This window comes from Mangifera indica, chromosome 11 (assembly GCF_011075055.1).
Source record: "Mangifera indica cultivar Alphonso chromosome 11, CATAS_Mindica_2.1, whole genome shotgun sequence".
Classification (NCBI taxonomy): domain Eukaryota; kingdom Viridiplantae; phylum Streptophyta; class Magnoliopsida; order Sapindales; family Anacardiaceae; genus Mangifera; species Mangifera indica.
Genome location: NC_058147.1, coordinates 15038479 through 15182657, shown reverse-complemented (window position 1 = coordinate 15182657; position 144179 = coordinate 15038479). Strand labels below are relative to the sequence as shown.

Below are 144179 nucleotides of genomic sequence, written 5' to 3'. Positions count from 1 at the left end.
AAATTTGATGGTGCAAGAGACCCAATAGCAGCTGAAGAGTGGTTGGAATCAGTAGAGAGTGTCATGGCCTTGTTTGACATGACTGACCAAGAAAGAGTGAGATATGCCACTTATCTTTTCAAGTCAGGGGCAAGAATATGGTGGAATTTAGTCAAGGAGACGGTCAATGTCTCAGAGATGACATGGACAGAGTTTAGGCGCCGATTCGAGGCAGAGTACAGGGGTGTCGATGTTACTTGTATTAGGGCCCAGGAATTTATCAGTCTAGTGCAAGGGATAGACTCTGTAAAAGAATATTCCACAAAGTTTAATCAATTGTCCCAGTATGCCCCCGAGATAGCTAGCAGAGAAATGGGGCGTATGCAGAAGTTTATGTACAGGCTGGATCCAGAGATAGCTCGAGATGTTATGACCGGGGCACAGCCACCTAGAACTTATGCAGAGGCCCTTGATAGAGCTTTGAAAGCAGAGGTTTTTGTTAGGAGGAGGTTTGGTCAGACCACAGGGTAAAAGGTTACACCTCCTTCTACCATGCCAGCTCCCCCAGTGATTAGTGGTTCAGCTTCAGTACAGAGAGGCCCTCCTCCAGAGCGAGACAGGAAAGGTAAACGACCTCTCCAGTTTAGAGGCATGAAAAAGAACTGGAAGAGTGGAAAGAAACAAAGAGGACCTGAGATACCAGCTTGCTAGAAATGTGGGAAGCACCATAGAGGAGAGTGTTTGACAGGTCAGGCAGTTTGTTTCAGATGTCGTCAGCCTGGACATATTGCTTGTTTTTGTACAGCTGCCCTAGTGAGAGTAGAGCAGCAGCAGCCTATAGGAGGGGTCACAGCCAGAGTTTATACGATCACCCAGGGCCCAGCAGAGGTAACCCATCAGCAGTCACGGGTCAGATTCTCTATCTTGATACTCATATTTATGTTTTAATTGATTGTGGGGCTACTCATTGTTTTATAGCCAAGAGTTTGCTTGAGAGGTTAAAGTTACAACCTGTTAGAATAGCCTAGAGGATTATGATTGAGTTGCCTGATGGGGGGTCAGTCATTAGTGAGATGATGCTACTAGGACAGAGTATTATGATTCAGGGTCGACAGTTACTAGTGGACCTGATTGTGTTCGAAATGCCAGATTTTGACATGATTTTAGGGATGGATTTTTTGGGGAGATACGGAGCTAAAATTGATTGTAAAAAGAAGAAAGTGAGATTTAACCTAGACTCTGGAGATCAATTCGAGTTCGGCGAGGGTCATATCCGGAGTTTGATGATCAGTATGTTAAAAGCTAGTAAAATGTTGAAAAAATGGTGTACAAGGTATTTGGCTCATGTAGTGAGCAAGGTTGAGTCAGGGCCAACTATTGAGGAAACACCAGTGGTACGTGAGTTCTAGATGTGTTTCCAAGTGAACTACTGGGATTAGCTCCTGAGAGAGAGATTGAGTTTAGCATAGAGTTGGCACCTGGCACAGCACCTATTTCAAGAGCACCCTATCGAATGGCCCCTGCCGAGTTACAAGAATTGAAAAAATAGCTTCAAGAGTTATTAGATCATGGTTTTATCAGACCGAGCCATTCTCCTTAGGGAGCTCCCATCCTATTTGTGAAAAAGAAAGACGGGTCTATGAGAATATGTATTGATTACAGAGAGTTAAATAAAGCCACAGTTAAGAATAAGTACCCGTTACCTAGGATTGATGATTTATTTGATCAGTTGAAGGGATCCATGGTCTTCTCCAAGATAGATTTGAGATCTGGTTATCACCAGGTGAGAGTGACAGAGAAGGATATACCCAAGACAGCTTTCCGAACGAGGTATGGCCATTTTGAGTTTGTAGTGATGTCATTCGGATTGACAAATGCCCCTGCAGTATTTATGGATTTGATGAACAGGGTATTCCATGACTGCCTGGATAAATTTATTGTGGTATTCATTGATGATATCTTAGTATATTCTTGTAGTCGAGAGGAGCATGTGCAACACTTGAGGTTTACCCTCCAGAGATTGAGAGAGAAACAATTGTATGCCAAATTCTCAAAATGTGAATTTTGGCTAGATAGAGTTACCTTTTTGGGGCATGTGATTTCAGCAGAGGGTATATCAGTGGATCCCAGTAAGATCGAGGCAATAGTTGAATGGCAAAGACCAAAGACAGTCAAAGAGGTTCATAGTTTCCTAGGTTTGGCAGGGTATTATCGGAGGTTTGTGGAAGGATTTGCCAGATTAGCTAAACCTCTTACAACTCTCACGAAGAAAGCAATGCCATTTCAGTGGTCAGATGCCTGTGAGACAAGCTTCCAAGAATTCAAAAGAAGATTGACTACTGCTCTTGTGTTAGCACTTCCAGAGGAGGGAGTTGAGTATGATTTATACACTGATGCCTCATACGGTGGTTTAGGAGCAGTGTTCATGCAGCGAGGCAAGGTGATAGCATATGCCTCAAGACAATTGAAAGAATTTGAAACGCGATACCCCACTCATGACTTGGAGTTAGCAGCGGTGGTTTTTGCTTTGAAAATTTGGAGACACTATTTGTATGGGGTAAAATGTAATATTTATACTGATCATAAGAGCCTCAAATATTTCTTCACTCTGAAGGAATTAAATATGAGGCAGAGGCGATGGCTCGAGCTAGTAAAAGACTATGACTGTGATATTAAATACCATCCAGGCAAGGCTAATATGGTTGCAGATGCCCTCAGTCGAAACGTGATGATATCACAATTGACGGTCCAGAGAGAAATTCAGAGAGAGATGGACCGAGAGCAGATTGAGCTCGTGATTGGAGCTTTCGCCAAATTAGAGATTCAGCCTACTCTCATAGATGAAATTCGAGAGGCATAGACACAAGATGAATGGTGTCAACAGAAAATTCAGAAAGTAGAAGAGGGTCTCGAGGTAGATTTTCAAGTATCGAATGGAATTCTTAAATTTAGAGATCGAGTGTATGTTCCCCAGATAACTGAATTGAGACAGAAAATTCTTACAGAAGCTCATAGTTCTCTTTACACTGCCCACCCTGGGGGTGTAAAGATGTATCAGGATTTAAAAAGGCATTTTTGGTGGTCAGACATGAAAAAGGATATAGGTAAGTTTGTTACTAGATGTCTCACCTGTCAACAAATTAAGGTCGAACACCAGAGACCTGCAGGGTTACTTCAGCCTCTACCTATTCCAGAATGGAAATGGGAGCATATCTCCATGGACTTCATTAGTAGACTCCCTAGAGCTCAGAATGGATGTAATGCTATCTGGGTGATTGTTGATAGATTGACTAAGTCAGCTCATTTCCTGTCCATCAAAGATACTACTACCACAGATCAGTTGAGGAGATTATATGTTAAGGAGATTATTAGATTACATGGTGTACCCAGGACCATAGTATTTGATCGTGATACGAGATTTGTATCAGCTTTCTGGAAGAGTCTCCAAAGATCTTTGGGTACTAATTTGGCATTTAGTACAGCCTATCATCCTTAAACAAATGGTCAGACGGAGAGGGTTAATCAGATTTTGGAAGATATGTTGAGAGCTTGTTGCTTGGATCATAAAGCTACGTGGGTAGAAATGTTGCCCTTGGTGGAGTTTGCTTACAATAATAGTTATCGGACGACTATTCAGATGGCACCTTATGAGGCATTATATGGTAGGAGGTGTCGTTCTCCTCTTCACTGGGATGAGATAGGAGAGAGAGATGTGTTATCTCGATCCCTCAGGCCTGAATTGACCCAGAAAATGATTGATGATGTCCAACTGATCAGGTAGAGAATAAAACAGGCTCAGGATCGACAGAAAAGCTATGCAGATCATCGACGCCGAGACTTGGAATTCAATGTAGGTGAATTTGTATTTGTAAAGGTTGCTCCATTCAAGCATTTGATGAGATTCGGAAAGAAGGGAAAGCTAGCTCCCAGATTTATTGGTCCATATGAGATACTTGAGAGAGTTGGTAAAGTGGCTTACAGATTAGCCTTACCAGCGAGTATGGACCGGATTCATGATGTATTTCATGTCTCATCGTTAAGAAAATGTCTTGGTGATCATTCCCAGGTTATGAATACAGAAGATATTAAGTTATCAGAAGACCTTAGTTATGAAGAAAAACCGATTCAGATACTTGATAGAAGAATTAAACAACTAAGTAACCGACAGATTCCTCTAGTAAAAGTCTTATGGACAAACCAGAAGACAGAGGAGGCTACCTGGGAAATGGAGCAAACCATGAAGGAGAAGCATCCAGAGTTGTTTTTGTGAATTCCGAGGACGGAATTCTTGTGAGGGGGGAAGAGTTGTAATACCCTCAGGTATGTTCCAAGGGTATTTACGTCTTTTAACCCTGTTTTGCGATACTTCCAATGTTTTAAATATATATATATATATGTTATGTATGGGGGCATTTATATAAATATACATATGTAAATAAATACAAAAAAAAAAAAAAAAAGAAAGAGAAAAAGGGAAATAAAGCTTAGATAAAGGGAGAGTAAAGTCAACAAAGGCAGCTCATCCCATTTGTTTTCTATCATCTTCTTCTCCCGTAAAGCTCCAGCAGCCACCATTCTTCATGTTTTTCCTTTGCTTTCTTGAAGAAAAAGGAAGGATTTGAGGGAGTTGGAAGATAAGAAAAGAAAAGAAAAGAAAAGGAAGCACTTGGAAGCTTTGGTAACCAAAGATCTCCTTCCTTCTCCTTTCATCTATGTTTATATGCATGTTATATGAATATGTTAGTGTATTTTGGTATTGATTTAAAGTGATCTTGATGATAAAAGAAGCAAAACAAAGAGGAGGAAGCCAACTTGCAAAGATTTGGCTTGAAATAAGGTAAGGGGTTTCCTCCTTGATATGTCACATGTTTTAGGCTTTTGGTTCCTTAGATCTATGTTATAAATGTTGATTTTAATGTTGAGGAATACTGTTTTGCCATTTGGGATGTCTATGTATGTGATTTTGTTCATGGCAGAAAGTTGCATAATATTTACAGTTTTTGCCATTGAGTTCGTCCCATGTTTTGGCTGCCTTATTTGATGAATTATGAGTGCTATTATATCTTTTGGAAAGCTCTTTGAATGATCTTTCCAATGATATATAGCTTGTATGAATTAGAGATCATTTGGACTGTTAAAGATTGTATAAACCGAAAGGACTGCTTTATCAAATAAACAGGGGAGGCAGTTTTTGCCACTGACTTTATCTGCTGTTTTGACTGCCTGATTGAATGAATTATGAGTGCTATTATAGCTTGTTGGAAAGATCTTTGAATCCTCTTTTCAACGATATAAAGTTTGTATGAATTAGAAACCTTTTGGGCTGTTAAATCGTATGAAAAGAATACTGCCCTGCTAAATGTCTGTTCTGTGAACAGTATGTCGTAATTTTATCACTGAGTTTAGCTCACGTTTTGACTGCCTTATCTATTGAATTATGAGTGTTATTATAGCTCGTTGGAAAGATCTTTGAATCCTCGTTTCAACGATATATAGCTTGTATGAATTAGTAACCGTTTGGGATGTTAAATTGTATGAAAAAGAAGGCTGCCCTGTTAAATGACTGTTCTGTGAACAGTGTTTCATAATTCTGGGCAAGAAAGAAAGAAAGAAAGAAAGAAAAGGAAGAAGGAAATAAAGGAAGGGAAAGGAAAGGAAAGGAAAGAAAAGAAGAAAAAAAAAGAATTTGGGGCTCAAGATTTAGGGGTCGTCCCAAGAGTAATGTCTGATGCGTTATGAATAAATTTAAATGGAAGCAAAATTAGTAAGATATAAGACCCGCATACATGCTATAAACTATAAGGAGGCACTTTACACTACACCACCCGTAGTAGGACACGTCCGCAGTAGGACACGTCCGTAGTAGGACATAGACCCCTAGTAAGGTCCGCTCGCAGTAGAGCTCAATTCAGATTCAGAAATAGTGTAGTGAAAGAAAAAGAGCTTGAGCTTAGAAAAGTGTCAAATCCCTATAGTTAGCTCCAGAAAGTATTAAATAGACACCAGATGGGACAAAGTATGACCCAAATAGTAAAGAGTGAACTAAATTATCCCCTCAATCTCTTATAAAGGTTAAGATGTGAGGTTGAGTCCCAAAAGTGAGTTAGAACAGGAAAAAAAAGAGGATAATTTACTTGATTCTTTCCCCTTACTGAGTGTTCTTATCACTCACTCCCTTTTCTTTCCTAATTGCAGGTACAGGTGATCGAGGTAGCTGTGAGGCAGGGTCAGGTCAGCGTAGGTAGATCCGACTGGAGTAGGTTATTTCTGGTTTATATTACATGCATACAGTGGCATGTTTTTATCGACTTTTGACTTTTTGAGATTATGGTATAGTTACATATGATTACTCCCTGTTTTCAGATACTTTCAGATGAGTCTTCATATGAGTATATACATCTTTTGTTCGTTTCCAGATTTTTAGTTTTCTTGGAATACTTCCTAAACACTTTTAATGATGCATTTATTGTAAAGTATTTTTAAAAAGAAAAAAAAATAGACGCTACGAATATTAATTCGTAACATTTCTCCTTCGGTGGGTAGTACTACTAGGGAGGGATGTTACAGTAATAATGCTCAATAAGTATTTATGATTTTGATGGTATTTCCTATTAACCATTTCCTGACAAAGTCTCACTGTCAAATGAGCCCTGAGCACAACAATTGGACACTTATCTCAAGTGTCTCTTATAGGCATCTATCTCAAATACATACCAAATTAAGCACTTATATCAAGTACTTCCTATGACCGTTACTGGAGTAGACACCCATATCAAGTGCCACTTACCTCCCCTTAAATAACGAATTAATATCATTCCACTTTCAAGGACCAAGACATCTTATCAATTGGCTTATAAGTTCCCAAGACTAGGGCATCTCATCACAATTATAATTATTGTGAAAATTTCCTTTTTTGATCCTCACAATTATAATTATTGTGAGGATGTTTTATTTTTGGTATGCCACTATAAATCTTCAAATCTCATTACAAACTCATCTATGAAAGAGGCACCTACCAGAGCTTTCACATTGTCTAACACTTGCATTACACATCTGGTGAGCATAGTGCTTATTTGATATGTGCGTAACACATTTGGTATGGTCATTACACGTTTGGCATGCATAGTGCATGCTAAAGGTAGCATACTTACCAAATATGCAAGGTGCTCGTCTAGCACTCTAATAAGCATCTGGTGTGCCTAGGCTACAAGCTTAGCTCTTGGTAACATCAATAGTGACCCAACTAAAGTTACAACCACACACCTCTCATGCACGAGTGCACCCGTCATCTGTAGCCATACTTTACTATCGACTTTCGATGAATAAAAAGATTTAGTGGTCCTAAACTTTTCAAATCATCCATCATAAAATTTAAACTCACACATTTCATATGTACACAAACTCATCAAAACATCCAGATAGTTAATCATCATTTCTAAAGCATATTTCATCCCCTAGCTTTGTTATTATACATACATGAATGTTATAACCTATGTAATTTAAATATATCAAAGCATACATAAATCAACACCATGACATATAAGATGTTGTTGCCTTTGGAATATACATACACTATAACATCCACAGGTATGTTTAAGGCTATTTTGGTTTTTTTAATATTTTCCTATGTGAGATTATGCTTGAGAAGCTATTATGTGATTTGTGGCATGCACGAGCGTGTACGAGAGGTTACATGCTTGTGTATAATGTGGTTAAAAGGGTAAAATGGTATTTTTCTCTATCATATAATTTTGTAAAAGTTGGCCAGGATACACACCCATGTAAGTAAGGTACACGGTCGTGTCTAGTCAACAAATTTTAAATTCTTGGATAAGGATATGTTTCACAGGAATTATGTGATTTGGTTTTAATGCTTTATAACTGGCATACATTTCTGTGTGTTTAGTATACACACCCGTGTATGTTTATTTAATCTGAAAATAAAAATGATTGTAAAACATGTAGCACTCACTTTTTCTCTTAAATCCCTTCAACCAAACAAGAGAGAATGGAGGATTGGAATGTGCTAGAGTCACGTCTTGCTAGGAGAGAAGCTTTTGTAGCCGTTCAAGCCATGAAAAGATTGTTACCATCACTGTATCAAAGTAAGAAGCACCATTTCATGCGATTTTTTGTATTTAATTACTTTTGAAACTTTCGAATTGAATGTGTACATGATGTTTGATTGCATAGAATAGTTATGTGTATATGTTGATTGATAATTGATGATGGGATTAATTGAGTTTGCATAGTTATGGTTCAAGTTAAAAGTTAGAACCGCTAGATCATGGTTTAGTATTGATTCTCATTATGTAAGGGTTGTTTAAATTGTTGTTATGGTCTGTTGGGGTTGATAAAAGGTTGGAAATTTCACCTATATTTGTATGTGGAGGAATGTACCATTGAAATGCAGTGTAGGATGAGACATAAAGATTAGGTTTGTATTGTGCCAAGTTGGTGATGTTTAAGTTAATGATTTATCGGTATAATGTGAAATAAGACTATATGGTATGGTGTTGCCTATGAAATATGTTTTCATAGAAATGTATTGGTTGTATATGGATGCTAAGAAAAGTGTAAGAAACTTAGGTTCAGAATTTTGGAAATTCTAGAATTTTGACATATGCTTGTGTACCTATGATCCACACCCGTGTGCATTTAGGAAATTCTACCTGTGTAAGTTGAATACATGAGAGTGTGGAATTAGTAATGAACACATGCCTATGTGGTATGGGCCACATGGTTGTGTGCCCTTCTCCAAGGATACACTCATGTGTGCTTAAAATGCATGCCATGTAGATTGGGTAATACATGTCTATGTGTAAAGGATACACACCCCTATAGATTTAGGAAAACTTGAAAATGTAAACAGTTGAAATTGATAAAGAATGTAAAAAGTTTTGCTATGAATATATAGATTAGAGAAATGACAAACTTACCCCTATAAGGGATGTTGAAGAAAGTCAACAATAAGACTCTAATAAGAGTTATTGATGATGGAAATCAATAAAGATGTGCCTAACTATGTAGACGATGACATGTACTTAATCATATTGGGTTTGGGTTGAAAGTTGGAGGTGATGTAAAATAATGTTACAAGCCACCAAACTATGTGTAGTGAAAGCAACGGGGCTAGTAAAATATATGTGATTTCATACCGATGATGGGCGTCATAGCATTTAGGATGCGTGTGTGAAGACAAGAGAGGCTTAGGGTCCTTCGTATAAGTAATATTATCTCAATAACCCAAGTCTAACCGGTATGTATGTGAATTGCACATAAAAATGACATTCAAGATGTCATAAGCTTTTACATGATGTTTGGGACATCGATGTACATCATAAGGGTTACTCATTTAGGATGACATATTGTTCTATGAGAAAAGGTACTAGGCGTTGAGATAATTTGGATAGGCATTTAGGATACTGGAAATACATTCATAGATTCTCATGTGAAGGAAGTAACATTACTTTATATATTACTTTTGTTACTTACTGAGTGTAAATTCACTCACATGTTTACTATATAATTTTGCAGGTTTCAAAATAGCAAGGCAATAACAGGGATACTAGTGGTACAGTTCGATAAGGTGTAAAAACGCAGGGGGCTTAGATATTTTTATTTACGAAGTATTCATTATATTTTTATGGATTCTTTTACATGTATTGATGCATTTGGATTTGACAAATATTGGTTTTGCTTTGATTTGTATGGACTCATATTTACATTTAAATGGTTTCACATATGTTATTCAGATAATGTTTGAATCATCGTATTACATTTTCTTAATAAACTTTTAGGATTATGGGTCTGTTTTCAATGTATTGCATTTAATAACTGTAATAGCATACCATGAAAGTCTAATAGGTCATGTTTCTCGAGTTACATATTTCAGATAAGGGTAGATGCCTTGAATAGGGTGTTACATTTATGGTATCAAAGCATGATTTTGGAAACCCCAAGAATGATTTCATACATGCATAATCATAGCGCCTCATGCGATGTCGACCACTCTTATTTGCCAACTATTGTAAGTAAAGTTTTAACCTACATTTAAATAGTACTATTTACAATTGACGTTATGTGTTAATTCCAAGATGAGGAGATCAAGGAGATTGATAAGAAATGATGAGGTTAATGAGATTCCAACTCTAAAGGAGAGCCAAGATGTACCTCAAGAACCTATGTCAGGTGCAATTGTAGCACCCTACGTGGATGATGAGCATATTAGGAGGATTGTGTAGGAGGTCCTCTAAGCTAATCATAAGACCTTTAAGAGTGTGAGTCATTTTATGCCAGTACCACCATTGGCTAAGCAACACTTCTTACATATGACATATCACCCTAGCAGGAGACAGTGGGTGAGGTTTTACTGAGACAACAGGTAACAAGAAGACTATTCTTTTTTCATATCACTATTCTTTTTTCACTAAAATTTCTCTACCTTAAAAATAAATGTCTTATCGTAACAATATTAATTTTATCAGTTTAACCTTATTTTTACATTTTAATATAACAAATCCTCTTATCACAACATGGTTTTACCTAAATTGTTCATTTATTATTTAATACATTGTGACCACGTAAAGTTGTAATCATAATAAATATTATTATAATGATGACTTTACGATTGTCATCAATATACTTGTCATAATATTTGAATGTTTATGATAAGTTTCATCACATTACTAATTTTACTTTGGCACCAAAATTTCCCACTTTTCATATAAACATGTCCTATTATGACAACATTAATTTTATCATTTTAACTACATTGTTACATCTTAATATGATAAATTATTTTATTACAATATGTTTCAACCTAAACTATTTAGTCAAAGTTTAACATATTGTGACTACGGTGTTATTATCACAATAAATATTATTATGGTGACGAGTTTACAATGGTCATTAATTAATTAGTCATGATAACATTACTATGATGAAAATTTAATCACATTATCAAAAATTTTTTGGTGTCCAAATTTTGCATTAAAAAATTAATGACGAAATCATTGTGATAAACAATGTTTGTCACTATTATACTATTATGATAACATGTAGTAAGAGACATGTGTCACAAATTATTACAAAATAAATAATCACATTGCTCAGTACATATAACAACAAACATTCAACTATTATCATAAAAAACTTATCTTATAGTGATAAATTTACATTTGTCATTATTTAATTGGTCATAATATCATTCTGGTGACAAAAATGTTTATCACATTATCAAAAAAATTTTGGTGTTAAATTTTCCCGCAAAAAAATTATGGACGAAAAAATTGTGACAATTAATTTTTGTTACTATTATACTATTATAACAAATATAATTACAAATATTTGTCACAATTTATTACAATCTAAATAATCACACTACTTATTAAACATAGTGACTGTCATTCAATTTTTACTACAATAATCTATCTTATAATGATAAAATATATTTTGTTAAAAAAATTTTTGTCATAATAAGCAAAATTTTTTGTAGTGACATTAATGCCGGTATTTTACTTAATACAATAGTCTTCACCATTTTTATTTAATTTTGATCTTATAAATAAAACAATTACTTCAAAATTTATTGACAGAACTAAAAGAAGTAAGAATCAAATTTTATGAATGATAATACTTGAAACGTTTTCACGTGCCCCCCTACCACTGAATCTTGGTTCCATCACTATTCACAACCTATTTTATTCTACAAAATAAAAATCAAAGAAATGGGTGAGAATTGTTACAACTCCAATTAATAATAAAGATTACGAGAAAAGCCCAAGGAGTTCTTCAATTTTTCTTTTTTTTTTTTTTTTGTTTCATCGATTTATGCACTTAAATGTACTGTCATACTTTGTAGGCAGAATAAATTAAAATGTTTACTGGCCTTTTATTAATGTTGTTTTTTAAGATAATAAAGGGATGTATTCCCAAATTCTATTTACATGCAATTAAATATTTTATTTTTATTCTTAAAATTAAAACGAAAATGAATGACACTTAAAACATAAATCAAGATAAGATACAAATCACCTAATATAATTCATATTTATGTAATCTTCATTTTTTTTTTTTCTCAAAACGCTGGATATTATTTTTTTAAATCTTTTTTTCCAATATAATTTTAAATTTTATACAAATTTAGATTAAAAAAATGCTTCCTAGTATGCATACAATTATAATTTTATATTTTATTGTAATTTTTACAAATTGTTTTCAAATACTAAACCAATTAATTGTTTGTTTCAAGCTATTATGCGAAAAAAAAAAAAACATGGGAAGGTTTTATTATGAGTAAACTACTATTTCCCATTCGATTTTTGGTGAAACAAGTTCCTACTTTTGAATTCTTAAATATAAATTATTGTAATAAACTTGACTTTATTAGAAAAAAACTAATGATCAACAGGGAAATAATTTCAACTTCCCAAACTTTTAAAATTAATGAAAGCCTATGTTGAGTCGCTGGAATTACACTTGAAAAATGCATGATCTTACTTAATTGCATATAAAAAGGTGCAATTTTGGATGTTTGAATCTTGCGATCTTGTTGAATCGCACACTTTTAAGCACATTTCAAGAAAAATCACACATGAAAAGATGCAATTCTAGTAACAAAAAATCATAATAGGATCTAGAATTTTAGCAGTCAAAGTTGCTCATTTTCGTGTGTTATTCAGGTTAAAAAAACAATTGAAAATGAGCAATTTAAGGCCAAACCACTTATTTCCACCCAAAGTTTACTTTTTCTTAAGTTCTCATCTTTTATCTTTCAAAAATCCATGTACCCACCCATAGACTATTAAGTTTGTTAGTTTTAAGAATAAAATCGTTATTTAACCAGTAATGTTAAAATAAAACTAAAATTTTATATTATTTTCCCTCCAAACTCTAAAAACTAATAATTTTTCACTAATCTAAGTTTTCAAAAATAACATTTCCCCCCTAAGGTTTCTATTTTTTTAAACACATTTTTTCTGACGATAAAGAAACTTCTTTGATGATCTTCAGACAATATCTCTTCTTTTATAACGTGTTCTCCCTTCGACATTGTTTATTCCCGGTATTATGTGTCATCGTCATCAGAGATTGAAGATAGTTCGTTTTCATCTCTATTAAAGACGGCGTTTTCATCTCTGTCAAAGATGGTTCATCTTTGTCAGAGTGAAAACAAGTCATCTCATTCTTTGACGACAACGCACAACATTGAGTAGAAACAACGTCAAGAGGAGGACATGTCGGAGAGGAAAAAATATCGCTTAGAGATTGTCGAAGAAGTTGACTACTCACCAAAAAAATTGTCTCTAAAAAAATGGAAGCCCTAAGGGAAAAATTTTATTTTTGAAAACTTAAGCTGGAGAGAAATTATTAGTTTTTGAGATTTAGAGAGGGAAAACGATATGCAATTTTAAAATTAACGAATTTGGTTATCTTTGATAGCCCATTGGTGGGTATAAAGGTTTTTGAAAGATAGATGATAAAAAATTGTGAAAAAGTTTAGTGTATGCCTTAAGAACTATTCATATGCCGATTTTGGGGGCATTTTAATTTTTTATGTACATTTATGTGAATTATTAATAAAAGAAATAGTCTTTTTATTCATATGTATAAGTTGTTTTATTTATTTGTAGTGATATATGTTGACTCAAGGAGTCATTATGCTCTTATTTTGATGATAACAAACTAATATATCCCTAATCATATTAACTAATGATTTTACTTGAGTGTGAGCTTAGATTGCAAGAATTTATCAAATGCACTTGAAGGAGTTTCAAGATGGAAATGAAAGACAAGACTCAAGTGAAAAATTTTTGAAGATTTGAAGTAAAACTCAAGTTTAGGTAGACATTTTTATAATTTGGAGCATTCATTTTGATTAGAATATTTATTTGCATGGAATAACTCACTTGAAAACTCATTTTCATATCTTTCACATTTTGGGTTAAAATGTGATTTTTCAAACTTATTGGGTTAGGGCAATTTTTTCACCAAAGTTTATTAATTCTTTTAAAATGATGAAGTTTTGTGAACTATATTTTCATATCTTAAAGTTGGTTTTTGAAAGAATTTTCAAAAATGGGTTAAATTGTCACTTTTCAAAGTTTTGGGGATCAAATATGATTTTTGAAAATTTAGGGGGTAAAATGCAATAAAATTTGATCGACCGAATTATCCAGAAGCCATGTATTTTGGCTTCCAGAAATTTGGTCAACTGAATTAAATTTGGTTGACTGAATTTTGGTTTGAATTTTTCCAACAGCTAGTGCCACGTAAGCTCCCCGGAAGTGCCACGTCACATCCGATTGACCAAATTCCATCTAGTCGACCGAATTGTGCGTTTTCTGGAAAACTAAAACGGCTATTCTTTGTGCACAACGGTAACTTTTCTCATTTTCCCCTATATAAACCCAATCAAATTCACTCGAAAAGAACTTTTGCCACTAAGAACTTTCGCCACTAAGAACTTTCACATATTTGAGAGCAAATTAGTTTTGAGCTATTTACTTGCAAATTCTTTTCTCTAATCAAAACTCTTGCTCATACTCTTTGTAATTTCATTTGTATTAGGTTGTACTAAGCTTTAACTTTCATATACACTCTTTGAGAGAGATCATATTTCAATTTCGTACTATAAAAGAGTGAAGTTCACTCTTGGAGAGATTAGAAAATTTCTAGTGAGAGAAATTGATCTTTAACATTTGCAAAGGTTAATAGCACCTTGGAAGCTATTTTGGTTGTGAAGAAAAGCTTGGTTGAGGTTTTAGTCAACCAAGGATTAGTGGAATACTCCAAGGGAGAAAGCTTGGAGGAGTAGACGTAGGTCGGGTTGAGCCGAACTACTATAAATCGCGTGTTTGATTTTCTCTTCCCTTAAACTCATACTTTATGTTATGTTATTTTGATTGTATTAATTATTTGAAATATTTTAGTAATTCTCATAAATTGGATTGAAAATAGGCACTATTCATTGATTTGAATAAATTGTTCTAATTCTCTAATTTGGTAAAGATTGTTTTAAATTGCCTAATTTACCCCCCTCTTAGGCCATTCGATCCTACAATATAAAGTATGTATATAAACTATCTGGATTACTCACTTAATATACAAATTGAGTCATCAAATTGTTTCCTACGAACGTAACATAACTTAGGCAATTATATCACATAGTAGTGTTAAAGTAAGTGCCCTAGAGCTAATTGATTTTACATTTGTAATTGTAATTTTACTTTCATTAATTAATAATTGATTAACTGTTATTCAATTCATATGTATGTATCCTTTTATATAATTATGCGAATAACTTGTCCTTAGAATAGTAAAACTATGATGAGGGGATTAGACGACTGATTATGAAAACTCTATATATACGTTAAGCGACAATTCTATAAATGTTCGTAATCCCGACATTACAATGAGCAATGACACATGTAATGATGATGGGATTATCATAGAGTTAAGCAAACCTACCGAAAGGTGGCGATAGTTCTCAAGTGTCAAAGCTGTTCATAGATAGTTTGGTGCAACATATGGGTGCATATTATAGACGTGTTCATCGGACTGATCTCACTAGAGGATTAAATCATTGCATGTTGTTAATTATAATTTTGATTAGATCATATATTATGGATTAATGTTTAATATATTATGAATGAGTTTATAATTTATATTAAATGTTAATATGAATGTTGGACGAATGGATGATAATGGGTCTAATTTGTCTTCTTTCAAAATTGGAATAATTGAGTTATAATATTCTTTTAATTAAGGGGTTCGTATTAAATAACTTTATATTATTTGTTTAATTTAATTTTATCGGACCTGTGTGCCTAAGTTTCAAATGTAATTGGAGCAGATGGACGAAGACTCAAAAGAGATCCAGATGATAATCTAAATGAAGACTTAGTCCTAGGTGAATAGTTTGTCTATAGGTTGTAATTTCGAAACCCCATGATCATCCCACCATGTTTTATATTATGCATATATGTGATGTATATATGTCATGCAAATATTAATTAGATTAATTAATAAGTTAAACCTAAAATCTCCTTAATTAAAATTATTAAATTTATGTCTTTCATCATGAGATAATTAAAATTCTATAACATAAATTTTAATATCTCAAGATTTTTATTAGGTGAGGGATATATAATTTGTGTCATGGAATTAAATTTATCTTGTTCTTGGATAGTTATTTACATCATTCCTAAGAATTATATTCTGTGAGAATATGATGAAAATGTCATTTCAGGAAGCATGATGGTTCGGATTTGACTAGCCAAGGGTACCAAGATTTCTATTGTGTGAGGTATTCAAAGCGAAGGATATGGAAAATGAATCGAGTCTTATATAGAGATATAAATAGAAAAAGTTTCTTACTTATTTAATTTAATTAACTAAGATTTCTATTATGTGAAGTTAAATACATTTAATAAGAATTTGATTGCCCACTGGAAATTTAATCTAACAGAATTTTCAATTTTTGTCTAAAGGGAGTGCATGATTCGAATAAAATAGTGGAGAATATAAGATTATGCAATTAAGAAAGGTTTAAATTCACATATTTGATTCACTAATTTTTTTTTTTTTTTGCAGTATTTTCGTTTAATTGTGATATATTTAAAAAATGACTAACAATGTACTCCTAAGGATCTTGGATAATAATATTTTGACTGAATCCAACTTCAAGGATTGACTAAGAAATCTTCAAATAGTACTAGACTTCGAAAAGATTAGCTACGTCTTGGAAGCATTGTTTCCTATTGATATAGCTTCAAATGCCTCCAATGAGAAACATAAGACATTCGAGGCATAGGTCAAGGATAATAGGAAAGATCGAGGCTACATGCTAGCCTCAATGAATAGGGAGCTACAAACCAAGCACGAAAATGTTTCAAGGGCTTATGATATCCTCGTTGCTTTACAAGAGTTGTACAACGATAACTCCAAAGTAATCGAGTACGAGTTATACGATTCGCTTTTTAACATGAGATTAAGGGAAAGCATGCCCTAGATGACACATGTCATAAAAATGATCAATGCATTAAGGTAGTTGGATGTTTGGGGCATGGTCCTACTAGACATATCAAAGTGAATTTGATTCTACAATCTTTCCCATCGAGTTGTGAACCATTTATAACCAACTACAATCTGAATCAGATATAACAAACATTTCTTAAGTTGTTCAATGAGTTCCAAGAGTTTTATAAGCAAAGGAAGAAGGACTTTAAACATGTGGATGTTTATGCAACTTTTACTAGTAGGGCCAATAAAAGGCCCAAAAAGTAACCAAAGAAAGGTCCAAATGTTGGACCCAAGAAGACAAATTTTAAGAAAGGAATTACAAAAGGGCAAAAGGCAAAAGAAAAAGTAAAGTGTTTCCATTGTTAGTAGGATGGACATTGGAAAAGGAATAGTTCCTTATACTTGGACAACTTTAAAAGGAACAAAACAAGTATAATCTACTGTCAAGTCATTGAATTCGAATTAAGTTTGGATTCAAATAATCATTTCTAGATCATAGATTCAGTAGCTACGTCTTACGTGTGTATTTATATGCAAGCATTGCAGAATAGTTCTGTTTTGTTAGAAGGCGAGATCATTTTGAAGATGACAAATGGAACAAAGGTTACAGCTAAAGCTATGGGAACTTGTCAAGTTAGACTACCATTAGGGCATATTTTAAGGCTTTACAATGTTTTGTACTTTGCAAAAGCCACTAGAAATATCATTTTTGTTTTTGCATTATGTAAGCTTGGTTATAATGTTAAATTTAATGGAAATGAATTTTGATATTTTGTGAAATTATTGTAGTGGGCAAAGTTATAAATACAAATGGTTTGTCTGTATTGGAACTGAATAATTATCATATAAATTTTGTCATTAATAAAAGAATTTGAAGTGAAACAAACGCCAAGGTTCTATGGCATTATAGATTAGGTCATATTAGAGAAAGAAGATTGATTTAACTTGGAGAAAGTGGGCTTTTAAGTTCACTGGGTTTGAATCCTATCCCATATGTAAATTATGCCTCCAAGGAAAAATGACCAAATCTCTTTTTAAGAGGAAAGAGGAACGTGCTAAAGAATTAATAGAGTTAATACATACAGATGTATGTGGACCATTTAATAATATGATCAAGGGAGCCTTTCACTATTTCATTACCTTCACTAATGATTATTCTCGGTATGAGTATCTATATTTAATGAAATACAATTCAGAATCCTTTAAAAAGTTAAGAGAATTCAAGAATGAAGTAGAGAAACAAACTATAAAGAGTATTAAAATTTTACGATCAAATCATGAAAGAGAATACTAAAGTACAGAATTTCAGGAATTCTTGAAAGACAATGGAATAATTTCCTAAATAACACCTTTATACACACCTCAACATAATAATGTATCTGAAAGGAGGAATCATACTTTATTAGATATGGTATGATCAATGGTAAGCTTTATAGACTTGCTGATGTCATTACGGGGATATGCCCTCTAAACCACTGTGCATATCTTGAATCGGGTACCGTCAAAATCATTCCAGAAAACACCATATAACTTATGGTATTCTAAACGCCTAAATCTCAATTATATGAAAATTTGAAAATGTCTAGCTTATGTCAAAGTAATTAAAACAGATAAACTGGATGTTAGATTAAAGAAGGATCGGTTGATATGACATCCTAAAAATAGTTTAGGATATTACTTTTACTTTTTGATTGATCAAAAAATAATAGTCAGTAGAAGTGCAAACTTTCTCGAGAAAAAGTTTTTGGAAGAAGGTGTTGCAAGAAGAAATATTGAGCTCAAGGAAGAGTCCAAAAAGCCTCAAACCAACATTACTAAGGTTGGATCATCCACTTAGCGAGCCTCAGTATCAGATACTATAGTTCTAACACAAAGATATTCTAAGGTATCTAGACTTCTGGAAAGATATGAATTTCTTCATGAGCAAGATTTTGAATCCTACTTAGTGAAAGAAATATATCATGGTGATGATCCTAGAAACTATGAGGAAGCTATACTATATACTAATTCAAGTAGATGGCTAGAAGCAATGAATTCTGAAATAGAATCAATGCATGCTAATCAAGTGTGGACACTTGTTGATCCATCGAAAGGAATTGTTCCTAGTGGTTGTAAATAGGTCTTCAAGAGAAAGATTGACAAGGATGGAAAGGTGAAGACCTATAAAGCCTAGCTAGTAGTAAAGGGTTATATTTATAAATAAGGGTTAGATTATGAGAAAACATTTTCACTCGTAGCTATGATTAAATCCATTCAAATAATGCTAGCTATCGCAACATACTATGATTATGAAATTTGGTAGATGGATGTCAAGACCACGTTCCCCAATTGATTAATTACAAAAAACATATATATGGAACAACCCATAGGTTTTTATATCTGCTTCTGAAAGACAAATGGTACGCAAGTTGTATTGATCTATTTATGGATTGACATAAGCTTCCAAAAGTTAAAACATCCGATTTGATGAAATAATCAAATTGTTTAGTTTCGAAAAGAATGCAAATGAACCTTGTGTTTACAAATGGGTTAAGAATCATGCCATTACATTTCTCATATTGTATGTAAATGATATACTACTAATGGATAATGACAGTGGCATGATGAATGAGGTCAAAATCTAGTTGTCCAGAACCTTCTTGATAAAGGATAATTGGATTATCTAAAAATTGTATATAGAAAAATTGTTGAAAAGGTTCAACATGAAAAACTCAAAAAGAGGACTTTTGCCTTTCACTCACGGTCTTTATCTTTCTAAAGATATGGGTCCAACACTCGATGAAAAGCGACAACGAATACGTAATGCTATGTACAAGACTTGATAAAGCATTTGTTGTAAGTGTTACGAACAGATATCAGGCTAACCGGGTAAGAAACATTGGTCAACTATGAAATCAATATTTAAATACTTAAGAAGGACTAAGGATCTTGTTTTAAGTTATGGGTGTTCAGAGTTGAACATTCAAGGATACTTAGACCCTGATTTCTAGTCAGATGTTAATGATATAAAGTTTACATTAAGGTTCATTTTTATTTGTAATGGGTGTGCAATTAGTTGGAAAAGTTTCAAACAATCAACCATAGCTAACTCCATTATAAAAGTTGAGTATATTACTGTTTCAGAAGCTACAAAAAAGGTTGTATGGATGCGCAAGTTTCTATCCGAACTTAGTGTGGTTCTAAACATAGCTTATCCAATAACCATATTCTGTGATAATATTAGTGCTATTACACAGGCAAAGAAACCAAAGGTGTATCAAAGATCTAAACATATTCAGCGAAATTATCACATTTTGAGAGAATTCATTGGAACTGGAGAGATAATAATATCAAAGATACCGTCAAGGAAAAATGTAACTGACCTACTGACTAAGACAATGACATTGAAACAACTGGACCATCATTTTGAAAAGATGGGTATGCAATTAAAACAATGAATGACTCTAGTGCAAGTGAAATTTTTGTTAGTGTATGCCCTAAGAACCATTTGTGTTGTCAGTTCCAAGGGCATTTTAATCTTGTATGTACATTTATGTAAATTATTAATAAAAAAAAGTAGTCTTTTTGTTTATATACATAAAGTGTTTCCTTTATTTGAAATGATGTAAAGTATGGATGTGAACTGTCTAGATGACTCACTTAATATACAAATTGAGTCATTGAGTTGTTCTTTACATATGTGACATAACTTGGACAATTATATCATATAGTAGACATATTGAATACCTCCATTGAAAGTCATGAGATAATATTAGTGTGGGTGACGATAATGGTCATGTTATTACGGTATTAATATGGATTAACAGTTAGAAAACCATTTTTCGAACATGACCAAATAACGAGAAGTCACATGGTCATCAAATCGTAGTTAATGACTTATCATAAAATCGTGCTAGTGTACAAAGTAATTTTTTAACTTGAGATATCATGGTCAAATATGATATGAATACATGTGACTTGTATGATATATATACGGGTTAATCACATCTTGTAGGAGAAACCATATTGGTCATGTGTTATTTGTTAATGAAGAAAATGATGCTTAAGATGAGATTTGTTGATTCAAGGTTTTGAATGTTCACTAATTCAACCCAGATTTGAGTTTTAGAGTGAACGTTGATAAATATTAGAAATCAAAATCTCTGGTTAGAGTATAATGCAAGTCATACAAAGGATGTTTGTGATGACATGTTTTGAATAATTGACTTGACGATTTGTAAAGAATTGAAATTAGGCCTTTGACGGTCTATGAGTTTAAAATCGATCTAGATTGGACAACGAAAGGATATTACCTACATAGAACGTACGGTTGAAGATATTAAGTTCGATAGAGTGTTTCTTCATCGTGATTTAGGGGCAATGACATATTGTTAGGTATTTACCATAGTCATTGAGCTTCTGGATGCACTTTTAGATTATCTGAAAAAAGATTCACGGCTACACCACGATGAATCTAAAGGGTCACACCAATAAACCAAGCTTTCGAGAGGAAGAATTAGTTATTTTGGGTTGGCTAGCACCTTTTGAAGATAATGGAAATCATATAAAATGTTATATGGGTGTAAAAATAACATTTTAAAAGTTAAGGTGTTAGTGAGATAGAATTAATGTGGCTAAAATATATATTAGATACATATGTGTATGACAATTCTTTAAATTAAGATTTTGGTGGGCCAAAAATAGAATTTTAGAAAGCTACAACTAACCATCGTTATAAAAGAATAAAGTTAGTTCATTCAAGTTAAGAGTTAGTCCATTTTAAACTAAAGTTGCAAAGCTCTCTCCCCTTTCTCTACCTCACAACAAAGGTGGTTTTTTGACTTGGTGATGGACTTTCTTCGGAAGTTTTGCAAGTGAAAGACTTATTCCATCATTTTATATCCATATAGGAGGTAAATAAGTAGGTAAAATTCTTATCCTTTCTCCTTTTTACAAATACATGCTTTAATGTTTTTCTCTTTTGACATATATGTTTGTTTTACATCTATTTTCTTCACCTAATTTTTCTAAAAGAATAAACTTTGGTGGGAATAAGTCCTTGGCCACAATTTAATTGAAAACGTACCTAAGCAGGTTCAATTTAGGGCTCGTTCCAACCCACATATTTGTCAATGATAATTTTGGGATACTAAAATTGCTTATCTATTTGATGTAATATCTTTTTCTATATATAAAAAAAAGCTAGATTTTAAATTAAATTCATATTTTTAAGAATTCAAGAGGCAGAAATTAATTTCCTGAATAGGTCTGGATATGATTCGAACCACCTCTTTGACTCAATTTAACTCGACTCAAATTCATTTAATTAAAATTTGAATTGAACTCTAATCGAAAGATTTGACTCATTTTTTAATTTGAGCCAAACTCAAATCCAGTTTGAATCATAGTGCAAATAAGTAGTTCAAATTTATTACTCTATTCGGTTTGAAATCATAGTTCAAATCAGCTCAAATTCAATAGTTCGAATTGATAGTTTGAAAACATGATTTGGTTTAGCGCGAATTCGTGGCTCGAATAAGAAATTTTGAATATTATTTAGATAAAACGATGTCGTTTTTTTAATAAACTACTAACTCGAGTCACGAATCCGAATTATCATTTTGAACCATTAATTGAAGCCAAACTGAGCTATCAATTCGAACAATTAATTTGAGCTAAGAAATCGAGTCAAATTAGAATCGAACCGAATTGAATCATTTTTTATCTGAATCAAACTTAAACAAGATTTAATTTTGGCTTGAGAAACTCGAATTGAATTCCATTCAAATTATTTTATGTTAAAATTAAATTCGAACTAAGAGAGGATTGAGTTTGCCCTTGCCCGAATCTACCCCTATTTCTGAAACAAATAATTTGCTCTTTTGTTATTTAACCGAAAGGCTCCACGAAAATGGTACAAACTGGGCCACTTTACGGGCATAGTGCGTGCGTGTGGCACTGATAATTTGAATTTAGTGGTGGTGTTGACGTGGCCATTTGGAAACATTTTTATTTTTGCCGAAAGTTAATAATTTGGTCAACCTTATCATTGATAAAATTGAAGGGTAAATTTCATGTATTTTCTTTTTAACTTCAGCAGGTTAATTTTTAATAATAACAATTTATTAATAAATAGGTAAATGTTAATTGATTTAAGCAAATTATTTTAAATCAAATGTATAATATACAAAGTAATTATCAAATAATGTGAGGACATATCAATTTATTTGTATTAATAAGTATTTATCATTTGTATATAAAATAATTTGTCTTCAAACCCATTAACCATTTAAATTATAATAATATTTTTTTTTCTGAAAATATTAAAAATCCTCTAAAAAATTAAAAAACCTCTAGAAATAAATATTAAAAAGCTTTTTTAATACAAAAATCTCCCAATGAAGGAGGTTTTTGTTACATTTTAGAAATGATAGTGCCACTTGAGAGTTAACATTCCCTCAGAGGCCTCTTTGAAAGGATAAAAATTTGGATTACTGTTGTATTTTATTTATAGATTTTGTATGCATTGATTGATTCATACAAATCGCTATAATTATAATACAAATGTGTTATTGGAGTTAGGGGGAAATTTCCTAGGCTCTAATCAATATAAGATTTTAGTTTTTTTTTTTTTTTAAAATTTTTATTATATCTAATTTATAATTTCTTACGTTAATAAAAAGTTTATTAGAAATTAATTACAAAAATTTTATTTTTTATAATAATCATCTAACACCTTTTTTTTCACTTGTTTCCATATTCTTTTAAATATATATATATATATTAATTTTTAAAATTAGAAAAGCTTTTATTCTCTTTTTCCTTTTCACTAATGCAATTCCTTTTAGAGTGAGTGATTACCACTAAAATTTTTAGATGAAATTTGCAAAGTTACATGGTGTTTTATCATATTTAGTTGTACAATTAAACATTTTATTAGTTAAATTCACAAAATAAATTGATTAATTATATGAATTGCACGCAACACAACAATTAATCATACAATTATATACCTGTTCATAATATAATACATACATATAAAAAGATCTTCAAATTAGGAAAAGAGACAAATAACTCTTAACACCCTATAAGATTTTTCATATTCTATTTCATTAAAATTATAACATCCAATTAGGTAAGTAATCTTATAATATTATTTTTTTATAATTAAATTTAAGATTATCATTAAACTGCTTTTACATATGTATAATTATGGGTGTAATCTAATGCAATCACCTTAAATAGTATTTAACTCAAACTGACCTTGATATCATTAAAAAAGGTCAATTCAAGCTAACCATAACCAAGATGAAAAAATTTTGGTTTGAACTTAAGCTTGCTAATGGAAGAATGATTCATTCGAACTCATCTATAAAATCAGAGAAACTTTGTTATTTAACGGAATTGTTGGGGCACTTTAAAATTTTACTAAATTTGAAACTATCTATTTTATTCGCCTAAAAGCATTTATATAATATTGAAAAATTAAAAAAATGAAAATTCAAAAAGAAGCGAGCAAGGTAAAACAAGATTCAAAACATCAAGACTGAACAAATACTAAGCTAAGGGGGAGAGCTTTTTCGTTTCAAAATCAAACCTTCTAGTGAGAGAAAGAGAAAGCACAAAAAATAAATCTAGACAGAGAGAACGAAAGAGCATCCTTTCTTCGTGCGAGCGTTGTTCCTTCTCCGACGTCGTTTTACTCTATCGATCTTTTTCTTACTCAATCCTCGCCTCCAGATCTCGCCGTTTCTGTTTTGATCCATCACGATCTCTTTAAGCGTTACTGTTAACTATTAGATTCGATGGAGGCGATCGAGGAGTTGGCTCAGCTTGCCGAGTCGATGCGTCAAGCGGCGGCGCTACTTGCTGATGAAGACGTTGACGAGAGTCCAAGCTCGAACTCTCGCCGTACTTCGACTTTTCTCAACGTTGTGACGCTTGGGAATGTTGTAAGTTGAAGATTTTTAGTTGTTTGGTCGATAATTCACAGATCTTTGGTTAAGTTGTTTTTATTGTATCTCGATGAAGTGAGGTTTGATTTCGAATTTGATTCCGTGAAGTTTGAGGGTTTAGGCTGATTTACACGGCGGTAACGTTACTGGAACCTCGGTGAAAGTTCTAGAAAATGAATAGGTAGGGCCAGTAACGGTACTGTTGTCGAGTGAGATTTGCGTTTGAACTTTATTTTGTGAAGTTGAGGGTTATGTTCAGTTACAAGGCAGCTAACGCGACCGGCACCTTTGAGACACTTGTTAAGGTTATATTGCCTTTCCAGAAAATGAATAGGGAGGGCCGGCAGCGTTACTGAGATCGAGTGAGGTATTTTTTTTAGTTTGATTGTGTAAAGTTCAGGGCTTTTGTTGAGCTAGCGAGGGGGTGACGTTACTGGTAATTTAGTAAGCTTAATATTGTATTTTGAAATTATAAAATGGGGCTTGCATGGAATTATTGGCTGAAGGTTTGTGAAGCTACATAAATTATAAAATCTGGATTGGATCAAGTGATTTTGGAGTTTCATTTTAATTGTGAGAGGTTTGGGGGTTATGTTAAGTCTGCCTACCTTACGCCCTGTGTGGTGTTGTCGCAATTAGTGATTGAAGAGGATTGTGAAATCTGGATATTTACCTTGTGTTTATTGCATTATATTGTTGGAGTTATGCTTTGACTTTATTTTTTCTCTGACTTCTGTTTTTTTTATTATATTGGGTAGGGTGCTGGTAAATCGGCCATTTTGAACAGTTTGATTGGGCATCCAGTTCTGGTAAGTTGAAATGCTCAGGTTTTGCACCTTTGTTCTTTTTGGGGGTTATGAAATTTGGAAGCATTGTCTTTAATTCTGTTTTCTCTGTCCAGCCAACCGGCGAAAATGGTGCTACTCGAGCTCCAATAAGCATTGATTTACAGAGGGATAGTTCTTTGAGCAGCAAATCAATTATTTTACAAATTGACAATAAGTCACAACAGGTTTCTGCAAGTTAGTATCTCCACTTGACAGGCCTTCCTAGTTAGCCTATATGTTTATATAATTTTCATAAAGTTCATTTTGGGTTTGTATGGTTTTTGAGTTAGTATCAGACATCTGCTCTGAGCTTTTTTGGAACGTCTCCTGCTTTCTATGGTTTTTTAAGTGCAACTAGCCTTTTCTGTGGTGTTAACTGTATTTTGTCACCACTTGGCATAATGAAGAAAGTTGACATGTTAAATGTTATGTAAAGGTTCCTTTTGAATATTTTAGTTTTAAGAAATAAGCATTTTTAAATGCATGAGGCCAAAATTTCACTTGTGTAGTTGATCCCTAAGGCAAATGAACTTAAATAAGAAGTTAGTGATTTTGTTAGAACTTAGAAATTCTAGGGGAATACTTGTGCAGGTTTATTTTAGGCACTTTTTATACTGTATATACCAATTGTTGTTTTGCAGGTGCTTTACGACATTCTTTACAAGATAGGCTTAGTAAGAGTGCCTCAGGCAAGAGTCGGGATGAAATATATTTGAAGCTACGCACAAGTACAGGTTGGTATTTATAGTCTCCTATCCTGTGTAAGCTGTGATCTTTGTTTCAAATGTTTTTGCTTGGGTAAGGCCTTAAAATATCTAAATGAATATTTGACATAATTATTTTTGTGTTGGTATTGTGAATGGTTAGTCTCAATATCTTTTTAAAACTTATAAATGATCTGGAAGCAGTAATGAACATATAAATTAAAAGGTAATGATAAATAGACATTTGTCGTTGCTTGGTAGGATAACAATCTTTTGAATGCAAATGGAAATTTAGTGATTGAAGCCCCCCTAACCATCTTGACAGTTGCAATAAGTATGAGATCTGTAAATTTAATGATAGGTCATTTAGTTTACTGCTAGGAGGTAAAACCATCTTCTAGAATTTTCTTGTGGGCGACCAAACTAGATTAATTGGGAAATTTCTGTATTATCTTCTCTTGAATTTATTTTTTTTTTTTTGAGTTGATTGTTGGTATGGACTTTTAAATGACTTCTGATTTATTTTATGCTACTTCATATAAATGTTCTGGTTGTTTGATGATTATTCATTTATGTTTATGTATAGATCGTTTCTAGCATCTATGCTAGGGATGACCTGTTATAGTAATGTATGTACTATTCATTTGTAAATTTTGTTATCTGAATTGTTGATTTGTAGGCTGGTTCAGATTTTAAGAAAATTTTGGATTGCATTCTGCTTAAAGCTTGTGTGATCTGCTGTTTAGAGTTTGCAGGCTTTTAACTCCGATTAGGCCCTATTTTTCTGTTTTGTTGTGATTTATGGTTTTGTGATTCAAACTATGCAGTGGTTTTCTGAATATTAGTAGATTAATCCCTTATTACATTTTTAGTTACGATGTCGCATTTTTTTGTCTAATTTGACTTTTGCAGCACCTCCATTGAAGTTAATTGACTTACCTGGACTGGATCAACGGATTATGGATGAGTCAATGGTGAGTGTATGGTAATGGTTTTTGACCTGATATGCATGATGAATTATCTGGCCCAGTAGTTATCATTGTTTTGATAGGCGCTCTTCATGCATCTCAATCAAGGAAACATTTGTTGTATGTTTGCTTTAATTTAGTATGGTGAATAAATAATAATGACTAATGCTTTTTTTTTTCTGTGATGTTGCTTGCGTAGGTTAGTGACTATGCTGAACGGAATGATGCAATTTTATTAGTTATTATTCCTGCTGCCCAAGCACCTGAAATTTCTTCATCTCGAGCTCTCAAAGTTGCCAAGGAGTATGATGGAGAAGGTAAATGGATGTAACCTTTATCATCATTTTAAAAGGTTCTTTAGGGTAAATGTTGATTTTTTTTTTTTTTTTAATCTCAGATGTCCTAGTTTTAATTTCATGAACTTCTATGTGCTAGTGCATGTCAGGCAGTACTCTTTGAAACTGTATTCACATTGATTACCCTTCCTGTTTTCCATCTCTTTGTCCTCTGGTTTAACGTTGGTTCTTTATTATTTACTAAGTAAATTGAGAGCTTGTTATGTTAATGGCAGGAACCAGGACCATTGGTGTAATAAGTAAAATAGATCAAGCTTCTGCGGAGCCGAAAGCTCTTGCTGCTGTTCAGGCTCTCCTTTTGAACCAAGGTCCACCAAAAACAGCTGATATCCAATGGGTTGCATTAATTGGTCAATCAGTATCGATTGCTTCTGCACAGTCTGGATCTGAGAGCTCCTTAGAAACTGCATGGAAGGCAGAGAGTGAGAGTCTCAAATCCATATTGACTGGAGCCCCTCAGAGTCAATTGGGCAGAATAGCTTTGGTAGATGCTCTGGCACAGCAGATTCGCAAGCGTATGAAAATCCGGGTTCCAAATCTCCTCTCTGGGTAATTATTTTACCACTTGCTGCATGGGTAGTTGAGTTTCTTTGATTTTTTAGTTTATCTGTACAGTAATACTATGTCTACAGAATTTGTGCATAGAAAAATTAGACTGATGTGGTAGTGATGTGGCAATGCCTTTTCATCTGCTACATGTCAATACTGCCACATCATCACCATTAAATAACTGTCATGTCAGTTTGTGTAATTTTTCTGTGTACAAATTCTGTGCATATAACATTACTCTTATCTTTGATAGCACTTTCCCTTGTTTATTTTTTCTGTGACACAAAATATATGTTGCCTTTTGTCTTTATGTAAATGATTTCTTGCATCTTCTTATTCTTGCTGAAATTTTAGAATTTTGCATTGCAATCATAATAATTTAGCAAATGGCATTTCTTTAAATTATTTTTGCCGGTTGAATCTCTTGAGTGAAGTTTAGCTTTAAGTCCTGCTGAATCATTAGACTTTTGCCTGTCTTGGCAGACTATAACATTTTTATATCCAGTTGCTGTTTGCATGGTTCTTTATATTGTAGAATGCTTTGAAGTTAATTGTTGCAGTTCAATGACCATTCACAATTAGGCATGATGTTGTAAAATGTATAATTATTACTTAGCTTAAGACTGGATGCATATCTATGTTCCTTCTGCCAAATGTTTATCTTTAGTTACCCTAGTTTTTAACGCCTTTGTACCTTCTATGCAGATTACAAGGGAAGTCACAAATAGTTCAGGATGAATTAGCGCGGCTTGGTGAGCAGATGGTCCAAAGTGCTGAGGGCACAAGAGCTGTAGCCTTGGAACTTTGCCGTGAATTTGAAGATAAGTTTCTTCAACACATTACAACTGGTGAGGTGAGTTATATCTGTTTCTAAAACCTTCCAAGCATTTTATGTGTTCCTTAGAATTTTCTTGTGTGTGTATTTATTTCAAATAGTTGTTCAGTCCATGCTTATCTCATATTTTACTAATTTTTCAAGTAATATAAATAAAGAATTCAAGGAAAAAATGACATGATATGAGGAAAGTATTGTCAAATGGTTTCTTTGTTTCAGTAAATTTACTTGCTCATTTATGTTTTTTGGGAAGGATTTTAATGAATACTAAGAGTTCAAAGCTCTTCCTTCCTACTGGCTCTGAAGCTGGCAGGATTAGGGTGATGGTATAAAAATGATTTTTCAAACAAATTATTCTCTGTTCCCGGGAGAAGGTGTTTAAGTTTTTTGTTCCTTTACTTTATTGATCTTTCAGTTTTGATACACTGATATTTGGGTGAGTTACAAATTTTTTCCTTTGGTCCTCATGGACAGCTATTTCATTTATATGTTAGTTTTCTTATTTCTTTTGCTAACCAAATGCCATTTTGTTTATATCAAAATGTTAAAATGAAAATTACAGCTGTTTTTACAGACAGTACATTGTTCATTGAAGCATTGGCTTTCCCCTGAAATGCCTTGTTAGTTGATGAGTGTACCTAGTGTATTAGGAAGTATTTTATCTGATTTAGAGCTTTGTTTCAAAAATGGGTGTAAATGGGACATCAATGCTTGTAATTGTGTGCCTCTTTCTTTTCATTATCTTACATGTTCCAGAGCATGTATAATTGAAAATATCTCAGGATCAATGTGTGAGATTCCTATATCAAAAGTATCAGCTGTAATGGCAATTTTTGGTTCCAGGGTTCTGGTTGGAAAATTGTTGCAAGTTTTGAGGGGACTTTTCCTAACAGGATCAAGCAGCTTCCATTGGACAGGCATTTTGACATTAATAATGTCAAGAGGGTATGTTGCTGTTTCTTATACAATTCACTCGTGTTATGGTAGTAATTGTTTCAAGATTTACCAGTTATTCACTTTTGAATGTTCATTTTCTACCAGATTGTGTTAGAAGCGGATGGTTATCAACCATATCTCATATCTCCTGAAAAAGGCTTGAGATCTTTGATAAAAGGTGTACTGGAGCTTGCAAAAGAACCATCTCGTCTTTGTGTTGAAGAGGTATTGGAACCATGTCCTTCTAAGTGCATTTAAATGCTCCCACACTTGTTACACTCTTCCATATTAAGGTGTTGGAAGTTGTTAGGAACCCAACTCTTATTTAACTAAAACAGAAAATTAAAATATAAAAATGTAATAAACTAAAACTATTTCATTAATTAAAAGATTAAAGATAAATCGAACATTTCGAGGAGTTCGGGAACTCCCATTCCGGACAATTCGAGGAGTCTGGGGCCTCTCGTTTTCCAGCCATTCGAAATGCCAGAGACCTTCCACAATCAGCCAAGATTGGCTGCCCAAATAACAAAACTCTAATATTTTTTCTCCTCTCCACTCCTTTTGAAACCTACACCCTATTTATAATAAAACAACTCTATGGATTGAGGACAAGTGTCCCAATCCTAACAGAAGTTCTTGCTTTTACCATAATTCAACTTCTTATCTTCTGACCTGTTGATGAAATCTCTGAGGTCTCTATCATAAGTTGCATGCTACTTGTTGGATGCTTATAATGGACAGTCAGGTGGTATTATCTTTAATGTTTTACATGTTACCTTCTCTTTTACATTGTTATTTTAAATTCCCATGCTTACGGGTTTGTCCTTTTATGCTATTTTCTAATTTTATATGTACTCGTACTACCTTTTATGCTATTTTCTAATTGGATGATTGTGAAAATCATAACTTGTTCTTACTTCTATTACTCATCAAAAATAGGTACACCGTGTCTTGGTTGATATAGTATCTGCTTCTGCAAATGCTACTCCAGGCCTTGGAAGATACCCTCCCTTCAAGAGAGAGGTATCGCTATCCATTGTCATGTTGTATGATCTGTGTCTCTGCATGAATTGAACTCTGCATGGTTGAAATCTTCTTTTCCTTCTCATAATAGTTGAATAATTTTGACCTTTCACAAGGTTGTGGCCATTGCAAGTGCTGCACTAGAAGAGTTTAAAAATGTAGCCAAAAAGATGGTAGTTGCGCTGGTTGACATGGAGCGAGCTTTTGTTCCCCCCCAACACTTTATCCGTTTGGTGCAGAGGAGGTATTCTTAAAACATGTTTGGCTGGTATATTGTATGTAATAATCATTGTGGGTTTTTGCCAAGGTGCTCTTGTTTAGATTCTTTCATATTAGTTTAAAATTTTTGGTTGTAATTTCCTCACTGTGGCATCAAAAGCTAGGTTGGCCAGGAGTTGGGCTTTTGTTTGATCCAAATGGTTTTTTTGGTTGTTTTGATCTATGTGATGAAAGGAGGTCTTTTAGTGGATAATGACTATATTTGGCCAATTCCTATCAACTTAAGCTTGTGGTTTTAATGATTCTCAACAGTATTGTATCCCTGCAGAGAACTTTTACCTCACTGAAGCTTATTTAAAGTATCTTTGTTTTTGTAAGGATGGAAAGACAGCGTCGAGAGGATGAGATGAAGAACCGATCTTCTAAGAAAGGACATGAGGCAGAGCAAGCAATCCTGAACAGGGTAGGAGGTCCTTTGTGTGATGTAAACCAGTCTCACTTTAGAAAGATGGACACATTGTCTAGATGTTTATTCCTGGTCTTGTTGCAGTGTCAATCTTGCTTACTATTCATCTGTAAATTTCCTTTTAGGCAACTAGTCCTCAAACTGGTGGTCAACAAAGTGGTGGAAATTTGAAATCAATGAAGGAGAAATCTGGTCAATCAGAAAAAGAAGCAAATGAGTCTTCTGCTTTAAAAACTGCCGGTCCGGAAGGAGAAATAACAGCAGGTTTGTGTGAAAACTGCCTGCATTTTATATCTGGCGATGTTGACATTAAACCTTTTTGCAAAAAGTGATCGCTTATGGGATGCAAACCTTTTCATTTTTTTCTTTGTGTAGAAGTTTATAAGTCTTTTAATGTATGGTAATATCTTGGTATTAAGATTTTTATATGTTTTTAAAAACCTTGCGTGTACTATAATATCGTTTTTTCTGCTCCAATTTTCTAGTGGCAAAGGCTGATAATCACTTCTTTGCTTGAAATTAGATGGTTAAGGAGACCTTTACTTTTTATTTTTTTCGTGTAGAAGTTTATGAGCCCTTTAATTTTCAGGTTTTTTATTGAAGAAAAGTGCAAAAACTAATGGATGGAGCAAGCGATGGTTTGTGTTGAATGAGAAGACTGGAAAGGTTTGTTAGTAACATACTGCTACAGGATTATTACAACATCCAAACTTACATTTAGAGATGCATTATGTGGTTTTACTCGTGTGCATGATAGGAACTTAGCACAAATTTTATTTATATTGAAAGTAAACAATGTTGACAACAAGAGGTGTCAACTCCTCCCAAAGGCTAAAGCCTCTCAATCAGCCAAAAGTTGCTCAAAATATCCAAATAATAGTATTTTTCTTCTCTCTCTCTTTGATCCAATCACCTTGATTTATTCTACATATATCTTATCTTTCAAATTCAAATATTATCCTATACTACCTTAATTATATATTATATTCCTAATTAATAATAATAATAATAATACTATTATTATTATCATCTAATTTTAACATTACTCGTCTTTTGAAAACCATCTCGTTCTCAAGGTGGGAAAATTGAATTTTTTATTTCTTTTTTACACTCATTTTGATGATGTTTTATTTTTCATCTTTATATTTCTTCTTATCTAATTTGAAAAAACCTCTCCCATTTTGCCTTTATTCTAGTGCATCTCCATTATCTTACTATTTTCTTCTTCTTTCCGTTTCACCTTTTTTTCTTTGTTCATAACCCAATTTGTCTCTATTACCAATTGAGTCAGATCACCAATTTAACAAATGGATTCCAACAATTGAAAATGAACCCCTGAACCTGTTGAGTCCTCATCTTGGTCGTTGTATTCAACCAGTTGAACTTCAAATTTTGTTGATTCTCTTTTCTGATCCATCATCAACTTAATATATTTGTTGGAACTAGCCAATTTTTTGTTGGAGTCTACCATCTTGATCGGATTAGTTTATTTCTTCTCTTGTTGCTCATCATACACGATCAAGATGATGTTGTCATCTGATCTGTCATCATCCACTAGTCGGACATCCCATGGCTTGCGTTTATAGTCATTATTCGGTTCTTCTTCACTTTCTCAATAAAAATGAATTTTGTTCTCCCCAATTGCTCAAGCTTTCAATTTTGTTAGTTGATGCACCTTCTTACATCTTCGACTCTCATCGTGTATGATATTAGGTCTTCACATCCTGAGAATCGTAATGCTCTAATACCAATTTAATAGGAATATAGCACAAATTTGGTTAATATTAAAAAAAACAACACTAACAACAAAAGATCTGAGCTCCTCTCTAAGGCCATAGCCTCCAAATCAGTCAACGGCTTTCCAAAGTACCCAAATAATAAATTTTTCTTCTCCCTCTCCTCAATTCAATCACCTCTATGTATTTTACCAATATCCTATCTTTCATATTCAAATATTATCCTAATAAAATTAAAAAAATTTAATTATTAATTTATTATCATTATTATCTGATTCTAACAGTGTGAAATTTTGTGTTGTATTCTGTCGTGATTTTGCACTAATCCTCGTCTCTTCAGGCAAACTTATTTTAATTTCTGTCATATGTTTCTATTAAGACCTATGTTTGAATTTCTTTGGGTTGGTTATTTAACATGTTTTGATTTCTGTTGGACCCAAATCTTAAAGCTTTCTTCAAAATGGTGTAACATCTATACAAAGTTGGTTAAACGCTTAGTGATTTTATAAGATGTTGTAAATGACCATTACCTTTATTTCTTGTATCTTCCCAAATCTAACAGTATTATTGAATGTGTAGTCTATTTCTCAAGTAGAAAACTCATTTGATTGGAATGATGAATTTCTGCTATCCTTCTTTTCACAGCTTGGTTACACCAAGAAACAGGAGGAAAGACATTTTCGTGGTGTTATCACTTTGGAGGTATGCTAACCATTGTTCTGTTATGATTTTAGTGTAAGATTATTTTTTCCATTATGAATATGCTGAAGCCCTTTCTATCATTTTGTGTTTCTTTACCATGTCTGACCTAGGATGCTCATCACATGCCATATTGGACTAGATTAGTTTTAGATTGTGTAGTTTATTACTATATGTAGTGTAACAATGGAGTAAATATGTACATACAATATCAATAAATTATATATAAGAAAAAAATTAACTCCACCAATAAGTGAGTTTTAAAATAATATAAATATTTATTGAATTAAAATTTAATTTTTAAATATTTAGTTATATTGTAATATATATTTTATGTTTATATTATTTCCCATTCCTGATTTATGCGAAGTTAAGTTTTAATAAATAATATTTACTTCTCTTAATGATTTATGTAATTTAAAGTAGTTAATTAGATTTTGAAAATAATGTAGCAGGCACACAAATAGATCTGCATCCCCCACAGGTTTATTTAATGTGCCTGGGATAGGAGTTTGGACTGAAATCAGTCTGCATATCCCACAGGAACGATGCTACATTGGTTTAAAGTATTTTTATATGATAGTGCTACTGTTTTGGAAATTATAGCAATACTGGGAAACAAACACACGCATGGATGATATGTAAGGTTTTCTTTTTATTGTAAAACATGTCATCTCAATTTAAATTCTCTTAAAATTGAATAATGACACAAATTTAGTGTACAGTTTTGGAAGTTCAGAATATTAGAATGGTTATAAAGATTTTGTATCATGGATGCATCTCAATATGATCAACCTCGGTCTATGCCATGAATGGATATACACCGATGCATCTCAATATTAGAATGGTTATATATACTGATGTCCAAAGTCATCAGTGGCCATAACAGTGGCAGTTTCTATGTGCATTTTTTTTTTTAACCTTATTTCTGTGATTATACTCGATCAATTGTAATTTCCTTTTAATCCATATGGGGTTGTTTGCACAACACTTGCAAGTGTGATTGGTATGGATTTGTATTCGAATGTTATAGCCTAGGGAAGTTGCATTTTCTGAATATTACGAAGTCTGTATTCTGGCTGCTACAAAACAGTATTTATAAGGGTAGCTTCCATTTCATTCAAGGCTAGTCCTTGGTTTGGACTCTTTATTATTTTCTTGCCAACAGCTGTGCGTATACCTGTGCAGGAATGTAATATTGAAGAGGTTCCAGATGAGGAGGAACCTCCCTCGAAAAGTTCAAAAGATAAAAAAGCCAATGGACCAGATTCAGGGAAAGTGGCCAGTTTAGTCTTCAAGTTAACTAGCAAGGTTCAATATAAAACTGTTTTGAAAGGTACTCTTCCTTCTATAAAATAGTAGGGCAGTGAATTCTATCCCTTATTTTATGCCAGCTGACTTTAGAATCAAGCATCATTTATCTTGCAGCGCACAGTGCCGTTGTTTTGAAGGCTGAAAGTATAGCTGATAAGGGTGAATGGATAAACAAGATAAGCAAAGTTATTCAGTCTAGAGGAGGACAAGTTATAGGTGCATCCACTGGAGGTGGTCATTCCATGCAGAATAGTCTTTCTGACGGTCCTCTTGTGAGTTTACACTCTTTGCCTCAATATTAAATTGCTATATTGTACTTCTGCTTTGTTTTGTATTAATTCTTCCACTTGGAATTCTGTAGTGGGAACTTGGAAAATTTAGGAGGATTATTTATGATATGATTATTTTTGTGCTTTTGTGCAGGATACAGTGGCCAGAAGACCTGCTGACCCTGAAGAAGAACTTCGATGGATGTCTCAAGAAGTACGTGGTTATGTCGAAGCAGTTTTGAATAGTTTGGCTGCTAATGTGCCCAAGGTTAGCTTTATTATTCAACTTTGCAATTTTCCATCCTTATAGTTGGCTCTTATAATGTTTTAATACCTTATTTGATTGGTTGAGCAGGCAGTTGTTCTGTGCCAAGTTGAGAAAGCAAAGGAAGACATGCTAAATCAGTTATATAGCTCTGTCAGGTTGAAGTCGTTTTCATTTCATTCTGTTTTCTTTCTCTATAGGAAATTTACTTTATGACTGTATAGCTAAGTACCCTGACTGGCTGCCTTTTTTTTCTCCCACTTGTTCTGATTCTACATAATTTCTTGTTTATCGTATGGGCTTAAAATGTGTATGGTTTAATGTATAAAAAATTAGTATTTCTTTCATGCAAAGAGAATTTATGCTTTGTTTTATTTTAAAACCTGGTAGCGCACAAAGCACAGCAAGGATTGAACAGCTGCTTCAGGAGGACCAGAATGTGAAGCGTAGAAGGGAACGATATCAGAAACAATCCTCACTTCTTTCTAAACTAACACGCCAACTTAGCATTCATGATAACCGGTCTGCTGCCTCTAGCTGGTCAAATGGTGATAGTGTCGCAGGTATGTGAGGATATATTTTCTTTTCAGTGTATAAACCTTTTCTCCATTAATAAAAAAGGGAAAAAAGCGAGACTTAATATTTTATTTTTAATTCAGTGTTTTCTATGAGATTACATCAATCTTTTGTGAAGATAGAAGTTTGATACTGGCTTTTTCAGTTATTGCGGTCTTTTATGCAAGTGGTCTAGAGATCTAATTTGGCTCAAATCATTCTTTTCCTTTTCATGTAGTGTGGTATCACCATATGGAGTAAAATTGTCATGATAATTGTGATATCTATATATTCACAGTAGCTTTCTATAATTTAACCAAAATTTGAGTTTAATCTTTGGGTTAATCTAATTTGCAGAAAGCAGCCCAAGAAAAAGTTCTGCTTCAGGTGATGACTGGAGATCTGCATTTGATGCAGCTGCCAATGGACCTTCAGGTGGTTCCTTTGGTAGCTACTCTCGGTCGGCATCCGATGGTCAAAGTCGGCGTTACAGTTCACCAGTCGAGAATGGTGATGTGAACTCCAGTTCAAACTCAAGCAGTCGTCGTACTCCTAATCGGTTACCGCCAGCACCTCCACAGCAGTCTGGTTCTTCAGGTTACAAATATTTTTAGATGGCTGACAGAAATATTCATATGTTCACTGCCTTTTTAGTGGCTGAGGCCCCACTCATGCTCCCAGCATTTTGTGGTTTGAAATTATTAATTGAGTATATCGTCAGAAGGTGTTTTGTGTACATAGGACTACAGTTCGTGAATATCGGGTTTTTACGGCTTGCCCTAGTTTTGGAACTATGGGTTCAATGTGTATTGAAATCCATATATCATATTCATCAATTCATTTGTCTCTTCTTTATAAAGTTTCTAGTTTTCATTTTTATTCCTTCAATTTATGGACACATACAGATATTCGGCTTGGGATGATTGTGCAAAATTTGCAACACTCTTGTAAGGGGAGGCTTATATTATATTTGCCTAATGTGAAATGCTTATTGAATCTGCTGATTTTTTTTCTTTTTCAGTTTTTAAAAACCTTATTGTGATTTATTCCTGTCACCTTCTGTGATGAAGTTAGTGTGGCAATTAAGCAAGCCCCAAATTTTGGACTTAGAAATTTGTTGAAAACTGCTATTTTATTGATACTTTAGTTGTTTTATATTCACCGTAAAATCCTTTTGGGCAATGGTTGTGTGCGTATATTGTAAGCGCGTCTAAAAGGTGAATTGGATGATCTGTGTTTGGTTTGAAGAGATTGAACTGAGATGAGAATTGGGGAAAAAATAGGGCAAGAAGTTTGTGCTTGATTAAAAAATGAATGTTACATCTTTTCTAGTTACTGTGTCCATCCCACTCAAGACGTGTACAAAAAAACTAGTGGAACTCTAACGCTTCAGTCCATTGATCCATTAGGACTCACTCAAGTGAAGAAATTTTGAATATTGTTCATATTAAAACCAAGAATCGACCGCCTAAAAGTAGTAAGTTCTCAAACTCTCTTGTATTTTTTTAAATATAATTTTATGTGAGGTTTCTTCTACTTAAGTTTTTTAGTAATAAAATATGAGACTAGTAATGCATAAAAGTTTAATTCTAGAATTTGAATATAAGATCAGAACTTGACTTTTGAAATTTAATTGAGTCTTTATGTGTATATTTTTGAAACAAATGAACCTTAAAATGATAATCCGTATATTATGGTATTAATTATGCCTTTTTATGTAATAATAGGATTATTTGTAATTTTAAAAAACTTGAAGGGTGTCGAGCCGTCAACGGGTAACTTACAATAAAACATGCGAAGAAACAGCAGGAACCCAGGCTAGGAAGGTGTCGCCCAGGAGTGTCGAAGGGATTAGGTTGGTCTGAGGCACGGCACGGGATGGTAGAGTGTCCAAAATATTAAAATAAATAAATAAATAAAATAATAATTATAAATAAAAATTTTATATTTGAAAAAATGAATTGACCTCCATGGATCAATATTACATATGTGAGATAACTAAAATTTAAATTAAATTAGAATATGATATTAAACTTTTATTTATAGTGAATAAATGAAGTGATTGTATTTATTTAGATAAAAAACACTTTTGTAAAAGTATAAAGTGTAAAAATATAAGTATAAAAATATCCCATGTCTAAAAGAATATAATTATCTACTCCTTTCATTCACTATAAATAAATGTTAAACAAAATATAAATTTCAATCAAACTAAAGTTTTAAATCTCACATTAGTAAAATTAGTTACGAGCACTCAATTCATTTATTATAAATAAATTTATTTTTTTTCTAATCCTAATTCAATTTTTTAATATGTTTTTTTAAATAGAAAATATAATTTAAAAAATTATCTAATAAAGAAATTATTTTTATTAAAATTAACGAATTGGCCTAGTAAACACTCGTTGATCGATTTGTTAAGGCTCTGACGCAATATGACTCTATATATGTTATTATGTCACAGGCCTAATAATTTTTGTCTGTCAGCCTGACATGAAGACCCGCTACTGCATGACTTGGAGGCTTAGGACGTTGCGCCAAAACCGGCCCGGCTTGACACTACCCACCGCCGTGTCTAGACTTTCGTTTGATGAGATGACCAGAAAATCCAGGGAAAGTTACTAGAAGGTGTTTATATATTTTATCCCGAAGGGTCAAAGCTAAAGCCTACTTTTCTCTCGCTTCCGCTTCCTCTTCTTCTTCCCATATGTGTCAGTCGATTATCTGTAGAATCTCTCATCATCAAACTTGATGGCTTCTTCTTCTTTAACGACTCAATTTAAGCATGATGTTTACCTTAGTATTAGGGGTGGAGATATCAGCGAAAATTTTATTAGTCATCTCATTGCAGCTTTATGTCGCAAGAAGATTAGGACTTTCATCGATGACGAACTTGTTTGTGGAGGAGAAATTTCGCCATCTCTTCTGCGTGCTATTAAAGAAATAAAGATATCAGTTGCCGTTTTGTCGGATAACTACGCTTCTTCTAGATGGTTACCTGAAAAGAGCTTGCAAAGATTCTTGAATGCCGACGTTTGTGCAGCCAGATGGTAATACCAGTTTACTATCAGGTAGATCGAGTAGATATAAGGAATCTGACTGGGAGGTTTGGGTATGAATTTGCTAAGCTTGAAGAACTTCGTAAGGAGAAGTCAGAGATATATTAGTGAGATGGAGAGATGGTTTGAGAGAAGCAGCAAATATTTCTGGCTTTGATATTAGGTGAAACTTGTGTTAACTTCTTACATAATACTTTCACTTGATGCTTATTTTGTTTTTGTCGAGTTATATATATATATATATATATATATGTATATTATTATATTCAACTTTTGAAGATTTTATGAACAAGTTCCACTGCAAGCAGATCAATATTTTAGAAGCAAATTTATTAAATTGAAGACTATTCGTTCTACTTAATCATTGGGGTCAGGAATACTTGAGGCTGTTTATTGTATTGTTAAAGATATGACCTATCAAATATAATTTTGTAATTACTTTTGGTCAATAACGTTGAAAATAAAATTTATTAGGGAATGTTTTCGTGTCTATTGGAAAATATATATATATATATAAGAATTATGTTGTCTTTGTGATCTACCTAATACTCACTTTTTTAATTATTGATAGGCCCGAGTCCCGACTTGTAGAGGAAATCTTTCAAGTCATTATGAAGAAAATTAAAATTTGCAAGAAAATTAATTCTTACTCACCAGCGCGCCGTATCAACTACGATTCTGGTAAGTTATCATACAATCTTCATATTCTTCTTCAATCTTCGATTTGACGTCTCAAGACTAAAATTCTTGTGCAATGATCAAAGATGATGTGCGAATACTTTAAAAAAATTCAGGCATTGAGGTTTTTTTTTTTTTTTTTTTAATTTTTTATAATGAGAGTGTTTTTGGGTGTTTGAATGGCAAGACTCTGGGAGTGAAGCTGTTGGTTTAGCTGTGAGTTATTGGCAAAAGCAAAGATGAACTTAGCAATGCTGCGTTGCTTGTTGATAATCTAACATTAGTTTTCATTTATGTTCATAGTTAACTGTAGGATCATCTGTGGTGTCGTCTGTAGCATTGAGTGTTGAAAAACTGGATATTTAGAGTTCTATATTGAATGCTATGTAATTTTGCCTTGTAAAATTAGGATGATTGAGGATGTGGTAAATTGGCTCTTTGATTGATGCAAGTGCGCCTATTATATGTAATAATTTTATAAAAAATAAATATTTATAAAAACCCCTATATTCTTAATATTTATGTGCTTCCCCATGTTTCCGTTTCCTACATTTTTGAGAAATGCGTTTGTGCATTTTTGCTTCCACGTTTTGATGCTTTCGTGTTTCCGTTTCGGTGCTACATAGATTATGAGAAATTTTAGTAATTTCTTTGATTAATTAATTGAGAAAGATGCTCTTAATTATAGTTTTATTGCTTTATATGTTATATGTAGCCTTAATCTCTGAATCTGAATCATAGGGTTGGTTGGTGGTTTCTCTGTGTTTTTCCTTGTCATGGAGGCAATATCAGTGGTGTTGGATGTATATGGAAAAAGCAAAAAGAGTTTTCTTCTTATTGCATTTGTCTTGTCAGCCTTCGGTTTTTTGGTGATTGATAAGTTGCAAAGGGTTTACTAGCATAGCGACCTCGGAAGAGGCATAGACATAAGACTCCTCAAGAAGTAATGCATTGAGCTTTTCCTTTCAAGGGCAGTCTTGAGCGTGATAAGGCCCATTGCATATGAAGCACCCTTGCATACTCTTTGATGACTCCCCGGTCATAGAAGCGGCCTTCTAGTCAGCCTTTGGTTTGCTCTTACCTTCGTTGCTCCCTTGTGCCTTCTTGTTTTTCCCCTTTTTCTAGTTGTTCTTATATTCTTTGGTCTTGCCTTTATTTATCCCAGCCAAAGGATCATGTCCAACCTTGAAATCTAGCAGACCGTTTGCTGCAGCCATGGCACTTTACAAATCCTGCTAATTCGTCTTCACAGGTTGCATTCGCCGCTATAGCTTCACATCCTTGGATAAGTACATAGTCATTATGGATATCTTTTCCACGTCGGAGATATGGATTGCCTCAAAGTATTGTTCCATATGCCAAATAAAGTTTCTAACTCATTGGCATTCTGAATGCCATCGAAAAGTTTAGGCTCCGGTATTTTGACACCACAGTTTTCCCTATCTGGGCATTTCTCCATTCCCTTGATTGCCTTTCTTAGGACAGTCAGTTCAAGGTGAAAATCATAGTTTTTCCGTCGCAAGACATCTATGTCTTCCACTAGTGAGCGCCTAATCCCACCCATCTCATGTTCCAACTATGCTAGGCATTCAAATACATCTTGGCTCTCGTCCTAAGGATTGAGAGGAAGTTCCCAACAAGGACTCTAGTTTTGACACGATTCAGTGAGGGTGGCACCGCCACCTGCCATCACCGATGCTCAGGTCCCCGTTACTTATGCACTCTGACACCAATTGTCACTGGGCACATCCCTTTTCTAATAAAATTATCTTAAAATACCCTATAGATTGAGGACAAGTGTCCCAAGACTAACATATTCTTTCAAATTATGGCTTCTCCTGCTGCTAATTTGTCTAACTCATCATTTTACTTCCTTAATAAAAAGCTTCTGAAGTCCTTAATAAAGTCTATCTTCATGTAGCAATTGAATTATTTATTATGTTCCATAGTTGTTTCATGCTATCTGTGTTTTTTTATTTTCCAGACTTGCGAGATTGTTGAGGGACAGCAATATATGAAAAGGTTGAATGAGAGGCAAATTATGACTCTCTTGAAAGTTACATGCCAAAGACCTAAGGATCGGGAAAATGACTTATGCAGGTATTGTGATAATATAAAATTCCCCTTTTGTAGAACACAAGTGTCGTAAATGAAAATTTTACTAGGTAAGGCAAGCTTTGGAATCTTTGAGCTAAAATTTAATCACTAGAGAGTTGTAAAAACTTCTTTACCTTTTCGGTTGTCTTTCTTCCAACTATATTAAATATAACTGAATGCCTATAACCTGTAGGTTTGAGAAATTCTCTGTTGCATTTATACCAGATAAGATATGGTATTAAATTGAAGACTAAATCTGCTGTACTCTGAAATCATTGGAATATTAACATTTACCTTACGATGTTAAGCCTCTAATTGTGGTTGCATTCTTTGAAATTAAGGAATTTTAGGACTTCACAAGTTCTTAACAAGATTCTTTTTTCTGGATATCATATGGAATACAGTGTTCCGGTCTTGGATTTTGAAATAACATTATTCCTTGCAATGTTTTGTGACTAAGCATACAATTCAGCAAATTGCTTATGATCAAGACCGTCATGCAAAGGAGTTTGGTACCAAAATTAGTGAAAAGTCAGCTTCTGTTGAGGCATGGATCCTTTCTGCTCCTTTGGTAATCCAACCTTTTTATATTATCTGTGAGTAGTTTAGATAAGCCAATAAATTGAAATTTTTGTGGTTTGGTTTTCTTTGAATTTGTTTATTCACAATTTGTAGGGACTTGAAGATAAAGTCAAGCATCAAACACTTAGTATTGGTCAGGCATAATACATGGATTGTTATGCTATTTGTAACAATTTTCTAATTTTGATTATAAAAAGAGATTATCATAATAGGAAATTTATAGATTTTGATTATGGAGACTTTAAGATCATTGAAATTATTATATGTTAATTATCATATGTTGAGAATCAAATTTTTTTTTTAATCAATCTTTCACTTCCAATGATGATGAAACTTTTATTGCTATTTTAATGATTGGTAAATATAGTAATTATGTCAAAAATATTCATTATTGATAGTATGTTTAATGACTAGTAAATATAATTATAACAACAGAAATATTTATTGTTATTATTTTTAATAATAAAAAACATTTGTTTTAGTGACGAAAATAGTCAAAGTTATTACTATTTTTATTGATAGGATTTACATCTTTCGTTATGTATATTAACAATGAGATTTTTTTTTTTATCATTAATACTTATAATAGCGAAAGCTATAATAACGAACAACAATAAAATATTTTTGTTATCAAAACTCTTTAACAATAAGAAATAAATTTAATAACTATTTTTCCTCTTGTTAAATTTTTTTTTTTTTTAGTACATCATCTTTCCCTCTCTCTATTACATATGTTATCAACCCCACCACTCTCTCTTTGTTGCAATTTTGTGCTACCATTCATGACAACTTTCACTTAGTGAAGGAGTCATCAATGATAAAACAGATTGTAACAAAAAAAAGTGTGGTAGGGATCAAAGCTTGTGACAACAATGAGATCATGGTAAAGGTGATGGAGCGGCACCAACAATTTAGATTTCCAAAGAATTATAGGGTTTTATTTGTTATCTTTCAAGTCTGTTGAATGACTAAACTATAATGTTTAAAATGTTTAGGTTTGGTTTGCAAAAGAATCTTTTAAAAAATTATTGTTAGTGAAATTATTATTTTTCTCTTACATTATTAATTTTTCTTCTTAAAAAGAGTTTTATTTTTTGTGAGAAAGTGTTATTTATCCCATCAAGAGGTGCAAAAAATTTTTAGGTAAAACCTTGGGTGGAAAAAATAATTTAGTCTATTTCATGACAAATGAGAAATGCTCAACACTTTGATTTTTATAATGGAGCAGCAACTAGCAAGTGTATTCTTCCAAGTTAAGTCCTCCGTTATTGGAAACTAGACTCTCAAGGGTTATGAAGGAGTGTATGGGTGTGCATGGTTTGATTTGTGTGAGATTTGAAAGCTTTTTTAAAGTAAAATTAAAAAAATGATTTAAAATTTTTTTAAATCAAGCTAAACTATTTTAGATTTTTAACCAAACCAAACAACAAAAATGCGATTTGATTTTATTTAAATTACGGTTTGAACTATAGTTATTAGTATCATATAATATATAATACGTATTATATGATACGATACATGTGAAAAACAATACATATTATAAGGTTTACTTAGAATTTTATGATAAATTTCACTTTTTAAACAATATATATATATATTAGAAAATCTAAGTAAAAGAACTAAACTGGGCAACTAATTAGACTACATACAAATTTTCTTGAAACCAAAACATAGAATTTCAAACTGTTATCATACTGATAAGCAAAATTAACAAAATCATCATTTTAAAACAGAAAATGATAATCATAACATAAAACGTCTAATAACTAATAAAAAAACTCCTAACATTAATCTAAGAAACAATTAAATTAACACGTGTGCACATTTTCTTGAAATCAAAACATAGAAGTCCAAAGTTTTTGTTTTAAAAAAAATATTACTCATTTTGTTAAAAAGAAAATATACGCAGATTAATATAATAAAATCCAAAAAATCCGAACAAGAAATAATCAATTAAAAAATCCAAAAACAACTAAACTCAGTTAAAGATGACAATTTGAGCTCGACTTTAGGGATTTCGACCCTAATGAGGAGAAGATTCTTCAATAAAAACGTTGAAAGAAATGGGGATGAGGATAAAAAAAAATCTCCGTAATTAGAGACAGGTCAAGGATGAAGGTACATGTATTCTCTCCCCGCCCCACCTCCATCTCTGTCTCTTTATATTAATATATTTATTTAAAATACTAATATATTTTTATAGTTTTAAATTAATCATGTTTTTCAAATTTTTTTAGATTTTTATTGTGTATATTAAAGTAGTTAATATATTATATTTGTGATATTTGAAATAGTGGGTAATTTTAATTTTTCTTAATTTTGTTACTTAATATATTTATATTATGTTTAGAAGGTATAAAAAAGAGATTTTTTTTGCAGGTACGGGAAGGGGATGTTTTCCTACAAAGATGAGGAGAGGATTTTTCTTTACGAGGAAAGGATGGGGAATCATTTTCATCCCCATAGCAGGGACGAGGATTGATATCCCCTACGGGGACGGGGGATAGGTATTGAGATCCCCTCCCCGCCCCTCCCTATTGCCATCCCTAAACTCAACAACACATGCAATTTTTCTTGAAACAAAAACATATAATTTCAATATATATATATATATATATATATATTTATTTATTTATTTAAAAAATATAATTTATAATTTAGTTTGATTTAAAAATCGTTCAAACTGTAACCCAAACTAAAAAAAGTGGTTCAAAAAATTTTTAATCTAAACCAAATCAAATTATAATTTTTTAATAATTCAGTTTAATTTTATAGTTTGAACGAAATTATATACTACCATAAAAAAGTGGATAATCTACCAGTGTTTTATTTTGATTCTGGCACCAGTGGAAAACAGTCCTAGACTATTAAAACCAATTAGTTACCTCCAAAAACCTTCCAATAGTCCCAAGGCACATGTAATAGGTCTTTGCATCAAGCTGACCTATAAAATTTTGAAGGCCTAAGGCCAACCCTATATATATAAGGGTTGAACTGGCCTATTTATACAATTGTTTTAAATTTTAATTAAAATTTTTTAGTACAAATTATTTTTTAATTATTAAAATCGAAGATAGTACCTTAAATATTTTATTTATAATATCTCATTTGTGACAGAGGAATATTGTGGTTATATAATGAAAAATATTATAGTTTATAACTTATTATAAACAAATTAATTTATATACTGTATAATTATAAACATAAATAAAAAATATATATATCATACTATTATTATTTGCAAATTCAAATGGTTTTTGAAAAAGAGTTAATGAGAGAAAATAAGATTAAGAATATAATGAAAGAATTGAAATTGACAGATTGACAGATTTGTAAATAAAATTAGAAGTGAAAAAAATTTAGATTAGTTTATATAGAAGAATTTTTTTTTTTTTAAATAAAATAATTCAGTGTCTATTGAATTGTTGCCTATATATACAGCCCTTTGTTTCTACATATAATATAAATTTACATGAAACAAGACATAAAATCAATCTAATTAATAGGATCTTGCGTAGGTTATAAAATACTAAATTAAACATAGAGTTTATAGAAATACTTGCTTGAGTCATATATTTGAGTATGTAAAGCTCTTGAAATTTATATGTATTACAATGATCAATCTCTTGAAACCTCCCTAAATAATAATTTTTTATGAGTAAAGTTGTGTTAGAGTTTTAAAGAGAAAATCTAGTTAGTATATAATAGATTATTGAATCCCCCATCATAAGACCAATAAACCTTAAAACTCATATTAATGCCACCTAAATATATTGGTTTTTATCCTTATTAATCATATTTAGCTCATCCTTAAATTATTATTAAATTATTTAATTACTTGATTTTATTAAAACTAAATTATGATTAATCTTACCCACGTCAATATTCTAGTTGATTCTGTGTTTGACTCTAATACGAGTTCCCAGATTTTTTTATTTTTAATTACACACTTCAGATTAAAACATTACATACTTTTTTAATGAAATCTGAAAAACTTAAAACGAAACTTCATTGCACAGAATGGTTCTCACTTTCGATCATATCATACAACAATATAATATTCCTAGTAGTTATAACATCTAGTTCATCAGCTTATTTATAACAAGCCAGATTCAATGGCTGAGGGTAGTCCAGCAGTCCGATCAGATCCACCTTAATTTTTAGAAATGCACCGTATTTCTGCCTTTACATCCTTCTTGGCTGGATGAATTGGTTGTAGATGGTATTTTATCCAGATGCTCCAATGCTGAATCAATAGATGCTTTAAGCTTTTGAATTTCCTCATTGTTTTGGGTTAGTTGTCTCTTAAGCCTTTCAACCACACAACTAGGGATTGTCAGATCCCTTTGGGTGGCCGAATTATTGTCTGTAAAGAAGATATATAGTATTAATACACCAGTGTTGACAATACTTGGAGATCGATATATAAATATTTTGAAATAAATTTACTGAAACTTCAAGTAATTCAAAACATTTTATTTCAGTCTTATGAAGAACCCCAGCAAGCTGTGTATCACAATAATCATACTTCTCTATATATATAACAAGATGATATCGATTGCCATTGATTTTGAAAACCTACAATCTAATAATTTATTATTTTTTACTGAATTAATTTTGGGTAAATATGCTGATAAAATCGATATGTTTCTAATGTGTATATGTTCATATATTATATATGTTCCATTTTTTCCCTTCAATTGTACAAAACATATATATAATCAGGTAAAGGGTTTTTGGTTCTTCATATAGAAAAGCAACCAATTAATTGGGTATATTTAACAATAAAGATAACATTCTGAAAATCTTTAGAGTGTCGCCAAGGGGTCTTCCTTTGAAAGTATTATTATATGTTCTCTTAATTATTTCTCTAAGAATTCGTAAATGTGATATTAATCATTTTTATTCGCCTCTTTTAAATAATAAAAAGAAAAAAAGTTCAAAGTTTGATCCTGACCTTCTGACTCTGGTGGGCTACGTTGACAGCGAATTGGGATGAAGCTCGGACTCAGTCTCAGAGTAATACATGGAGACAGAAGAAGACGAGTGTTACGAGCATTTATTAAAGATAACAAAGAAGAAGAGAATTTAGCTGACGAAAGAGCTAAAGACGCCGAATCACCAACAACGGTGGCGAACTTGAGGACTTTGGCCATTGGAGCTGAGATTAGAGCTCGTTACTAAGAGAAAATGAATATCAGAAGGTACGACACTTCCTCTATAGATGAATATATAAATAGACTATATATTACAGCTTCCAAAAATCTTACTTTAAGGAAAAGGTCAAACGACTATTTTCCAATCTGAGTTTCGCTGAAATGGCAAAATTTTATTATTTAAGTTTTAAAAAAAAAAGGTAAGACATTTACTGGTCGTTCACTATCATACGGCGAAGGGAAATTATTAAAAATAGACAAAATTAAAGGGGTCAAAGCGAAATTATCCAAAAAATTTAGGTTTAAGCAAAAATGCCCATGTTTTGTGAAATAACGAAACTGCCCCCATATATAAAGTTAGCAAATTTTCACTGTACAACCGAGAGAAAATTCCAAAGCTTCCCACCTCCCACGGCAATCCCACGGCGAACGTCATTTTCGTCGATTTTCTTTCGTTCCGGCAACCGAAAATGGCAAATAAGGTTAGTACATCTCCTGTAATCTTCTTTGGATCAAGTTATTGCTGATATTTTTGAGATTTGATTGAGAATTTTGGGTTTGAAATTTTAGGGTTTACGGTTTGAACAATACTTAAAATGTTTCGATTTTTGGTTGTTTTCGTTGAATTGATTGAGGGGTTTTATGTTATACAATGTGTAGATTTGATTTATGTGAAAATCGGGGGTCAAAACGACAAAAAATTAGCCGAAAATGCTGCCGAATGGATCGGCTGTCTTGCCGTGGGAACAAAGTTTCCCACGGCAAACGATTTCTCCCACGGCAGCTGAATGGACAATAGGTTTTTGGGGGGGTGAACTGGCTTTTTTAAAACATTGGGGTGTTGGGGAAATCCATAGCCCACGTCGGGTTTTTATGAAATTTCGCAGGTTGTCGTGGGAAAAGCACAATTACGAAACTGCCCCCCTTTATAAACACAGCAACTTCCCACGGCAAGTAGCGTTTTCACTGTGCATTTCCACGAAAATTGCAAAAGCTTTCCACCTCCCACGTCAATCCCACGGCGAAGGTCATTTCCGTCGATTTTGAAGCTTCCCGGCAACCGCAAATGGCAAAGAAGGTTAGTATATCTCTCGTAATCTTGTTTGGATCAAGTTATTGCTGAAATAATTGAGATTTGATTGAGAATTTTGGGTTTGAAATTTTAGGGTTTACGGTGTGAATAATGCTTAAAATGTTTCGAATTTTGGTTGTTTTGATTGAATTAATTGAGGGGTTTGATGTTATACAACGTCTAGCTTTGATGTATGTGAAAATCGGAGGTCAAAACGACCAAAATTTGGCCGAAAATAGCTGCCAAATGAATCGGCAGTCTGCCGTGGGAAACGCCGTTCCCACGGCAAGACGAATTTTCCCACGGCAGCAAATTTTGCATTCTTAGTTGAGGGGTAAAGTGGGTTTTTTAAAATGTTGGGAAGCCGGATGAAATTCGTTACAACATAGCGGTTTTTTTGAAAATTTGTCATGTAACAGTGGACCTTTTTAATTAAAGAATTTTCACGAGGGGTTAAATGGAGAGTTTTCTTATCTAGGGTTTCTGATCGTGTAGTTTTCGAATTTTATATCCGTTTTTTCTGTTTTAGGTTTTTCTATATGTATTTTTCAAATTTTAAATTCGAGTTTTCAAATTTTGGTGCTTTTTGACACAACTTACGATGTAACGACGTAATTTCAACTTAATATTTCGATTTTTTGTTTATAGGATATATCGATTCGTTTTTTCAATTTTTCAAATGATTTTTCGGTTAGCGACATTCATAGGTATTTCAACTGATAGAGTTCGAATTTCAGTTCCGTTTTTTCGAATTTCACAATTTCAGGATATACCGATTCGTATTTTGAAGATTTCCGATCGATTTTTCGATTATCGTCACTTTAAGGTATTTCAACGTATAGAATTCGAATTTCAACTCCGTTTTTTCGAATTTCACCATTTCAGGATATATCGAATCGTATTTTCAACATCTCCGAATGATTTTTCAATTATCGTCACTTTAAGGTATTTCAGCGTATAGAATTCGAATTTCAGTTCCGTTTTTTCTAATTTCACCATTTTAGGATATATCGATTCGTATTTTCACGATTTTTGAATGATTTCCCGCGTATCGTCACTTTAAGGTATTTCAACGTATAGAATTCAAATTTCAGTCCCGTTTTTTCTAATTTCACCATTTTAGGATATATCGATTCGTATTTTCAAGATTTCTGAACCATTTTTCGATTATCGTCACTTTAAGGTATTTCAACGTATAGAATTCGAATTTCAGTTCCGTTTTTCTGAATTTCACTATTTTAGGATATATCGATTCGTATTTTTACGAGTTCCGAACGATTTTCCAATTATCGTCACTTTAAGGTATTTCAACGTATAGAATTCGAATTTCAACTCCGTTTTTTCGAATTTCATCATTTCAGGATATATCAAATCGTATTTTCAAGATCTCCGAATGATTTTTCAATTATCGTCACTTTAAGGTATTTCAGCGTATAGAATTCGAATTTCAGTTCCGTTTTTTCTAATTTCACCATTTTATAATATATCGATTCGTATTTTCACGATTTTTGAATGATTTTCCGAGTATTGTCACTTTAAGGTATTTCAACGTATAAAATTCGAATTTCAGTCCCGTTTTTTCTAATTTCACCATTTTAGGATATATCGATTCGTATTTTCAAGATCTCTGAACGATTTTTTGATTATCGTCACTTTAAGGTATTTCAACGTATAGAATTCGAATTTCAGTTCTGTTTTTTCGAATTTAACCATTTTAGGATATATCGATTCATATTTTCAAGATTCTCGAACGATTTTCTGATTATCGTCACTTTAAGGTATTTCAACGTATAGAATTTGAATTTCAGTTCTGTTTTTTTGAATTTCACCATTTTAGGATATATCGATTCGTATTTTCAAGATTTTCGAACCATTTTTTGATTATCGTCACTTTAAGGTATTTCAACGTATAGAATTCGAATTTCAGTTTCGTTTTTTTGAATTTAACCATTTTAGGATATATCGATTCGTATTTTCAAGATTTTCGAACCATTTTCTGATTATCGTCACTTTAAGGTATTTCAATCTATAAAATTTGAATTTCAGTTTCGTTTTTCCTATTTTTCGTCATTTTAGGATAACTTTTTCGATTGTTAACATTCTACGGAAGTTGAACGTATAGAACTCGAATTTCAGTTCTTATTTGTTAAGTTTTGTCATTTCCTTTTTGATTATTTGGAATTTCTCATCTTTTTATGTTTTTTTCACTAATACATTTGTTTACATATTTATTTTTATGAATGTCTAACAAATTTTACGTGATTGTTACAGGATATTTCTCGCAAAAGAAGACGGATTGACAGCTAGCTGTGCATTCTCGACGTGTAAAAATGCATGAACCAATATCTCGTGCACAGCGTACTGCATTATCCCGGATTTCTTCTACATTGACCCCTCATCAGCTGCGACTATTTGGGAGGACATGTTTCGGGTCCTTCCTTCGTTTACCCGAAACCAAATTCTATGGGATATTTGTTCATGCATTTTTACTCCGACAGTTACATCCACCCTTTGCCAGAGACGAGTTTTGGTTTAGGATTAGCGGGTTGATGTGAGGTTTAGCCCGTTTGAGTTTGCGTTGGTGACAGGGCTTTCGTTTAGCCACCGGACTGATGTTTCTTCATATATTCCTCACTCCTCCGGACATAGGATCAGATCTACGTACTTTCACGGTTGTCCGAAGGTGCAGTATCACGACATCGAGTGTGTTTTCTTGTCAAGGCCATGGGGGGATGACGATATTGACGCTGTCAAGCTCGCCTTGTTGTATATTCTACATATGGTTTTGTTGGGCAATGATCGACGAAAGAAGGTGTCCACGGAGTACTTACAGTTAGTTGATCATTTGGACGGGTTTAATTCTTACCCTTGGGGCGTCGTTGTATGGTAGATGACATACGATTCTATGTCACAGGCGAGTGAGAGAGTCTGTTCCAGACGGATGCAGGAAATCCGTAAATACGACCTTTACAGATTTCCTTTCGTATTTTAGGTAAGTTTTATATTATTATTTATATATATTAATTGACAAATATATAAATTGATTTATTTACATCGTAAATGATTATATTACAGTTTTGGATATACGAGACTCTAGAGACGTTACACGATTGGATTGACCTTGTCGATCTCTATTCGTCCCCCTGGATGTTGAGGTGGCGTACGCGAGACGTCCCTAGTTGGATTTATATAAGACGTATTTTCACTGGTGATCCGGTATGTACTAGTTAATTAATAAGTCGATTAATTCATTATATGTTACAATTATTTTGACTTATATATCTTCATCATTAGGAGGATGTCACATTCCCTCTTGAGCCATCATCGATCGAGGAGGGTTTACCGTGGTACGCTGAGATTCGTGAGTACACCGGTTTACCCGATGCTGATTCTTCCTCATCTTTTTCGATTTCGATCGCTACTAGAGACGGGGCTTCTCCATCCTCAGGCCCTTCAGATGTACCTGTCGAGACTTCTGAGACACATGAGGAGCCTATTCAGCATCCTATTATGGATCAGCCGATATGTTCCCCTGTTGTTCAGAGCCCACGGACAGACCATCCTGCAGTGGAGGACCACCCTAGAGTGGAGGACCATCCTGGACTGGAGGACGATTCTACCCATCATGCCATCGAGAGTCGTCCCCTATTCGTATCACCCAGTTTTTCCACATTAGATGCTACATTAGCGCATTGGGGTGCTACGATTTTACGTGAGATTCGAGTTTTCGCGATGATATCTCTTTCTAGATGACCCGATTACGTGATGATGTCTCTTCCCATATGACTCGATTAGAGGATCGTATGACTCGTTTGGAGGACATCGTCACGCATACATATCCAGCCTCCGTCGCTCAGGTTGTAAAACCACTTTTAATTTATTACTTATATAAAATGTCTACAGTGTTATTATTCTAACAACTATTATTACATTCGCACAGGAGAGGGACGAGGATATCCCACCGACATCCCCCGTTGATACCACAATACCATCCCGTCGCCCACACGAGGTTCGTATGATATTTCAAATTTATATTTATTGTTAAATGTCATTATTATATTATAGTATTGTTATATATAATATAACACTAATTAAGTTATTATTACTAATATCTTAGGGTAGTGGCCCGGAGGACGCGCCGGTTAGTCCTTCTGTTGCATCGATCGAGGGTTCTCCCCGAACACCTTCCCCAGAAATTTAGGTTAACTTTATTTTTAAATTGTCATTGATTGATCTGTCTTTTCAATTATATTATTTATTTAATGATGTTTTGATTGTTTTTCAGGACGAGCGATTATGGTTACTTGCTGATATCCCGAGCTCGACCAAAAAAATTGTGGATATTGGTTCACAGGAGGAGGACTTCCAGGAGGACGATTTTGAGGCCATCCCTATTGAGGTATATCAATCATACTTAGTATATAAATAGTTGTATATATTGGTCATTGAGATGTTCAAAATTTGTATTTTCTAGTCCGCCGAGGGAGCACGCGTGGTGGACTTGACCGTGCTTCAGGATTCTCCAGTTAAACCTCCTCCCGCATACTTGGAGAAAGTAAAATAAATCGATTAATGGTAATTGTTACGTAGGAAGAATGGCCAATTAATTATTTTTTTGGGATCATGCAGATGATTCGTACAACACGTGGCCAGATCATCCGAAAGGGTCCGCTGGTTCGCACCCCATATACAAATCCACTCAAAGGGAGGGTGAAACGGTAACCTACGGCCATTCCATCCTCTGCCTCTGAGCGTGAGGAATCTTTCCTCACGTGGTACACCAGCGCTGCGGCTTCCGACTCACATGATGTCTACTTCATCAGGTCAAAGTCAAAGGACAGCTTCTGGAGGCTTGTTGTAGAGTTGCGCGAGTGGTTGACCGATGATGTAAGTTGTCTATACTATATAATTTGATAAAAAGCTAGATATATTTATTAATAACTAACACGTGAACTTGTTTATACCATTTTAGCATGTGGATTCCTTTTTGGCTTTATTACGTCGGCAACAGGACGATCACCAGTCGACTATCTCACAGCGTTGGATGACTGCCCACACATTCTTTGGAGGCCATATTGAGATGGCTTGGAAGAGTTGGCAGACCACACCGATTGGAGAGTTTGAGTTTTTGAGGCTCTTCACGAGGATGGTCGATGCAGCGTACACCCTGGGATTGTTATACAAACCATGGGGGCTGGTCGATCAGGTATAGTTTATATATATTTCTATTACATTCAAGAACATAACGACAATAATAAGTAACTAAAATGTCTCATTGTTTATAGGTTTTCATCCCTATAAACTTCGAGAACGCACATTGGGTCACCGGAGTATATATTGTATGTATGTATGTATTTTATGATAATATATATACATATTACGTACATTAAAATGAATGATATTTTGTTAATAAAACGATGCATCCATGCATGCATCGCCATCCATAAAATTGGGAGAAAGATATGATGATGAGTGTTGTTGAAATGGATGGGTGTCATTTCCCTGCGCTAGACACCAACTTTGGGTTGAGGGAGAGCTTCAATGGTGGAGTCGGTTGGAGTGGAGACGACATCCTGCCCACCGCCCTCTCTTCTCTGATAACTATTTTTCCCCATTGTCTTTCATCAAAAAGGACATTAATCAAGTCAATTTTATAAAATACATTTCAAAGAATTTTAATAAGTTAAAAATTAGCTTTAAAATAAACAATAAATGAATGAGATAATTTATATTATTTGTGACCGTTGATTTTGGTGAAATTCATTTAAAATATCTTGATGAAAATGTTGAAAAAAATGGGAACAGATAATAAATAATTCAAATTTAGAGAAATTATGGAGCAATAATTTAGATTATAGGGTCTACCTTGCCAGACTTTGGCATTCCAGTATAAAAACTTACCCTCTCTGAAATAATAATTTATTTTTAAAATATTGTCTAACTTCCAGTTTTTCAAATGTGATAACTCTTAAACATTAATTCTCCCACTATACGTAGAATTTACCATACAATTGTATCTTTGTTAAAGCAAAGGCAACCACAAAATCTTAGTTCAATCCCTAATCATAATGAATTGAAAATAACATACAACGCTATATGAATAGTTAAACTAACTACCATTGAATTTGAGCCTCCATTCGCATACATATACACATATATACAATATGTATTCTTATTCCCTCAAATAAACTTTTTACTTCAACTGCCTACAGTCCCCAGTTATACCAGGCGATACTAGTTACACCTACATTAAGTTATAACCTACTCGTAATAATAAAATTAGTCCGGTTGAAAAAATAAAATATGACTAAAAAGAGTTTATAATATATATTGAAAACATTAGTTGCATAAAACAATTATGGATGACTTGAATGGCGTGAATTAAAAGCTGCAAGAAACACCAAGTGAAAATTACAAACTTTGATTTTGATTGGTTGAATTTGAGGGCAACATTTCATATGATATGCACATGGGACGGTGGGTGACAGTGCCAGACTCCCTATGTACATACTATACTTGTCCATATCTCTCTTTCCCTCTTTAACACAATCTTTTCTCTCTCTCGTTGTATGTCTATATTGTATGTACGTATGTATTTTATGATAACATATATACATATTACGTACATTAAAATGAATGATATTTTGTTAATAAAACGATGCATCCATGCATGCATCGCCATCCATAAAATTGGGAGAAAGATATGATGATGAGTGTTGTTGAAATGGATGGGTGTCATTTCCCTGCGCTAGACACCAACTTTAGGCTGAGGGAGAGCTTCAATGGTTGAGTCGGCTGGAGTGGAGACGACATCCTGCCCACCGCCCTCTCTTCTCTGATAACTATTTCCCCATTGTCTTTCATCAAAAAGGACATTAATCAAGTCAATTTTATAAAATACATTTCAAAGAATTTTAATAAGTTAAAAATTAGCTTTACAATAAACAATAAATGAATGAGATAATTTATATTATTTGTGACCGTTGATTTAGGTGAAATTCATTTAAAATATCTTGATGAAAATGTTGAAAAAATGGAAACAGATAATAAATAATTCAAATTTAGAGAAATTATGGAGCAATAATTTAGTTTATAGGGTCTACCTTGCCAGACTTTGGCATTCCAGTATAAAAACATACCCTCTCTGAAATAATAATTTATTTTTAAGAAAGTGTCTAACTTCCAGTTTTTCAAATGTGATAACTCTTAAACATTAATTCTCCCACTATACGTAGAATTTACCACACAATTGTATCTTTGTTAAAGCAAAGGCAACCACAAAATCTTAGTTCAATCCCTAATCATAATGAATTGAAAATAACATACAACGCTATATGAATAGCTAAACTAACTACCATTGAATTTGAGCCTCCATTCGCATACATATACACATATATACAATATGTATTCTTATTCCCTCAAATAAACTTTTTACTTCAACTGCCTACAGTCCCCAGTTATACCAGGCGATACTAGTTACACCTACATTAAGTTATAACCTACTCATAATAATAAAATTAGTCCGGTTGAAAAAATAAAATATGACTAAAAAGAGTTTATAATATATATTGAAAACATTAGTTGCATAAAACAATTATGGATGACTTGAATGGCGTGAATTCAAAACTGCAAGAAACACCAAGTGAAAATTACGAACTTTGATTTTGATTGGTTGAATTTGAGGGCAACATTTCATATGATATGCACATGGGACGGTGGGTGACACTGCCAGACTCCCTATGTACTTACTATACTTGTCCATATCTCTTTTTCCCTCTTTAACACAATCCTTTCTCTCTCTCGTTGTATGTGTATATTGTAAGTATGTATGTATTTTATGATAATATATATACATATTATGTACATTAAAATGAATGATATTTTGTTAATAAAACGATGCATCCATGCATGCATCGCCATCCATAAAATTGGGAGAAAGATATGATGATGACTGTTGTTGAAATGGATGGGTGTCATTTCCCTGCGCTAGACACCAACTTTGGGCTGAGGGAGAGCTTCAATGGTTGAGTCGATTGGAGTGGAGACGACATCCTCCCCACCGCCCTCTCTTCTCTGATAACTATTTCCCCATTGTCTTTCATCAAAAAGGACATTAATCAAGTCAATTTTATAAAATACATTTCAAAGAATTTTAATAAGTTAAAAATTAGCTTTAAAATAAACAATAAATGAATGAGATAATTTATATTATTTGTGACCGTTGATTTAGGTGAAATTCATTTAAAATATCTTGATGAAAATGTTGAAAAAAATGGGAACCGATAATAAATAATTCAAATTTAGAGAAATTATGGAGCAATAATTTAGATTATAGGGTCTACCTTGCCAGACTTTGGCATTCCAGTATAAAAACGTACCCTCTCTGAAATAATAATTTATTTTTAAAATATTGTCTAACTTCCAGTTTTTCAAATGTGATAACTCTTAAACATTAATTCTCCCACTATACGTAGAATTTACCACACAATTGTATCTTTGTTAAAGCAAAGGCAACCACAAAATCTTAGTTCAATCCCTAATCATAATGAATTGAAAATAACATATAGCTCTATATAAATAGTTAAACTAACTACCATTGAATTTAAGCCTCCATTCGCATACATATAAACATATATACAATATGTATTCTTATTCCCTCAAATAAACTTTTTACTTCAACTGCCTACAGTCCCCAGTTATACCAGGCGATTCTAGTTACACCTACATTAAGTTATAACCTACTCATAATAATAAAATTAGTCCGGTTGAAAAAATAAAATATGACTAAAAAGAGTTTATAATATATATTGAAAACATTAGTTGCATAAAACAATTATGGATGACTTGAATGGCGTGAATTAAAAGCTGCAAGAAACACCAAGTGAAAATTACAAACTTTGATTTTGATTGGTTGAATTTGGGGGCAACATTTCATATGATATGCACATGGGACGGTGGGTGACAGTGCCAGACTCCCTATGTACATACTATACTTGTCCATATCTCTCTTTCCCTCTTTAACACAATCTTTTCTCTCTCTCGTTGTATGTCTATATTGTATGTACGTATGTATTTTATGATAATATATATACATATTACGTACATTAAAATGAATGATATTTTGTTAATAAAACGATGCATCCATGCATGCATCGCCATCCATAAAATTGGGAGAAAGATATGATGATGAGTGTTGTTGAAATGGATGGGTGTCATTTCCCTGCGCTAGACACCAACTTTAGGCTGAGGGAGAGCTTCAATGGTTGAATCGGCTGGAGTGGAGGCGACATCCTGCCCACCGCCCTCTCTTCTCTGATAACTATTTCCCCATTGTCTTTCATCAAAAAGGACATTAATCAAGTCAATTTTATAAAATACATTTCAAAGAATTTTAATAAGTTAAAAATTAGCTTTAAAATAAACAATAAATGAATGAGATAATTTATATTATTTGTGACCGTTGATTTAGGTGAAATTCATTTAAAATATCTTGATGAAAATGTTGAAAAAATGGAAACAGATAATAAATAATTCAAATTTAGAGAAATTATGGAGCAATAATTTAGTTTATAGGGTCTACCTTGCCAGACTTTGGCATTCCAGTATAAAAACATACTCTCTCTGAAATAATAATTTATTTTTAAGAAAGTGTCTAACTTCCAGTTTTTCAAATGTGATAACTCTTAAACATTAATTCTCCCACTATACGTAGAATTTACCACACAATTGTATCTTTGTTAAAGCAAAGGCAACCACAAAATCTTAGTTCAATCCCTAATCATAATGAATTGGAAATAACATACAACGCTATATAAATAGTTAAACTAACTACCATTGAATTTGAGCCTCCATTCGCATACATATACACATATATACAATATGTATTCTTATTCCCTCAAATAAACTTTTTACTTCAACTGCCTACAGTCCCCAGTTATACCAGGCGATACTAGTTACACCTACATTAAGTTATAACCTACTCATAATAATAAAATTAGTCCGGTTGAAAAAATAAAATATGACTAAAAAGAGTTTATAATATATATTGAAAACATTAGTTGCATAAAACAATTATGGATGACTTGAATGGCGTGAATTCAAAACTGCAAGAAACACCAAGTGAAAATTACGAACTTTGATTTTGATTGGTTGAATTTGAGGGCAACATTTCATATGATATGCACATGGGACGGTGGGTGACACTGCCAGACTCCCTATGTACTTACTATACTTGTCCATATCTCTTTTTCCCTCTTTAACACAATCCTTTCTCTCTCTCGTTGTATGTGTATATTGTAAGTATGTATGTATTTTATGATAATATATATACATATTATGTACATTAAAATGAATGATATTTTGTTAATAAAACGATGCATCCATGCATGCATCGCCATCCATAAAATTGGGAGAAAGATATGATGATGACTGTTGTTGAAATGGATGGGTGTCATTTCCCTGCGCTAGACACCAACTTTGGGCTGAGGGAGAGCTTCAATGGTTGAGTCGATTGGAGTGGAGACGACATCCTCCCCACCGCCCTCTCTTCTCTGATAACTATTTCCCCATTGTCTTTCATCAAAAAGGACATTAATCAAGTCAATTTTATAAAATACATTTCAAAGAATTTTAATAAGTTAAAAATTAGCTTTAAAATAAACAATAAATGAATGAGATAATTTATATTATTTGTGACCGTTGATTTAGGTGCAATTCATTTAAAATATCTTGATGAAAATGTTGAAAAAAATGGGAACAGATAATAAATAATTCAAATTTAGAGAAATTATGGAGCAATAATTTAGATTATAGGGTCTACCTTGCTAGACTTTGGCATTCCAGTATAAAAACGTACCCTCTCTGAAATAATAATTTATTTTTAAGAAATTGTCTAACTTCCAGTTTTTCAAATGTGATAACTCTTAAACATTAATTCTCCCACTATACGTAGAATTTACCACACAATTGTATCTTTGTTAAAGCAAAGGCAACCACAAAATCTTAGTTCAATCCCTAATCATAATGAATTGAAAATAACATATAGCTCTATATAAAGAGTTAAACTAACTACCATTGAATTTGAGCCTCCATTCGCATACATATACACATATATACAATATGTATTCTTATTCCCTCAAATAAACTTTTTACTTCAACTGCCTACAGTCCCCAGTTATACCAGGCGATACTAGTTACACCTACATTAAGTTATAACCTACTCATAATAATAAAATTAGTCCGGTTGAAAAAATAAAATATGACTAAAAAGAATTTATAATATATATTGAAAACATTAGTTGCATAAATCAATTATGGATGACTTGAATGGCGTGAATTAAAAGCTGCAAGAAACACCAAGTGAAAATTACAAACTTTGATTTTGATTGGTTGAATTTGGGGGCAACATTTCATATGATATGCACATGGGACGGTGGGTGACAGTGCCAGACTCCCTATGTACATACTATACTTGTCCATATCTCTCTTTCCCTCTTTAACACAATCTTTTCTCTCTCTCGTTGTATGTCTATATTGTATGTACGTATGTATTTTATGATAATATATATACATATTACGTACATTAAAATGAATGATATTTTGTTAATAAAACGATGCATCCATGCATGCATCGCCATCCATAAAATTGGGAGAAAGATATGATGATGAGTGTTGTTGAAATGGATGGGTGTCATTTCCCTGCGCTAGACACCAACTTTAGGCTGAGGGAGAGCTTCAATGGTTGAATCGGCTGGAGTGGAGGCGACATCCTGCCCACCGCCCTCTCTTCTCTGATAACTATTTCCCCATTGTCTTTCATCAAAAAGGACATTAATCAAGTCAATTTTATAAAATACATTTCAAAGAATTTTAATAAGTTAAAAATTAGCTTTAAAATAAACAATAAATGAATGAGATAATTTATATTATTTGTGACCGTTGATTTAGGTGAAATTCATTTAAAATATCTTGATGAAAATGTTGAAAAAATGGAAACAGATAATAAATAATTCAAATTTAGAGAAATTATGGAGCAATAATTTAGTTTATAGGGTCTACCTTGCCAGACTTTGGCATTCCAGTATAAAAACATACTCTCTCTGAAATAATAATTTATTTTTAAGAAAGTGTCTAACTTCCAGTTTTTCAAATGTGATAACTCTTAAACATTAATTCTCCCACTATACGTAGAATTTACCACACAATTGTATCTTTGTTAAAGCAAAGGCAACCACAAAATCTTAGTTCAATCCCTAATCATAATGAATTGGAAATAACATACAACGCTATATAAATAGTTAAACTAACTACCATTGAATTTGAGCCTCCATTCGCATACATATACACATATATACAATATGTATTCTTATTCCCTCAAATAAACTTTTTACTTCAACTGCCTACAGTCCCCAGTTATACCAGGCGATACTAGTTACACCTACATTAAGTTATAACCTACTCATAATAATAAAATTAGTCCGGTTGAAAAAATAAAATATGACTAAAAAGAGTTTATAATATATATTGAAAACATTAGTTGCATAAAACAATTATGGATGACTTGAATGGCGTGAATTCAAAACTGCAAGAAACACCAAGTGAAAATTACGAACTTTGATTTTGATTGGTTGAATTTGAGGGCAACATTTCATATGATATGCACATGGGACGGTGGGTGACACTGCCAGACTCCCTATGTACTTACTATACTTGTCCATATCTCTTTTTCCCTCTTTAACACAATCCTTTCTCTCTCTCGTTGTATGTGTATATTGTAAGTATGTATGTATTTTATGATAATATATATACATATTATGTACATTAAAATGAATGATATTTTGTTAATAAAACGATGCATCCATGCATGCATCGCCATCCATAAAATTGGGAGAAAGATATGATGATGACTGTTGTTGAAATGGATGGGTGTCATTTCCCTGCGCTAGACACCAACTTTGGGCTGAGGGAGAGCTTCAATGGTTGAGTCGATTGGAGTGGAGACGACATCCTCCCCACCGCCCTCTCTTCTCTGATAACTATTTCCCCATTGTCTTTCATCAAAAAGGACATTAATCAAGTCAATTTTATAAAATACATTTCAAAGAATTTTAATAAGTTAAAAATTAGCTTTAAAATAAACAATAAATGAATGAGATAATTTATATTATTTGTGACCGTTGATTTAGGTGCAATTCATTTAAAATATCTTGATGAAAATGTTGAAAAAAATGGGAACAGATAATAAATAATTCAAATTTAGAGAAATTATGGAGCAATAATTTAGATTATAGGGTCTACCTTGCTAGACTTTGGCATTCCAGTATAAAAACGTACCCTCTCTGAAATAATAATTTATTTTTAAGAAATTGTCTAACTTCCAGTTTTTCAAATGTGATAACTCTTAAACATTAATTCTCCCACTATACGTAGAATTTACCACACAATTGTATCTTTGTTAAAGCAAAGGCAACCACAAAATCTTAGTTCAATCCCTAATCATAATGAATTGAAAATAACATATAGCTCTATATAAAGAGTTAAACTAACTACCATTGAATTTGAGCCTCCATTCGCATACATATACACATATATACAATATGTATTCTTATTCCCTCAAATAAACTTTTTACTTCAACTGCCTACAGTCCCCAGTTATACCAGGCGATACTAGTTACACCTACATTAAGTTATAACCTACTCATAATAATAAAATTAGTCCGGTTGAAAAAATAAAATATGACTAAAAAGAATTTATAATATATATTGAAAACATTAGTTGCATAAAACAATTATGGATGACTTGAATGGCGTGAATTAAAAGCTGCAAGAAACACCAAGCGAAAATTACGAACTTTGATTTTGATTGGTTGAATTTGAGGGCAACATTTCATATGATATGCACATGGGACGGTGGGTGACAGTGCCAGACTCCCTATGTACATACTATACTTGTCCATATCTCTTTTTCCCTCTTTAACACAATCCTTTCTCTCTCTCGTTGTATGTCTATATTGTATGTACGTATGTACTTTATGATAATATATATACATATTTTGTACATGAAAATGAATGATATTTTGTTAATAAAACGATGCATCCATGCATGCATCGCCATCCATAAAGTTGGGAGAAAGATATGATGATGACTGTTGTTGAAATGGATGGGTGTCATTTCCCTGCGCTAGACACCAACTTTGGGCTGAGGGAGAGCTTCAATGGTTGAGTCGGTTGGAGTGGAGACGACATCCTCCCCACTGCCCTCTCTTCTCTGATAACTATTTCCCCATTGTCTTTCATCAAAAAGGACATTAATCAAGTCAATTTTATAAAATACATTTCAAAGAATTTTAATAAGTTAAAAATTAGCTTTAAAATAAACAATAAATGAATGAGATAATTTATATTATTTGTGACCGTTGATTTAGGTGAAATTCATTGAAAATTTCTTGATGAAAATGTTGAAAAAAATGGGAACAGATAATAAATAATTCAAATTTAGAGAAATTATGGAGCAATAATTTAGTTTATAGGGTCTAGCTTACCAGACTTTGGCATTCCGGTATAAAAACGTACCTTCTCCGAAATAATAATTTATTTTTAAGAAAGTATCTGACTTCCAGTTTTTCAAATGTGATAACTCTTAAACATTAATTCTCCCACTATACGTAGAATTTACCACACAATTGTATCTTTGTTAAAGCAAAGGCAACCACAAAATCTTAGTTCAATCCCTAATCATAATGAATTGAAAATAACATATAGCTCTATATAAATAGTTAAACTAACTACCATTGAATTTGAGCCTCCATTCGCATACATATACACATATATACAATATGTATTCTTATTCCCTCAAATAAATTTTTACTTCAACTGCCTACAATCCCCAGTTATACCAAGCGATACTAGTTACACCTACATTAAGTTATAACCTACTCATAATAATAAAATTAGTCCGGTTGAAAAAATAAAATATGACTAAAAAGTGTTTATAATATATATTGATAACATTAGTTGCATAAAACAATTATGGATGACTTGAATGGCGTGAATTCAAAGTTGCAAGAAACACCAAGTGAAAATTACGAACTTTGATTTTGATTGGTTGAATTTGAGGGCAACATTTCATATGTATGCACATGGGACGGTGGGTGACAGTGCCAGACTCCCTATGTACTTACTATACTTGTCCATATCTCTCTTTCCCTCTTTAACACAATCCTTTCTCTCTCTCGTTGTATGTATATATTGTATGTATGTATGTATTTTATGATAATATATATACATATGACGTACATTAAAATGAATGATATTTTGTTAATAAAACGATGCATCCATGCATGCATCGCCATCCATAAAATTGGGAGAAAGATATGATGATGAGTGTTGTTGAAATGGATGGGTGTCATTTCCCTACGCTAGACACCAACTTTGGGCTAAGGGAGAGCTTCAATGGTCGAGTCGGTTGGAGTGGCGACGACATCCTCCCCACTGCCCTCTCTTCTCTGATAACTATTTCCCCGTTGTCTTTCATAAAAAATGACATTAATCAAGTCAATTTTATAAAATACATTTCAAAGAATTTTAATAAGTTAAAAATTAGCTTTAAAATAAACAATAAATGAATGAGATAATTTATATTATTTGTGACTGTTGATTTAGGTGAAATTCATTTAAAATATCTTGATGAAAATGTTGAAGAAAATGGGAACAGATAATAAATAATTCAAAATTAGAGAAATTATGGAGCAATAATTTAGTTTATAGGGTGCAGCTTGCCAGACTTTGGCATTCCAGTATAAAAACGTATCTTCTCTAAAATAATAATTTATTTTTCTAACTTCCAGTTTTTCAAATGTGATATCTCTTAAACGTTAATTGTCCCACTATACGTAGAATTTGCCACACAATTGTATCTTTGTTAAAGCAAAGGCAACCACAAAATCTTAGTTCAATCCCTAATCATAATGAATTGAAAATAACATATAGCTCTATATAAATAGTTAAACTAACTACCATTGAATTTGAGCCTCCATTCGCATACATATACACATATATACAATATGTATTCTTATTCCCTCAAATAAACTTTTTACTTCAACTGCCTACAGTCCCCAGTTATACCAGGCGATACTAGTTACACCTACATTAAGTTATAACCTACTCATAATAATAAAATTAGTCCGGTTGAAAAAATAAAATATGACTAAAAAGAGTTTATAATATATATTGAAAACATTAGTTGCATAAAACAATTATGGATGACTTGAATGGCGTGAATTCAAAGCTGCAAGAAACACCAAGTGAAAATTACGAACTTTGATTTTGATTGGTTGAATTTGAGGGCAACATTTCATATGATATGCACATGGGACGGTGGGTGACAGTGCCAGACTCCCTATGTGCCAGACTTAGAGTTTTTAAGTTTTTTCTGTGGTACAAATTATTTTTGAGGATGATGATGGTGATGAGGTGTGAAATGAAAATTATAGAGCAACTAACCTCAATCTTAATGAGGTGAATAGATTTGTTGAGCCATGCCTTCCACCCGTTTCCCTTGTGGAGATCTGTTGAACTATATCTTCTCTTTAGAGCTGACAAAATTTGGCATGACCTATTAATTCAATACGATATAACGCAAAGATAATTGGATGTCTTCTATTTAGACCTAGCAAAATTCGACATGACTCATTAACCTGATATGATACGACATAAAAAAAATTAGATTAGTGTTATGTTTTTTGACACAAAAAGTAGCTCAGGTCAGGTTTAGGTTGACTCTAAAAAAATTGAGTTATGTTCAATTTGATGCAAAACCAACTTGAATTGTTTCGAATTAACATGAAAATTTTAAACAAAATATTACATAAAAGTAAAAAAATTTCTCAATATCATTTATTTTCTTTATTTGATAGACAAAGTTTCTATCCATAAGATCCATATTTCCTAATTTGAATCAACAAATAAATTAACATTGACAAGATAGAATAAAAAAGATGGATAAATACAAGAATTAGATGCTTGCTATTTCTTTCCAATGTTGACCTAGACTTTGCATTTTTAAATGTTTTCTTTTGTATAGGTTATTTTTTAGGATAATGAAGATGTTGCGCTGTGAATGGAAAATGATAAAGCAATTATCGTCAATCTTAATGAGGTGCAGGGACTTGTTGAGCCATGCCTTCCACCCATTTCCATTTGGCCCCTCCCTTGTGTCATTTGTGGCTGCATCTCTTTTTGTACAACATGCAATTTTTTGTTCCCAGCAGGTCCTGTTGGTTTCCTTGGACCCAAAACTATTAGACAATTGAAAATGTAACCCTAATAATAAACAATAATTCATTGTGATCTTTACTAAACCTAAAAACAATATTTTATTAAGGAACAAAAAAAACATCATTTTGTTATTACTTATCAAATTTTAAGTATTTATGAAACAAATAAAAACTATCATGTTACTTGGAAGAAGGACACAACATTGTTTTATTAAAGAGTTAGAAAAAACATTTTATAATTTGATTAGACTATATATTGACCTAAATCGAATCGTAAATAAATTTTATTGAATCTTCTAAATTGGTTTTTCAACCTAAACCAAACTAAATAACAATTTTCAAATGGTTTGATCTAATTTTTTTGATTAAGACTCATTTATGCACACCCCTTAAAAAGTGTTGGATATCAAAGATTTATAATAAATTTAACTGAAAGACAAAAAGACTAAATATTTTTATACAAAAGTAAGAACGTTGCTAAGGATATCCACCCTTTAACAGTTTAATAATTTGATCCTTTAAAATAGCATTTAATAATTTGACTCTATTAAATGCACAAATTTTGTATTATAAATAAGCTTTTTTTTATAAAAATACTTGATTAGCTCACTTAAGTAAATAAATAGTTAAAAAGTATTTAAACTTTAAAATTGTTCCTTTTTTCAAACATTGATCTAAAATAAACCTAATTTTTGTAAATTCAATGTAATTTTTAAATTTTACAAAATTTGATCAAATTAAGATTTTAAAATTTTGAGAAATTAACAAATAGAAAATATAAAAATCTTTAAAGTAATATTTCTCTAAAACATTTGAGTCAATTCGTGTCATATTAAGTTACTTTTGTGTGAATTCGATTTAATTTTGAGTTGTATCAGATTGACTAGAAATAAATTTATCCTTAATAAATTCTATTAAAATTATATTTTTTCAAAATATTTGAGTCAATTTGTGTTGTTTCGGATTACTTTCGTATGAATTTTAATAATATATGATTTAATTTTAAATCGTGTTAAATTAAACCAAAATAAATTTCATGTCAGAAAAACTTAACCCTATAGGAAAAAGTGAATTTTTCAAAACTTAATTCTGGAGAGAAATTGTTAATTTTCAAAATTAAAGAGGGAAATTATATAAATTTTAAGGATTTAGAGACAAAATAACTATTTTACCTTTACCTTTAATAAAAATTAGCGTATAAGTGAGTTTTTGAATTTTTCATCTATTATGAATGTATTTTTGAGATTAGATTAAAAAAAGTCTTTTGGCCAATCAACAAATATATGGATCCATTTGTGTTGACCAATCCCTATGATATCTTCATTTAGACTTTTTTCCCTATATCATCATATGAAAAGATAATATTCAAGTCTAATTGATGTAGGTCATAGTGTCTGATTGAATCAATTATCAACAAACAACCTTCAATAACTAGTTTGACGATTGAAGCAAAGATTGTGGAAATCAACACTTGGAGACAAGTCATATATATCTTCTATCATTCAATACTAATATCGGAATGATATTTTCCCGTCAAACTAATGGAAAGTGTGGCTCTTCTATGTAAAGTCAAGTCGGGTTTGGAAAGCAAAGCTCCTCAAGACCCACATTTATATTATGACTAACAACACGGTGGGAATGGCTTGAAAATATAAAAAAAAAGTATCAACTCGCCATAGGCTTGACCAAAATGTAGTAAGATACCAAGAAATTTCATGAACATGCATGTGGACAGATTGATTAATATGAATGGCTAAAGTTAGATCAGATAATGACATCACAAACAACAGCTGTTGCTTACACAGCTCCAGGAATCAGAATCTGAGTATCCAATGACTCTGGGAATTTATTCCTTCCACAAAATAATATGGGCTAGCCGCTTAAGAATTTTAACTTGTTTTTTTATGCCGTGAAAGCTGCATGATTTTGTCTCTCTCGTTACTCATACCATCACATAAACATCTGAGAGACTAGTAAACTTTTGCCGTCAACATGAAGGTACTTACTATAGGATTTGATACCCTTATCATCAAGCATTCGAAAAGAGGTTTGAGCCCGCGATTAAACAAAATCGATCGAATATTAAAATTTTTAAATAAAAAATTAAGATTCAAATCTTTCTTATAAAATTTTGGTTTATTTAATATAATAATTATGAATATAATTAATTTTATAATTAAATAATTTTAATTTAAAACTAAAATAAACAGTGTTTGCACTGGAAGAGATAGAACAGAATATTTGGAATGGTTGTGACATGGAAAGTAAGCACAAGTGGGTGAATTATTGCTTTTGACTGTTAAAGAATCTAGATTATAGGGTTTGATATAAGATGTTGATTTGGTGGATTCAAATTTATCCCACTGTTATTAAACTTACAGGCGGTACCTCGCATCATTATAATGCATACAAGTGATATCTCCTATCTTTATTATTATTATTATTATTATTTTTATAATCAAAGATTTTTTTTTTGTATTTATTAGATGAATAAACTGAAAGTATAATAATTAGACCTATAATTAATATATCAAATAAATTAAAATTTTATAAATATAATAAAGATTTAAACCCAAATTTTTATTTTAAAAATTTTAATATTTTATTAGTTTTATTAACTTTAAAATCGAAACTTATAACTTTAAAGAAAGAAAATTTATAGTTTAATATTTACTTTATATGAATTCTGAAATTTTGATGGAATTTTACTTCCTCGTAATTCTTCTTGAATACTCCTGGGTTCTAATTCATTGAAATTTGTTGAATTTGTTGGTTATTGGATTCAAGGATTAAGCAATTATCGATTTTGTGAAAACACGGGGTAAGCTTTTGTTTTTGTGCTGTAAAAAATAAATGAAATAACAATTCTATTTAATATCCATTGGAATCTGCATTTATGGCTCATGAAAAGTCTGCATTTTCTTTTAGGAATATTTAGTTTTTTCATTTTAGTTTAAGATTGGTGTGCACTTTTCTGGAAATACGCATCCTTGCTTTTACAGGTTAAGTTAGTTATTCATTCTGTATATTTTTTTTGTTCATTAATTAAAAAAGTCTTATGAAATTATTAAAATTTTTTGGGCCATTCGGTTTGGGCCAATTCAGAATTTTTTTGGGACCAAAATTGCACATTCAGTTTTAGTTAAGTTGGGTGTTGAGTTATTCAAGTGGGTCAGTTACATTAGTTATTTCATTTCTGACCCATATAGATCCGGACTGAATTTGATTTACTAGACCGTATCCACACCTAATCCATACCAAATAAAAATAATCACCAGAGCGCAAACACGCGTGGTGAGATTTCGTGGAGATGAGGAGGTTTTGTGCATTTTTCAAACTTTCTAAACCATACGTATTCGTGTGGTTGGGGGACAAAATATTAGTTTTTAAATAGTGAATCGTGTGATAGAGCAGAATTCTAATTTTGAAAAGTTCGTTGACACGTGAATTTGTCAGTCAACCATGCGAATTCATGTGGTAGTCACGCGAATTCGCGTGGTGGGGGGCAAAACGCATTTTTTCAAAGCTTTGCACCATGCAAATTCGCATGGTGGATTTTGGTGCGGCAAAATGAGTTTTATCCAAAATAATGGACTTTTTTAATATTTTTCATATAAGAGGTAAATTGAAATTTTTGCATCTTAAGGTTTTTTGACATGTAGAATTCGAATTTGATATCTGTTTTTCTGAATAATACATCTATATTCAGAATTGAATCATTTATAATATAAAATTGACATAAAATTAATATAATCGTAATTTAATTTTGTTACAAAGAGCTCGACAAAAGAGCAAAAGGGATAAGGGCAAGGATGAAATAAGATTTTCTATGAAAAAACACTTTAAGGCTCAAGTAACTACACATGGATATAGAGATGTGAGAGCCGTGATTAAAAAAATATTAATAGAGCAGCAATTGTAGATTTTTATACGTACCTATTTTTGACACCTTCTGGACCTCAAGGATAGCCGATTTAGTAAGGTTTTAATACGCTTCATCATCTTCGAGAGGTAAATAAGGCGATCTTGAGAGAGGAGTTATGATTTTGAATTAATGATGTTGATGTGAGGTTCAATCCGTACGAGTTTGTCATTATGATAGACCTTCGATTTAGTCATATATTAGATATTAATATGTATATTCCATTGAAGGCCAAAAATCGGATTCACCAAACATATTTGCACAAGTGTAAGTCCATTCAATATGTTGATTAGAGTCGTGTTTTTCAGTAGAGGCCGTGGAGGGAGGACGACACTAATGCAATAAAGTTCGCGTTGTTGTTTTATCTTCACATGACATTATTAGGGAGTGATTTGAGAAAAACAATCCCCCAGAAGATATTACAATTGGTTGATCATCTTAGTTCTGATTATATTTAGGATTTCAAGTCTGTATTTTTTATAATTTTTCAAACTTCAAGTTGTAAGTGTGATACGATTATAATTTGCATTTACAAATATAAAATAATTATAAAAATAACATAAATATAAATAATTACAATTTGCTTTTCACAAACAAAAAAATAAATATAATGGAAAATTAAATATAATAATAATAATTGAAATATTCATGGTTTATATTTTTGTAAACATAATAATATCATAATTGAAATATCTATATTTACACTACATAAATGAGATATTGACATAATTTAAATATTAGTAATATTGAGATATATCTAAATAGATAGTGCTAATAATTGAAAAGAAAAAAAAGAAGGATGAAATATAAGAAAACGGAGAATGAAATTTTTGAAGCAAGCAAAGGGACGTATATAAGCCTTCAAGTGAAAAATAGTATGTCTCAAAATACAAACGATGGGGGGCTTATTTAACATTTTGTTATCGCCCTTCATGCAAACAAAATTAACTTAAGCCAAGGACATTAATAAGGCCACCCAAAACACTATTCTATCTAAAAATGAACTCTATAAATAAAACAATAGTATTAGGAAGTACAATTATCATTTTATCCTTATTATTTCAATTTTCAAAATTATGATATAACCATAAATTAACAAAAATTAAAAACTATATTTTAATTATTCAAATTATATAAAAAACATATTATTTCTTTTTCGTTTGGCCTTCACTCTTTTTCCTCATTTCCTATAAATATGAATGTCTTTGTCATATAATCGTATAATAAGATAAAATATAATTTTTTAAAATATTAAAGGTCTTTTTAAAATTTATCATGGGGTTATTTGAAATTCAAAAAAAGGTTTAAGGGCTTTTGGAAATTGTTTTTAAATATCAATGTACCCCCAACTTATACCTCCAAAGAATTAACAAAATACAATAAATTATGAGTACAAATGTAATATTATAATTATTTGAGTCATATAGTAGTTTCAAGGTTTGAAAAATATCATAAATTTTATAGAAAGAGAAAAAAAAAATCATTTAGATAAAGTAACATTATCAAAATTAATTTATTTGCTATTGAATTTTTGCCTATATATACAGCCCTTTGTTTCTTCTACATATATCCCAATTTTCTTCACTCTCTTGCAATCTGCCTTGAGCTTCGTCCATCTATTACTGTCCTCTCTTACATATCCCACTCTCCAAAACTAAAAGAGGCAAGTCTTTCGCCCCTCTTCTTCTTCTTCTTCTTCTTTCTGTTTTTCAAAATCTTCTTTTGTTGGAGTTCTATTCTGTGATTATGTAATGAGAGAGAGATTACCAAATACAATTTAGCGAAGTAGCAATTACTGTTAAGTTTATATCAGTTTAATAAAAAGAAAGGAAAAAGAATGTGATTCTTCTTCCTCTCTTACATAGGATTTGGAAGTTAAAAAAAAAAAAAAAGAGGAAGAAAACAACCATTTTTTAAAATAATTGATAATATTTCCTGATCATTTTTAGCTATTTCTTCTCTGGCCATCAAACATCTGAACTTCGGGCACATTACTTAGATATTTGAATCGTCGCACGTGTTTAAAAAAAAAGCCTTGATATGTTTGATGCCTTGATATTTATTATTAATTTTTTATCTTTAAAAGAATAAAGAATCAAGATTGACTAGAGGGTGGAAATGCTCCCTTTCCTTGTAGGTTTTCCAGGATGTTGACAGCTGACTTGGAAGCAGATTATAGTCCTCTGACTTCATCTCATCAAAAATCGCCAGGTATATTATTTTAATTAATGTTACATGTGAAATATGAATTGATGTTACATACAAGACAGTTAAAAGAGTAATTTTTATCTTTGAAGAGTTAAAAAACCAAATTAATGATAGATTGCAGTAATTTTTATTTTCTTTTAGAAAATTATTAAACTTAGAAAGATTTTTAAATAATGAAAAATAAAAAAGAATATGTGTATTGTGTCAAAAATGAAAAACAAACAATTTTAAACGTATAAAATTGTCCATTAATTATAAAAATGATTTAATAATTGAATTTAAAAATTCATAATATACAAATTAAAATGTAATTAATATCTTGAAACTTTTTTCTTGCTTTAAAGTGGCAGAAACGGATATAACAAGAAAAAGACGCATAAATTTGTATCGAGCTGCTCTACGAGGTGACTGCAGGTATGAGATACATCCAGATGATATAACAGCTAAGATCTCTGAGAGAGAGGACACCGCTCTCCACATTGGGGCTCTTGTAAACTCCTCTGAATTTGCTATAAAACTGCTCCTTAAGCTGGACAAACTAGAGGATTTAGTTGTGAAAAATAATTCTGGCAATACGCCTTTTTGTCTTGCTGCTGCTTCCGGAGAGTTAAAACTTGCCAAGAAAATGATACAAGTTGCCGAGAGAATGGTAAACGAGAAGAAATATGGAAACTTAGAAATTGCAATGATAAAGGAGAATAAATATGAAAAGTTAGAAGAGGTGGAAATGATGAAGCATAATGGACAGAACCTAGCACGGGTGAAAGGTTTTGACGATACGTCACCACTTTTGTTCGCAGTTTTCTTCGGTCGTGAAGAAATGGTATATTGGCTTTATAATCTCACTAAAACCTCCCTAGAACATGATGATCGTATCAAATTGCTTCTTGCTCTCATAAGGAATGGTTTTCACGGTAAACTATTTCACTTTAACTACCTGAAATTAAATAATCATCTCAAAATTGATTAATTCCACATCCCTATGATAATGTCGTTTAATTTTTGTGTTTCCAGAATTGGCGCTGCAATTGGTGGAGGAAGACACAAAGTTAGCTACTGCTTATGATGAAAATAATAAGCAAACAGCATTACATGCCTTGGTTGAATTGCCTTTTGCCAATCAACAAGGAGTTTGGAATAGAATCAAGAGATGCATCAAGCGCTGTTAGTTCTCTCCCCTGTGCCTTCTTTAGCTGTATTTTTGTTTTGGATTTTACAATCTAAATTTACATTGTCATGAATTGGGATATAGCCGTGCAAATAAGTATGAAAACTTTCACTAAATTTGTTAGGTACAATATATTAGCATTTAGTTGAGCGCTGCCATGAACAAATGGGGAGAACATGTTGTACTAAGTTTATGGCAGCAAACAGAGAAAAACACTTGTCTTATTCTCTTCAAGTATCACCCTCAAACGTTAACGTATGAAGCATCATTTGCTGCCATAACATGTTCAGACAACTTAAATTAATTTCCATATTATCACCAATATATAAATACACACACACACACACATATTCTATCATCTCAGTATTCCGTTAGTATCTTGATGTTTAATTTGATATTTGTTACTTTTTATTTCATAATAGATATTGATAAATGGTTTCTCACTTCTGTGAAAAGATCCATTATGTTGATTTTTGTCTTCCAGATCACACGCTGCAATTGCTAGATAAGTACAAAGAGTCAGAGTCACCCAATCAACAAGGAGGTTGGGAAAAAATAAAGAAATGCTTCAAAAGAGGTTAGTCCTTTCTAATCCTTAAATTAACCCTTCAGCATGCCTTGATTAGTTTATTTATGTGGAACTAAATTTAATCACATTGCCATAAAGATAGTCATTTATAGGCGTTCATATATATATATATATGTATAGAAGTTTCACTAAATTAGTCATGTATAAAGACAGGAAAAAAAAAAAACAACCATAGTGGTACTATAATTTGCTGTTTTCCAAAGATAATTTCCAAGGTGTGCTCCAGTTATACCTAGTGCCAGAAGAAGTAACTGCCTCTGAAATATACAGAATTTCTAAATAAACTAGAATATAAAAAAAGGACAGACAACCTCTGCTCTCTATAAATACTTGATATATTTAATCAACCTATAACTCAATGCAATAATTACTATGCAAATTTATCTTTCACGTTTTGAATTTGTTTATGTTTAATTTATTGTTATATATATAGAAGCATATTCTTCTCTGATATTTAAAATGAACTGTGCTCACATCTTTCCTCATTATCGCTGTTTAATTTAATGTTGGTTCTACCAACTCGCAGTTTTATGCAGTATTGAAAAGATGTCCCCAGAAATGAAATTAGTCCAACACGTTTGGAAACTAGCTGTATCCGGGCATGACTTTGATCATCATTCAAGTGCATTAGAAACTGCCCGAAAACTGGTATTCGTTGCTGCAGAACGAGGGAACATCGAGTTTCTGAAAATACTTATTCGTGAATATCCTGATTTGATATTCCAAGTGGATGATAATGATTATAGCATATTCCACTTTGCTGTTAAGTATCGTCACGAGGAAATCTTCAGACTCGTACATGAAATAGGCTCAGCCAAAGATTTTTTAGTTTCCAAGAAAGATAAGGGTGACAACAACATCCTGCATTTGGCCGGGATGTTGGCACCATCAGAAAGGCTCCATAGTGTATCAGGAGCAGCACTGCAAATGCAGCGAGAATTGTTGTGGTTTGAGGTGATTATCTATCACCACTCTTTTCTGTACAAACCTATTTTCTTATAACTCTATTTCATTGGATCCATATTTCATAACTCTATTTTATATGATTGTAGGAAGTGAAAAAGCTTTTGTATCCCTCGGATGTTCAAGCTAAAAATAATGGAAATTCACTGGTTGGTAATAATAATGATGGGAAATCAACTCAGAAGGAAGATGGAAAATCTCCAAGAGCCTTATTTAGTGATGAACATAAGGAATTAAAGCAGAAGGGAGAGAAATGGATGAAAGATACAGCAAACTACTGCATGGTTGTGGCGGCTCTTATTACCACAATGGTTTTTGCTATAGCTTTGGCTGTACCAGGTGGCACCAATGCCGAGACAGGGAGTCCTAAATTCCTTGATAAAATTTCTTTCAAAATTTTTATTGTGTCAGATGCGATTTCACTGGTATTATCCACTTGCTCCATATTAACCTTCCTATCTATTCTCACTTCTCGCTACGCAGAAGAAGATTTCCTTGAGCCATTGCCAAGAAAGCTGATTGTTGGACTTTCAACTCTTTGGTTATCAATAGCAGCAATGATGATAGTGTTTTGTGCTGCTATTTTTATTCTCTTCAAAGATGGAGTATTATGGATTCCCATTCTTGTTACTGCAATTGGTTCTTTGCCAATCATCTTTTTCATTAAACAACAAGTGTGGCTCTTCATTGATGTGCTGTGTTCGACCTATACAAGTAGCTCTATCTTCAAGCCAAGAAAGGGTACTCTTTTATTCGAATAAACGGAGACAATCAAGTCTTAGAAGGGGAGATGATTCATTGTCTTCATAATGTAATACTCTAGTTTGGATGTATGCTCTTAAGATTGGTACGGTTGTGCTTGTCTATTAGAACAGTACTATTTCATATAGATAAATAAAGAAATTGGAATATTTTTAGCATCAAATCTGAAAGTGGTGAATTCGAAGCAAAGGGAACAATTGCTTCCAGCGAGCCCAAATCTTGTTTCCAGTTAAGGTTTATGCTTTGGAAGGGCATCTTGTTGGTTTTTTTCATCTTTCTTTCCCCCCCTTTATAAATGTTAGGTTTAGATCAGAAAATGAAATTATTAGACAGGTTAATCATGAATTTAAGTTATTGGAAAAGATATGATAATCTCCTATGAGTTGGTTACTGGTGTCAACTTTTGAATGCAAGTTTGGACATACAGCTAATTGTAGTTCTAGTAATGAAATCTAAGAGAGCCCTAAAGGATCACTTTGTTACATCATAAAAGGTTAGAGTTATACATGTGAAAAAATCTTTGCAAACGTTAAAGAACTTAGGGACAAGTGTAAGTGTGCAAGTGAGTAGTATGTTAGTAAATTGAAGGAGTTGATTAATTTCATTATAATTGGAATAGGTCATATAACTTCCAAATTGGATTCACCAAATGACACTATTTCCTTGACAGAGGCTAGGTTTATGTTACACACTAAATTACATTTTTCCACTCACGTTTTCCCCTCTTGATAGAATAAATTATACTATTTCACCTAAAGTCAAATTTTCTTAATTAAAAAAAATTATGATACAATATCAAGAAATGAATTTATTATTGTATATTTATTATTTTATTTTTCAAAATTAGTATATAACCACAAATTAAATTAAAAATACAAAAACTTTTAAATATCCCAATTACACAAGAACCTTCTTATTTTCATTTCCTCTTACTCATAACCCATTCTTCCTTTGTTTTTAGTCGCCCCTAGTAGCTCTCTTTCTCCGGCAATCCATCGCACACCACCAACTTCTTAATCTACATAATCTTCTATACTATAACTATGAAAAAAAAAAAGAGATTTTTAGCAAAAAAAATTAATAAAAGGATAAATATCACAACGTTATAATGACTATTTTTATAAATTTAATAACCAATTATGCGTATTCTCTTTAAAACTAAACAAATTTTTATTTTTAACGTTAAACTTTTAAATTTTTAGGTAAAAAACTTATTAATCTGTGATCATTGGTCTTATGACAAGTTGAAAAACTAGAAATGAATACAAATTGAACCAAGTCAACATAAACATTTTTTTTATTTATTATGCATATTAATTTATTTATTTAATAAAATATCTTTTGTAAAGTTTTTCAAATTAAGTATAAATTTGATTTGAATTATTTCCAGTCAAACTGAATAAATCAAAGTTGTGTCAAAGATTAAATTTATTTTCATAAACAAACTATTTCAAATCACTTCAAACATTTAACATTTAAAACAAAAAATTAAATTGAATTAACATTGAATTGGTCAAAACAAAAAATTAAATATAATTATTTTTAAAATAGAATTTGAACCTCAACTTATCTATTTCAAATCACACTGACCACCCGTGAAATCACAGGTTTAATATTTTAATGTTAATAAATTTGACTGTTTTACCATTATATCCATAAAATAAATAATAAGTTTGGGTCAAACTTATCAGTGAGAATTTAAGGCCAAAGGACTATTTCCCACCCAAGGTATGTGCGTTTCCCTAGTTTCCCTATGTTAATTTTGAAAATCTCATTTACTCATCCGTATACGATTAAAACTAACCGTTTTAAAGGTAAAATCATTATTTTATCTATATTATAAAAATAAACTTAAATTCGATTTAATTTTCCCCTCTATACTCTAAAAATTAATAATTTTTCTCAACTTATGTTTTAAAAAATAACATTTTGCCCCTAAGGTTTTTAATTTTTCATATTCAATTTTTTCGTGTCGTTTCTTCCTCTCCAGTGACCTCCAAGCGACGGCTCTTCCTCTCCGACACGGTTTTCTTTAGGCTGCTCTTTTGAGAGCGGTTATCGACAAAGAGTGTCTTCGTCGACGATGAAGACTCTTTGTTGACGAGGAGTCTTCATCGTCAAGAGTCTTCATTGTCGACGAAGACCTCGTCTTTGTCTCTGGACGAAGACGATTCGTCTTCATCAGAGACAAAGACGACTTCTTCGTCGATGATTGCTCCCAAGAGAGTTGTCGAAAGAAGACCGTTCTAAAGAGAAAGAGCCATCTCTTGGAGGTTGTCAGAGAGGAATAAACGGTACCAGAAAATTGAATCTAAATATTGGAAACTCTAAGAGGAAAAATGCTATTTTTTAAAACTTGGGTTAGGGTGAAATTATTAGTTTTTAGGGTTTAGGAGGGAAAAATGATATAACTAACCGACTTAGTTAATTTTAACCGCCTATTGGTGGATAAATGAGATTTTCAAAGTTAACAGGAGGAAACTTAAGATATGTGCATACTTTGGGTGGGACATAGTCCTTTGGCCAGAATTTTATGATCATCCCTTCCGTGCGTTTCCTTCAATTTAAAAAGATAAAAAAGGGTTGACGAGATCAGCGACCAACAACAACCCAGCGACAATCGAGTAAATGGTGACCAGCCGAGAGCAACAAACGAAACTGTGCATGATAATAGAGAGGACGAACGACAAACAGACGATGAGGAGAGACGAAATCCGACTGACGGAGACCGAGCGATGAACCGAGAGGATTATTGACCACCAAATGACGACGAGAGACAATAACTGACAGAGCATCTAACTGAAATTGAAAATTTTGTGGAATTTTTTTGGATTTTATGTTTGTTGTAGAATTTTGAGCTTGTTACGTGTTTGTGAAGTTAAATATTTTTTAAATGTGATGCTCTGTCGAAACCCTAACACATTGCTGCCGACCTTGTAAATAAGAAGTTGAAAACGATTTCATAGTGTTTGTTTATTTTGAATTGGGAGTTTGTTTGTTTATTTTGTCACATTTGTATTTGTTTGCTGACCTGCTTGAGAATCATTTGTGAAGTTAAAAATTTTTTAGTTCATTTTGACATTGTATTAAGGGAGCTCTCTACAAAAAGGTTTAATTTCTCAGAGAGTGTTTGTGACTGTGTTAAATTCTGCAGAGACTAATGATGAATGCCTAGAGAAGAGTTCTTATCCAATGTTGCTTTTGAACCTGCGAGATCCTTATTTCACCAGAAATCATAGTACTTCAACGACTTGGTGATGGCTTGGAGTCATGATATGGATTTTACCCGAGTGTAAGGCCTACACAAATGGGACTGTTTCTAAATATCTGTATATATATACTATTGTCAAATAAATTTAAAAGAAATTAACATATTCTCAGAAAATCAGAATATTTCTCTCATTTTCTCCATTCTTTTGTTCTACACAGGTGTGGCTTTAGCTGCATTCATCGAGCCTCTCCCTGAAATATTGTTTGTTACACAGCTTCTTGGTAATGATGTGTTGTGTAGGACATCATCTGATGCTGATTATGTGAAGGTACCTTTTCTTATATTAGTTAAGTGTTTGTTGTTAATTTTTGGTGGTTACTCTGACTTGAAAAGTCTTTTTATTAATGTTTAATATATTAAGAAGGCCCAGACCGGTGTTGCAATATTTTGGATGTTATATTACAACTTAGTAACAGGTTAAAAAATTAATGTTTACATTTATGGGTTATTAAAATAATTATTTTTTTAAATGTCATTTTGGGTTGTCCTTATATATTATATTCAGGATTTTTTTTTCTTTCTCAAGATTATGGTTTTTAGTTGACTGATTTTTTTTTCACTTTTGTATAGCTAATTTTAGTTTTACATGTTGCAGTTGAAAGATCTGAGAACTTATTTTACTAGTGATGGTATTGCTTTTGAACTTGCAGCCTCTTTGAATTTTGCCAAATAGGTCCCTATCTTGTAAGATTGTGGTGAAGAGGTCAGCTTTATCTCTGGAGGGGTTTCTGCACAAATACTTCCTCTCAAGTTCTCCCATTATAACAACTAATTGTATGGCACTTGACCAGCGAGGACTAAGTGGAATGATATTGATTACCTGAAAAGAGTTTCTGGTGACTGCACATTTCCAGTTGAGGTAATTAAAGTTCATGTTATCTTATTAAAATCTTAGTGCAGTTAGCATGAGTGTTCTGGTTACAAACTTTAACTAGTAAAAGCAATTTCCTTCCTGGTTTAGGAGTTTTTCTTGAATTACTTGTTTACTGAAGTTTTGTTTATTACCGAAAACTAGTCAATTCTAAATGCATTGCAAGTTGGGAAAAACTATTTATGCACATAGTGGAAGCAAGAGCTTATCCCATTTTTCCAATTTCTTGAGAGGATTCAATTGACTGCCAATTCTTCTAATGTCCCTACATATCTTGATCAGCATCCATTATTTGATCAGGCATGTGCCTCTACTAGGGTTTGATGATGTTGAATAACTCATTCCTAAAATGCGTATTGAAACCTTTAGCTTATTGATGATATACTTGAATAGCATATTAATGAACTACACAAAGACATTTGTATTCTTGACTATTGTTTTGCTAGTGGAGTAGGGTGAGTAGGGCTGGATTCGAACCAAGCCCGAAACAATCGAGCAAAAATGAGCTCAAGCTTGAGCACGAGTTCGAGCTTTGTATATCAGTATAAACGTGCCTAAGCCCAAGTCTGTGCTGTATAGATGAGCTCGAGCTCTTCTTTCAGCTTTCGCTATCTCATCAGTCTCCATTTCTATACATCCACTTCATGTTCTAGACTAAAGTGTCCAACAACGTTAGTTCCAGTCGATGACGACGTTCAACAGTTCAACGTGTTCCAATCACATAGCATCTCTGCTTTTGGCATTCGAGCACCTTTGTTTGTCCAGTATTTATGTTCGACGACAACGAAACAAGGGCATATTAGGTTTGTTATTTGTTATTTGTTTACTTGAATTTGTTAATTGTTTGGTGAAATTTATTTAACCCTAATTTTGGAATTAGGGTTTCTAATTTGGGGGTTTTTGCCTCTTTACCTTTATTAATGAGTTGCCTAAGATTGAGTTCACTATCCGAATTGACATTGAAGATAGCAAAGTTTGCTCTACTCTTTTTCTTTAAAGGATATCTAATTGAATGGGAGACATGGGTGGGTGTTGAGTTGGTTGGAGGAAAGTTACAGTGACGAGGAAAAAGAAATCTTATACATAGTTTATAGTTTGCAACATTGGCAGACTATGTTGAGACGAAAGATTCTTGATACGGATGGACCATGCCAGAGACATCTCTTTCCAGGATCAAAATTGGGATAGCTTACAATGGTTAAACTTTCTATTCAGATTCAATTTTGCTTGGACACACAATGATGATGTCGTTCCAACTTGGGGTAATCTTATAGAATACAAAACCTCTCAACGAGGACATTAAGTTCATCAGATGGGGGAGGTTTGTTACACCTCTAACAATTGAGACCGAACACAGGCACCAAATAGGTGAACAGGTTTGTCTAAAACTAATGACATTGCAGAGTTGGGATTGTGCAATGTTGTTTGTGTGAAAATGATCGAGCATGCAAGGACATTGTTAAGATTGGGACACTTGTCCTCAATCCAACGGTTAATTTTTATTATAAATATATGTTTTAGGTTTTAAGAGATGGAAGAGAAGAAAATGTATTAGGGTTTTGGTTTAAAGGCAACCATTCTTGGCTGATTTAGGGAGTCTCTGACACCTTGAACGACAAAAAAATAGGAGGTCCCAAACTCCTCGAAATGTTCGGTTTATCATTGTAATGGTTTAGTTAATGAAATAGTTTTACTTTATTATGTTTTTTGCGTTTTAATTTTGTGTTTTAGTTGAATAAGAGTTGAGTTCCTAACAAATGGTATCAGAGCATTTGATCCAACAAGGAAGATAGATGATGGTCGAAAAAGTAAAGAGTCACCGAAAAATATTTACAGAGGAGGCTGACTTGAAGAAGAATGGGAGAAATGAGTTAGTGGCTACATTCTGGAAAAGCATGAAAAAAAAAAGAGAGAAGAAAAAAAATGAAAACCGAGGAAGGAGGAGGATGAAAATGGAATGTCGATAAGAGTCTGAAACCGAGAAAACGTAGAGAAAGCAGAAGGAAGAAGAAAGAAGGATGAAGGAGAAGAAAGAAGAAAAGAAAAAGACAAGGAGAAGAAAGAGAAAGGAGAGAGAGGAAAAAAATAAAATTAAAAATTAAAAGAAAAAAAAAAGAGGACTGGAGGGCAGTGGCAATTGGCTTGTTGGGAAAAGGAGAAGAGTTGTGGTTGGGAAAATAAAAGGGAAGGCAGTAGGTAAGCTTCTTGGGAAGAGAAAAAGAGAAGATGTAGGGTGTTGGAAAGAAAAAAAAGGGTGAAGAAGCAATAGGAGAGATAAAAATATATATATTAAAGAAAAAAAAAGACAGCTGTAAATGAAAAAAAATTAAAAAAGTAAAAATAGTAGGCGGGGAATAACTTTGGCAGACAGAGACAGTTGGAAAAAAAAAGAATGAAATAGGGCACAGCTGAAAAAAAAAACTTATCTTGAGGACAAGATAATTTTGAAGGGGAGGGAAATGTTAGGATTTGGACACTTGTCCTCAATCCAATGGTTAATTTTTATTATAAATATATATTTTAGGTTTTAAGAGAGGGAAGAGAAGAAAATGTATTAGGGTTTTGGTTTGAGGGCAGTCATTCTTAGCTAATTTAAGGAGGTCTCCAGTGCCTCGAACGATAGGAAAATGAGAGGTCTCGAACTCTTCGAAATGTTCGATTTATCATTATAATGGTTTAATTAATGAAATAGTTTTACTTTATTATGTTTTTTGTGTTTTAATTTTGTGTTTTAGTTGAATAAGAGCTGAGTTCCTAACAGACATCGACATGCCTAGGAGCGGGGCATGATGGGATGTTTGAGGGGGCGCTCACGTACCACAAACAAGGCTAGTTGGACCAGCATGCGGGACTAATGGAAAAGATACAAGTAATGAACGTGGGTTGTACAAACTATGCTTAAGTAGCTTGATGCCAGAGTAAGTGTTAGCAACATTATTGGTTCGAACAACAAACCTGGTCCCCGATAAGTATACTAGCCATAGTTTTAAGCAATGTATGACAACAACCATTTCCTCGTGAGCAGAATAACGCTACTCGGCAAAGTTCAATTTTCTACTCTTAAAGGCTACCGGGTGATTTTCTTGCACTAGCACCTCTCCAATGGCTTTATCTGAGACATTTATGTGTACTTCAAATGGTGCTTCAAAGTTCGAGAGTCTCAACACTGGTTCAGAAGCAATAGCATTTTTTAATTCTTGGAATGTTGCTTCACATCTTGCTGTCCAATCCTACTACTCTACTTTCTTGAGTAAGTCTGTGAAAGGCATTGCCTTATTAGAATATCCCTTATTGAACCTACGATAGTAATTAGCCAAACCCAAAAATGATCATAACTTGGTTACCTTTATAGGGGCAGTCCACTCCAAGATAGCTTGAACTTTTTTTGGGTCCATACGCACATGATGGCTCCTTATGATGTGGCAAGGAACTTCACTTCTTATTGTTCAAATTCACACTTTTCTCTTTTTACAAAAAGCTGGTTCTCCCTCAACTTCGTAAACACCTTTCTCAAGTTTATGATACGTTCCTTTAAAGAAGTGTTATATACCGTAAAGTTGTCTAGGTATATGTTAGGGACCTGATGAACCCAAGCTACAACTGAAATTCTGAAAATGTGGTCTCACTTGGAATTCTACTCTGTTGTAACCTTTGCCCCCACACACTCAATGCAATCACAGATAATTTGTAAACAGATAACTTATAGCAACAACTTGAATGAAATAGTAAACTTTCATAAAGGGATTCAATAGTTTCCGCTTACAAGCATCAATCTGGAATTAATCCACTTACAATTTCAACATATGAATATCAGTGAAACACTACTAAATAATAACCTTAACCAACCAAACCAAACAATTCTCTCCTAAATTCCCTAGGCAATTATAGAGGCCTAGTACTCTCCCAAAACCATTTCTTTCTGCTTCTTGCCCTCCTTTCTGCTTCCTCCCTGCTTTATATTGTTATTTGTCCTTTTCTTTTCTGCTGGTGGTCCTAGTGCCTGCGTGCATGCCCTCTGCTCCACTATTGAGCTGTCATATGTCTCTGTATAAATTGATTTGTTGTCAATCCTACTGTCGCCACGTGTCCCATCTTCCAGTGCTCTCTTTCTCCTATTAATGTATACTCGAGACCAAACATTACCCCTCTCATCAAGAGGCACCTTGTCCTCAAGGTGGAAGAAGGGGAAAGTTCGTTTGAAGGTAGTGAAGGACTCCCACGAATTTTCACAGTCTAGTAGGTTTTCCCATTTCATCAGAATTTCCAGCTCACCTTGTGACGAATAACGGTGTCCCAAAACTTCCAAGGGCTGAGGTTTAAGTTCTCCATTTTTAGCCATGCATTCTGGAAGAGGTTGAAGTGCTGAAGACTCTCCTATCTGTTTTTTTAATTGTGATACATGGAAAACTGAATGTATCTTCACTGTTGGAGGTAATGCTAAGTGGTAGACTGTTGTACCTATTTTTCCCAACACTTCGTAAGGTCCATAGAAGCGAGGACTCAGCTTCTCATTTTGTCTAACAACCAGCGAACGAAATCGATAAGGCTGCATCTTGAGAAATACTCGATCACCCATTTGAAATTGGACTTCTCTTCAACGTTTGTCAGCAAACCTTTTCATTCTATCCTGTGCTCTATGCAAATGGTCCTTTAGCTCATCCAGGATTTTGTTCCTTTCATGAATTAAATTGTTTACCTCTTCCACTTTGGAAACTTCATGCACATAGCGTAATAGAGTTGGCGGTTCCCTTCCATAAAGAGCCTTGAATGGTGTCATTCCCGTGGAGCCATTATAAGTTGTGTTAAACCAATATTCAGCTCATGCTAACCATGAAGGCCACTGTCGTGGCTGCCTACAACAAAAACAGTGCAAGTAAGTTTCCAAACTCCTGTTAACAACCTCCATTTGGCCATCGGATTGAGGATGATAGGCTGAGCTGAACTTAAGAACGGTGCCTGCTGACTTGAAAATTTCTCCCCAGAATTGACTCAAAAATACTCTATCCCGATCTGTTACGATGGAGCAAGGAAACCCATGTAATCTAACCACCTCTTGTATAAATTTTTTAGCCACATCAGCTGCTGTGTAAGGGTGTCACAGGGTAATAAAGTGAGCATACTTAGTTAGCCGATCTACCACAACGAGAATGGTGTCATTACCTGTTGCTTTTGGAAGCCCCATGATAAAATCCATGGTGATATCTTCCCATACACTTGAAGGTATAGGTAAGGGCTGGAGCAAACCTATTGGACTTGTAGCTTTATACTTCATTCGCTGGCAGGTCTCACACTCTGCTACATATCTCCGTATATCAGCCTTCATACCTTCCCAGAATAACACTGCAGCAATACGCTTGTAAGTTCAAACAAAGTCGGAGTGCCTTCCGTAAGGTGAAGAGTGGAATTCAGCTAGAAATTTAGGAATAAAGGTAGAGTTGCTAGAGAGAACCATTCTGCCTTTATAGAGTAACTTGCCCTTCCTATATTCATATCCCGCATGAGCTGTAGCATCAACCATTAGATTATGGATAATGCGTTGAAGCCTTTCATCCTCTACAATCTCTTCCTCTATACCTTCTAACCTTGTAGGTTGCACTGTCGAGATGGCCCAAACCTCTCCTTCCATGTTCGGTTGACGAGAAAACGCATCGGCGGCTTTATTTTCACTTCCTGGTTTGTATTGAATCTCAAAGTCATACCCCAGGAGCTTAATCACCCATTTCTGTTGGTCATTTTCGAGCACTGGCTGGTCCGTTAAGAACTTCAAGCTGCTTTGGTCTGTTCGAACTATGAAATGTCGTCCAAGTAGGTAGTGCCTCCATTTCTGGAATGTCATGACTATGACCATCAGTTCTCTCTCATATATGGACTTGCCTTGATTCCGTAAAGACAGTGCTTTACTGAGAAATACTATCGGTTGGCCGCATTACATTAAGACAGCACCTAAATCGGACCCTGAAGCGTCTGTCTCGACTACAAATTCCTTCGAAAAGTCTGGCATTGCTAGCACTGGAACTGTGGTCATGGCTGTTTTTAATTCCTTGAAGGCTTGGCTGGCTTTTTCATCCCATATAAAGGCATCCTTTTTCAGTAATCGAGTAAGCGGTTCAGCGATCCTTCCGTAACCTTTGACAAACTTCCGATAATACCCTGTTAGGCCTAAAAAACCCCTTAATTCCCTCAAATCTCGCAGCTGTGGCCATTCCACCATTGCCTAAATTTTCTTCAGGTCAACTTCTACTCCATTAGCTGAAACAATATGCTCCGGGTATTTTATCTGTGTTTGTCCAAAGGCACATTTTTTTCTATTCACCACTAGCTGATGATCTCGCAATAGCTCCAACACCACTCGTAAATGCTCCAGGTGGTCTTTTATCTCTTTGTTGTAAACTAAGATGTCGTCAAAGAAAACCAGTGCAAACGTCCGCAAATAAGGCTTGAATATTTCATTCATCACACTTTGGAAGGTTACCGATGCATTCGTGAGTCCAAACGGCATGACCAAAAACTCATAATGGCCTTCGTGGGTTCGAAAAGCTGTCTTCTTTTCGTCTTCTTCCTTGACTCGGATTTGGTGATACCCTAACTTCAAGTCCAATTTGCTAAATATGGCAGCTCCTGATAATTCATCTAAGAGCTCGTCTATGGCTAGAATGGGAAACCTATCGGGAATCGTCACCTTATTCAATGCACAGTAGTCTACACAAAATCTCCATCCGTCATCCTTTTTTCTCACCAATAAAACAGGACTAGAGAATGGGCTCACACTGGGGCGTATTACTCCTGCTGCAATCATCTCCCTAACTATCTTTTCAATTTCATTTTTCTGGAAATGAGGGTACCAATATGGCCTCACGTTGGGTGACAGCACCGACGGTAGAAGTCTGATAACATGATCATAAATGCGCTTGGGTGGAAGTCCTGTCAGTTCTCAGAAGAGGGCTTGGTATTCTTCCAGCAATCGAGGCAATCTTGGTTCATTCAATAGGGTAGCTACATCTTCTCTTCCTTCCAATTCATTGTGCTCTAAGAAATACCCTTCCCCCCTTGTCTTACCGTATTAACCTCTGCCTTTAAGGAAGTTTCCAGGTGACTCAATGAAGCTTCCCCTTTTAACTCAACCTTCCTTCCTTCCCACTCAAAATTCATGGTCTAAAGATTCCAATTTACCTTGACTTCACCGAGCTTGCATAACCAGTCCACCCCTAAGAAGACGTCAACGCTTCCTAGTTCAAACGGAAAAAAAATTTGTACTACCGGTAGCCCCTGAAATCTCAGTTCCACATTGTCACACCTATCCTCACCCCTGACCTTTCTCTCATCCCCCAGCATGACGGCGAATCTTACCGGGGTAGTTGACAATTGTAAGTCTTTCACCAATTTTCTAGAAATGAAACTGTGAGTGGCTCCACTGTCTAACAAAACCACCACTTTTCTCCCTTTGATAGAGCCACAAAATTTGATCGTCTTAAAAGAGTCTATCCCCACTAATGAGCTGGTGTTCAGAGTTAACTCTATTTCCTTCTCCTCCAAACTCGCTTTTCCTTCTTCAATTACTTCATTCTCTTCCCTTTCCTCTTCTTCTTCTAAAGCTATCATCACTCGGAACTACTTGAATCAGCACTTATGGCCTAGATAGTATCGTTCATTACATCTGAAGCAGATGCCCTTTTCAAGTTTAGATCGAAACTCCTCATCGGAGAGGCGTCGGTAGTTCCCTTCTCTCCTTATCGGTATGGTCAACGCTGCAGAGTTGATCACACCTCTGTTTGGTTGTGAGGAATGGGAATTAGGGGCTGTTTGATTACGTAAGGGTGGATAAATTTGGGTGCTCGAATTGGGTCGGATTGGGCCGGTTTGGGTGGGGAGTGTATTAGCTAGATTGGATTGGTGGATGGGAGGGTTATATAATGAGTTTGGGCTACTAGGTTGGGCTGAGGAGGAGGCCTTGTGGATACTTGGGCTAGCTGTATTTGTAAAGTGGATCGGGCAGATTTGGGCTTGGTGTTGGGTCTTAAAGCTAGGTCGGATTGGATAGCTTCTGAGTCGGGTGTCAATGACCCAATTTTTTTCTTCTATTTCCTGTGCCTTGATCATCACCTCCTTCAACGAGGGCGGCCAAAAGAGCTTCACCTTTGTGCGTACTTCTGGTCTGAGTCCATTCATAAAAGTCGAGAGTAGGACCTCTTCAACTGCCTCACCCAAGGGTGCCGAGATGGACTCGAATTGACTATGATAGTCTTCTATTGTGTCGATCTGTTTCAATGCCATGAGATCCTCGTACAACGATCTCTCTTGGGCTGAGCAGAACCTTATCAACATCTCCCTTTTCAATTCGTTCCAGTCTGCGAAAGGTTGTCTTGTTTCGCTCCATTGAAGCCACCTCAAAGACTTCCCGTCCATGCACACTGCAGCTGCTGCTAACTTCTCTCGTTCAGTTAAATGATTAATAGAGAAGTACTGTTCGGCTTGGAATATCCACCCCACTGGGTCCTCCCCTATGGACACTAGTAACTCTAGCTGTCGGTGAACCATTTCGTGTCAGTTATCCCTGGTATTAGCATCAGTTTCATCTCTTCACTCCCTTGGGAATCCTTCGCGTCCTGTTTCTACAGGTCCGATCAATGGTGGGGGTGTGGGTTCCTCATTCGGGGATGTTTCTGACAGGGATGATTGGGGCTCCATCGGAGCTTTCCCTTTGTTAGAGGGTCTTTCATCCTTCACTGTCAACAATTCTCTCAACTCCCTCAGGTACTCCTTCATGGTTTCCATCCCAGTCTCCATGCCCTGCAAATGTCTGTTAACGTTTTGCATATTGACATTCATTTCCCCTAACCTTCTGTCGAACCTATCCATTCTTCCTCTCATGGTCTCCAACTTTCTTTCCATACTATCAACCTTAGCCTTCATCCTTGTCATTGGCTCTGATACCAAGTTTGTTAGGGACCTGATGAACCCAAGCTACAGCTAAAATTCTGAAAGTGTGGTCTTACCTAGAATTCTACTCTGTTGTAACCTTTGCCTCTATACACTCAATGCAATCACAGATAATTTGTAAACAGATAACTTATAGTAACAACTTGAATGAAACAGTAAACTTTCATAAAGGGATTCAACAGTTTCCGCTTACAAGCATCAATCTGGAATTAATCCACTTACAATTTCAACATATGAATATCAGTGAAACACTACTAAATAATAACCTTAACCCAACCAAACCAAACAATTCTCTCCCAAACTCCCTAGGCAATTATAGAGGCCTAGTACTCTCCCAAAACCATTTCTTTCTGCTTCTTGCCCTCATTTCCGCTTCCTCCTTGCTTTATATTGTTATTTGTCCTTTTCTTTTCTGCTGGTGGTCCTAGCGCCTGCGTGCATGCCTTCTACTCCACTATTGTGCTGCCACATGTCTTTGCATAAATTGATTTGTTGTCAATCCTGCTGTCGCCACATGTCTCATCTTCTAGTGCTCTCTTTCTCCTGTTAATGTATACTCGGGACCTAACAGTATACAACAACAAACTCACCCAAGAAGTCATATAGCACATTATTCTTCAAGTTACAAAGGGTGGCAGGGGCATTTGTCAAGTCAAATGACATGACAAAAAATTCGTGAAAACCGTACCTCGTAATACAAGTAGTTTTTGGTTCATACCCCTTGGTGATTCGCACCTACCAATACTCACTACTCAAGTCAAGTTTCATGAACCAGCAAGCATTGTTCAACCTGTTCATTAAAGCCTTGTACCAATGGAATTAAGTACTTGTTTTTTCGTTGTGATCTTGTTTAAAGCCCTATAGTCATCAGCCTTCTTTTGGAATAACATAGGGGCGCCATAAAAAGTCTTGGAGGGTTGGATGTATCCAGCCTTAAGCAGTTCACTCAATTGCTTCTTTAATTGCCCCAGCTCAAGTGGTGACATTCTATATAAGGTGCACAGGCAGGTAGGGTTGATCCTAGTATAAACTCAATTTTGTGATCGATGGCTTGTCTTGGTGGTAGAGTATTGGGTAGCTTTCATGGCATTACATCGGCAAACTCATCTAGCAATTAATTCACTACTTTTGGTTTTTTAATAGGGCTCCCATCACATGTTTCAGCCATGGCTGCCAAGTAAGTCTCATGTCCATGCCTCAAGTCTTTCTCTATTACCATTGCAAATGCTTAAATCATCTTTTTACCTCGATCATCTGTCCCTGTATGAGGACAACAAAGGATGAAAGACGAGTGTTTCTCTTACATAATCATCACACCATCTAGGTGTGGCATGGGTGCCAATTTTGCTTTCCAACAATAGTCAATCCCTAAAGTGAGATCAAAATCTTTCAAGTGTATTACTAACACATTGGTCCTTATGAACCAATTGTCCACTATAATTCTAACATTGTATGCCATTCCCATTGCGGATTATGTCTTAGCATTGACCATCTTGAGCATGCTCAGGCATTTGTTCACCTGCAAACCAATTCTCATTGCCACACAGATGTTATAAAGGTATGGGTTGCACTTGTATCAACCATTGCCATAATATCAACATAGTTAATTTTAATGGGGATATGCATCAACATAGAATGAGCAAAAGATGAATATTTCATTTTACCGAAATAAGTCATGTGATTGATAAGTTGCAAAGGGTTTACTAGCATAGCGACCTTGGAAGAATCATAGACATAAGACTCCTCAAGAAGTAATGCATTGAGCTTTTCCTTTCAGGGGCAGTGTTGAGCACAATAAGGCCCATTGCATATGAGGCACCCTTGCATACTCTTTGATGACTCCCTAGTCATAGAAGCGACCTTCCAGTCAGCCTTTGGTTTGCCTTTACCTTTGTTGTCCCTTTGTGTTTTCTTGTTTTTCCCCTTTTTCTAGCTGTTCTTATATTCTTTGGTCTTGCCTTTATTTATCCCAGCCAAAGGATCATGTCCAACCTTGAAATCTAGCAACCCGTTTGCTGCAGCCATGGCGCTTCGCAAATCCCACACATTCTATCGACGTAGTTTCATTTGCGCCTATCCTTGTAGTCCGGACATGAAGTTAAAGAGTTTGTCCTCTTTAGACATATTCTAGATGTCCAACATAAGGGAATTGAAGTCCTTGACATAGTCTCGCAAAGTGCCTGTTTGTTTCAGCTGTTTCAAGGCATCTTGTGCGTCGTCCAAGACGAGTTACAAGGCAAAAACTGCACCTTTAGTTCCTTTTTTAACTCCTCCCAGGTTTTAATCTTGGGTCTACCTGCTAATTCGTCTTCACAGGTTGCATTCGCCGCTATAGTTTCACATCCCTGGATAAGTACATAGTCATTATGGATATCTTTTCCACGTCGGAGATATGGATTGCCTCAAAGTATTGTTCCATATCTCAAATAAAGTTTCTAACTCATTAGCATTCTGAATGCCATTGGAAAGTTTAGGCTCTGGTATTTTGACACCACGGTTTTCCCTATCTGGGTGTTTCTCTATTAGCTTGATTGTCTTTCTTAGGACAGTCAGTTCAAGGTGAAAATCATAGCTTTTCCGTCGCAAGACATCTACTTCTTCCACTAGTGAGCACCTAATCCCACCCATCTCATGTTCCAACTGTGCTAGGCATTCAAATACATCTTGGCTCTCGTCCTAAGGATTGAGAAGAAGTTCCTAACAAAGACTCTAGTTTTGACACCTATTCAGTGAGGGTGGCACCGCCACCTGCCATCACCGATGCTCAGGTCCCTGTTACTTATGCACTCTGATACCAATTGTCACCAGGCACATTTCTTTTCTAATAAAATTATCCTAAAATACCCTATAGATTGAGGACAAGTGTCCCAATCCTAACATATTCTTTCAAAATTATGGCTTCTCCTGCTGCTAATTTGTCTAACTCATCATTTTACTTCCTTAATAAAAAGCTTCTGAAGTCCTTAATAAAGTCTATCTTCATGTAGCAATTGAATTATTTATTATGTTCCATAGTTGTTTCATGCTATCTGTGTTTTTTTATTTTCCAGACTTGCGAGATTGTTGAGGGACAGCGATATATGAAAAGGTTGAATGAGAGGCAAATTATGACTCTCTTGAAAGTTACATGCCAATGACCTAGGGATCGAGAAAATGACTTATGCAGGTATTGTGATAATATAATATTCCCCTTTTGTAGAACACAAGTGTCATAAATGAAAATTTTACTAGGTAAGGCAAGCTTTGGAATCTTTGAGCTAAAATTTAATCACTAGAAAGCTGTAAAAACTTCTTTACCTTTTCGGTTGTCTTTCTTCCAACTATATTAAATATAACTGAATGCCTATAACCTATAGGTTTGAGAAATTCTCTGTTGCATTTATGCCAGATAAGATATGGTATTAAATTGCAGACTAAATCTGTTGTACTCTGAAATCATAGGAATATTAACATTTACCTTACGATGTTAAGCCTCTAATTGTGGTTGCATTCTTTGAAATTAAGGAATTTTAGGACTTCACAAGTTCTTAACAAGATTCTTTTTTCTGGATATCATATGGAATACAGTGTTCCGGCCTTGGATTTTGAAATAACATTATTCCTTGCAATCTTTTGTGACTAAGCATACAATTCAGCAAATTGCTTATGATCAAGACCGTTATGCAAAGGAGTTTGGGACCAAAATTAGTGAAAAGTCAGCTTCTGTTGAGGCATGGATCCTTTCTGCTCGTTTGGTAATCCAACCTTTTTATATTATCTGTGAGTAGTTTAGATAAGCCAATAAGTTGAAATTTTTGTGGTTTGGTTTTCTTTGAATTTGTTTATTCACAATTTGTAGGGACTTGAAGATAAAGTCAAGCATCAAACGCTTTTGGTCAGGCATAATACATGGATTGTTATGCTATTTGTAACAATTTTCTAATTTTGATTATAAGGAGAGATTATCATAATAGGAAATTTATAGATTTTGATTATGGAGACTTTAAGATCATTGAAATTATTATATGTTAATATCATATGTTGAGAATCAAATTTTTTTTTTTTAATCAATCTTTCACTTACAATGATGATGAAACTTTTATTGCTATTTTAATGATTTGTAAATACAGTAATTATGATAAAAATATTTATTGTTAATAGTATATTTTAGTGACAGAAATAGTTAAAGTTATTACTACTTTTATTGGTAAGACTTACACCTCTCATTATACATATTAACGATGAGATTTTTTTTTTGTTATTAATACTTATAATAGCGAGAGTTATAACAACAAACAACGATAAGATATTTTCTATTACTTAAATTTTTTAACAATGAGAAATAAATTTAATAATGTTATAGAATTAATTTAGCAAACATGAAATATAAAGAAATGAAAGGAAGAATTGAGAAGAAAGGAGGAGAGAGCAAAAGCAATGAAATTGATTTCCAAATGCTCCAAATACAAAGGATAAGGGGGTATTTATAGAACATTTAGCCGTCCTCAAGTCAACAAAAATACACCTGTCTTAGCCAAATTTTCAAGGCATTTAATGTCTTCCCATTCTCTTTTGGTTAAGTCAAATGCATGTGGTGAAAAAATCCACCATGTATAACAAATAACTATTTTTCCTCTTGTTAAAAAGTTTTTTTCTTTTTTTGTGGTACATCATCTTACCCTCTCTGTATTACATATGTTATCAACCCCACCACTCTTTCTTTGTTGCAATTTTGTGCTACCATTGATGACAACTTTCACTTGAGTGAAGGAGTAATCATTGATAAAATAGATTGTAACCGAAAAAAGGGTGGTAGGGATCAAAGCTTGTGATAACAATGAGATCATGGTAAAGGTAATAGAGCGGCACCAACAATTTAGATTTCCAAAGAATTATAGGGTCTTATTTGTAAGCTATCAAACCTGTTGAAGGACTAAACTATAATGTTCAAAATGTTTAGGTCTGGTTTGTAAAAGATTTTTTTCAAAAATTATTGTTAGTGAAATTATTATTTTTCCTTTACATTATTAATTTTTCTACTTAAAAAGAGTTTTATTTTTTGTGAGAAAGTGTTATTTATCCCATCAAGAGGTGCCAAACTTTTTAGGTCAAACCTTGGGTGGGAAAAATTAATTTAGTCTATTTCACGACAAATGAGAAATGCTCAAGGAATGTTGCTATTTACACTTTGATTTTTATAATGGAGCAGCAACTAGCAAGTGTACTCTCAAGGGTTATGAAGGAGTGTATGGGTGTGCATAGTTTGATTTGTGTGAGGTTTAAAAGCTTTTTCAAATCAAACTAAACTAGTCTAGGTTTTTAACCAAACCAAACAGCAAAATTGTGATTTAATTTTATTTAGATTACAGTTTGACCCATAGTTATTAGTATGATATAATATATAATACGTATTATATGATATGATATATATGAAAAACAATATATAACATAAGGTTTACTGCAACATTATGATAAATTTAACTTTTCAATTAATATATATATATATATATCTAAGCAAAAGAACTAAACTGGGCAACTAATTAGACTACACGCAAATTTTCTTGAAACCAAGACATACAATTCAAACTGTTATCATAATAATAAGCAAAATTAATAAAATCATCATTTTAAAACAAAAAATAATAATCATAACATAAAACATTTAATTACTAATAAAAAAACTTCTACCAGTACTCTAAGAAACAACTAAATTAACACGTGTGCACATTTTCTTGAAATCAAAACATAGAAGTCCAAATTTTTGTTTTAAAAAAAATATTACTCATTTTATTAAAAAGAAAATATACGCAGATTAATATAATAAAAAGGTTAAAACAATCAATAATGAATTTATACATGCACGTAACACTAAAAGCTATTAAAATACTCATATCAATCAATAATCTAAAAACCACTAAACTCACCAACAAAATTAAGGCATTTGCACATTTACTTGGAAAGTTGAAACCCAAATATAAACTTTTAAAATCATAGTAAGCGCATATACTTCAACTAAGGAAAACTATTACTCATAAAAAGTTCATATACATAAATTGAATAGGATCAAAAGGTTACACTGAACAAAAAATAATCAATTAAAAAATCCAAAAACAACTAAACTCGGTTAAAGATGACAATTTAGACTCAACTTTAGAGGTCTCGACCCTCTCTAACCCTAATGGGGAGGAGATTCTCTAATAAAAATGGTGAAGGGGACATGAATGGAGATGGAGATGGAGATGGAGATAGAGATAGAGACGAGGATGAAAAAAATCTGATTTACAGTTTGGTTTTGTTTAAAAATCGTTCAAACTATAACCCAAACTAAAAAAAAAGTAATTTAAAAAATTTTTAACCTAAACCAAATAAAATTATAATTTTTTAATAATTCAATTTAATTTTATAGTTTGAACTAAATTATATACGATCATAAAAAAAAGTGGATACTCTACTGGTCTTTTATTATGATTCTGGCACTAGTGGAAAACAATCCTAGACTATTAAAACCAATTAGTTACCTCCAAAAACCTTCCAATAGTCCCAAGGCGCATGTAAAGGATAAAGTTTTCCCATACTAAGAGTACCGTGTCAAATTTACCACCGATTGAAACTTATCTTGCCCCAAGAGGTAACTTGAATTAAAAGATGTGGAATCTCTATGGTTTAAGTTCGAGATTTATAAATATTATATTAAAATCAAAATTTTGAATAATCAAGTATAATATTTATATAATTAATCATTAAATTTAAAATTTTATTTGTTTAACATAATTAATTTGATTTTAAAAAAATATTTAATTTAAGTATAATTCCTCATTTAAAAAAACAATAATAACTTATTTATTATCTTACTAGACACTTGTATCTAGGTGAAAGAATGATTGTAGATTTTGTTGCGTGACAAGTCCTGAATTTTTTTACAATTTTTGTGTAAACAGTGGTTTTTTTTCTTTTTCAATCCTCGTAATACTTCTTGGGCCACCTTAAGTGATTTGGAAAACCAGAGCTTCAAGCAAAGCTATGGTTCGGTGTGAACTATTGTGCTTGGGAGAAAGGGATAACCATTATTTTCCACCTGTGATATATTAAGAAGGTAGACTTTGTATTCTTGAAGTCATAAAAAGAAAAATTCCCAACTTCTATCAAGTTCTTTTAATAAATTTTATTGCATTTTAAAGAAAATGTAATAAAACGACAAAAATATCTTATAATTATATTAAAAAGACAAAACCACCCTTAATCAAAGTCTATTTCCCTCAGTTAATGATAAAAACTCTTCCTCACCAAATTATCCATAGCCGAGCACTTGTCTCTCCCTTCTTGACATTAAAAACAACTTAAAATGCTAACTAAATAAAGATTCATATCAATTTTCACTTTTTTACAGCAAAGATTTCCTATTTGACTTTTCCAATTTAAATACAACATTAAATTAAATCTAAATAATAAGAGACTGTAAATAGAAGTTTTATGGGCATTGAGTGTTCCACCACTATGAGTAGGAAAGAAATCACGGTGACTCACAAGTATTCACGAGCATACTTGGTCCATTTGCAAAAATCCATTATTTGTGATTATGAGTTCAAAACAAGTACTAATCAAAAAATCTAAAACTCATATAAATTTTTAAATGGATTACCTGTAAGTATCATGGGTAATCTCTCCATTAAAAATTCAACATAGATAATTTGAAACAGATTGTATTTTGACACGACAAGACCCATTTCCTGTACAAGTTCTTTTGGATTGTGTCAAGTCAATTCATTCATAGGATGAATTGTGTTCAAACTGAGTGTTTTTGACACATTTTTTAATTTATATTGGGTTCAAATTGAGTGTCTTCTTATCTAGAAGATGAAAAGATCCGATATGAACCCAACTCATTAACATGAACTACTAGCTCTAGTACTAATGGATTGAGCTATTATTAGGTAGTTTAGACATTTTAACAAAATAATCAATTTTTTTGGATTATTTAGCATAAGGTCACAATTACATTATGGTTATGCATAATCAATAATCATAATTCACACCAAATATGTATGAATGGATTATCATATAATTAATTATTCTTATAAGTGTATTGTATAACATAATCTAATCATAACTTGTCAAATCAGCATTGTGTTTACTTTCTTCATTAGTTTTTTTGTTTTAAAAATTAAATTTTCTCTATGTTCAATCCAAGATTTCTGGCAACAATGTGTTGTACTTCTTTGTAATTGGTCCAGTACTATTGGTGTATGTGTACAAACAAAGCTATTGGACCAAACTGCATGGTTTTAAAAGTAAACAACTAAGAGATTCTTTATGTAATTGCCCCAAGGGTGTATAAAAACTCATAAAAGTCTGTAATAGTTAGGGTTTTGCTTTATTTTCAATGAAAAACTCTCTTCATCATTCCAGAACCTTCATTTCTCTCTATGAATATCTTTTTGCTTAATTGTTTGATTTTTTATTTTGTTAGGCTTGTGATCTTTCTCACATGATATCAGAGCAGTTGACCAATGCCATTCATCCAAGAACCAAGAGGTAGCATTTCCTTTGAGCAAAACAAACGTCACTCAATCATGATTGGTTCAAAAGAAAAAATTTTCCTTCATTCTTTTCATTACTTTTTGTTCCTTCTCATGGAAAACTCACCAAATATCACTATTGATTCATATCCTAGTGGTAGTAAGACTACTTCCAGCAATCCTAGGTCTTCTACTTTCTTCTCTAGTCTTCAATCAATTATACCTAAACTTGATAGAACCAATTACAACTTCTGGAAGTCCCAAGTTTTGTTCTCAATTGGAGCTTATGATTTAGAGAGTCATTTCTAGGCTATTCGCCTTATCCATCACCCTTTATATAGGTCCAAGTTGCTCAACCTAATGAAGGTCCTTCTATTATTCAAACGTCTAACCTTAAGCATATTATCTGATAGAAGTTGGATAAACAACTAGTTAACCGGTTATTGTCTTCCATACCTACGAGCATGTTTATAGTTATATCCAAATGTCACTATGCTCATGATCTTTAGGTTACATTAGAAAATGAGTTTCATTTTTAGCCTAAGTCTCAACTCCTACATGTCAAGACCTTGCTTAAGGACATTAGAGAAAATAATCTAAGCATTAATGAGTATGTCTCTCAAATGAAAGAATATGGTGACATACTTCTTTCGGGAGGTTAAAACATCACTGATGAAGACATTTTAAATCACATATTAGATGGTCTTAACTCTGATTATGATCTTGTTGTGGTCATGTTAAATTCTAGGCTTGAATCAAAGTTTGATAAACCAACTCTACAAGATGCCTAGTATCATCTTCAGAAACATGAATTAATACCTAAGAGAACCCAACAAAGTTTGAACAATAGTATGTCTCTAAAGTTTCATACTACCAACTCTACTCATCTTGTGAAGCAGTCTAACCAATCCACTGGTTCTATTAACATTGTCCAACCTTTTGAGCTTTAGTATCATACACCTCTTACACCTTTTATAGAACCTATCTTATACAACAACATATCATCTTAATATAATACCTTCCCTGGTTTCAATCACTTATCACTTTAGTATCCCTCTCAACCTCAATAATCACACAATTTTCCCATACAACAGCCCTATAACACTTCTAGTCCTCACCCTATCAATTACAACTCCAATCAAGGCTCTAGACTTCTACTACTACCTTATCACAATCCTATATATCAATCCAACTCTAGATTTCCTAAAGGTAGAGATTAGGGGTATGGTAGAGGTAGAGTGATCTATCAAATTTGTAACAAACATGGGCATTTGGCTCTTCATTGCTATTACAAAAATAGTAACACTCATAATAGCCAACCTATTCATCCTCGTTTTTATCCTAGTGCCATTAATGTTCTTTCTTCCCTTACTATAACTTAACTCCTCTCACATCTTATCATACACCAAACACTTATTTTACACCTTATCTCATAACCTCTTTCAACTCTTATGCTCTTTTTCTACTCCTCAGTACACTCTTCCTCTAACACTTTCATATCCAACCAACCTTTCTTTTGCTCTTGTCCTTCCTTTTATAAATACTACAAGTTCTCACCATACCTATTTAACATATAATCCCTATCCTATCTCTTCACCATCCATACATTTTGCTAGACCTTCCAACTCAATTCCAACTATTTTTGCTAATTCTACTTCTACCATAACTACCCCATCCACTATTCAAGATGATTCCTAGTACATGGATTCAAGGGCAACTTATCACATTACTTCTAATCCCACTTAGTTGGCCAACCATTCTTCTTAGCAAGGCACTCATCAACTCTAGGTAGGTAATGGTAACAATTTGATCATCTCTCACATTGGGCAACTCTCATTTCTTAGCCTTTTTCATAATAAAGCCCTGTATCTTAAAAATGTGCTTTGTGTTTGACAAATTTCAAAAAACCTCCTCAACATTTCCATAATAACTAAAGACAATAATGTTTCAATTGAGTTTTATATTGATCAGTGTGTCATTCATGATAAACTGAGTCAAACTTTCTTATTAAAGGGAAAACTTAGAGATGGTCTTCACCAATTATATGTTACCAAGTTGTTTGACCACTGTGTCTTACCTGAACACATTGATGTCTTAACTGCTCCTACTTCTATTTTTCACAAGCCTTCATATGCTTCCAAGTCCACTACTATCATTACACCTTTGAACACTATTTACTTTAATGGTTGTAATAAATTACTTACAAACAAGTTTCAACTAGATTGCTCTAAAAATTTTGCAAATTTACTTCTTATAATTACTATAATGCTCATAAAGTTTGTCATGCTATTAATCCTACTCATGTTACCTATTGTAATGGTACTGATTTTAATAAAGGTTTACATTATGTTGGTAACTATTTTGTGTCTAAATGTAATAATTTGTCTCTCTATACTCTATGACACACTAGATTAGCCATCCTCACTTTAAGCTAGTCTTTTATGTTATCAAACTTGTTAATCCTTCTCACACTACTTTCCCTTCTAAACCCTTTTATAATGCTTGTCAATATGGCAAACTCACTCAAAACTCTTTTCCTTCCTCTACATCTAGAGCTTCACAACTCTTGGAGTTGATTTATACTAATCTGTGGGGACCCTCACCCATTCTGTCTTCAGAAGGCTAAAGGTACTATATTCATTTCACTAACGATCATTCTAGGTTTGCTTGGATCTTTCTTTTAAAATTGAAAATTTGAAACCACTTCTGTTTTTCAAGCCTTTCATACTCTTGTAGAAAAGTAATTCAATACAAAATAAAATGTTTGTAGTCTGATTAGGGAAAGGAATATAGACCTTTAGCTACATATCTCAAGCAATATGATATTTTTTTTAGACACTTATGTTCTCATACTCATTAACAGAATGACAGAGTTGAGAGGAAATATAGGCATATTATTAATATGGGCTTTACCCTTCTAGCTCATAATTGGATGCCTCTTCAGTTTTGGTGGCATGCATTTCAAACATTTGTCTACCTGATAAAGAAACTTTTTTCATCAATGTTGAATTTCAGATCTCTTTTCCAAGTAATTTTTCACAAGTTACCCAACTATTCTACTTTGAAAGACTCTTGATGTGTTGTCTTCCCTTTCTTATTTATTCTCAAGTTTAATTTTTACACTGAAAGGTGTGTTTTTTTTTTTAGCAATAGTCACTATCATAAAGGCTACAAGTGCCTTAATATCACTGGGAAGATCTATATAGCTTAAAAAGTCATATTCAATGAATTTGAATTTCCTTTCATCCATGTTACAAAATTTCAAGCAAGCCATTCATCCTTTCCCATTATTAATAATGTTTCCTCTCCTTCTCTTAATTATGTTTTTCAATTTCCTCCTCTTCATTAGCTCCCTCCTTTTTTGCCTTCAGTCGTGGTAGTTATCCTAAACCTTTCATTCTTATTCCTTATTTTTACTGTTCTTCTACTTTACCTTCTAATTTGCCTTTTTTGCTTTCTCCCAGTTCTCTTCCTGACATAGCTACTTCACACTCCTCCTATGATCTTGTTTCTTCTCCCTTATTTACAAGTTCTATTCCTTTAAGCCCTGAACTTGTTTTTATGCCTTTTTCAACTAACCTTCACCCAATGCTCAACAGAGCCAAAATTGGTCACCTACCTAAACCTAGGTAATATATTACATCTTTTGTTACTAGATCTTCTCCTCTTTTTGGCCTCACTACTATTGCAAATTACAAAACCAACCTTAAACCTTAGACTATTCAAGAAGCTCTTGTTAATCCTACCTAGAAACAGGTTATGCAATCTAAGTATGATGTTCTTGTCCATAATAATACCTAGACTCTTGTTCCTTCATCTGCTCAAATGCATGTTGTTAGGTGTAAATGAGGCTCAAAGTCATACACAATCTTAATGGTAGTGTTCAAAGATACAAAGCCAGATTGGTTACCAAAGGGTTTCAACAAACCCTTGGCATTAATTATTTTGAAACCTTCAATCTAGTTGTTAAGCTTGCTACCATTGGAGTTATCCTTATTGTTATTGACTCTTATCATTGTGATATTAGGCAAGTTGATGTTAATAATGTTTTTCTCAATGATGACCTCACTAAAACTATCTTTATGAGTTAACTTGAAGGCTTTACTCATCATGATTCTCTGTTTAGTATGTTTGTAAGCTTTACAAAGCATTGTATGGTCTCAAACAAGCTCGTAAAGCCTAGTTTGACAAACTTAAACTTGCTTTTCTATCTTAGGGATTTCTGCTTTTAGTTGTTAACACCAGTCTCTTTATTTACAAGTTTGGTCAAGTCATTATTTACATCTTTGTCTATATTGATGACATCTTATTGATTGGATATGATAATTCTCTTATAGACAACTTCATTTCCAAACTTCATAGTCAATTTGCATTAAAGGATCTAAGGTTCTTACATTTCATTTTGGGTTTTAAAGTCACCAAAACCTTTGATGGTTTACACTTGGCTCAAACTAAATATGCGAAGGATCTTCTTCTCAAAGCTAACATGCATGGCTCCAAACCTTATTCTAGTCCTATTACCATTGACACCAAATTAGTCCCCACTGATAGTGAACCTTATAAGCACCTTGCCCTGTATAGAAGTTTAGTTGGAGCTCTTCAATACCTCACTCTCACCAGACCTGACCTTTTATTCTCAATCAACAAATTAAGTCAATTTTTAAAAGCTTCTACTCAATTACAATGGAAATCTTATAAAAGTGTACTGAGATACATTCAAGGCACCCTTAGTCTTGATCTCTCATTTAATCTTACTTCCACTCTTCAGTTGGAATGCTATTTTGATTCTGATTGGGCTAGTAATCCTTATGAAAAAAGGTCCAATACTAGTTGTTGTTTGTTTCTTAGCATCAATCTAATTTAGTGGTGTACCAAGAAATAAAAAGTAATGGCCTTGTCATCTATTGAAGTTGAGTATTGCGCCTTTACCCACGCTGCCATTGAAGTGGCATGGATGAAAACACTATTTACTAAGTTAGGACTTGAAATCCTAGCTCCCTTTATTATTTGATGTGATAATCAGAGTGTTTTGGCTTTGTCATCTAACCTTATGTTCCATGCTCGCACCAGACATATAGAAATATATGTCTACTATATTAGAGACCAAGTGGCTAATCATCAAAAGACTGATATTTTAACAAAAGCTTTACCTACACACAAATTTGAATATTTTAAAAATGTTTTATAGGTCTCATCTGTTACTCAGAACTCCTCAGTTGTTCAACATCATGCATAGACTCATCTGGATAAGTTGGTTTCTCTCATCTCAATGTTCCTTTTTGGACAAACTGTTGCCTTTCACCTATCCCAAGTCTTTTTTGCCTTATTCTTCTGTACTGCGCCTCCTTTCTTTTTTTGTCTTTTCATGTTTCCTTTCTTTTGTTACTTCGGCAATTTTTCTTTCTATATGAACAGTAACTTCTTCTCAAGTTTAGGTTGCTAGATCTATGTTATGATTTCTTTCTAGTTTGTGTGCTGTAAAGTTTTCTTTAAATGTGTACTGATTGTTATATTGGCTTTGATTCTATCTCTTTATGGGTTATTTGTGTCACCTAGTTGAAGTTAGAAGTCTTCTGCATATTCTTGATTATGTCCAATCTTTTTTTTTTACTGTCATAAATCTACTGCATCTAACATGTCAACTGTGTGATCAAAGATCCATCAAACATATGACCAAAGATTCATTAAATTGTGTCTTTTGCATAATTTGATTGGACTTTATTAAATTGTTCCTTTGATGTTCTTCTGCTCATGGGAATTGCCTCGTGACTTAATTAAGTCTCTCTTTTGTCTTTATTAAATTGAGTTTGATTTTGATTTCAAGTACTCACTCTGATTACTAGTTGTGTTCTCCTTTGGCACATCAACTGTGTTGTTTTTTTTTTTATAATTTTCTTATGTCAAGAACTTTTGTCTTTTGTTTTGCAGAAGAATTTACTCTTTCTGCTTGTCAGCTTTTATCCTAGTACATCAGTTTCCTTTTTCTTTAATTTCCTTTGGTCTTGTTAATTTTGTCATCAAGCCTTCTCTTCCTTATATTCTATTCCCAAAATTTAGTTCTATCAAATCCTTTTCTTTCTTCCTATTCTGATAAATTCTCCTACTTGTACCCTTGATCAATGTGAGCCTTAAAAAAAGGGTGAGGAATAAAAAGTGTCCCTTGTGAGAGACAAAATTACAAAACAAATCCTCTCTCTTGTGCCCTTAATCAATGTGAGTCCAAAAAAAAAAAAAAGGAGAGGTATAGAGAGTATCCCTTATGAGAGACAAAATTGAAAAACAAATCCTCCTTGTACTTATCAATGTGAACCTTAAAGAAAAAGGAGAGAAGAGAGTGTATGTGAGCCTTAAAAAAAAGAGAGAAGAAATTGTCTTTATGAGAGACAAAATTGCAAAAAAAAAAAAAGGAGAATGATTGTTGGGTATTAAAAAAATCAGAGAGAATATTGACAAATGAGCCCTATAAAGAAGAGAAGAGAGTGTTTCTTGTGAGAGACAAAATTGCAAAAATAATGACTGTTGGGTTAAAAAAAAAAAAGAGAGAAATAGAGAGGAAATTGCAAAGTCCCCTTTCGATAAATTTTTTAAAGAGAAAAATCACAGAGGTCAATCTGGAAAAAAAAAAAGAGAGAGAAGATGACATGTTTTGGAATTGAATTGTTTTTCGATACAACTTTTCATTCTAATCTTGTTTCACTTCTACTTGCCTCAATTTCCTTTAGTAGGAGATTAATTGTAATGTTGCCTATTTTCTTGTTAGTAAGCAATTATGCGTTCTTTAATGTACCAATTATTTTTCTACCTATAACCATTTCTCAAAAGAAGATCAACAAATAGATGTCAAAAAAAAGAAAAAGAAAGAAAAGAATTTTAAAAAATTGGAGAAAAAACAAATAGAGGACATTAAAAAAAAGGAAAGAAAAAGGGAAATAAAAAAAAAAGAAGAACAGAAAGGAAAGGAAACAAAGCGAAAACGAAGAGAAGATAAACTAATATCTAATTAACAACTAAGACTTGAAAGCAGAGAAGAAAAAAATACTATATGACATCCAATCTTTTCTTAGAGAAAGAGCTCAAGCAAGTAAGTTGAAAAAAACTACAGAAAGGTTTTGTCTTTAAGTGTAACTTCTTGCTTTTTAAGTCTTCATTTTTTGTTATTGTATTTTTTTCTTAAAAGGAAAATAAAAATGTACATATACAAAGAAAAAAAGAGATAAGAAAAATAGTTTAAAATGGAGAAAAAAGAAAAAGGAAAGAAAAAATTAAAAGAAAAATAGAAAAAATGAGCAAAAGAAAAAGAAAAATAGAAAAAAAGGAAAAAATAAAAAATAAAAAAAATAAAAAAAGAAAGAAAGAAAGAAAAACATATTCAAGAAAAAGAGAGAGAGAGAGAGAGAGAGAGAAAATTAAAAGAGAAATAGAAATTATTGGTATGAAGATTGAACTATCATTGGTAAAAGAACTTCAAGGAGAGTCAAAGTGTCTAAAAGGATATCAGTCATCCACAGAACTATTCAAAAAGTCTACAGGAGAAATAGATCGCCAAGTATTAACAGCAAATTAAAGCATTCAAAGTGGGTAATAGCATACAACTATTGGAGAAGCCTGTAGAAGAATAAACTTAAAAGTACTAAATCAAAGATGCTTTAGCTTTAAGGGGGCATGTTGGTTGGTACATGCGTACAAATAGAGCCGTTGGACCAAACATCAAACCAGGAGGATGGTGTGAGAATTTGTAAACAACTAAGAGGGTCTTCAGTGATTGTCCCAGGGGCGTGTTAAAACTCGTAAAAATATGTAACAGGTAGAGTTTTGGTTCTTTTTCTCAATGAAAAACTCTCTCCATAATTCGAGAACCTTCACTTCCGTATGTGAACTCCTTTTGTTTAACTGTTTGATTTTTAATTTTGCTAGGCCTGTGATCTTTCTCACAAGTGTAACCAACAGATTTACCAATTAAATTCGTCCTTTATACTCGTATTATTTTTGTCATTACCTAGAATTCCCAAATAATGGAGTAATCTTACAAGGATACGAGCTACTATAATCAATCTTGCTCCAAACCTGTCCGTAAGGCAACAAGATGAATTGTTGCTAGCTTCATCGAGGTGATGAAAATGCATCTCATATGGCGGTTGATTGACTCGGCATTCTCAAACTTGAGATTCCCATCACCTTTCTTCTCCCCAAAACTACCATAACTTTTAATACCATTCTCATACAGTAACTGATGTCAAAACCAGTTAAGAGAAAAACCAACCGCTTCATCATCTAAGGCCTCAAGACTCTTTAACTGTAGAGATTAACCATAAAGTTTTTGCCATACATACATGCCAACAAAACATCATCAGGATAGAAGCAGCACACTGGCCTAATGCTCACACGCTGCAGCTGCTACACTTCATTCTGTACTGGTGCGGGAAGCACCTGAAAAGCACAGCCATGGATTAAGCTAGCAATGCAGGAGCAGCTTGCAGCCACCAGAAATTCTTCAAGTCTCTGACAATATTTTCCAGTCTTCATAGGTAGAGTGGCAAGTAAATAGTAGTATTAGTAATTACAACTGTTTGTATTCGTAGATCAAAATAAAGTCACAGCCATGCAACTACACACATAATAGGTCTATATAAACTAATACTCTCCATGCCTGAGTGTCTTGTAGGCACATGCATAGGTGTAGTCAAACTACTGATTGCATGCTCATGGTTCAAACAATTATGTTGCATGTTGATGACAAGAGTTAACTTAGACATTACACAAACAAACTCAAAGGCTCCTGTTTAATGCATGAATTGAAGTAGCATGAATTCGTTTGCTGCAACCCTAAGATCCATGGGACACCTAGAAATAAAGGGAGCAACACAACACAACAAAAACCCCGGTCAGAAGCTACAATGTCGATCTGAAAGGAGATCTTAAAATAGAAAACCACAAGAACATTATTAACCACTTTAGTAACGTTTCAATTTCATTCTAAGGGCCATGTTGCCAAAAAAATGTGAACATGCTTACCTCTCCACTTTTGTCAGTATGCAAAAATTAAGAGGTTGACAAGGATTTAGGGAAAGTGTAATAATTGAAACTTTCACCCACTTCACACACAACTGTCAGAAGACGTAATAATATAAACTTGACCAGGCAAGCAAAGAATGTCTAGAGCAAATTCAATCAGCATCAAGCAAGGAATGTTGATAAAGATAATATACATGGAGACAAGTGTAGCAGCTAGCCTGTACTTAATCTAATTCTAATCCTTACAGAAGACAGCAAAAACAATCGTCACCAGCAATATTACAACATAGAACACATAATACAACCATCGAGGTCTAACTTCTATCGACAAATTTGTAACATATTTCAACAAAGCAAAAAATTCCATCTATGATAAGTTACAAGACATAACTCATGAAATTCTGAAATAAATCAGTTATGCTGACAGACCACTTCTTTCAACATTTACTTAGGATATTCACATATGTATTATTGGTTCATTATTTAACAACTGTAACTTGACGGTCTTGCACTTATACAAGCAAGTTAGTTTCCAGCATCAATCAAGAGTGCAGAAAGTAGGCTCCTTTATAAAGAATAAACCACTACAGATAGACTATTAAATTTAGCGATAGCTGATTCTTGAAACATCTATTTAAGGGTTTCTCAATAGACATAATATATTTAGGTAGATACACACATTATAGGCAGTATGTGTGCATGCATTTGATGCTACTAAATATACAATAATAATCATCCGCATAACAATAGTTCATATATCATTTTTGGTCTTTCCAGACACTCTTTTTATATAATAACACCAACAATAGTGGTCAAAATTGCTTCAATAAAGCATCAAATCATTTGCTACTGAACAATAACCAGTCTTAAGTAAGCAATTTATCATCATGAATTCAATGTTCAGGCTATAACACAGAATCGACTGTCACAACACAAAACAGAAGAACTGTTCATGTGAGAAATTTTAAAAAATGACACTTTTCCCATATGTAGTTGTAGGATTAATAACACAACAGGTGAAATTGGCACACCTTCAAAAATGGTCCAATAACAACATAAACTCAACTACAACTGACCTTCCAATTGCATGTACTCAATGCAACTGTACCACTCGTCATACCTGAATGTTAACAACAGCTAACCAAATTCAGTTTACCAGGTCAGATTTCAGCTTCTATTTCTGATCCTGAAAATCTAATGACAAATATCAGTAATAGGGATAAGAGGTTGAGTAACTTGAGTCATAGCGGCGAGATCTAGAGTGGTTAATACTATCCAATGTTGAGCCAAAAACCCTTCGACTGCACTCATAATTGCCACCACTGATATGTGTTCCATCCTCATTACTCTGGTGTGTTACAGTTACACCAGGTGGAGGCGGCTCTGAATCAAAACAAAGATTATCAGCAAGATTGAAATTAACAATAGAACAGCTATCCACAGATTAAAGAGGAAAACAAAAAAAAAAAAAAAGAAAAAAAAAACCACACACACAGGCACACATCACCTTCAGGAGAAAAAATGCTAGCAGGGTTAGTTGATATCCTAAAGGGTGCTGATATCCTTGTCGACTGAGGAGAAATTTCCATATTGCTAACTCGTAGAGGTATAGGGTCAGTCCTAGATTTACGAGAAGATGGAGTGACTGTTGCAGACGAATTTTGAGAATTCTTGTCTTGCCCAGAAAACTGTTCATAAAGTTCTATTTCAATGTCAAAACATCAAGGGCAACATATATATATATATGATGAAATTTCAATTGATATCAATGAATTTGATCTAATTATAGGTATACACCACTTTTATAGCAAAATTAATAAAAAAATAGTGCAATCTCAATAACAACTACGTGCTAACACCATTTTGAAAAATAAACAAAAACCAGATTTTGAAATGTTGAAAATCATTGCAAAACTCTCTAAAGTTTTAAAGTCTAATAAACATCCATTAAAATTTTGAAAACAATTAAAAAAAAAACTCTACTGAAACCACTATAATCTCCTAGAAATTCATAAATTTATCATCAATCTTCCTTACAAATGCTTCTGAAGTATCAAGTTGCAGATATAAATAATTAAATCAGGGACTTTAAATAAACAGTAAAAATATATGTACTCATAATGAGTATCAATTTTGTACCCAATATGACATATTATCATGTAATTGGATTATTTTGAATTAAAAATAAAATTACACCCAATCACATGGTGACACATCATCACTAGTAAACAAATTGGTCCCAATTTTTAGGGCACATAGTCGTGCTCTTAAATGAAAAACACAAAATTCCATTGTCATCGCTTAAAGAATTACTAAAAGATAGCCAAATCCAGACTGATATTTATTCATAGCCCTAACTAAAATCTTAAAAATGATAAATCTCATCTAACATACATCAAAAACTCCATCTAAATTCAAAAATCTGATACAAACAGCCCTAATCATTACAAAACACCTAAAAATTCATAAATTCACCATAAATAATCCCAATCAACTGCTTTAACCAATTTTTCAATCCAAACAATCCAAGTTCACATATAATTAGATAATACTTTCAGGAAAACCTCTTCTAAATTCACCAAAAGCCTTATTGGCTAGATCTCTCTTAAAATTTTGAAATTCTGTCATAAATCTCCCAAATTCATCATTGTTCTCCCTGAAACATGTTTCCACCTATTTTTCATATAAACAATCAAAGTCCATAAATAATTCATGAGAACTCACTAAAAACTTTATCTGCGAGTGCATTAGAATTAATATAATTAAGCAAGACCTCAATAAAATAAAAACAAAACAAAAAGAGGCGTACAGCAAATCTAAGAGTCCGATTATAGAGAGTGACAAGTCCATTAAAAAGTTTGATAGCATAGTCAGCAATCTCCTGCGATTCGTATTCAGCAAATGCATAACCTTTTGGCTTATCAGTTTCTTTGTCTCGTGGAATATACAAATCCACCACTCTCCCTGCTTGTATTAAAATATCATACAGAACTCTCTCGCTCACTCTCTCATCCAAATTCCCTGCAACAAATTAAATTAATCAAATTGATTAATAATAATAACAACAATATCAATTGAAAAACTTTGCTACCAGTACAGTAAGGTTAATCGATATGTTATGTCTCTTGCGAATTTCCTCCTAATCCGAGCCTTTTTTATAATTTGTTTATTTTTCGAAAATTGTAAGCACAGAGCCAAGTTCCAGTACCGTTACTGGAACGGAATTCTAGTATTCTCCTAATACAGAGCATTACTTTTTTGTTTTCTGAAAAAATTACTAGCATTCTAATACTCATTACATAAAGAGAACAGACGACAATTAAAGGTAACACTATTGTACCAGTAACACAGCATGAGCCAATAATAATCAATTGCATAAGAATTGAGGGAGATTTGGCCCTAACAGTATAGATTTATTTCATTTCTTGGCCAAAAAAAAAAAACTACCCCTAGATTTAGAAACCAAAGGAATGAGATGTGCCGGTAACGTTACTAAGCCAGCAGGAAGGATGAGTAGAAGAAATGACGGAGAGTTAAGATCTTGCCTATGTAGATGTTGCAGCGGGAGTTCCCGGACATTGCTGGTGGAAACAGAAACGACGGGGATGATGAGAATGAAGTGGAGAGGAGATGAGGACAGGCAGCCAATGCGATGAACCAATGATTTCTCTGGAGATTTATTTATTTATTTATTATATGTTCGTGCGTTGGTTTGTTTTATTTATATAGAAGAAGAGCGTATTGACAAGTGACACGTGGTAATGGAATTAAGTTATTTTTTGATTGAGGGTAAGATGGGCATTTCGATATATGTTGATGGCTTAACTGTGCATGGGCTTGTTGGAAGGTTGTTTAATTAATTAATTATATAAAAGGGTGGATTCGAGCCGAATCAATCTCAAGCTCGGCTCGACTTACATATAATGAAACTTGAGCTCGAGCTCCTTACACTGAACTTGGCTCGAGTTTGGCTTGGCTCTTTTTGAGTTCAACATTTTAATTAATACATTATTAAAATGATGTCGTTTTTATACATATTGATCAAAATAACGTCATTTTGTATTAAAATATTTAACTCACAAACTTTGACGAGTAAGCTCAAGCTTGAGCTTGCTTAGAGCTGACTCATTTTAAGCTCGTTCAAACTGAATTCAAACAAATTCGATTCGAATTTAGTTTTAATTATATTTGTTAGAATTTTTTTTTATATAAATTTTTCCACTAAATTAATCTAAATGGATCTTATTTACATATAATTTAAAATTTTGTGTTGATTACTCTTATAGGAAACAATAAAACTATATATATATATATATATATATTATATATATAAAATTTTATATACAAATAATAATACAATATTATATGATTAGATGTTATTTTAATTATAATTTAAAACTACTTAATTATATAGTGACATGTTCTTATTTATATACAAAGTTCTATAAATAAATATAAAAAATTGGTTTAAATTATTTATGAACTGTCTTTCAAAAGAAAATAGATGTCGAATGGACGTCCAAATGGGTGGAGAGAGACTACCGAAGGGAGCAGAAGCTTCGGAAGGGATAGACAATCGACAATGTTGTCAGATTTAACGTCGAAGATCTAGAAACCAAACCCTATGGGGGAAACTGTCATTTTTTGAAACTTCGATTGGGGAAAAACTTTTAGTTTTCAAAGTTTAGGGGAGGAAAAAAAAATTATATTTTAGTTTATTTTTAATATTATAGATAAAATAACAATTCTACCCTTACTACCATTAAATTTAACTACTCATGGGTGGGTATTTGAGATTTTTAAAGTTAAAGAGGGGATACTTGAGAAAACAACAATCCTTGGGTGGGAAATAGTCTTTTGGCGTTAGTAAAAATCAATACTTATCTTAAGATGTATAAAAAATTATTAATAAAATTATATATATACACTTTTAGTACATAAATATATACACGCATGAATGTATTATCATGTAATTATTTAATTTTAAATTAATAGTAAGAAAACATCTAATCATAAAATAACACATTTATATGTATACTTATTTATGTACTAAATGTGGGTATACGGAGATGATGTGATAAAAGTATATCGAAAAGATTTTTAAAATTTAATAGGTTTTTGTCATATTTTCCAAATTGATAAGGCGATAATTAAAATTTTTTATTATTATATTTAAAAAGATATATTATAAGATACGATGAGTGATACGCGATATAAAAAATTAAATTTTTGATATATAATACAATATGTAATGCAACAACCATAGATATATTGTATATAAAAATGATAATAAAACTGTATGTATATATTTTTTAATACACAGACGATGTGTCATCATATGATTGAATTATTTTAAATTACAGATAAAAATACCCTCAATCACATAATAACACATTATTTTATATTCAATTGTGTATTCAACAGTGTATACACATAATGTTACTCTAAAAATGGATCTAGACTATTAGGCATTAATAGTTTATATGCCACTATATAATTGTGTGATCTAAATGTTTATTCTAAGTGCAATACTATGAGTGTTTAATTTTAAGTACTTAATCGGATACCAAGATAATATATTATTATGTGATCGGATATAACTTTATTTTATTTAAAATAAATCAACTACATAATAACACATTATATGAATAGCTGAGTTAGGTATTTAAAAACTGGTGCATATAATTTTACCGTTAAAGAAACTTGTGTACCTTATAATGAAGCACACCTTAGCAATGAAACTCTCACTCATTAAAACCACAAAAGGTGTCAAAAACAACCATTAACGTATAAAATCACACCTGAACAATAAGATTCAGCAAATAATATATAAATCCCAGTTAAAAGATCATATCCACATTAGTGATTTTCCTTTGCTTACTTTAGAAGCAACTCAAAAGATGTAACTTGTTCTCTTAGTACAAATTAAGTACTTAACAAGTCTACATTCATTTCAATCTCATTCTTTCAAGTTTCAATTTTCCCTGGACAATAGAAGCCTTTAGTAACTCACCGATATGCCATCATCATTATAATGATAGTATTAAAATGGTAATACTGCTGCTTACAAGTAAGAAGAGCCAGGATAAGTTCATCTGACAAAATTTCCCAGACTTCTCTGTTGTTTGAACACTCGACACCAAAATAACACTCAACATGATATCTACAAGTAGCCTCACTAGAGCAAAGAACCCAAAAATTATGCATATAACAAATACTATGATACCCTTTTTTTCCAAAGACACCTGATTCTCCTTAACCTGTTCAACGTTCGACCTGCAAAGTAATAGTACTAATCAGCATCCATGTCTCAAAGCCACACACCAAGATATATAGCTTAGGTTGAAAAGTTATAATTATGCATTTTGTCCTTTACACCTACAAATGGAATAAATAGCTGTCTCGGTGTGTTTCCCAAGATATCTAAAGGATCTGTCATCTTCTAATAGTAGATTTTGAATACTATGATACAGAGCAGATCACACATTTTATTGAATACCACATTTGCGATTTTCACTAGATTTCCAATTTTAGAATCTTCACCCGTAGAATTCTATTTATTGCTCACAAGCAAACTTTCATTACATGATTAAAATACTTATCAATTGAGTAAGAAAAGAAAGGAAGGTATATATTTGAAGTCCACATATCATATATTCATTCCATAACATTTCCAGTTGTCCAAAGACATGCCCAAAATTTATATTTAACTGTATTGAACTCCAGAAATTTTTGTTATTTCCTTGAGTGCACAGCATGCTTATTAAATAAATTATGATATTGAGGACATTTAGGGAAAATTTAGTAAGGTATGAGAGGAACCTGAGAACGATATTTTCTCTAAGTAAAGTTTCCAATTGCATGGAAACAAGGTATTTCCAAAAACTAAGATCATCAACATCTTTAGCCTGCAAAGTGCAAGAAGACATAATACAATTGTTCAATGGGTAATACCCAAATTAAAGAAAAAGTTAAGCATTAACAGAGAAAAGATCACATACAATGGCCTCTTGGCTGTTGAAGAGATTCCTTATGTCTGATCTAATCTTCTCCACAAGTTTGTCTTTCCCTCCTAAATCTTCATCAAACTCTTTAAATATATCACCATATCTTAAATTTAATTCTTCAAGGTATCGTTCCAAAACAGATAAATTTAAGTCTAGCAAATGTACTTTCTGCATCAGTATTTTAAGAACAGTATCTGCAGGCAACCTGCCAACTTGAAGGCGAATTTCTTCAACTGGATCAGGCACAGTATTTTTCTTCACTTCATGCATCACATCTAAGTGTTCTCCTGAAGAGTCAGATTCCAGTTCTTTGTACAGATCTTGATCAAGATCATCACTCTGCAAGGACTCTTGTAGAGAGGATGGAAGTTTGTGGTAAGCAGTTTTATCGTCGGGTAAAAACACATCATCTTGAACAGAGAACAAATCCTCCAGTGTTCGTTCAATTGCATCCACCCCATAAACTTCAATAACACTCAATGTACAGTAAAATTCTGAGCCATAATGGCTCAAAAGATTCAACTTCAAATATCTAACCCATTTCGGCTCTTTAATTGGTAATCTCTGTGCAAGCTTCACATTTGCAGCAGTAAATTTCCCTTTGCCAAGATTGATCCATGTGCCAGGAGGATAAACTAAACTTCCAAGAAGCTCAAATTCTTTCAAATTAGAAGAGTGGTGCTCAAAATTGGCAATTTCAAATGACTCCACTAATATTTCTTCAGAAAGTTCTATAACAACAAACTTCTCTTCTGCAGAACATGGGTTTCTAAGATACTTATCCTTATCTCTGCTTAGGATATTTGCAGCACCTTTTGCTTCCTTGTTATAAGCCAATACCTTTGCTCCTTTTGAAGCAGAAGCATAATTGTACTCAGTACCCCCAGGCTCCAGTCTATGTTTTATTCCTCCATGATTACCAGTGCCGGATTTACCTTTAGAGCTAAACACTCTGCTCTTGAATTCATCAAGACCAAGTGGAACAGCAGAAGAAATTTGATCAATCTTCGTAAAGCTGTACCCAGATTTCAGAGCCGAATTGGACATATCTGCCTCAGGTTGCATAACATTAGACACAGAATTTGTGTCCACTTCATCAGCATGAATTTGGCATCTGGGTTTTTTGGTCTCAGCAACACTTGGGCATGACCCCTCTTTGGAATGATTAAAACCAATTTCTTGTGATGGATTTTTATCCACAATACCAGAATGTGTACTGTTTTCTACTTTAGGTTCACGCCAAGTTGACATTCCAACTGGAAGTCCTGCAGATCCATCTAAATCCAACAACACAAAAAGTAGACTAAGAAGAAGGGTATGTCTTTAATATAAAATAAAATTAGACAACTAAACACCTCAGCTAGATTGTTTCATTGACAATAAATGAACGCCATCGAATGTTTTACAATTCAAAACATTTCTGAGTTACAAAATGCTTTACATGTATACAAAAAAAATTCTTCACAGTTTTCCTGTGTTCGGTTGCAGAATCAACCACCTTCAATTAAGCATTTGAAAAAAAAATAAAGTGTTAATTAATGGTCCCCTTTTTCCATAGGTAATCAATGTACACATAAAGAAAAAGTAATTACTGTATCAATTAACTACTTATCTTTCCATGTTTCAAGGACTTATAACATGATAACAAATACCTTCATTTCATGTATTTTATTCATACTGCATATCCAATTTAGAATGATGCATCGCCAATAAATATTAAGCTAAGACAGAGAGACATAATGCATGATCACTTTAACAGTACACACACAACAGGTACATATCAAAATTTAAAAACCAAAGAGCTGTTTACATGAAGTACAAAACAGTGATCCAAACAAAAACACTTGTTCAGCAAATTAACTTTGCAGTAAAGGGATTTCCATGAATAAACTCTAATTTAATTTGTTTTATCCAATCTTCAACGTATGCACGACCAATACATATAAAGGTAAGAAAAGCAAGCAAATGAATCAGACGCTCAAATTCATAAGCAGTTATCCATTCAAACAAGAAAGCACAGATCAAATACAAAACTCATCACTCAAAGCTCAAGATACACAAATCATGATCACAATATCACCTCTATAATCATTGCCACGACTGATCCACAAGCTCAGAAGCAAGACAAGTCCCCACAAAACAAAAACCAAAGACAAAGAAACCTGGTAAACCCGATTCCATTTCCTCCCACCGCTAGCCTTCTCCACAGCTCTCCTTTCAAGAAGAGCTCTACGTGATCTCTGCATTGCACATCAATCTGATTCACTGCCACACCCAAAACACCAAACTTACAAATTAAATTACCAAGATTGGTAAAGGGTGTTCTTCAAAAGAACTCTAGATGATCGCAGCACTGCATAAACACAAAATTCAAACAAAGATTGGTATAGGGCGGTTTTGCAAAATTTCAGAAGTGTGCTCTTCGATAGAGCTTAGGATGATCTCTGTTTCGCATATCAATCTTATTTACTGCCAAACCTAAAACACCAAATCTTTAAAACAAAACAAAAAAATATTTATATTGAAAAGGATGTTTTGGCAAAATTCTAAAAGTGTGTTCTTCAATAAAGAATGATTCACCTTAACAGCAAAGCAATGTCTACTTTTTTCTTTTCCTTCTCCAGTTGGAATTCGAGATGACTCAACCTAACGCAAACCCAAAACGACCCATTCCGGATTCAACAATTTCCAGAAATAGAATCAACGGGCTGGATCCATTGACAGAATGAATATTCAAAATGAAAAGAACAAAAAATTTTGAAAAATCACCTGAAACTTGAACCGGTTGTAGCGTTCTAGTGTCGTTTCTTTTTATGTCAATGGGAACGTTGGAGATCAGCATGAAAACGGCGTAGTTTAAGGCGGCTATCTGTGTTCTTGTCCTGTGGCTTTATGGGTTTCTTCAAGCGTTTTAAAATTCATCTTGCTCTACTGATCTCTCTCTTTGTATCACACTGTATTTGTTTTATGGTTCAACATCCGTCGCGCCGTTTGGGTTTGAAAATAAGTGCTTCTGGAACTATGTCTTTACACTAAAAAGTGAAACTGATGAAAGGAGGTTTGAGATTTCATGGAATGGATGGGGATGGGTTCAAATCAAAGCAAAACATATGGGCTGTATCAACGCGTGATCGTGACGACCTTCATGAACTGACGTTTAAAGATTTCCCTAATTTAAAAATTTTGCTTTTGCATAGAACAGCATCCATCGCATTGCAACGGAGGCTAGAAAGCCCAATCAACTCAAAGTGTATATGTAGGACAAATGATTTGATTAAGAAAAATAAAATTGTAATTTTATAAGATTGATTAAAAAAAAGATAAAATTTGAAATAAGGTTGATTTTTGAGATATAGTTTTACACAAAGGAGTCAAAGTTATTAAGACTATGGGTTTGAAAGGAAATCATATGGGGTGCTGTATAAAAGAATTTTTTCTTTTTGAATTGAGATTTAGTATAGAATAAAGAGTAATATTATGTATATATATTTTGAATATATAAATATATACATACTTGTATATATTATTATATGTTTAAATATTATTTTATTTTTAATTTAAAATTATTTAATCATAAAACGACACATATAAGTGTGTATATATTTGTATACTTATAATAGATACATATAGTTTTATTGTAAAGTGAAAATGTGCTTAGATGAAAAATTTTATGTTAGAGATTTTAATTTTTAAACAATTTTTCTTACTAATTTTCCTAATCATGTAGAAAGTGGGTGTAATGCTACTACTCTTCATGCATTATTATCAAGATAGAGTTGTATTTCAAATTTTGACATGATTTTAAATATGCCGATTTTTTTCAAAATCTTTTTTTTAGGAAGTATTTTTTTTTTTAAATCTCCTTGATGTAAGCCAAATTATTAAGTCAAACAAATCCACTATTATTGGTATATTATTTGTGAATTATTGGTTAATTTTTCTTTTTATATTTTATTAAGTCATAATCCAAGAGCTGGTAGGATTATTTTTTTTAATTATTGAATTAAATATTTTGATGTAAACATATTTTTGATAAATTATTTTAAAACTTTCATTCTATCCTTGATTATGTCAAACTCCTTAAATCTTATCTCATTCTTTAATTGATACACACTCAAACTCAATAGAAAAGATAATTGAGGATCAACTCCTATAAAAAAATAAATTATTACCGTTATCGAGCATGCCACGCTTTTTATTATCCAATGACTTCAACGAAGACTCTAATTAGGGCTGGATTTGAGCCGAGCCAAGCTCGGCTCGCAGCCAGCTCAGGTTCGGCTCGATTTATTTATGGTCGATTCGAGTTCGGTTCGAGTTTGACTCGAATTGGACTCGGCTCGATTCGAGTTCAACTTGTTTTCAGTTTGACTCGTTTACGGCTCAGTTCGATTCGTTTTTCATATCAAAACGATATCATTTTGTATATATATATGGATCAAAACGACGTCGTTTTGTATAAAAAATTTTAAAAAAAAATCTATCGAGTCAATCTGAGTCAGTTCGAGCTCGATCAAACCAAACAAAGTCTGACTCGTTTTAGGCTCAAATCAAATCGAACCGAATTTGAGCTCAAATTGACTCAACTCGAATCCAACCCTAACTCTAATGATATTTAGTTATGTTATTCGAGTTTTATTTCATCTGACGTTTCATCAAGTTCTAGGCGACCCTTGTTTTAAGAGCCCGCACACCTTTTGTTTTCATTTATCATATTTTATTTTTAAATGTTTGATTCTTCATAAGTTGTTAACTAAATTACATCACTTTAACTCATAATCTTACAGGGCATGAAGGCAAGACAGACACTTTAGATCATCAAAACTCGTGTCGAATATTTGAATTGCATTATTTTTTATTCTTTTATTAACTAATAAAAAAACACAAATGGTTGATTATTTGTATTCACATTTCATATTCAAATTCTTATATTGTCAAGGTATTGGAATGTAATAAAATTTAGTCAACTCTTATATAAGCTATAATGATGGTAATGTATCCATAAGTATCATGTTATTGACATTAAAATGGAAAGTAACAAATATTATTCTTCTTTACAAATAATTCAAATATCAACTTTTTAAGTTAAATATTTTCGTAAAATAACAAAAAATATATATATATATGTTTTAAATTTTGATACATATTAATAAATATTAAAATGATTTTATAACTTTTTTTCTTTTATTATATTGAATAAAGGAGAACTATTGTTTCTCACTCAAATAATGTCAAAACAACTAGTTGTTTTTCTTAAAGTGAAAAAGGGATAAATTTTCACCTTTCATCCAATTTTTTCTGTCAACTTTATCATAATATCATAGTAATTTTATTTATCTAATTTTAGGATTTAAGATTAATATTTACATACTTTAAATACATAAATGATATAACATCTTATGAATGAGTGATTTTTTATCTTTAATTTAAAATATCTAATCACAAGATAATATTTTATATATGTCATTTTGTGTACTTAAAGTAGGGATATTAATTAAAATAAGCATATTTTTTTCCGTTTATACCTTTTTAGGCACACGCACAGTTCTTTGACTTTTATAAGCAAATGCATTTTTAATCTCAAAAATACCCTTCGGCCCTGTAGGTGTCAGCGTAGCCTAGCGCGGGAAGTTTTTGAATAAGTTTATGGGATGCTTAGTACGTATAGGGTGCGTGCGAAGTGCGCGCGGTGCGTGCACAGTGCGCGGAGTGCGTTCGCAGTGCGCGGAGTGCGCGCGGTGCGTGCAGTGCGCGGAGTGCGCGCGGTGCGTTCGCGGTGCGCGGAGTGCGCGCGATGCGTGCGGTGCGCGGAGTGCGCGCGGTGCGCTCCTAGTGCGCGCGATGCGTGCGTAGTGCGTGCGGAGTGCGTGAACTGCATAACTAAAAAATTGATTATTGTTAATCAACTACAAACAAATTTAAAAATAAAAATTGATTTGAATAATTAACGCATTAAATTGTTAGCTTGAAGGCAGATGAAGATATTTACTCCGCAAACACAGTTTCACCTTTTCATTCTTTATTTCACTTTTATCAGTTGACTTTCTCCGATTCATCTTTGTCTCATTTCACTTGTTTCAATTGATATTCCATCTGGTTAATTGAAAATTTTGATAAAGATGATATTCATGCTTGGATTTGGCGGGCAATGGCATAAAGAAGGTAATCATGATTTAAAATATATTGGTGGAGTTCAATCGTTAGTTTCAGTAAGTAGAAAAATCGATTACAATAGATTTATTGAAGCAGTATCTTCTCGTTTAAATATCGATACAAGTTCTTTTGAAGTAAAAATCTATATGTCAAATCCAACCGAATATAGTGATTTGCCATATTTATTAAAAGATGATTATGATATTAAGATGATGATGAAGTTGTCTAGCTCACAGAGAAAGTCTTCTGTATTTCTTGAAGTGGTAGCAAACCAAATTGAGCAACATGTAGAAGATATACAAGCTAACAATCAACAACAACATCCAGAAACAGAAGGATGTGATCAAATAGGCGACGTTAATCGTGATGATATTGAGGTTGGTGTTAGTTGGAATCCTTATCAAGATTGGACACATGACGAAAGAGATACAGCTGAAAGATGTTATCAAATGGGCGACTTACCAACAAATGATTTTCGTTCTGGCGGAGAAGATGAATATCATGCTCATGACGATGGTGGTATCGATTATAATTGTGTCAATAATATTGATGGTCCCGAAGAAGGTATCGATAACACAGGGATTGGTCCATCAAGGTTAGTGCATGAAACTTCAACACATCATGGTTCAAATCCTTTTTTTGGTGTTCCAGAGCCATATAGAGATATAGAAAATGAAGTAAGTCAAATTCATTCAGTTGCACCACGTGATGGCAGATTCAAAATCACAGATCAATTCGCTTCTAAACAAGTTTTAATTGACACCATATGTAGGGATGCATTGGAAAATGGTTATCAATTCAAAGTATCAAGTTCTAATAAAAAGAGATGGGATATAAAGTGTTTGCATGAAGGGTGCAAATGGAAAGCAGGAGCTGGGAAGTTAAGTAACAGTGATGTTTTTGTGTTAAAGAAGTTTGGAACACACACTTGTCCTCGTGATATAATTAGACCTCATCATAGACAAGCGGGTAAAAGGGCAATGGGAAAAATATTACAGTCATTGTTTACTGCATGTGACCGTGTATATAGGCCAAAAGATATTATCACGGATATAGCAGATAGATATCGAATTGATATCTCTTATATGCAGGCTTGGCGTGCTAAGAATTGGGCTTTAAATGAGATAAGAGGTTCGCCAGAGGAGTCATTCAGACTATTACCGATATTCTGTCATAACCTTGAACAACGAAACCCTGGCACCATTACACAAATAGACACGGATGAAGATCATCGATTTCATTTTGTCTTTATGGCTTTAGGATGTTCAATTAGGGCATTTCGTGATTTTTGTCATCCGGTCATCTGTATTGATGGAGCATTCCTGAAAGGTCGATATTGGGGTACACTTTTTATTGCAGTGGGTAAGGATGGAAATAATCAAATTTTTTCATTAGCGTTTGGCATAGGAGGAAAAGAGGAAACAATAACTTGGAGCCCGTTCCTTCGAGCTTTATATCGGTGTATTGGAGATATCCCTAATTTAGCAATTATTTCAGATAGACACAATGCTATAATTCGTTGTGTGAGAGAAGTATTTCCGAATGCACATCATGGGTGGTGCAACCATCATATCAAAGGAAATATGCAAAGTCGGTATAAACAAACAAAACATATCGAAGGATTATTTTGGCGAGCTGCGAAAGCATATCGAATAGAAGATTTTCAGGAGGCTTTGCGGATGATCAGAGCTGAAAATCCAACCGCAGCAGCTTATCTGGAAGGTATTGACTATCAACGATAGGCTCGTGCATACTTTCCTGGCATTCGATATAATATCATGACTACAAATATTGCTGAGTCGTTTAATGCCTTGGCACGACAAGCGCGAAAATTGCCAGTGATGATGCTTCTAGAATTTTTGCGCTCAACTTTACAAAAATGGTTTTATACTCGACGCAATATGGCAGGTTGGAATAATTTTTTTTCAATTATTTCATACTTTTCATAATTTATAAATGAGTAACATTCTGTATTCGTTTAATTATGCAGGTGCTTGTACTCATTCTCTAACTCCATGGGCTGAAGAGAAGCCAGTCATATCCAAAAGTCAGCTAATATGGTTGTCAAGCCGATAACAATTGATCGATATGAAGTACATGCTCCGAGTAAACCTGTTGCTATAGTTGATCTTGCTAAAAAAGAGTGTACATGCAGAAAATTTCAACTATCACAAATAGCATGTACACACGTTGCAGCAATCTCCAGATTTCAAAAACTTTCGCACTGTTATCCATGGGTGAATAAGTATTACTCAGCTGAATATTGGCAAGCAGTATATAGAGAAAGTGTTGAACCATTGGGTGATCCATCAGAATGGGTGCAATCAGAAGAAATACGTATAGTCCACCCACCTCAGATGGGATATCGACGTTCTGGTCGACCTTCCGAACACAATAGAAGGCCATCGCAAGGGGAGGAAACCCGTCAAATTGAATGTAGTCGGTGTCATGAAAAAGGACATACGCGATTAGTTTGCACAAATCCTTTGTCAGGTGTCGGGTCTGCAAGAGGGGTGTAAATTCAAATCTCCTATTTCTTCTATGTTTTGTTATTTATCTTTCTACTTTTGTAATATAATTAGCCCCTTGTTGACGGTAAAAAGGGATATAGTAAGCTGAACAAAAGGGATATGATAAACTGAACAAGCGAAGAATTGCATTGACTGATAACTCAATTGTCCAGTTTGTATTGTTTATTGTTACTTTCGATGTTATTCTTTATTGTTACTTGTGAGCAATCTGTTTGGAGGGTTGCGCATTGTTTATTTATGTGATAGGCTTATATTCCTTTCTTCAGAAGGGTTGTTTTGTTTGTATTGGTTTGTTTGATTGAGTGAGCAGACTGGCTAAGACATTGCTTAGCGCCATCACGGGGCTGAAAAGGTGCTGTGCGTGCGGTGCGCGGAGTGCGCTGAGTGCATTTGCGGTGCGCGGTGCCTTTTACATCATTTGGCCAAAAGTCTTTGCTTAATCGATTTTTGCTTTAAATTATTTCTGTTTATATAAATCAAAAAAATGATTGTTTTATGTTTCAATTAGAAGGAATTGATTTTTCTTGTTAAATCGAATGAAAATGAAATGCAAACCAAAGTTATAACTTTCAGTTAATTACTCCAAAATTACGCAAAATTAGAATGAAGAAACCAAATTTTCCCAAGGCATTTTAATGCCTTTACATAACCATTTGGCCAAACTCATGAATAAATCAATCATGTCATTACCTTTTTACAATAAAATTTTGGCAGCATTTCCCCTGTTTATTTAATATTTCCCAACCTGTTATCAAATTAAAACACATCAATATATCGCAATCAAACACTTCAATATCAATATTTACGCAACCGATACTTCAATTGCTTTCATCTAACCATCAACTAATATCACTTCATCCAACCATTAACCAACCAAATATATAGTAATAAAATGACAAAAATCAATCACAATACAACAGAAACAACTAATAAAATGATAAACATAATATAAATAAAATAACACTGATAAACCATAACATATAATCATAATTCAATCAATCACTCGTATGCATCAGGATATGAGTTCCCTCCGTGTTTCCATATCTTGGAGGCAACTTTACATCGCATGGAAGATGCATTAGCGGCAGTAAAAAGCAAATCATGTCCGGTTGCAAGATATTCCAATATATAAATAGTAAATATCCCACAATCACCGGAGGCTGTACCCTGTTGCGGTACATCCGTTCGTCTTCTGATTGTCAAGGGCTCTGTCCGAGGCTCAACACCCTTAACCTGCCAATAACTCGTTGTATTAATAATGGTTGGAAGATAAGAATAACGTGTCATCGCCCGAGAGAAGCTATCCGTAGAGTCAAAGAAAGTCGATGATGAGTCATAAACGGTTAGAATCCATTCATTTAGATCCAACTCACCACATGCCCAATGCTGACATTCAAAATTAATTGGAATATAAACCTGACAAAATAACAATAAGTAAATCAAACAACCCTAAACCAATCAAAAGTAAATCAAACAATCCTAAAATTGATTTATTAGTCAATAACATTAAAATATGACAAACCTTATCCACATAAGCCCATGGGATATAACCACGATCTAAAATTGGATCATTTATTCCTTCAATCGGGTCTAGAAATAACCGTGGCCACTGGTAATTATCAGGTCCAACTTCTTCCCGATTCTTGATCTCACGTGCCAACCACCCATCGAAAGATGTCTCCAGACAAGTCCATTTAGCCGATGGAAATGCATGTCGCAACACCACCAAATAAGAATCGATATGCTATATCATCAGATATATAAATATATAGTAAAATCATTACAATAACATAATAATAGATATATAAACAAATAATCAGTGAATATAATTACGAACCTGATCCGTCAACCACTGATTATCTTCACATAATGTTTTCCACCAGTTAATTTTTTTACATAGCCCAAACAAAAAAGTGTTCGCTGCAACTTCAGGACTTTCCTCGTACCATTTTAAATATTCTATCATATTATAGCTTTCTCCTTTCGGGTGTGAGGGTTTGAATACTTCTCGTACACGACGCTATCTCAATGGATCAGTGTATGGATTCCGAAGCGACCGACCCTTTTTTACAATCCTTCCTCGTAAAGTCTTACGAGTATTGGATCGTTGTTGAATTGGTGTTTCAACCAAACCGTCAGTTGATTGCGGAAGTTCCATTTCATCCTGTCCGAAAAACTGAATCTCCACTTCAGCATCATCCTAAAATTTCAAAGGAAATATTATCCACAATCAAAAAAATATAATCACAAATTTTGAATAATGAATAATATGGAGAAAAATTTACCTGAATGAAAGGGACTGCGTTATACGTATGTTGCAACTCAGATAACTTGGCTTCTATTGACGCTTGACGTGCTTCAAGATTGGTTTGCCGTTCGTCAATATTTCCAAATCGCTCATCAACTTTTTGCATAAACCCTTCAATGAGATGCTGAAGTTGATTGAATTTATCTTCAATATTCGAAGTAGGACCAGGGGTAGTGACATGGGGGGTTGTTTCTGTAGTCGACTGAAATGATGTCATGATGGGGCTATGCATAGATGGAGCTGATATGATAGGACTACAGATAGGTGTGCTTCGATGCCTATATTGCTCTAAAAGTGGAGATTGGATTCCAGGAGAAGAGCTTATAGGAACACAGGCATTATCATGCTCTTCGTTTTCATCGACATACTCTATAACATCATTGTAGCATGATAACTGTTGCTCGGTTGTGGATGGAATCAAAATAGGAGTCACAACATCCTACAAAATATAATAAATTGGTTAGTCACAAAATTTTAAAAAATAGATATTTAATAAATAGATATATAGGATAATAACATACTTCCGAAGCTTCAAATATTCGATAAACATTCTCCCAACTTGGACCTTCCAAACTCTTCCATTTTAACATTCGAGGAATACTGTCTCTACTCTTACAAACTACGAAACGCCCTAAATTATGTAACGTTTCGTATATCCAAATCTACAATATTAACAATATCATATTAAATATATATCTTTAATATAAATATATATTTAACATAAAAATAAAATAAACAATAACATTGTATTACCTGAAAAGCCCCTACATATCCCATTATCGCATATGATACAGTTGGGATATCCTCTGAAAAAGGTGGATATGCATCACAAATTTCCTCGTATTTTTTCTGTAGATTTCGACTCATTGATTGTGTAGTCATCTTCCAAATAGGTATCGCCCATGGATATCTATTAAAAGCATCCCAATCATCAATGATACTTAATGTATGTTCTGAAATGGCCTTCCTATTATCTGCTCCCATTAACCCATAGTGAAGCAAATATAAAGCAGCTATTTTTACAGCATCCTCATCATTATTTCCCCATGCTTTTTCTTTAAAAACTTTGACCAAATGACTATAGGTTACATGCTTAACCCCTGAAAAATACTTATTCCTTAACTCTAAATCTCCTATTATTCTATCATTTATATCCATTTCTTCACCAAATTTTAATCCTGTTATCAGAGCAAATTCAACAGGACTAAATCTACAATCAACTCCATTCAACCGAAACCAAAACTCTTCACCTAATACTCCCTTATTAATCTGTCGGAATAATACAGAATGAATAAGAGGAGAACTATATTTAAGAATTTCTAAATTCAAAAATTGCCCCAAACAACATTCTTTAAACATTCGTTTTTGCCGAGGAGTAAGTGAAACTCTGATATGCTTTACTGTTTCAACATGGCTTCTAACTTTGATTATAGCAGTAAAATTATACGCATCATTGAAACGCCGTTCACCCTGCTCATTATTAACTGAAATTGCTTGAACAGAATCCTGAAAAAACAGAAAATTTGCAATATAGGTATAAGTGCGTATGGGGTGCGTATGGGTGCGCGCGGTGCGTACGGGGTGCGCGCAATGCGTATGGAGTGCGCGCGGTGCGTGCGGTGCGTGCGCGGTGCGTGCACGGTGCGTGCGCGGTGAGAAATCCAGTGCGTTTTCCTCTCCGTCGCCGGCAACACAGAAAGAATAAAATCCAGCCAAAATAGTAAACTCAAACTAAAAGTATGCATCCAGAGATCCACTTACCTCAGACGAATCCGACGACATTCTCGATCCACGATCTCACAATGCCGATCTCAGTAAAGCCAGCCAAAATAGATAGCAGAAGATGGGTGGGTTTTTTAGTGTGTTTTGGAGGTTGGGAACCAAATGGGCTGAATAACGCACCACGCACTTTACGCACCCTGTAACAAATATCCGATTTTGAAAGTTTTTTTTCTTTTAATTAAACAGAAGGAGTAAGCTGAGGGGTATTTTGGGAATTAAAAATGCATTTGCTTATTAAAGTCAAAGAACTGTGCGTGTGCCTAAAATGGTATAAACGGAAAAAAATATGCTTATTTTAATTAATATCCCACTTAAAGTATGTATATACAGTTTTATTGTAGGATTAATTATATTATTTTGTATTTTTCTTTTCTTTGCATAAGGTAAAAAAGTGTTTATTAAAAGTGTTAATTAATCATGTAAGAAACCGGTTATTAATTGTTGACTCTACAATATTTTTTTAATTATTTTCTCTTATATTAAGTTGGATACTTCATTACTTCCTTTTTGCGATCGCCATTTTTCTTTCTTTATTTTATTAGTTTCAATGATCTCCCAACAACAAAATCTTGATCTTGCCGAACAAATATTCATCAATATTGGCAAATTCCGCTCCAACTTTTTCCATACTTACATACCTATGACTCAATCATATACAAATTACTCTTATACTCGTGCTTTTGAGGCCATCAAATCTCTTCTCACTGAGATACAGCAATGTTGACAATGAATTAGGGATGACAATTTGGGTCTGACTTTAAAGACCCCGACCCTCCTCGACCCTAACGGAGAGGGGATTCTCCGATAAAAACTGGAAAAGAGGCGGGGATGAAGGTAAAAAAAATCTCTGTAATTGGGGACGGGGATACATATGTCCCCGCCCTGCCCCTCCCCCCCCCTCCCCTCCCCTAAATCTAATATATTAATATAATAATTTCTAGTATATTTTAATTAGTTTAATATTTTTAATTACAAATTCGTTAGTATTTCCTATGTAAGCTGCTTTTAAATTAATTTTACTTTTAAAATTGATTATTGCAGGTTAGTTTTTAAAATGTTGTTTTGTATCAATATGAAGAATTAATGATGATATCAACTTGAAGAGTTACTAATGAAGAGATTGATTATTGTATATTATTAAATTTTGTGAAAACTTTGTATTTGAACTAAAATAACAATAAATAATTTATAGCTCTTGTAGCAAGTGGCATTTTGGAAAAGTATGCTTTATTTTATTTATTGAAATATAGGAAGAAATTAAAATTTATATTTACGGGTATGGGGAGGAGATTTTTTCCCACAGGGACGGGGAGAGGATTTTTTCCCACAGAGACCGGAAAAAGATTTTTCTTTGCGGAGAGGGGACGAAGATTCTTTGTCATCCTCGTAACAGAGATAGAGACGGGGATTGATATCCCCTCTCCGCCCCTCCCCGTTGCCATCCCTACAATGGATAGAGGTTATGTTGCTGTGAATGATGGTAAAAAGTGGTGGTCAAAGCAGACGGTGGTGGTGTTGTTTTTAAAGGTAGCAAGGGTAGTGGTGGTGTGGTTAATGATGTTAAAGGGCGTTGGCGGGTTTTTCTTTTCTTTTTGCTTTAAATCCTTTATAGTTTGCACCTTCATAGAAATATTTTTCACTGCTTCCACCATAACATGTACAAAATTTTCAGATTTGTTTGGCATATGATATTCCTCTTTTTTTTTTTTTTTTTTTAGCTTCCTAGTTCATTCCCCCAGTTGATGAACTAGAAAATCCTAATGTAACTACAACATCACTATTTGGTGTATTAGATGGGCTCCACATACTTCAACAGCCAAGATGGTTTCATGGATAAAAACTTGGCCAAAGGACTATCTCCCACCCAAGGTATGTTGTTTTATCAAATTTCTCCCCGTTAACTTTGAAAATTCTATTTACCCACCTATAACCGATTAAAATTAACGGCTTCAAGGATAAAATCATTATTTTATTTGTATTATTAAAAATAAACTTAAATTTGATTTTATTTTCCCCCCTAAACTCTAAAAACTAACAATTTCCCCCAATTTAAGTTTTAAAAAACAACATTTTTCCCCCTAGGGTTTTCAATTTTTTGGAGTTAGTTTTCCAGTGTCGTTTCTTCCTCTTTGGTGACCTTCAAGCGACGATTCTTTCTCTCCGACATAGCCTTCTTCCGATGGTTTTCTTGGGCACTATCGTCGATGAAGACGAGGTCTTCGTCGAACGAAGACTCCTCGTCGATGAAGAGTCTTCATCGCCGATGAAGACCTCGTCTTCGTCTTAATGAAGATGAGTTATCTTCGTCGATGACAATACCCAAGAAAACCACCGAAAGAAGGTCGCATCGGAGAGGAAGAATCATCGCCTGGAGGTCGCTGGAGAGGAAGAAACGACGTCGAAAAACTAACTCCGAAAAATTGAAAACCCTAGGGGGGAAATACTATTTTTTAAAACTTGGGTTGGAGAAAATTGTTAGTTTTTAACGTTTAGGGGGAAAATGAGATAAATTTTTAAAGAATTAGGGTTCCGTTAAATTTAATAGCCTATAGGTGGGTAAATAGGATTTTCAAAGTTAATAGGGGGAAACTTGAGAAAATCACATACTTTGGGTGGAAAATAGTTCTTTGGCCTAAAAACTTCAACAAAAGTCTAGCAATTAGATAAATCAAATTATGACTTCATGTTGAAATTTTCTTCAATTGAATCAACATACCCATTTTACTTTTTTATTAAGCAAAAATGCCTATTTTTTCTATTTCTAAGCAAAAATACCCTAAATATTTTTTAAAATACCAAAACTACCCTTCACCACATCTATATAAACTTTTCCACTCTCACTCTCATTATATACACTTCTCATATTACTCAAACACTTACTTTCACTCTCATTTTTTCTATATCAATTACTACAGGTTTGTTCAGAAGGAAGAAGTTTGTATTTTTAAATTCAAGTTAGAAAAAGTCAATTCGTGAGAAAAAAGTAGTTATATGAATCTTAACTCAAAACTTAATTTTATTTGTTAAATCTAGTTCGTATGTCATGTAAAGGGGGCATTTGGATATTTGATAATAAATTATGGATTAAATGAAATGTTTAAAAAATATGAGAGTATTTTGATATTACACAATATATGAAGGATTTAAATAACATGGTAAGAATAGATAGATGTATTTTGATACAAGACAACATACAATGGTGTTAAATGAAATGTTAGATAATTATGAGGGGAAATGAAATGTTATAAAAATATAGGGGTATTTTGATATTAAACATTGTCTCAATACTTTCAAGAATGTATTCATACTTTTGTTACATGTACCTTGATTGAAGAAGAAGAAGAAGAAGAACAACAACAAATTAGTGAAGTTAAAACAAAATACGATTTAGAAGACTTGATTGATTTCAATAACGATACATTATATATTGCAAATGAATGAGCTCATAAAGAGAAAGATAGGGTTGTCGACTAGTTAGAATGAGCATTATTCTTGTAATTATTAGAATTAACTTTTTCTGATTTGATTAATATATGATTTACTTATGTATAAAGCTTAACTTATAAAAATCAATAAATTATGTTATTGAATCTGAACTATATTCAAAAGATGATTTGTAGCATTATACATTAACTTATAAAATTAATGCAATTTATTGATTCAATATTATTTCTAAACTAATAATATGATCAAGTCCATATAATTAATTAAAAGTATCATTCCAAAATGATATCTTGATTTTTTATTTTATATAATTTATCAATCCACTTGAAAATTCAAATAGAATAATATTATATCGATAATTTTCATATATAATAATGATATTAATGTTAAAAATATTTTATCATTTCACTAATACCACAATTAGAAGTTAACAACATCACACTACTCTCATATAATTTTTTCTGTGACAATTATTTAAAAAAATAAAATCAAATATATATCCATATATAATGATAGATAATGTGTATCATACACATAAACATATACAATAAATATATACATAACAAACTCTCGTATCAGTAAAATAAACAATGATCAAAATAGATTTACATCCGTGATCTACTTGATACAGTGAAAATACAACTGTTAGACTAAACGCCGATGCATAGAGGTGGATGACTAAACGCCGATGCATAGAGGTGGATGACTCTCGGGGAAAATCCATGCTTCATGATAATGCCTAAGCTCTGAACCCGAACTCATCTCTACCTAAGCCTCGATGTAGTTGTCATAGCAGAAATGAGTGTACCAATACTTCAAAGAACTTGATATTTGGTAGCCGAAGGAAATGCTTGAAATACATCCTCTTGAACAATCGAAGCTATTTCGAGATCAATGTTGAACTAATCTTTGACATGGCAGTGCATTGGACATGACATATCCCCTCTATTCGGAAGTGTTCTAACTCATCGAGGATTCATAACTCACCTTCAATATGTTTTTTTTATGAGAAGTATCCTAAAAAAAGTTCTGAAAGTTTGTAAGAATTTTATTAAAATCAGATATATAAACGGATATAGAAATGACAAATATAAAAAAAAAAAATAGAGCTAAAATGTGCAAACTATATGTTGGAATACCATAGAAAGATGAAAACTGAAAAAAAAGAAAAAACTGAACTAAAATTTGAAATCTACACGTTGAAATACCTTAGAATGTCAAAAACTAAAAAATTACTCGAAAATCTGAAAATATGAGTCGACATATCCTAAGCTAACAAATATTGAAAAATAGAACTGAAATTCAAAATCTATATATTGAAATAATCTAAAATGCCAAAAACTAAAAAATTACTGAAAAATATGAAAAATACAAGTTGAAATCTCCCAAAATAATAAGAATCGAGAAATTAAACAAAATTTTGAAAACTACACATCAAAAAACCTTAAAATAACAAAAATAAAAAAAAAGAGAACTGAAATTCAAATTTTATACGTTAAAATACCTTAGAATGTCAATAATCGAAAAATCGCTTAAAAATCTGAAAAGTACAAATCGATATATCCTAAAATAAAAAAAATAAAAAAATAAAAAAATTTGAATTCTATATGTTGAAAAACCCTATAATGTCAACAATAAAAAAATTACTCAAAAATCTAAAAAGTACAAATCGATATATCATAAAATGATAAAAATCAAAAAAACAGAACTGAAATTTGAATTTTATACGTTGAAATATTTTAGAATGTTAACAATTGAAAAAACGGACTTGAATTTCAAAAACTAAATGTTGAAATACATTAAAATGTTAACAATAAAAAATCACTCAGAAATCTGAAAAATACAAGTCGATATATCCTAAAATTACCAAAAATAAAAAAAGGGATTTGAATTTTGAAAACTAAACTTTGAAATAACCTAGAAATAGAAAAACCGAAATTAAAAAATTACATAAGAAAACGCTAGTAGAAAGCACAAAAATAATAAAACATATATGAAATTAAAAAATGACACATCTACGAATCTTAAATAAGAAAAAACAGACATGAAATTCGAAAATAAACGTTAAATTAGCTTAGTATGACAATATGAAAAATTTATCCGAAATTTCATAATTACATCGTAAAACGTGTTTACAAAAGCACAAAAATAAGAAATGAACATTAAATTTGAAAACCACATATCGAAAAACCTTAAAACAAGAAAAACGGATATGAAATTCGAAAACTACATGCCAAAAAACCTTAGGTGTGAAAAATATCAATTTACTCTCTTATAAATTTTTACTCTCAAACGGATCCAATAATTTTCCTTTACCCCTTATCAATTTTCTAATCTCCTACCGGTGTTATAGATTGATAAAAGTCAATTTCCCCTAACCCCCTTAGATTCCCCGCTTTTCACGGATTACCCCACGGTTTAGTGTAAAATTTCTCACAAATCCCGGTGGATTTTCCCTTCTTATCTATGAACCTAATATTTTGAAAAAGCTAAATTTCTCCCCATCCCACGGACGATCGTTCCTGCCTATAGGAGATTTAATTCGGTCCGTGGGATCCATTATTTCCACATACTTGATCTCCGGCCAATTTAACCTATTTTCGAGCAAAAAATTGTCATTTTAACACAAATCAAATTTACACATCTTATAATATAAAACCCCTCAAGAATTTCAAGTAAAATAGCCAAAAATTAAAATATTTTGTCCATTGTTCAAATTAGAACCCTAACAAATTAAACCTCAAAATTTCCCTCAAATCTCAATAATTCTAACATTAAATTGATTCAAACAAGAGTAGAGATTATGTATTAACCTTCTTTATCATTTTAGGTCACTAAAAAACACAAAAAGTCGATAGAAAAGACAAAAATTTCTGCATTCATGGAAGACCCATGGGAGACTCATGTTTTCTTTGAATTTCAACGGTGAATCCATGGGACATGTGGGGAGGAATATGTAAAATTCTTCGTTTATATATAAGGGTAGTTTAGTCATTTTACAAAAAAAAACAATTTCACTTAATCTTAGAATTTTGAGTAATTTCGCTTAGCCCTCCTTAATTTTAGGTATTTAATTTAATTTATCTAAAATTTTAAATAAAAATCAAGAATAATTAAAGTAATTTACATATATCTATATAGAATATATAAATATTTTAATTAATATTGATATTATTATTTCAAGTTACTTTTATATGAATTTGAATATAACCTGATTAAATTTTGAATTATATCAGATTAATTTAATTTAAATTTTATCTAAAAAGTTCAATTCTAATTTTTTGTTAACATTATATCATATCATATTAACTAATTGTATTAAAATCAGTTTTATTTGGATGAAAAATAGGGATTCTCCCGAACAAAAACAATCAGAAACTCCTAATCCTATACAAGCCAAACGGGACGGCATGCAAACAAAAACAAATAAAAAATAAAGAACGAGTGGAAATCCAAGTCGATCCATGTTAGAGACAGCAAGTGACAGACTGGTGGATGGAGACATTGGTGCATTTTCATATGGTGACAACAATCGTTGACATTTTTGTTGAAATTTTAAAGTTAGGGGTAAAATAATAATTTTATTTCTATTTTTAATTTTATCTCTTGTGGATGTAAATTTAAAATTGGTATAATCCTTTCCCCTTTTACTCATTTTTGGGCACATTTATAAATGTCAGGCAAACAGTTCGTATGATTTAATAATTTTATTAATTAAGTTACATGGAAAGATATCCTATCTTAATAATATATAACAAACTTTTTCCATTTTATCAAATTATAAAATAAATGAATTAAATTATTTTTTCAAATTTTCATCTTATTGATAATTTATTTCCTAAAACTTTTGTCATATTCATTATTATTTTAATTTAAAATAAAAGTATTTTTATTATAAAATATTATAACTAAATTAATATAATCATATTAATATATTAATATTTAAAATATAAATAATAATTATATTATCTCTATATTAATTCTCAGATCACTTTGGTAATTACCAAAATTTTTAATTTTTAATAAATAAAATCAATAATAAAATTTACTTTGTTAAGGTAATAAAATATTATCCCCTAATTGGTTTCAACCATCACCTCCCTTACTCTCAAAATTAACGATTGTGTCTTAATTTTGCGAATCATTCAAAATTGGAGTAATTATCAAAAAAAATCATTCTCATTATCAAAAAATTAAATAAAATTTTAAATAAAAATAAAAAATAATTGGAGTAATTACAACTATATGTAGATATAATTATTTACAATAGGTAAAGATTTTAACTATTGTAGATATTTGTCCTTCAATATTTCTTTAATTTGCTTTAATGGATTCTACTACAATAACATTCTTTAAACATTTAGATTAGTTTGTTATTTTTGTGTCAATTTGAACATAACCCAATTTAGTATAGAATTGTGTCGGGTTAACCTAAATTAAATTTTGTGTAAAAGAACTCAGCTTTAATCTTATGTTTTTTGTGTTGTATCATGTTAAGTTAATGGATTGTGTTAAAAATTGTTAGCTTTAAAACTAATTTTATTAGAGGGGTAATTCCAATCCGCGTCAATCCTTCACGTAACCAATTTACGGCTGCATTTTCCCGTCGATATACAGTATATCGTTGGCCATATTCAGACGTATGTATCGATAGGTCAATGTATAATTCTCCCCAGCCCAAATCCGAGCGCACATCACCAAGTTTAGTTTAGGTTTGATGTGCTTTTTCTTTTCACACATGAAACTTTATTTCAAAATATATATGTCGTGGCCGCCAAAAAAAAATAAAAATAAAAATAAAATCAGCAACTGCAATAAGGGGTTCATAGGTTGATTTTTGCGAAGACTTTCGGCCTAATTCTTGGACAGAAAATCCAACCCGTAATCACGACCCAAACATCCCAAGTTCAAGAGCATGTATGGCAGCTCATCGGCATCCTCGAAAGGCTAATTCTTGGCCTATTCTCTTTAGAATTTTTCAGGCGAGAGCTGAACACCTAATTCTTACATATCTCACGGCTTGCATTTGTAACCTTCCATTTTTTACGCATGAAAACTAGATTATTCAAACAACACATTTAAGACTCAGACTCCTTTGCACCCGCAGACCGTATGAATCAAGAACCAAACAATCATGGAGGTCACAAGTTCAACAGTTACATGCAGTCCATAATCCTCAGTCAAGATAACTCATGCAAACCACATTCACACCTGCAAAACACTTTCATCAGCAAGGAATAATCCGTCACAGAACAGCCCCAAAATCTATGCAAACCTTGTTGATTAAACCCAAGATTTCAAGAATTAATTTTATTTGCAAGTGCTGAACTGAACCAAGTAATTACGACATGCCAGAACACATAAGTGCATGTAGATCCCGTTTAGCAAATATTCAAGATACAAGGAATAATTCTTGCAAAGGCTGCAACAAGTTCTAGTGGATACAGCCAGCAAGAGTCATCCATAAACATGCAAAGAAACAGGCCAAGAATCCGTGCAACTGAGGGAAGAATTTCATCCCTACTTACCTGGATTTTTGGGGCAAGGAGAGGCAGTATTGGGCTGCTTTCTTTTTCTTCCTATGCTGCCGCCAGAGGCCTTCTTCTTGGCCGTCGGTGGCTCTCTTTCTCTCACTTTCTTTCTTCCTGATAATCAGCAACTGTTACATAAAATATATGCCTGTATATAGTGTTTAAAAGTATAAATTTCTGCATTTTAGTAATAATTTAGTATAGGATTTTAATGAATTAATATTAATATTTTTTAGATATTCGATTAATTGCTTTATTTTTGTTTGTAGGAAAAAAGAGTGGAAAACAAAGAAATTTTTTTTAAAAAAAAAAGAAGAAATTGAAAGAAATCACAGAAGAATCCCAATCGTATTAGTAGAATGTTGACACGTAGAAAAGGAACAGAAAACAAATTCACAGTTGTCAACATTAGAGAATTAGGAAAGGAACGGATTTGGCGCTAAACTAAGATTAGGAAAGAATCTGGTATTTTTGTTACTATAGGGATAAGGACATATATAAAACAACTTAACCCATTAGCAAGACACTTTCTCTCTCTTCCAAAGCAATTAGCAGCGAAGGCATTGAGTGATACAACGATTCACCACTTGCATATTAAGAGTACCAAATCTAGCACACAATAGTTGACAAAAGTGACGACTAGATACTTGAGCACACATACATCACCTATATACGATCTTTCATTTATTTGCTTTGAGTACAATGTTTTCACATTATTGTTATTGTGTACCTATTTTCAGTACAAATGACTAATTTCTTTTCATTCTAGAACTAAAGGGAATTTGATAGCTTTTGTAAGTTTATAGTACATTATTTTATATTTATAATATCGTTATGTATTGATTAAATGAATGATTATTCTTTGCTTGTGATAAAAGATAAGGGCCTATCTTTGCACATCAGTAGGTTTACATAGATTATCGAAAGATAGGCGCAAAGTTAATTTATGCACTCATTGAACCTAGAATCTTGATATTAGAGAAAGGTCAATTTCTTACAGAGTAATTGGAGTTATAGAGTGTAATAGATAGTTATTATCTGAGTAGCCACAAAAGTAGGAGCTCGTTTAATATTTACATGTTTACTCAATCTCGCAAGGGGAACTAGGTTAACTTAGGATATCTAACTGGTGTAATGTCATGACTACTTTAGCAGTTTTATTCAATTTATATATTTATGCGAGATCGTTGGTGAAACTTGAAGTCCTAGAAGTGTCTTATTATACAAAGCTCAGTAGTAGTGTTGTAGTTGTATTTCACCTATTGCTTTAGTTGATTTCATTTTTAGTTTTGGCAATTTAAGAAGTAATAGTAGAAGTGTTCTTACATTATAAACTTTTTATTTATACGGTCTCCTTAGCTAACACAGGTTTCGAAACAAATTAATAGTTAGTTTTTTGATCCCTTTAGGATTGATATTTATTATACTACTTGTCCACTTGTGCACTTGCAAGCGAGATACAACAAAAATAAGAAGGTGTAGGGACTTGCTCTTGGTTGGTTAGTTTTCCTCATTCTTACTTAACCTGCTTGTTTGTTGAAAAATCCTCCAAAGCTGTTGGATTTCTCCTCTTATTCACTGATTCTTTCTCTTCCCACAAATCCTTTTCTAGTTGTTTAAGTGGAAGAAAAATCGTGGCGGTCCTTGATTTTAGTTAGAAAGAAGGAGATTTTTATATATATATATCTTGGTTGGAGTTTTTTTGGGGGTTATTTTCTTTCTTTTTTTTCATTAATCCACACATGCATGGTTCGACTGTTAGGTCCAAAACCTATATTTTTTTTCAGTTGAATCAGAATTCTATTTTCGATTCTGGCCTAGTTTCAACCTAAATATAACCTTACTCAAAATTAAAAATTTAGGAAAATGACACTAATGCCCTTGAAACATATTTGAGGGTGTTACAATAAAGTTTTATCCATATTTGACTCACCATAAATGATCATGGAGCATGAACAGTTGTTCATGATCAAGAAGAAAGTCAAATTGGGTTGAATTGAAAAAGCCCAATCCATTCCTAGTTTCCATTTAGCCCAAACAATACAAGATTATTCTCAAATAACCTTATGCCTCTAAAGTTTAAATCAAAGCCTATATGTGTGTGACCTATAAGGTCTTTATTAGGTTGACAATGTCTAGATTCAAGTTGAATCCAAACACAACCTAGATTGGCCACTAGTAAGACATCATAACCACCCAATCAATAAAGTATCAATAAACAACTCTTAAGCATTGTCAAGTATATAATTATATACAATTCATTCTCTTCATCAACTAATATCTCTCAAAGTTAAGACACAAATACATGTTTGTCTTAGTAACTTCTCGAAATGAATTGATATACATCAATGATTGAACGATTCGTACCAAGCTCTGAGTAGATCCTATGACGACTATATATTTGACTGGTTTTAATATTCTCACTTGAGATATCTTTTCTTGTGTTTGAAAATGATGAATCCTTTATTGATCCACTATAGCCTTTATATAGATCTCAATATGAGTAATCACCACCTTTATGGCTACCCCTTTTGTGATGGCAAGTTTGCTGATGTCAAACCATATCGATCTTTGTACGAGATAGTCTGGTGACTTCAAGATTAAGGATCACATCTACCCATGATTTAGATGATGAATTCCATAGATATTGAAACAACCATCCATATAAAAATCCTTAGGCCAGATAAGTCTAGTGAACACATCTTTAATGTGCATCCATGTGTTATACCAAGTTGTCAACTAACAGCTTCGATACATAAAAACTATTACCACCTTTTGGTAGAGTCACTCAACATTATTATAAACCCATTTCCATTACTTGTGTCCTTGTTTAACATAATGTTGAGATGATGGACATTTCTTGAATGACCACCTAATTTGTTTATAAAGGTCTCATGTAACACCCACAAGTACATGTTAAGCGTAATATAGTCTTTGTACATGTCATTATATGTTTGTTCATGGTTGTGGTTGAATCAAGATGAAAATGATTTAATTCAGTGGGTTTAAAATGATAAATAGACATGCATGGGGTAGGGATGCCCATGCATCGCTTGCCACATTAGTTGGAGTGGATAATTGCCACGTTGGAGAAATTTAAGTGACAAACAGACGTCCATATGTTATTGGAAAGTCAGTTTACATTGGCATATTACACTGATTTTAGGGTTTTCATTATCTGAAAATTTGTATGCACCTATTTAGAAGAGAGATAAAAATTTTGTAATTGAATTTTGACGTTTGTGATAGAAGAAAATGAGATAATCAACACTGAATTTGCAAGCTAGGAGGAATGATAAGTAGGATGACTATTTTGTTTCCTTCTATTCATGTTATTGATATGATATTGTTGATGATATAGTATTGCTATAGATTGACTCATGATTATAGAGATTACTTTTATGTGATGTTACATTTAGTTTATGCAAGAGGTTTGTAATTCAACTATTGGTTAATTTTAATGATTACCAGATGATCAAATATGTATGAGATTGGATGAAGGCTTGATTGGTAATATAGATGGATGAAAGATTTGACTAGAATATTTTTACGAGGAATTGAAAGATTAGTATTATGTTATTGTTGTTTTTGATATCGTGCCTTTTGATATGTTAAAAATATAGATTTATAAACATGCTAGGATGTTGGAAATACTTGATTTTATGTGTTAAATTGTCGAGAACTATGTATAGATGATTTAGGGTGTGAAATAGGTTGACTTTACCATTCTAGACGTCATGAATGATCTTTCATAAGATAGAGATGCCAGTCACATACTTGGAACACATAAATTATAGGTCATGAACAATCGTTTGGTGTGGGATGAACAACCATTCATGTGTAAACCTAGAATTAAAAGAAGTTTTTCCAGTGCTTTGATAACTGTTGGATGTCATTGACTTAGCTAAGGCATAAAGTTTACCCTTTCATGTTTTACGAATGACTGTACATAAAGTGAAATCATAGAAATACCCTAGAGAGTATGTAGGTAAAAAATGGTTAAGTGTAGATAGGTTAATTTTAGACTAGGATGAACGTTGATTCACTTGATGAGTGAGTGTCGATTCATATTTAATGAAGGGAATAAGGATAGTGAACAAGGAGAGTAGTCATTCATAGTTATAGAGTAAGTACCTGTCATTGTAGAAATGGTTGACTTTAGTTTGAGTTTGAATCCCTACATACACTATAACATGTCTTCCTCAAATAGTCTACTCAACAAGGGCTAGTGGTGTTGTTATACACTTATAGACAAAATGACTTCGTTGCTTGCACCTAAAACATAACCTCTACCCAACAATATAATCCTTGGTATACATACACCCATACCTACTTTAAGCAAGAGGATAATCTCTCTTGGTTTGGTCTTTTTTCCTAGGCTAATCATCTTGTCTTTTTTTCTTGCTCTTCTAATTCCTCTTAAATCATCTACATTGGAATGTCTTTTTGCGCTTGTAATGTTCGTTGACTCATTTACAGTTGCCACTATCTATAATTGCTTGATTAGATCTTAAGGCTGGGGTTATTGAATGATGTTGCATTTCACCTATAAGTGCATGAGTTGTCAAGTAATATAATAAATATTGATCCCACAAGAATTTGTTAGGGGTCCCACAAACCTAAAAGCTAACTTACCTTTCTAACCAAACCTCAACACATGATGATAGGGGTAAACTTTCATAAATACCTTATCATTCACCTCAAATTCCAAGTCTCACATCCTTTGATCCATATAACTTTTCTAGTGATCTTAGGCCTATTTCATTCTTTCTCTGATTAGTCTAACATCCTCCATTATGTTTTAGGTCATCTTGGTACCAAAGCCTATGTTAGAGCATCTCTCTTATTATCTCATCCTAATAAAGAGGTGATTTGTACTTTCTCCCATAAAGTGTCTTATAAAGAGCCATCTAGATGATTGTCTAAAACACCTATAAACATGTCTAAGGGCAAAATAGTCTTTATGCTTGTGTTTAAATGATGTCTAAATGAGATAATATGATTTTAAAGTCAAAGTATGAGTTTTAGGTGACACTCAACTATGTATAATAAGGCTATGATTGTGTGTCGTTACCATGTCAATTAGATAAGATGGATTTTGCATAAAATTTAAATTGCATGACACATGACCGTGTATGGGAAATACACTCCCGTGTATGAAATTATGCAAAATCAGTTTTAAAAAGACGTGTTTGCAACATTTTAAGGATGTTCATGAAAGAAATAGTTAAAAGAAAAGATGCAAAAATGAGCATGCATGTACAAGAGAACAAGAATTAAATCATGAAGAGGCAAGTACATGTGAGATGGTTAGTAAATTACCTACTCCTTTGCTTTAGAATGATGGAAGATAGCCTCTCAAGTGAGTAAGCCTCCAAAAAGTGACATCTTTAAGCTTTTCTTCACCTTAGCCTTGCCTTGATGAGAGAGAGGAGAGGATTTTATTTGTAGGGTGAAAGAGTTTTAGTTCAAAATGAACTAAAATCATCAATATATATTAGCAGGGTCTAAGTAGCAATTAGCTAATCGTTATTTGATCCTTGTAAATTCATAATTTAAAGTACGACCAAGTTAGTATATTAGCTATACATTTTAGCCACCCTAATTTAATCTCACTAACATATTAACTTTTAAAATGTTATCTTTTGCACCCATATAACTTTTATTATTTTTTATTATCCTTTGGAAGGTGCTAGCCAACCTTGATCAATATGACCCTTTAGGTTCACTTTAGCATAGCCATGAGCCCCTTTTTAATATGATTTGAAAGTGCATCCTAAAACTTAACTACTATTGTAAATATCTAGCAATGTGTTATAGCCTTAAACCATGATGAAGAAATGCTTCATTGAACCTAATATCTCTAATCGTACATTCCGTGTAGGTGGTATCCCTTCATTGTCCAATCCAAATTGATTTTGGACTCATGAATCATTAAATCTCTAATTTCAATTCTATACGAATCATTGATTTATATATTTGGAATAAGTCATCATGAATATCCTTTGTATGACTTGCATTATACTCTGACTAGAGATTTCAGTTTCTAATATTTATGGACGTTTACTTTGAAACTCAAATCTAGGTTGAATTAGCAAAAATTTAAATTCCAATATTTTTTGAGTCAATGGATCCCACCTTGATTATCATTCATTTTTGCATACAAATAACACATGACTAGTATGGCTTTTTGTATGGAATGTGGTTAACCCCATATTTATAAACTATGTGAATTATGTGCATTCATATTGCATTATACCATGAAGTCTTAAGTTAAGAGATTATTTCGTACACTAATAAAAATATACAATAAGTTGTTAATTATAATGACCATGTGACTTATCGTTATTGGTCATGTTGAAAAAACAGTTCTCTAATTGTTAATCTATACTAATGCCTTAATGACATGATCATCATCGTCACTCGTACTAATGTCATCTTATAACATTCAATGAAAGCATTTAGTATGTCTACTATGTGATATTATTTCCTAACTTATATCGCTTCTATAGGGAACAATTTAATGATTCAGTTTGCATATCAAGTGAATCATTCAGATAGTTCACATACATTAAATTAATGTAAATAAAATATAAACAAATGGACTACTTCTTTTATTATTAAGTTATTACAAATGTATATACAAGATAAAAGTCCTTGAAATCGACAATACAAATGGTTCCCAGGGTATATAGTAACAAAACTCCCACTTGCACTAGAGTCATTTATTATTATATTGTATAGCCATATTCTCAAGATGATGGTATAACTACTTTAGTGTCATCGTTTTAGTCAATAGGTCAATAATGTTCTTTATTGATGGTGTCTTCAATATTATTATCTCTCCAGTTGTAACAAATTCTTTCAAAATATGATATTTTCACTAAATATGTTTATACTTTTGGTGTGCTTTTATATCCTTTGCTTATACAATAGTGTCAGTATTGTCACAAAACATGGTTATCAGATAAGCTATGTTTGGAACTACACTAAGTTACGATACGAACTTACATATCAATACAATCTCTTTTGCTGCTTTTGAAGTAGTAATATATTAAGCCTCTATAGTGGAGTCAATTGTGGTTGATTGTTTAAAACTCTTCCAACTAGACACACCTTTATTACATATGAAAGTGAACCTTGACATACACTTTCTTTCATCAATACCCAATTAGAAATTGGAGTCTGAGTATCCTTGAATGTTTAACTCTGAACATTCATAACTCAAAACAAAATCCTTAGTTCTTCTTAAGTATTTGAGAATTGATTTCACAGTTGACTAATATTTTTCCTTTGGATTAGCCTTATATCTGCTTGTAACATTTACAACAATTGTTATATCATGTCTTATACATAACATTGCATAAATGAGTCTGTCTACAATCAAAGCATAAGCCACATTATGCATTCGTTGTTATTCTTTATCAGTCTTTAGATCTATATCTTTAGAAAGATGAAGACTATGAGTGATGACATGCACAACCGTATGGTATAGGACATATGCTAGTATATGACTTTCCAAAAAGTATATGTCATGTTTAAAAAGAGGCACACGGGGGTACACCCTAACACACACCCGTGTACCTAGTTAAAAGACTATTTTACCTATAGTTTAAACACAATAAAAGGGAAGAAGAAGAAAAAGGAAAGAATAACAGACTTTAGTAAGAAAGATAAGTCATATAGAACTAGAAAGAGTTTCTAACTATGTGGAAGATGGCAAAAGACCTTGGCCAAATCAAAAATAGGTAAAAAATCAGAAAAGTTAAGGAAAGTGGTTCATATCTAATTCACCACCAACCAAGTGTGAAAGTGGTAAGATAGGTGAAAATGATAGGGCTAGATACCTATGAGATATGTCATGCATTTAATACCCAAGTGCATAACTAATTAGTTCATTTTAGGTGTGGATGGTAAAGGATTGTGGCTTTTCAGATATTTTCTCATATGGTCAGTGAGATGCATCACATATGTACCCATGGTAGGAGCCATCTCAAGATGGTTTAGATAATAGTTCTGATTAACTTATGTGATAAAGGAAGAGACTACTACAAGAATTTCTCCCATGTGACTAGGGTGTCCCAGTTAGCTATCCCAATAGGCTTTATGACATGTGTGCAAGAAATGATAGATAATGACATGCAAGGTGTCTTATGCTTTCATTAAGGCATCAAATATCCCAATTTTAACTTAGGCCTTAATAACCTTTACAGATGACCTATGTTAAGACACGAGGGTGTTAAGTTGTAACCATAATGAGATGCACAAATGAGATGCCAGGTTTATCATCTTTATGTGTTATTTAAAATATCATGGTTAGTTGGCCCAATAGGCTATATGACATGTACACAAGACATGATATTAAGTAGACATGTAAAATGTCACCTGCTTTCACTAGGGCATCAGATATATCGAGATTAACTTAAACCTTACTAGTTTATGTGGGATGGCCTATGTATACAAGGCACATGAGTATCGAGTGTAGAAAAATGGGCAAAGGAGAAAGCTGGAAAACATCCACTTCAGCCACAAGGACATTTAAAGATAAAACTTCAAGATTTTAATTTTATGCTTTGTGTAAAGTACTAAAGGCTTATCGAGTGTTTTCATTCACACATTCTTCTTTGTGGTTTTATAGGTAGAGAT

The 144179-nt window shown here is 33.0% G+C and overlaps 6 protein-coding genes and 2 long non-coding RNA genes across 19 annotated transcripts; 5 read left to right on the top strand and 3 right to left on the bottom strand.

Moving 5' to 3' along the window:
* The first annotated feature begins 24496 nt into the window (after positions 1-24496).
* On the top strand, positions 24497-37658 carry LOC123229329 (dynamin-2A-like). Its single transcript, XM_044655079.1, has 22 exons — positions 24497-24935; positions 25697-25747; positions 25840-25960; positions 26407-26499; positions 27382-27443; positions 27637-27754; positions 28009-28342; positions 29048-29195; positions 30021-30122; positions 30219-30338; positions 31056-31139; positions 31256-31383; positions 31737-31821; positions 31950-32088; positions 32414-32490; positions 34206-34262; positions 35448-35595; positions 35688-35845; positions 35997-36110; positions 36198-36265; positions 36498-36670; positions 37020-37658. The coding sequence occupies exons 1-22, from the start codon at positions 24789-24791 to the stop codon at positions 37274-37276; spliced, it is 2784 nt and encodes a 927-aa protein (XP_044511014.1). The 5' UTR covers positions 24497-24788; the 3' UTR covers positions 37277-37658.
* A 2648-nt stretch (positions 37659-40306) lies between these two features.
* LOC123230139 lies at positions 40307-43317 on the top strand. Of its 2 annotated transcripts, XR_006505017.1 has the most exons (3): positions 40307-40402; positions 42384-43067; positions 43172-43317. It is a non-coding gene; the product is annotated as an uncharacterized LOC123230139 (long non-coding RNA). The 2 variants fall into 2 exon arrangements; XR_006505018.1 differs by lacking the exon at positions 40307-40402 and having other exon boundaries at positions 42237-43067.
* Positions 43318-47000: 3683 nt separating this feature from the next.
* LOC123230104 lies at positions 47001-48324 on the bottom strand. Its single transcript, XM_044656224.1, has 2 exons — positions 48036-48324; positions 47001-47444 (listed from the first exon to the last, which is right to left on the bottom strand). The coding sequence occupies exons 1-2, from the start codon at positions 48232-48234 to the stop codon at positions 47239-47241; spliced, it is 405 nt and encodes a 134-aa protein (XP_044512159.1). The 5' UTR covers positions 48235-48324; the 3' UTR covers positions 47001-47238.
* A 24320-nt stretch (positions 48325-72644) lies between these two features.
* On the top strand, positions 72645-76339 carry LOC123228783. The gene is made up of 6 exons (XM_044654233.1): positions 72645-72712; positions 73054-73623; positions 73724-73873; positions 74362-74454; positions 74993-75420; positions 75519-76339. Exons 1-6 carry the CDS (start codon positions 72649-72651, stop codon positions 76188-76190), a joined length of 1977 nt encoding a protein of 658 aa, XP_044510168.1. The 5' UTR covers positions 72645-72648; the 3' UTR covers positions 76191-76339.
* A 2383-nt stretch (positions 76340-78722) lies between these two features.
* LOC123228929 lies at positions 78723-93412 on the top strand. Of its 4 annotated transcripts, none has more exons than XR_006504767.1 (6): positions 78723-79483; positions 79621-79730; positions 80113-80321; positions 92321-92436; positions 92894-93004; positions 93109-93412. It is a non-coding gene; the product is annotated as an uncharacterized LOC123228929 (long non-coding RNA). The 4 variants fall into 4 exon arrangements; XR_006504764.1 differs by having other exon boundaries at positions 92838-93004; XR_006504766.1 differs by having other exon boundaries at positions 92838-93029; positions 93119-93412.
* An 11881-nt stretch (positions 93413-105293) lies between these two features.
* On the bottom strand, positions 105294-110472 carry LOC123229904 (splicing factor 3B subunit 4). Of its 4 annotated transcripts, none has more exons than XM_044655937.1 (6): positions 110323-110472; positions 109587-109798; positions 108285-108465; positions 108013-108160; positions 107854-107897; positions 105294-106192 (listed from the first exon to the last, which is right to left on the bottom strand). In XM_044655937.1, the coding sequence occupies exons 1-6, from the start codon at positions 110354-110356 to the stop codon at positions 106167-106169; spliced, it is 645 nt and encodes a 214-aa protein (XP_044511872.1). In that variant the 5' UTR covers positions 110357-110472; the 3' UTR covers positions 105294-106166. The 4 variants fall into 4 exon arrangements, with proteins under 4 accessions (XP_044511872.1, XP_044511869.1, XP_044511870.1 ...); XM_044655934.1 differs by having other exon boundaries at positions 105294-106282; positions 108014-108160; XM_044655935.1 differs by lacking the exon at positions 105294-106192 and adding an exon at positions 106304-106606.
* A 2107-nt stretch (positions 110473-112579) lies between these two features.
* Positions 112580-117012, bottom strand: LOC123229900 (SUN domain-containing protein 4). Of its 5 annotated transcripts, none has more exons than XM_044655927.1 (6): positions 116554-117012; positions 116365-116430; positions 115865-116137; positions 113779-115061; positions 113600-113685; positions 112580-113053 (listed from the first exon to the last, which is right to left on the bottom strand). In XM_044655927.1, the coding sequence occupies exons 3-6, from the start codon at positions 116028-116030 to the stop codon at positions 112807-112809; spliced, it is 1782 nt and encodes a 593-aa protein (XP_044511862.1). In that variant the 5' UTR covers positions 116031-116137; positions 116365-116430; positions 116554-117012; the 3' UTR covers positions 112580-112806. The 5 variants fall into 5 exon arrangements, with proteins under 5 accessions (XP_044511862.1, XP_044511863.1, XP_044511860.1 ...); XM_044655928.1 differs by having other exon boundaries at positions 115865-116049; XM_044655925.1 differs by lacking the exon at positions 116365-116430.
* Positions 117013-120146: 3134 nt separating this feature from the next.
* On the top strand, positions 120147-122456 carry LOC123228782. The gene is made up of 3 exons (XM_044654232.1): positions 120147-121659; positions 121928-121984; positions 122212-122456. Exons 1-3 carry the CDS (start codon positions 120147-120149, stop codon positions 122454-122456), a joined length of 1815 nt encoding a protein of 604 aa, XP_044510167.1.
* The last annotated feature ends 21723 nt before the right edge of the window (positions 122457-144179 follow it).

What these genes read in the sequence shown, in the direction of transcription:
- LOC123228782 (XM_044654232.1), top strand. Translation starts at nt 120,147, where the DNA reads ATGATGATGAAGTTGTCTAGCTCACAGAGAAAGTCTTCTGTATTTCTT. An exon ending in CGCAGCAGCTTATCTGGAAG is followed by an intron (nt 121,660 to 121,927) that starts GTATTGACTATC and finishes TTAATTATGCAG; the next exon opens with GTGCTTGTACTCATTCTCTA. An exon ending in GAAGCCAGTCATATCCAAAA is followed by an intron (nt 121,985 to 122,211) that starts GTCAGCTAATAT and finishes ATTGGCAAGCAG; the next exon opens with TATATAGAGAAAGTGTTGAA.
- LOC123229904 (XM_044655934.1), bottom strand. Translation starts at nt 110,356, where the DNA reads ATGTCCGGGAACTCCCGCTGCAACATCTACATAG. An exon ending in ATCGGACTCTTAGATTTGCT is followed by an intron (nt 108,466 to 109,586) that starts GTACGCCTCTTT and finishes CTTTATGAACAG; the next exon opens with TTTTCTGGGCAAGACAAGAA. An exon ending in TGAGTACATGCAATTGGAAG is followed by an intron (nt 106,283 to 107,853) that starts GTCAGTTGTAGT and finishes CTACCTATGAAG; the next exon opens with ACTGGAAAATATTGTCAGAG.
- LOC123228783 (XM_044654233.1), top strand. Translation starts at nt 72,649, where the DNA reads ATGTTGACAGCTGACTTGGAAGCAGATTATAGTCCTCTGACTTCATCT. An exon ending in CAAGAGATGCATCAAGCGCT is followed by an intron (nt 73,874 to 74,361) that starts GTTAGTTCTCTC and finishes TTTGTCTTCCAG; the next exon opens with ATCACACGCTGCAATTGCTA. An exon ending in AAAGAAATGCTTCAAAAGAG is followed by an intron (nt 74,455 to 74,992) that starts GTTAGTCCTTTC and finishes ACCAACTCGCAG; the next exon opens with TTTTATGCAGTATTGAAAAG.
- LOC123229329 (XM_044655079.1), top strand. Translation starts at nt 24,789, where the DNA reads ATGGAGGCGATCGAGGAGTTGGCTCAGCTTGCCGAGTCGATGCGTCAA. An exon ending in AACACATTACAACTGGTGAG is followed by an intron (nt 29,196 to 30,020) that starts GTGAGTTATATC and finishes TTTTGGTTCCAG; the next exon opens with GGTTCTGGTTGGAAAATTGT. An exon ending in GGAAGGAGAAATAACAGCAG is followed by an intron (nt 32,089 to 32,413) that starts GTTTGTGTGAAA and finishes TTTAATTTTCAG; the next exon opens with GTTTTTTATTGAAGAAAAGT.
- LOC123230104 (XM_044656224.1), bottom strand. Translation starts at nt 48,234, where the DNA reads ATGGCCAAAGTCCTCAAGTTCGCCACCGTTGTTGGTGATTCGGCGTCT. An exon ending in TAGCCCACCAGAGTCAGAAG is followed by an intron (nt 47,445 to 48,035) that starts GTCAGGATCAAA and finishes TCTTCTTTACAG; the next exon opens with ACAATAATTCGGCCACCCAA.
- LOC123229900 (XM_044655927.1), bottom strand. Translation starts at nt 116,030, where the DNA reads ATGCAGAGATCACGTAGAGCTCTTCTTGAAAGGAGAGCTGTGGAGAAG. An exon ending in TCGTGGCAATGATTATAGAG is followed by an intron (nt 115,062 to 115,864) that starts GTGATATTGTGA and finishes TGTTGGATTTAG; the next exon opens with ATGGATCTGCAGGACTTCCA. An exon ending in TCAACAGCCAAGAGGCCATT is followed by an intron (nt 113,686 to 113,778) that starts GTATGTGATCTT and finishes TGCACTTTGCAG; the next exon opens with GCTAAAGATGTTGATGATCT.